Genomic DNA, 144179 nt, shown 5'->3' with positions numbered 1-144179 from the left:
CCCTTTACAACTTTGAATGATGCTTGTGTACTTTGGTGTTTGTACCATGGATTCAATGCCTATTTTAACTTCTTATTGATATTGAGACTTTTGTTAATTTAATAACATGTCTATGTTTGTATCTTCTTTCTTACACAATTCTCTTCTCTTTACTTGTTTTATTTATTAGCATTGCATGAGGACTTATGTCCATTTATGGTTATGTGGTTGTCTTTCCTTGTGTATTTTGGTTGAGAGTCTTTCTCAAAAATGTTTAGGTGATGATGATAGGTCTTTAATGTAGTTTTATACTTCCTTGTATGACTTATCATCTCTTTTCCCTCACTTCACTCTTCTCATACCATGTTTGTTTGGACACTTGACACATTAACATCATTGCTTACTAGTGTGCTTATTTGTGTGCTTTCCTTGAACCCTTTGATGACTAAACCATGTATGCATGACCATTAGGAGCTAGACAACATTCCCTTATGATTATTTTTATTTGATGATTCTTCCCATTTTGGTTTGATAACTTATTGTTTGCTTTTGTTGTATTCACAACTTATTTGAGCTTTGTCTCCCTCTTTCATGACTAGTTTGATTGAGTAAGTTACTTTTTGTTAACATGTGATATTTTGGTGATAGCTTGTGATGTCCTAAAGCATGTTTAAATGTGAGAATTCACTTTTTATCCCTTGCCTGCTTGTTTTGCTTTCACTCTCTCTTTCATGACTTGATATGGATTGTTGCAGTTTTTCTTTCTTGACTTGATATGGATTGCTTTGTCTTTTGATTCTTTCACCCTTATTTTCTCCATGACTTGATATGGATTGTCATTACTATTATTTTATCTATTCTCCCATGACTTGATATAGATTTCTATTGCTTTTCTTTTCTTCCATGACTTGATATGGTATTGTGTTGTTTATTTATTGTTCCATGACTTGATATGGTATTGTGTTGTTTATTTATTGTTCCATGACTTGACATGGATTGTCTTCTTCTTCTATCTCTTTTCCTTATGTGGATGAAATGTTCCCCTAGGAACTCTTTGGTTCATTATTGGTTAAGATTGAACTAAAATAGACTCTAAGTTTGTGAACCAAGCATGACAACATTAGATAGTCCCCTTGATCCTTAACCCTAGGTCAATCCTTGCATGCTAACTTAGGTAGATGTTTCCCTTTTATCCTAACTTTAGGACCACTTTTTCATGCCAACATTAGGGTTCTCTTTTGAACTCCCTTAGATTTTTCATTTCTCTTTTGCATTCATTCTAAAACAAAAACCTTTTCTAAATCAAAATCCAAAAACATTCTAAATAGTACTTGAACTCTTTCAACAATAAGAGAGAAGTACACATATACCTCCTGACTTAGGTGGATCATTTTATGTATTCTTTCAACAAAATACTCAACCAATCAAACTTAGTTTTCCACTTGGATTTTCTTATGAAAATTTTCAATAAGGATGGTTACCCATAAAAATCACCAACAAACCAATTTTTTTTAGAAGAACTACGATGCTCTGATTCTTTCGAGATACATATGCATTGGGTTGCAAAGCCTAAGAGAGCGCGGTAATAAAAAGACTTTCTTTTTGTTTGTAAATAATTCAATCTTTCTGCATGCATTCCGTTTTAGATTATAAACTTTCGAATAAACACACCCTTTTGATTAGAACAACAAGAATGGATCCTGTAGAATACTACAGATGTGACGGGTGCTAATACCTTCCCCTCGCGTAATCGACTCCCTTTGCGATTAGATTCATCCTTTTGTAGGTTTACTTGGTGTTTCCTTTCCCTCTCTTGGGATAAATAACATTGGTGGCGACTCTGTTTTGTGTGCGTTTTTTTTCGAGATGCGATAGCTGGCGACTCTGCTGGGGACTCTCTAAGCAAGTCAGTCCTAGCTCTTGTTTGTTTTCTCTTCATTGGGTGTTTATTTCTTTATGTTTAACTTGATTATTTCATTCATTGCATTTTATTGCTTTCCACATTTTGGATATTATTATTGTGTTGGTTGCTGGATCTTCTATTTGCAGGTGGGATGGGATGTTACTATGAGGTAAAAGGCCCACTACCCAGGCCAGTGACACATAGGTTAGAGTGGATAGTCATGTCAACTCTCGTGGTGCCTGGCATGTAAGAGTTTGCATGACATCCCACGCCCAGACGAGGTTCTAGTGGGAATGCTCTTGTCTTGCATGCCTTATGCATTAGATAGAGTGTTGTTATAAGGACCATCGACTCTGGTTTCCATTTAGAAGCATGTTCTATTATGACTAGAACCTACCTGTGAGTTGGAGTGGGTGTTACAAAACAAGCTTTCATCATACCCGATTTTCTCAAAATTATGTCAAACCTTTGAACTTGCAGCGTTCGACTTCAGTTATTATCAAGCACAACAGCTATTCATTGATATGGAAACCATACTTGCATTCATAAGCATTGTTATATTCATTCTCTTAACACAGATGTTCTTGTATTTCCGGGTACTTTTAGTCCTTGATTGTTTTTATTTAAGCATTTTCTAAGGATGGATACTGGTAAAGGTGGGCATGTTTCTTACAAGTTTCCTAAGGTTGATATGGACTCCCTTCTCAAGATGGCAGACAAATCACCTTCTGGAAAATTGGAAGTGAAATTCTGGTATCAGATATGAGATGTCGAAGGTAATGTCACGACACTAATATCTGAGTAATGAAAACAGGATAAAGATAAAGAATAGTAATGCAATAGACACAAGCAATTGTTAACCCAGTTCGGTCCAACTCACCTACATCTGGGGGCTACCAAGCCAGGAAGGAAATCCACTAAAATAGAATCAGTTCAAAGACTCTCCGTACACTTCAACAAGTTACAGTCTTTCTCACCTAATCTCTACCCGTGCAATTTCTACCTAAGCACTCTTAGATATGAGAACCCACTCACTTCCCTTCAATCACACCTGTGATTTTAAACAACAATTCCTTGTGAAAAGAAAACACTTTTCAATAACACACACTTGATTTTACTTCACAGTTTCAATCAAGTAGACACACACTTGATCTTGCTTAATAAATTTGATCAAGTAGACACACACTTGATCTTTCTTAACAAGTTTGATGAAGTAGACACACACTCTTGCTTACAAGCTTAGAGTGACAAATTACAACCCACAAATCAGACCAATTCAATCATCTAAGGATGACTTGAATGGCTTACAAGTCTCACGACTAAACAAGACACAAACCCTTGCTCTCTCTTAGTATTTCGCTCAGTATTGGTTGTGTGTTAAATCAGGTTTTCCAAGTCCCTTTTTATAGAAGCTTTCAGCTGGGCTTGGACATCTTGAAAACCCTAAAACTATTTTCCAATTAAATCTTCTCATGATAGCTGGTTAGATCTCTTTGGAAAATAAGTAAATCAGGTTGTAATCAATGATTGAATGCGCCTGCAAATCAGATCTTCAATCATACATAGATTTCCATTAAATGTGCAATCACATAACACATAACATTCACCCTGAATATTCTGTGTACAGGATGTCATGGCATCGGGTCTGACATCCTGGAACAATCCTGCACAATTCCATAATTCCATTTATAATTTCCAACAGGTACATAAATATCTTATGTTAAGACATCACAAACAACATATTATGAACACTCTTTGTTTTACCAAAATTGCTGCCAACTGCCAACACTTAGAACCAACAGGAAGTTTTCAAAAGAGACTATGGTAAGATTGGAGAGTACCTCAAAACTCCTCTCGGAAAATATCAACACAATACACTTCATACTCTGTTGTAGTTCTATGATCCTCCCTTGTGCTGCTTCACTTTCCCAGACTATCAGTTGCCACCGACCTTGGAAGAGTATTCAGGTATTTTGGTAATTCCCACCTAGCTTCAAGTTCCTTTTCACGTTTCTATAGAGGTTCCTGATTCTGAATGTATTGCTGCTACCCTTTATTTGGACAAGTATGTGGTGAATTCTAATCTCAAAACAAGAGGAGGGATCTCTAGTTTTCATCTGAGTTTTCTTTTAGAAACTTTAGGTGCCTTGGCTAAGGAATAGGATTAGAAGGTTTTCAATGCTGTTTTGGCTTACAGTATCTATGGTATCATCTTGTTTCTCGATGTGGTTTATTTTGATATGAATGTCATTCGTATCTTCATGATGGGGAACCCATTACCAACGCTTTTGGGGGATGTATATCATTCTAAGAATCACAAGAGGAGAGGTGGCTTAGTGTGGTGTTGTGCTCTTCTTTTGTATCATTGATTCCAAGGCCATCTCCTGTGCAAAGGAGCGTTTGTAGATACCAAGGAGACCTTGAAGTGGTCCAAGATGTTAATTGGGATTACTTCCAAGGGTTTGGTTTGGTATAACTTTAGATTGGATAGGATGGAGAAATATGAAGTGATTATGAGTTGTGGAGAGTTTCCTAATGCCCCCCTCATGGGCATTAGAGGAGGTATAAACTATAATCCCGTACTTTCTCAGAGACAATTGGGTTATGCTTTGAAAGGACCTCCAGAGGATATGAGCATACAAAAGTCTTTGTTCTATAATGTGACTGATGATGTTGAGATGATGAAGAAAGTTTCTAAAGCCTGGAATTATATTTCGTGTAAAGGGAAAGAGTTTTTCAGCAAGAAAGATTGTTAGATCTCTTTGGAAAACTATTTTCCAATTAAATCTTCTCATGACAGTTGGTTAGATCTCTTTGAAAAATAAGTAAATCAGGTTGTAATCAATGATTGAATGTGCCTGCAAATCAGATCTTCAATCAAAGATAGATTGCCATTAAATGCGCAATCACATAACACATAACATTCACCATGAATGTTCTGTGTACAGGATGTCATGACATCGGGTCTGACATCCTGGAACAATCCTGCATAATTTCATAATTCCATTTATAATTTCCAGCAGGTACATAAATATCTTATGTTAAGACATCACAAACAACATCTTGTGAACACTCTTTGTTTTACCAAAATTGTTTCCAACACTTAGAACCAACAAACTCCCCCTTTGGAAAATTTTGGCTAAAACATATATCTGTCCATTTTGTTCATAAGAGAAAACACATCAGCAGTTAAACAACATAATAGCAGTTTAAGCTGCAGCAGAAGCAAACACAATTACTAGCTAAGCTACTAATAATACACACATGCACAAGGGTACTTCTTCTCCCCCTAAATCTGTGCAACACAAACAGAATTACTAGTTATAGAGGCAACTAGTAAAACACACAAATGCAAAGGGTTCTTCTTCTCCCCCTAAATCTGTGCAATACAAACATCTCCTTTAATAATAACAGCACATGTAACCACAACACCTGTAACAATCAGAATATCATTCTGACATCTGCTTCAACATCACCTGTGCACCACATCATCCCACCTGTGCACCACATCAGACATCTCCTTTGACATCTGTAAACAGAGCAGCATTCTGTCTTACAACAAACACATCTCCTTCAATAATAGTTGTTCATCTGTTAAGCTACATCAACACATACATCTCCACATTAGCTCCACATAATTAACTGCTCCACACATAATCACTTCTCCCCCTTTTTAGTCAAAATTGACCAAAGGTGACCAATTGGACAAAATAAATGTCAATTAGCCTAGCAGAGAATGTCACAGCAGATGTTATAACATTAAAAATGTTAAAACATAAACGTTAGGAGATACAAACCATCATTATACACAGTTGTGATAGCTGAGATAATGAGAAATCCATGGAACTCATTAAGAGCCCAAATATTACATAAAGGCATCATTAAGGACTGCCACAAATTACATATATTTCAACAGAAAAACAACAGTAAAACATCAAATTCTTCAGCATCCAAAGTAGCCAAAATAGCAGAGGGACCAGTCTTCATAACAACACTTAGAACAACTAAACCAACCCAGTCTTCATCACCACACACAATCTTCATTTCAAGGGGAACCATTACCACTTAATCTGAGGAAGAGGCATCATCTTCACCTTCAGAATCAGAGTTGCCACTAGATTGAGCATTGGACCTCTCACTTGAGGTATTGGCATCTGAATCCTTGGTCTCACCAGCCTTCTCCATCTCTTCCTTCTCTAAGCTACCAATAAGAGCCTCCAAAGCCTCTTTCCTTGCCTTGGCAACCCTAATACCATTATCCAGCTCCTTACAAGTTTCCTTTAATTGATCAATCAAGCTACCTTGAGAGGCAGGCTCCTTTCTTGTAGATGTCATGACAACATCATTGACATGGCTTCCTTCAAACAGCTTGTAGTGAATGGATAGTGGAGGCTTTCTTCTGCTTGGAATGTCACTTGTGTTGAGAATGCTTGGTTACTGGCTCAAGATGATTCCACAGATGATAGATGGAAAGGCAATTGGCAGCTTCACTGCATTTGTGGAGGCATGTCTGACAATTTGATCAAACATAAACCTTCCAAAGTCAAAGTTTATCCTGGTTCCAATAACATAAATGATTCTTCCAAGACCAATGGAGATGGTTGAGATATGATTAGTAGGAACCCAGTTGGCTGAACCAATCTTATGTAAGATGGCATATTTGACAGTTAGCTTGCCAATTGATAGGTGATTCCTACTAGGCCATTCCTTAACTTGGCCAGCAGTAATAGTCCTACATACTTCATTGTATGTAGCCTCCAACTCCACACCTCCATTAGTTCCTCTCCCTAGAAATTTGTTGATTATGGTTGGGGAGAATCTCACACATTTACCTCTTACAAAAACCTTGCAGAATTCCTTGCTACTCTTTTCAGAAATATCCTCAGGGATATTCACAACAAACTCTTTTACTAACCCCTCAAAGCATTGGGGTAAACCAACAACAGTTCTCAGCAGTCCAGCATTCTTGATCAAATCCATCACTTCCTTCACCTCTACAGCCTCCTTTCCCAGCTCCCTTTCAACAACAACCCTCCTTTGAATGACAAACTTCCACTTGGCAGCACAATCTTCAAGATGGAAAGAGATGTTATCTAAGTGCACAACTGCAACTTTGCCTGGAGACTTCTTAATAGCCTGCCTTTTAGCAGGGGAGATATCTGAGACATCGTCTTCGACATCATCATCAGAGTCAGAACTCTCTCTGACCTTCCTCTTCTTAACCTCAACTTTATTCCATGATTTGGAGGGTCCTACACCAGCAACCTTTTTCACTCTTCTTGCTGTCCTCATTTCAGCCACATGTCGCAACCTGAAAAATACAGTGTGCGAAAAAACTGAAGGAGAATTGCCATCCAAGGCGCAGCGGAATTTAAAAATTTCTCTATTTAGTGATCCTTACGAATGGGCATGATCAGTGATAGAATCGTTACCTCTTATGGCGATTCAAACCTTTGGTGCAGATTTCTGATAATGATCAAAACCTTTGATACAGATCCACGGGGTGATCACGAACGTTGAATGATGACAACGTCTCTACTCAGTCCACACGAACAGATTCCTTCAATCGCAGTGCTAGCTGTTATGAATGAAGGCTTTGAGTGAGAGAGAGATACGAAATTCCAACTCTTCAGTTGTGTTTTCTGTCTCAGTGAGTTGAGTGACAATGCTTCTACCCAAGGGGTTCTATTTATAGAACCACTTGTGTGGGCTTCAAGCCAAAAAGCCCACTTAAGTGCATTTTGGCCTATATCTCATAATATGCCAAAATCACTTAAGTATTTGGTACCTTACCATATTTCGTATTCTACTTAAGTACACCGTACCTTACGATGTTCCTTAATTATTCTATCTCTCATCAATCCGTCCTTTGTGTGTGACCCTATAGGTTTTCGCGACGTTGACAATTATATTAAATCACGCATTTAACATAATAAACAGTGAGCGGTATCTAGCAACATATCACTGCTACCCAAGTCACGAAAATGTCATGTGATCTGACAAAACCTCTTGTGATAGTAATTATGTGTATAATTACCCCTTTGCCCTTATGTCTATATTGAACATAAGGTATAGACCGTGTCACCCTTGTCCAGTTCAATATTGGGCCCATAGACATTTATCCTGTTACGCAGGATTGGCAAATTCCATCTAGGACACTCATGTCCCTCAGCATGCTTCGTGGAGTACCCATCAACCGTCTTTATGGTTATCCAGTTACGGACAATGTTGGATTAGAAATAAAGCACTCGACTCTACATCTAGGATCCATAGTGGTTTCAGGTCGAAGAGTGGTATACACTATTATCACCATGAGAATAACTTATGACACTTTGCATAACTTTCTATAGAGTATTCTCATAGCGGGTCAATCCGGTATAAATATTACTCCTAATATTCATACCTATGTTTAAGACTTGATAACTCTTTATCCATGATCCATGAGATGTGATCATCAGTCTACAAACATAATAGTCTTAATGCTTTAATGTTATCCCACTTCACATTAAAGCTCGACTACGGATACTTTAAGAACAGTGCCCTTATGTTTAATGTGTTCTCATGATTAAGTCACACTTAATACATTAAACGGACTATCTATTCTAGGGACTTTATTATTCAACCATAATAAAGAAAATGCCCTTTTATTATTAATAAATAATTCGATACAAGTACCAAAAGTATTGGCCTCTAGGGCTTACACCAACAAAAACAACCGGCGAAAAAAGAAAAGACAGAAGAGTCACCACCGTGCGTTATTTATCCCAAAGGAGGGAAAGGAAACGCTCGATGTAAACCTGAAAAGAGGAAAGGAAAGGACAAGGTCTCGCAACCAAATCTTGGGTTCGGGAGTCGGTTATGCGAAGGGAAGGTATTAGCACCCCTACGCATCCGTAGTACTCTACGGGATCCACTTTTGTTGTTCTTGTCTAAAGGGTGTGGGTTTATCTAATGTGCTATTTACTAAAAAGGGTCAAAAGAAAATGACTCGCACGGATGTCGCATCCACTGAATACGTATCTCATTTGAACATGAGAATCAGATTCTTCGTAGCTCGGCTGACCTATGGGTTTGGGGGATGTGTGCTCGCTAAGACATCGCGTCTTATGCCTATGTATCTCATCTGGAATGAGAATCAGAGCAAGCCGTAGTTCGGCTAACTACGGGTTAAGGGTTGTGTTTTGGGAGAACGACGTTACTACGCAATCTACCGGATGCTCGACCTTTGGAGACTTACTCGCCTGTAGTAGAAGGAGTAAACGTGTGTTTAGGAGAAGAAAAATCAATGAGTGTGTGTTTTGGGGATGCTCATGCAAGAGGGCAGTCCTATGGGGAGAAGATCACATCACACAAAACATGCATCTTGAAGTAAATACACCAACAAGGGGGGCTCAAACATACATGGGTAGGGCTTTAGTCAAGAGGGGTCATATTAACCTCGACAAACAAGCCATGGGAGGGTAATCAAATGGGCTCTTAACCACTGACATTGAACGTCAGGGTGAGCAGATCAAAAGGGTAATGAGGATAGGACCTCATAGCTCTTAACCCTGGACAGGGTGAACTCATGACAAAAAGTGGGGGTTCAGAAAGATGGAACCCTCTCCACTGACCGACCGGACAAGAGATCTGGGGTTTTTGTTCTGAAGCATCGACGCGTAGTGTGATCTTAAAGAACGACGCACTGAATAACGGGGGATTGACTATTGATCCCTTTTATCCGTTAATTGCCTCTTCATGGAGGTCTTTAGGCAAAAAGTAGTAAAATGCAGGAAAGATAAAGGGGGTTAAGATATCTACCACACGGATAAAGATCCGAAGCAACAACAAATAAAGGGGTAAGAAACCCAGATCTCTCTTAAGCTAGCACCATCAAAGAAAGCGAGTCAGTACAGGTAATTGGAATAAACCTCCAGGTGGTATCCCACAAATAAAATGGAACACTAGGCCATCTCTGCAAGAGTCATGTGAGTCCTCACAAAAACAAAACTCAACAAACAGGTTAGAGAAACAAGATAGGGTAATCAAGAGTTTCCCCCAAATCAAAATGTAACCACATGAATCATGCCATTAAAATTCACAAAAAGCTCACAAAAAGCAACCAAGGGTAGGAGGCCTAAACCTCTTGTCAAACACATGCATCAAAAGGGTATCAAATTCACCCATAATACCTCATACATTCAGAGAATTCAAATTAAAAGCATACAATAATGGGAATAAGGCAAACCTGACTGGAGAGATCGAATGAAATTGAATTGCCCGGTTGGGTTTGCAAAGCAATCTGAGGGTTTATATGAGATGGAATTGGCTCTTTGCAGATGAGTTCCCTTCAGTCTCTGGAGGTTGCTCTGAACTCTGTTATCTCTTCTCTCACTATCTTTTTCCCAGCCAGGGTAATAGGAATAGAATGGAATTTTGTTTCACTGAAACTCTGAATTTATAACCTGATTTTTGTGGACCTGTGGGCTAAAATGAGAGAGGCCCAAGTCCAAAATTTTTCTGTTATATTTTTTTTATTTATTTATTTATGTTTATATATATATATATATATATATATATATATATATATATATATATATATATATATATATATATATATATATATATATATATATATATATATATATATATATATATATATATATATATATATATATATATATATATATATATTTTTAACACGTGGGCTTCGCTTAGCGAGCATGATAGTTAAAGAAATTCCTCTGAGCGTAGGTGATTCTGGTGGCTTTTTTTGGGACTCACTAGGCGACCCATTCTGCTCGCCTAGCGAGCATGACAGCTCATGAACAAACTTTTGCTCCTTCAAGATTAGCATTTTGACTGACGAATAGACCCCATTTGAACCTGTTGGAAGTAACTCAAGTCTTTCCCTTGTGTTGACTGATCATGTAAATAGAACCCACAAAGTGTCCTGGATGATGTTCAAGCTTCTTGGAGCTAATCTCGATTGATATGATGAAATGCAATGTATCTAATTCTGATTGATAATGATGAAATGCAATCTGAAATGTTAAATGACCTAAAAATGAATGCATGAATGAGGAGGGCAAATTTTGGGGTGTTACACCACAGTCTTCCCTTTTCTGGTCCTCAGTTTCTTTGCTACACTTGGTTTCACAAGATGGACCAAGGTGTCATCTTCTTCCTCAGAACTTTCTTCCTCCAGATCAATAACATTCTCAGTAGTTTCATGAGACACATCTTTTGGTTTCTTACTAGGTAAGGTTTTACCTAGAGAACATAATCCCTCAGCAGCCACTTCCTTCTATGATCTAGATGAATCATCATCTTTCTCAGCTTGGGGTTCCACCTCAGGAGAGGGGTCCCTTCTGGACAGAGGGGTAGAAACACCCTTGACTGCATGCCCTTCATTCAGAATCCTAGTAACTAGGTTTCTAATGGTACGATCAGTAAAGTGCATGTCATCTTTATGAGGAGATTTTTCAGGAATGTTACCTTGCTTACTTCCTGCCATGGAAGAAGGGCCTGGGCGTCACCTGGTATCACACAAAGAGGAGTGACGTCCAACACGTATTCATCTAGAAATTCCATGGAGGGAGTCCTTGCATGATGAGAGGGTTTTGAACCAGAGGATGAGGGATGATGAGACATTTTGTTGAACTTTTGAAAAAAATCTCTTTTCCCTAGAAGAGGTTTTCTGAGAAGTTGGATGAAGATGGAAATGGCTGTGTTTAGGTAGCGTGTGGAAATGGTATAGATACTAGTTCCAATACTAGGTAATGATTCATCATTAATGTGGCTCTTTCTTTTAAGTGGGCAGACAATATTTTTATTACCTTTTCCACTCCACTTTAATTGCCATAACTTCACAAGAATCCAAATCCCCAATTTCACTCTTACATATTCAAGCTGATTATCATCCAAACCCCTTGCATATTTGTCAGCTAATTGCATTTCATGCTTTAGAGTTATGAATTTTTCTTCCATAAATTTTCTAATGGAGTGATGATAGAAATTAATGTGCTTGGTCCAACTGTGCTGAATAGGATTTTTGGACATAGTTGTAGCATTCAGGTTGTCATAGTACAATGTCATGATATCGTGTGTGACATTGTAAGCAATCATCAGTAGTTTCAACCAACCCTGTTGAGAACAACTACTTCCATCTGCTATATATTCAGCATAAACACCATTTTCATCTTTCAAATATGTAGGAGCAGGTGTCCTTTCACTCTCCATCCCAATCTTCTCAACATTGTTCTTGGCACTTTTGCTTTGAGATAGACACATAGGCCCTTCTATCTGCTTGACTTGTAGCCCAAGTCCAACAAAGCTCTTTCCAACTTCAGACTGTATATGACTAGCAACATGTTCAACCATCTGATCCATCCTCCTATCTATTTGAGCCATCATGAGCTTTTCTCCTTTGGAAGTGATGTTAAGTCTGAGATTCTGGTGTGACATCCTTGTCTGACATTTCCCACAGACTTTCAATTTGGGAGTTCCTCTAGCAGATATAATCATCTTCATCCCTTTCTCTTTGACTGGGGTACATTTTGAGGAGTAACTAATTTGAGAGCTCCACATGTAACAGTTGTCTTTGGTTCTGACTCCTTCCATGATCACTTCACTTTCTTTGTTGGTAATCTGACATTCAGTTTTAGTGAAGTTAACATTTAGACCTTGGTCACATAGTTGACTGATGCTTATTAGATTTGCAGTCAAGCCTTAACAAGTAGGACCTTGTCAAATTTAGGAACTCCAGGGCATTCAAGCTTGCATATCCCCTTGGTTTCACCCTTTGCTCCATCACCAAAGGTTACATAGCCTATGGCATGAGGATGAAGGCCAGTTAGCAGGTCTTTGTTTCCAGTCATGTGTCTGGAGCACCCACTGTCAAAGTACCAATCTTCTTTGGCTGACACTCTAAAGGGAGTGTGAGCTATTAGACTTGTAACATTTGTCTTAGGAACCCATTGCTTCTTGTTGACAGGTGTAGTGGGGTATTCGTTACCATTAGATATATTGACTAAATCTAAGGTAAACCATACAAGTCGAGTCGCCACCGCACTTCTATTTATCCAAAGGAATGGTTAGAAAGCGAACAAAAACCTAAAAGTTTTATCAAATCAAAAACTAGTAAAAATGTCAGAGATCTGGGTAAGGGGGTTGGTTATGCAATGGGAAGGTTTTAAGCACCCAAAATATCCTAGGTACTCCTAGGGAGCCCTTTTCACACTTGTTGTAAGGTTGGTATTTTGTGAAAATTTGTTTGTGCAAACATGATTGAAGAGATGAGAAGAGAATATACCAGTTATTTACATTTTTGTGTTTGGATGGATAAACCCATTGCCTACGTACCATCTTAAAAAAGATTAGGATCAAAACCTCGTAGTTCGGGGTAAAAATCTCAAGAATGAGTTGGTGAATTGATTGGTCCAAAATCCTTAAGGTCTTTTGTTATCCAAGGGAGAAAACTCAACCCCAAAACAACAAATCCACCATGTGAGGATAGCTTCAACATGCTAGTGAGGGGTTAACCCTATAATAAGCATGGAAGACTCATTGTCCATCACTAAGGATATAGGTGAGTATTACATCTACCTTAAGGATAACTCAAACCTAATAGCTAAAGGTTATGAAGAATTTGCTCAAGAAAGTGGCCCTTGAAACCACAAAAAGACATTTGAATGGGTTATATTTACCAATGAAAAGTATATACAAAATTTGGTCAAAGTTGACTTAAAGATTTAATTCAAAATAAGTGTTATGAAAAGAAAGTTTGAAAATCAAAAGCATAAGGCTTAGGTTTCTAATGTTTGAAAAGAAGTGTTAAATGTTTGCACAAATTTTTTTGGCTTGGGTTAGAGTGGAGGGAAGAAGAAGAATGGCTAAAGTCCTAATCATACAAGAGATGAAGGATAAGAAACAAGACCACAAATGAAGTTCCTCTCTTGAGATCATATTGATGATCCAAGTAGCTCCCATCCTTTGGAGTATGCAAGCAAAATAATAGTAAGCTCAAGCAACAATCAAACAAGTCTCTTAAGAGATCCTCAATGCATCTTGTATCTTTCACTTTGGATGAACATGGCAATGGTTCTTCAATTTGAGCTCTCATAGGATTCCCTAGCACAAGAGCACACACACCAAAAGTTTTATGAAACAAATCAAGAATGGACAAGAGTGAGTTTAGAGGTTTGGTCCTTCTAATCCATCTTCACATTAAGATCCTTTTAATCCAATTTGCATAGGGAAAGTCCTAGAAACTAAGTCCATTTGTCCATTTCTTTGCATTTTGGTCCACAACAAACAAAACAAAAGCACAAGCACAATAATATATACACAATTATGTGCTCAAGTGAGCAAAAGGCAAATTACATTAACATAAACATGTGCTCAAATGAGCAAAGGAAAAAAGCAAATGAATAATATGTACAAGAATAGTAAATTGCATAAAAGTAAAGAGCAAAAAGTAAATGTTAATTGTTAATGGTTAATGTTAGTAGTTAGTGTGCCATAAGGCAAATTTAGCGCTATGTTAAGCAATCGTAATTGGACTTATGTAGAAGTCACAACTATCTGAGGCCGGTCAATAATAATGTAGGCAACAACACAAGTTAGAAGTCTTGATTAGTAACCCAAGTTCCAACAACTTGTCATGCCAAAAAGAGGAAGAGAAATGATCTAGTATTGGTTTAAGTCCTTTGCATGGTTTAAGAAGCAATCTATCCTTAATGCAAATCCATTCACTTGATCATTTGATCAAGATGAATTAGATTTGAATCAAGGAAGATTAAACCTCCCTAATCAATGCTAACTTATCAACCTTTAACTCATTGATCAAAAAGAAGAGAAGAAGAAGAAGAAAAAGATGGATAATGGAAATGAAGAAAGTAAAGTGCATCGAATGAAAAGGAATGTAACAATCCACAAATGTTGACCAAAGATAGGTAAGATCAAGGTCAAACCATAAAAATCAGAAATGAGATGAAGATTGGTAGTCAAGAAAGAAACAAAATATTTTTGGCATTTTTAATATTTGAAAATAAACTTGAATTAAAATATTAAAGAAAGGTCAAACTTCAAATTCACTTCAAATCAACTTTGAAAAGTCCAAGTGAATTATCCCAAGTTCAACAAGGTCAAACAAAGTTTGACAAAAAATTTCAGCATTTTTAAAAGTCAGAAACTATTTTTAATCAATTAAAAATGAATAAAAAATAACCTAATTGAACTAAAATCTCAAATAAATCTCAAATAAATTAATAAATTGATGAGAATATTTTTCATAGATCCATCATCATTCAAAGAAGTTAGAAAAATATTTTTGTATTTTTTGAATATCAAAAACTATTTAAAGTGAATTAAAAATAACCAGAAAAGAGAAAATTATTAAAAAATAGCAAATGATAAAATAAAAAAATATTAAAAATCATTTTTAGAAACTAGAAATTAAAAGAGAAATAATGCAATTGGTCCCATATTTTTTGGACCAATAATAAAAGAGATATGGATTTTTGAAAATGAGATGGAATTAAAAAATGGAATAGAAAATAAAATCAGAATTAAAAATGGCAAAAAGCGTGAGCCCTTGGATCTGAGCTCATTAACTGAGCTGGCAGATCCAAGCATCCAGAGGCGCGCGTCCAACATATTCCACGGTCAATGCAACCACACGTGGTATTTAAAAAAGTCATAAGAATGGAGCGTGGAGATTAAATCTGGAGAATGCATCACACGGCTCAGGATTGATCTGGCAATGAGACGGTGGCCAGCGCCACCGTCTTCTCCGGTGAGCTCCGGCGAAGGTCGAAAAACACAGAGGTTCAAATGCTAACTAAAATGAACGATCCAGACACCATTCGAAAGGTGAAGTGATGTACATCACTCCTATACCACTCACTTCCGCTCTAGATTCCTATTAAGAGAGAAATCTGAGATGGAAGTTTGGTGATGTTCAACTGAACTTGCTTGATTTCAACAATTAAGCACTCAATAATGATGCCTCTATAGAGAGGACTTCAGACAACACAATATCAAGGTCAATGGATCAAAGAATAATGAGATTCGAAGCAAAAACCAGTTGATCAAAACCTTTGGATTATGAAGAATTATGTCACTTTCCTTGATTCCTTTTGCAAACAGAAGCTTCAATAGATCAAACGGTGAAGGTCTAGGAACTTTAGATTTGAAAATTCAACCAAATGCAATTGAATTTCAGATCTGAGTTTTTCAAGAAAATGAACTTTGTTCCTTTGGTATGGTTAGGGATTCACTCTTGCAGCATTTCAGGCGCCTTCAGGTTGGAGAATTGAAGAGCATAGCACATGTATTTATAGCTGGAGAGGGTTGAATGCATGAGTTAACTCGTGTGCATGGAAAATGGATTTTGCATTGCATGGGCTTGTGTGATCATGTCGAAGGCCCAATGAAGACTGAAATGGCTTGCTGAGTTCATGTGAATTGCAAATGGACGTGTATATTAAGTGTAATCAGCTCATGCATGGCAATTGAATTGAATTTCACAAAATGCACTTAATCCTCCATGCCTTCGAAAATGGTGCTTCCAAACTCCAAATGCAACCTTGTGAGTAATGGTTAGAAAGCTTGTTGCATAAGGAACAAATGATATGTTGATCAAAATTCCAATTGGGCCTTGGAAATTAGTGAAATTTGAGCTTAAAGTGTAGGGTGCAAAACATGCATAAGTGAAGTTTCCAAATTTGGTCAATGTTCAAGCCCTTTTGTCTCAATGATGCAAGCTCCAAATGATAAACCCTTCAACATTAAAGTTGTAGATCGTTTCAAGACAATAAATTTGGACTTCAATTTTTCATCATTTGGATTTTTAATGAAGAAGTTATGGGCACTTGAAGTTGGACTTTTTTCCATTTCAATGCATTTGGCCCAAAGTGACCTATAATGTTTTGTATTATCACATGTGTTACTTTTGAGATTTTGAAATTTTGATCAACATAACATTTTAAGTAGACACAATAATATTTCCAATTCATTAAGTCTCATACCAAAATCATGAACAATGAATGAGTTATGTTCTTGGGAAGTTGATCCAAAATTAGGGTTTTAGTCAAAATGACCTATAATGTCTTGGGATGGATGATTATCTTCCAAGCTTAAAATCAATTTTTTATGAACATGAAAGTTGTTCATATTGTCCTTAAGAACATTTTTTCTCTTGGGATCATCTCCATTTGACCAACACATAAAAAGTTAGGTCTCAGTGCATTTCAAAATAGACAGATGAATTGATTGATCAACTTCTCAAGTCCACCACTCATATCTTGATGAATTGATGATTCAGGGCACTCAAATAAATTAAAATATGCATGGAATGATGAATTAAAGAACTTCCCTTGATTGTATTTGACCATTGATTGAGGTTGCTTCATGAGCAAGGCATATTTGATGAACAAATGACTTAGGGTTTCCTTGGGAAACAAACCTCAAACCCCTTGACTTTCTTTGATCAAAATGATGAATTGAGATACTAGGGAGGCATATTTGATGGATGAGAGCTTTGGGAACCATTTCCGTGCTTGCTTTCATCTTCTCCTGACCTCATCATTGCACAAATGATCTCCTAGAAGCTCTCAGCCTTTGTGATTGTGTAAGCTACAAACAAGAAATGTTAGTGACATATTTTGTGCTTTTGGTTAGTAAATAAAAATGAGAAAACCAATGATATACACTTAAAGCATGCTTGGTGATCTTAAACCACTCACAAGAGGTCCTCACCCAAAGGGGAGAAGAACCAAGATGCTTATGATCCTTGAGGCTTTGCAAATGCAATGTTATGATGCCATGAGGGATCTTAGGGCCAAAATTGGGGTCTTACAACAGGCCTGTGCTGTTTGGGTCTTGGTTGATAGTGAGTCTGATGATGAACAGGGCTAGGATAACCATACAACTTATAGCAGAAGGGCTTCAGGTGGCCAAATTTTCCACAGTAATGGCATCTCCATCTTTGATGTTTCCCTTTCTGCTGTCTTTCATTCTGATGTTGTGACATATGATGTGACATCTCAGGGTTTCTTTTAATATGGCTACACTTAGGTTTGGATTTAGGTTTGTAACCAGTGTAACTACACTCAGGCTTAGATCCATTATACCCAGTGCCATATTTATCTCCTGTTATTTGTCCAGTTTGGAGAATCTTGTCTAAGGAGTCAGATCCATTATTTAACATTCTTACATACTTGGTCATCTCTTCTAGTTTAGATTTCAAGAACATAGCCTCAGTTTTTAACTTGGAGATGGTTTCTACATGCTCTTCCTTTTCATTCTCCAGCTGTACTATCACTTTCTTCTGGCTTTGACTTTCATCTAGCTTGGAATTCAGAACCACTTCTTCTGTTTTTAATTTGGAGATGGTTTCCAAGTGTTCTACCTACTCATTCTCAAGTTGAGTAATTACCTTCTTCTGGCTTTCAACTTGTTTACATACCTCTACACTTTTGATACACAACTTTCTATAGGTAGTGACCAACTCTTCAAAGGTTACTTCATCATCACTTGAGTCTTCATCAGAACCCCATCTTCCAGTCAAGGCAACCACCAAATTTGCAGACTCTTCTGTTTCACTCTCATCAGACCAAGTGGTAGCAAGACTCATCTTCTGCTTCTTGAGGTAGGTTCCACATTCAGTTCTGATGTGTCCATACCCATCACATTCATAGCACTGTACTTCTTTTCCTTCTTTGGGCTTATCATCTACCCTTGTTCTTCTTCCAGCATTGTTGGATTTACTGATGTCAGATGAGATGTTCTTGACATTAGCCTTAGATCTTACATCCATCTTTTTCAACAGTCTGTTGAACTGTCTTCCCAGCATTGCTACATCATTTGCCAGATCCTCATCAACATCCTGACTATTTTCCTCCTCTGTGTTTGATATGAAGGCTATGCTTTTGGTTTTTCTTTCAGATCCATCATTCATTCCCATCTCAAATGTTTGAAGGGAACCAATTAGCTCATAAACTCTCATGTTGGAGATGTCTTGAGACTCTTCTATGGCTGTCACTTTCATAGCAAATCTCTTAGGGAGTGACCTGAGTATTTTCCTTACCAGTTTCTCATCTGACATCTTCTCTCCCAGGGCTCCTGAGGCATTCTCAATTTCAATAATGCTCATATGAAATTCATGTATATTTTCATCTTCTTTCATCCTTAAATTTTCAAACTTGGAGGTGAGCAGCTGTAGTCTAGACATTTTAACTCTAGAGGTGCCTTCATGAGTGGTTTTGAGAATGTCCCAAGCATCTTTAGCCCCCTCACAGTTGTTTACCAACCTGAAGATGTTCTTGTCTACTCCATTGAATATGGCATTCAATGCTTTAGAATTCCCAAGGGCTAGATCATCCTCCTCCTTGGACCATTGTTCTTCAGGCTTCTTGTCAGTTGTGGCTTCTCCTTCCTTAGTAATTATTGGATGTACCTAGCCTGTTAACACAACCTTCCAAGCCTTATTATCCAGAGATTTTAAGAAAGCTACCATTCTAGGTTTCCAATAGTCATAGTTAGATCCATCCAAAATTGGTGGCCTGTGAATAGATCCTCCATCTCTCTCCATTGTACCAGAAAGTATTGCCCCTATATCTCACCCAGAACCAGAGCAAGATGCCTGCTCTGATACCAATTGAAATTCTGGTATCAGATATGAGATGACGAAGGTAATGTCACGACACTAATATCTGAGTAATGCAAACAGGATAAAGATAAAGAATAGTAATGGAATAGACACAAGCAATTGTTAACCCAGTTCGGTCCAACTCACCTACATCTGGGGGCTACCAAGCCATGAAGGAAATCCACTAAAATAGAATCAGTTCAAAGACTCTCCGTACACTTCAACAAGTTATAGTCTTTCTCACCTAATCTCTACCCGTGCAATTTCTACCTAAGCACTCTTAGATATGAGAACCCACTCACTTCCCTTCAATCACACATGTGATTTTAAACAACAATTCCTTGTGAAAAGAGAACACTTTTCAATAACACACACTTGATTTTACTTCACAGTTTCAATCAAGTAGACACACACTTGATCTTGCTTAACAACTTTGATCAAGTAGACACACACTTGATCTTGCTTAACAACTTTGATCAAGTAGACACACAATCTTTCCTACAAGCTTAGAGTGACAAATTACAACCCACAAATCATACCAATTCAATCATCTAAGGATGACTTGAATGGCTTACAAGTCTCATGACTAAACAAGACACAAACCCTTGCTCTCTCTCAGTATTTCGCTCAATATTGGTTGTGTGTTAAATCAGGTTTTTGAAGTCCCTTTGTATAGAAGCTTTCAGCTGGGCTTGGACATCTTGAAAACCCTAAAACTATTTTCCAATTAAATCTTCTCATGATAGCTGGTTAGATCTCTTTGGAAAATAAGTAAATCAGGTTGTAATCAATGATTGAATGCGCCTGCAAATCAGATCTTCAATTATACATAGATTGCCATTAAATGCGCAATCACATAACACATAACATTCACCCTGAATGTTCTGTGTACAGGATGTCATGACATCGGGTCTGACATCCTGGAACAATCCTGCATAATTCCATAATTCCATTTATAATTTCCAGCAGGTACATAAATATCTTATGTTAAGACATCACAAACAACATCTTGTGAACACTCTTTGTTTGACCAAAATTACTGCCAACACTTAGAACCAACAGGAAGTTTTCAAAAGAGACTATGGGAAGATTGAAGAGTACCTCAAAACTCCTCTCGGAAAATATCAACACAATGCACTTCATACTCTGTTGTAGTTCTATGATCCTCCCTTGTGCTGTTTCACTTTCCCAGACTATCAGTTGCCGCCGACCTTGGAAGAGTATTCAGGTATTCTGGTAATTCCCACCAAGCTTCAAGTTCCTTTTCACGTGTCTATGGAGGTTCCTGATTCTGAATGTATTGCTGCTACCCTTTATTTGGACAAGTCTGTGGTGAATGATAATCTCAAAACAAGAGGAGGGATCTCTGGTTTTCATCTGAGTTTTCTTTTAGAAACTTTAGGTGCCTTGGCTAAGGAATAGGATTGGAAGGTTTTCAATGCTGTTTTGGCTTATAGTATCTATGGTATCGTCTTGTTTCCCGATGTGGTTTATTTTGATATGAATGTCATTCGTATCTTCATGATGGGGAACCCAGTACCAACGATTTTGGAGGGATGTATATCATTCTAAGAATCACAAGAGAAGAGGTGGCTTAGTGTGGTGTTGTGCTCCTCTTTTGTATCATTAGTTCCAAAGCCATCTCATGTGCAAAGGAGCGTTTGTAGATACCAAGGAGACCTTGAAGTGGTCCAAGATGTTAATGGGGATTACTTCCAAGGGTTTGGTTTAGTATAACTTTAGATTGGATAGGATGGAGAAATATGAAGTGATTATGAGTTGTGGAGAGTTTCCTAATGCCCCCCTCATGGGCATTAGAGGAGGTATAAACTATGATCCCGTACTTTCTCAGAGACAATTGGGTTATGCTTTGAAAGGATCTCCAAAGGATATGAGCATACAAGAGTCTTTGTTCTATAATGTGACTGATGATGTTGAGATGATGAAGAAAGTTGCTAAAGCCTGGAATCATATTTCATGTAAAGGGAAAGAGTTTTTCAGCAAGAAAGATTGTATTGCTTAATCTCTTTACATAGACAGGATCAAAGACAGAGTTCAAACTGTCTTGTTGCCTTTTTCCGGTAGATAAGCCATTATATCCTCAAGAGCCAGATTACCCTGATTTTGTGCCTAAAGAGTACTTCAATAAAACTTTACTTTTGAACAAGAAGTTGAAGCATGAGAATGAGTATATGAGCATGCAAGTTTTTGGATTTAGGCAAGAAAAGATGAATTTGGCTCACAAGCTTAAAGAAAGAGATGAATTTCTTGGTGAATATGGTCTTGCTGTGAACGGAAGGATCAGAAAAAAGTCAAAAGCTAATAGAGTTAAAGGGAGTACTTCTACAATTGTTAAGGAACAAAGGAAAGCTCTTGAAGACGTTAAAGAAGAGATCAAGCAAAAGCACTGAGACTGTGAATCCCTCAAAGCCTCAAAAGCCAAGATGGAGAGAGAATACAAGGCCAAGATTAGATAGTTGGAGAAGCAACTTCAGGTTAATAATGTCCAATTAGAGGAGGAAAATACCTAGAGGATAGAGGTAGAGATCCAACTTAGAGGAAACAATATTCAGTTGGGGAAAGCTGTGGAGGAGGTTGCAAGCCTCAAAGGCTAGTTGAAAGATAGAGATGATGCTCTCATGCAGATCCCACTTCTAGGGTGCAGCGAGTGTGAAAAGTTGATTGATCAATGTCAGTATTTGGATGACATCTGTCATACCCTAATTTTTAAACCTAAGATCCCACATCTCATTTGCATTTTTTGCATACAAACAAGGTCACATCTTGGTCCTTTCCCTTATTAATCTTTGGGTTTGCTCTTGCAGGGATCACCAAGGATCTCTTTGTTTTACCTTTGTGTTTATTTGATTCATTTCTTATCTAATCACTAATTAAAATACCAAAACTATGTCTTGTTTCCCTTGAGTTTATTATTCAAGGTAGGGCTTTTCAAATCAATAGCATCTCAATGTTTAGTTGCTTACTTCTCAACGAAAGTCAAAGGTTCGTGTGTTTATTTCCATGCCTTTTTCAACAAGAAACTTCAAGATTTGAACAATTTAATCAAGAGACAACCAAGGACAACTTATCTTGAGTTCATATGATCACCCATGTACTTTGAAATGCAAGGAAAGTCCAAGTACACAAGCTTGTTCCAAGTGGTTTGACCTAAAAGACAACAATTTGAAGTCAAAGTTACAAGGATCAAAACTCCTTCAATTTGCAACATTTTTGAATGCTTTTTTTTTGCATATGACTCTTCTCAACATCCTCTATATCTTCTCTTCAAATGACAAGAGCCAATTATGCTTTTAGGATCATCAAAAGATTGGAGACATTATAGGTCATTTGGAGACATCAAAAGTTTCAAGTGATTTTCCCCAACTTTCAAAGATCATAAAATTTTAAATTTTCAACATATGGGTCTGCTTCATTTTGCATAATGTCACTTGTGATGCCCTTTACAAGTTTTCTTCAAGGACCAAGGATAGAATATGCTTGGAAGGCCATGGAATTCATTAAGAAATTACAGGTCACTTTCAGCCATGAAGCACTCGAATTTTTCTAAGTTATGTAACCAGTTTTTCATGCCAACTTCAACATGTCATAACTTTGTGCTCAAACATCCAAATTCAACCTTTCTTGGCACATTGTAATCTTGGCCATGATATCAACACATTGCAAAAAGAATGGGATAAAAAAGCCTCTAGAGTAGGACGCCCCATTGGTTTGAACATGGTGATTTGGAACTGAAGAAATCACCATTGCCTGAAATTTACACATGACTAATCTTAATTCCAAGCCAAATTAGCAAGTGTTTTGATCCTAAACATGTTTAACCAGGTCTCCAGAAGTTAATTGACCCTTAAAACACATCATTTGGCTGAGTTTTGATGAGTTTCAAGTCACATTTTTCACACATTCGGATCAAATTCGTTTTGCACGAATCCAGCATCATTCCACAGGTATTTGGATACAAACACATTCCCTATAAATAGAGGAAGTCATTGCCTTTATCTGAACTCAAACAAGTTACCCTGATGTAGTCCTTCACTCTCTGATGTTTTCCCCTAACTTATCTGATTTTGATTGATCGTGTTCATCAGTTAATTTTATTTTTCATGGCTTGCATATTTGCTCAGTTTATATAAATGAATTTTGAGCATAAGGTTGAATTCGGGATGAGAAGTGAATCACAATGGTGGTGGTCTTGTGTCTTGAATTTACCAAACGGTGAAACTCAGATGAAAGCTCACCGGAGAAGACGACCAGAGTTTTCTCAGGTTGTCTGAGTTTAAATCAGACACGTTGGCAAATTGAAATGTTTTGATTGGTTGGATTTAAACTGGATCCCGTGTTTGGCTTGCAGCGTGTTCCATCATGCATCCCAACCTTTGGAGTGTTTAATCCGCCACGTCAATTAATGAGGCGTGATCCAATGCTCCGTGTTTTTTCTGATTTTAGTTCTTTTACTTTTAGTATTTTTAATTTCTTTTTCTTTAAATATTCATAGTAATTTAAGTTTTTAACCAAAAAATCCCAAAATAATTTCTAAAATTCTCTTTCATTTTTCTTCATCTGATTTTTATTTTTCCACATTTTATTTCACTGATTTTCTATTTTCATGAATTTTCTCTTTTCTACTTTGTTTTAATTGGTCAAAAATTACTTTTCTGCATTTTAAAATTCTGAAAATTTTATTTTATGTTTCATATTTTATTTTCAACCTTCCATAACTTTCTTGGCCATTTATTTGGTGTTTTGAAGAACTTTATGGATTTTCCATTTTTATTTTTGTTTTAAAGTTCATCTAAAAATACCTTTGATGCATTTTTATTTAATTTAATTGCATTTAATATTTGTATTGATCTTGTGAACTTCTGTTGGCATTGGATCATGATGGTTTGGACTTCAAATATCATCAAACTCAATGGATCTTGGGTGTTGATTGGGTGAAAACCCTAATCCACCAAAATAGATGATTGATTTTGATGATGACTTGATCAAACTTTTGATCCAATTTGGGTGTGACCTATCTTGATTCTTTCTTCTTCATCTCCTTCTTTTACCTTTGATTAATTGGATGACTTGTATCCATCTTGTTCATGATATATGGATTGGTACTTGATGAACTTTCATCATTTTAAATCTACCTTCTAAGTGATCATGGATCATTTAAGGTACTTTGGATTGATGCATAAGTTTGTCCTAAGTTTCATGAAGTGTGGATTAAAGTAATGGACCATCCTCCTAGCCTCTGTGCTTGATCATCTCTTTCCTTTTTGTGTGGTATGGCTTTAGGAGAATTATTTACATATCATTTCTCTAGCAGGTATTAACACAAAAATTATTATTGACTGGCCTCAAATAGTTGTGACTTCTACATAAGTCTAATTACGATTGCTTAACATAGCGCTAAATTTGTCCCGAAAGGAAATGTATTTTTATAAGTGAGATTGTAAGTCTCCAATTCCTCATGGTATTGTGTGAAAATGTTGTTCCTTTTTCATTTGTGAGAGTTACTGGCATACTTGTTGATTTTATCCAAGTTGGATCCCTTCTCATAAATGATGTATAGGTTCATATTTTCATGCTTGTGAGTGGATAGTTGAGTATTCTAAAAAAAATGACCAAAACATCCTTTCATCTTCACTAACATCTTTTACTAACACTTTACTTGTATTAACTTTTAATTCAAAGTAATTTACTTTATGGTCTTTTACTTTTATGTCATTTACTTTATATTTTATGTTTAGCATTTCATATCATATTGTTTGTGATTATTCAATTTTTTTCTTTATCCATTTGGACCTTTCTTTTATATCATTGTAAAGAAGACACTAATAAGAAAAAACCTAAAAATAAACTTGTTTATCCTAACTCGTGGACTTGTGGTTACTATCCTGGGCATCATTGTGGAGTTATGGACATAGAATTAAGATCCCGACCTGTGCTTTGAAACTTGTGAATTGAGACCTTGGAGTTCATCTGATACCTATGACTTTGGACTTATCTATGAAGACTTGACTTGGTTACTTTGGTTTCATCTGATACATGGATTATTATTTTCTTATTTTGTCTTTCTTGAGGCTTAATCCAAAGGAGGAAATTCTTGCTTGACTTATGTCATAAAGCTTGCTATTTCTTGGTTAGATCATTCCTCCCTAGATTTTATTTTATGCTCTAGGATAGTCTCTTCTTCTCCTCCCTTAACTCATTTGTGCACTTTTCCTTTTAAAAAATTTATCAACGTATTAGACATGAGTCATTTCCATAGTTGAGATATAATTCTCCTATCCCCATAGCAATGATGATAATTCTTTTCCATTTATGAGAGACAATCACATACTTGTTGATCCTTATCCAAGTTGGATCCCTTCTCATGATGTGTTCGCTGTTGATTTTGGCGAACAACCTCTGGTTTTCCAAAACTTATTGAATTGGGTTACTTGCAGGATCAACCATACAAATCCTAGGACATGTGCAAATTTAAATAACTTTGTAACTCTTTAGAACAACCTTTGTATCCTTTATTTGGTTTACTAAGTCTTTCATGTACGAAAGATATTGACTAAAAGTGCTTAAGTAAAAGTAAACTTAACAAGACTAAGATAAATGGCGAAGAATAAATTGCATAAAGTAAATGCAAAGGATAAATGACTGGTAAATGTAAAGGAAAATTGGTAAAAAACTTTGAAATTTATAAGATAAAACTTTAAATAAATGGTGTTTGTTCACACGTACATTTTCCAGATAAGACTCTTTTCTCTCACACGGGTACTTTGAGTATTTTGCAGGAATTTTGTACAAGTTTTCACATCCCCATTCTGATAACAGCTATCCTATTTATATACAAACAAAATAACTGTCACTAACGAATAAATCCTAAAACTATGACACTTGGCTCTCTCCATGACTTCCTTTCGCCAGGTGCTTCCACGCGTCTTCTGCCAAACGTTATAACTTTTTTAATTTGAATTTCCGCTTTACGTCGAAACGACGCGTCTCCTCAGACTTGTCGAATTGTCGAAATATCATAACATCATCCATACTTGTCAAAGACGTCTTTTCATCTGCAGACATCTTCTTCTGTCGAAATATCGAACCACCAATTTGTTGAAAATGCTCTTCAAGTATATATTTCCAATTTCTTTTTTTTGCAAGCATCTCCATTTGTCGAAAACACTATTCTGCCTATTAATTTCATGGCGTCAAAAATACATGTATACAAATTGCCCCCCAGCAAAGATGTTTCGACTACTCTGGAGAAACAATCATTTGTTGTCAACCAATATTTCGATGCCATGTCATTTAATTCCACTATTTCCAAGCTTTTATAACCTCAAGTTCCCAAATAGATTCATCATTACACTTTTTTCAAAAAACGTCATGTCTAGCCCACGTTTAGACCTTACCCCCATCATGGCCTTTTTCAACTTCCACATCTTCATCATCACCGTTGTGATTCAGCCACATGTCCCACGATTATCATCAAAAACTCAAACGTTTTTATCATCTTCCCTTATAAATACTCACAACCTATTTTCTCTGAAACTTTTTTACGCTTCAAACTTTCTTCTTCATACCCATTTTCATACTTTCACTTTCCTGAAAAAATTTCTTTGTTCTTCTCAACAATGGCTCCTCCAAAATCTTCCAGCAGCAAACACCCCAAGAAGACCCAAGATTCAACTCTTCATCCTGCGCACGAGTTGAATGGACCAATGATTGTTGGAAACCAACAATACGTTCCTGATCCTCCCAATGAGAGAGAGAAGGAATGTATCTATAAATCCCAGGTATTAATTCCTGTTCTTGTTTCTGGTATTATCACGCTATGTTAGGTCCACTCCCCAATCCAGATATTAAACCAGATCGTTAGAAAGAATTTTTCCCACCTATTTCCGTACCAAACCCATAGGTGCTGGAGTAAAACCTCAACCTCAAGAGAAAACCGTAGAACAAATTGACCCACAAAGTTCGACTGATGATGGAGAGTTGAATTTAACTTATTTGAATTATGCTAGGATCTTTAGAACTTGTCCATGGTCAAAAGACCCTTCAGACTATTTATCCTGGCTAGATAAGGTTGAAAAGATTAAAGGAGATTTCTGGAAGGAAATAGGTACTTTCGACCTCATTCAATTGTCGAGGACAAAACACTTGCCCCAATATGCTTTTAGCTTCCCTCTATTTTTGGCACAGTACCTATAACACTTTTCACCTTCCTTGTGGGATGGTCACACCCACTCTCTTCGACGCAGCAGCCATCGCTGGCCTTCGCCCCAATGGGATAGATTTCGACCCCACTAACCTAAATGAAGATTCCATAGCTTTCGACGCTAGCTTTGCTCCATACTCTTTATTCATGTCTCATTATCATGACAAGGATACCACAAAAGTCTCGGATGTCGAACATATAGCCTTTTTGACTCCATGGCTAACAAAATATGTGTTTTACTCTCGTTCCCTCCAAGTTGCCAAAAGATTCATCACTATGGCCAATCAGCTTCACGCAGGAACCAAACTATGCTTAAGTGAAATGATTTTGGCGAATCTTTACGAATCCTTGAGTGAGAGTGTAAATTTTTTGAAAACCATCAAAGACAAAGGTAAAATCAATTTGTCAGGACCTTTCTGGCTTTTACAATTATGGCTTTGTAACACCTCAAAATTTGCCCTCCTCTTCTTGGGACTAGCTTAGCATATTGCATTTCATATTGTAGGACATTAGGCATTTGCATATTGCATAACATGTGATAATAAGAAGGTCATCCTCCTAAGTCTTTCTCAGAAGATAGTGAGGTTAAGAGATTCAAGCCTGAGGGTTTCTTTAAATTGATCACCAACCATCTGAGGGTTTGTGCTTCAATTAGGGTTTTCTTGGTTCTTCAAGGAGGTTGAGCATTATCTTGGTTGCAAGGATACATCATCATCATTATGGTTATGTCATCCTCAAGGGGTTCACTGTTCATGCACAGGTTCCTTAGGATTAGGGTTTTGACCTCTGGTCAACCCTAATCAATTGCATTCTTTCAATCAGGGTTTCTCAAGGAGATGAGGTATTCTATTGGGGTGAAGATCACATGATCATTATGAAGAGTTTATTGGAGCTAGGGGTTCATTTCTGAGCCATTTCCCCAAGTGGTAGAGGTTCAAGCTGATCAGCGCATGGCTAGGTCATCTGAGGACCTAGAGAGTCAACAGAAAGTCAACTGTGGGTTTTGAACTGGGAAATTGATTTTTTTTCATCCCATTCATGTTCCAACAATGTTTATTCATCATGTCAAACCTCTACGTTGAAGAATTTGAAACCAGATCAAAAGTTTCCAAAAATGGAAAGTGACCTGTAATTTCAAGTTTCCAAAAATGGCAAGTTTTTGGACCAAATTCAACTTAACTTTCCAACATCAAATAAGCTTCAAATTAATTTTTGTCCAACATGAAAGTTGAAGATATTTCTCTCCCATTTCCAAAAAGTCCAAGATCATGAATTTATGATGAATGGTTGAGGAGATATGATCAAATCATTGCCAAGTGTGCTTGAAACTTCAAAAGGCCATAACTTTTGAACCAAAGCTCCAAATTGAGTGCCTCTTTTTGCACTTTGCTCCTCATGACATATATTTTCCAAATCATTCATGGCATTGCATGAAATTTCATCATATAATCATTTGCCCATTCATGACCATTTTGAAGGGAAATTTGCAAATTTGAATTTGGTGAATCATGGGAACAAAATACCATTGCCAACATGTGCATGAAGTGATTTTAAGTGAATTTGATCATCCATTTGCTACTGTTCACGTGTACATTTGCATGGCACCACCAATTTTCCAAAATTTGTCATACACCTTATTTTTGCTTAATCTCAACTAAACCATGCTTAATTCTAATTAGGATGTGATTAGGACTGAGTATATATACCAAATCCTAACAGAATTGTTGAGAATTCATCATTCTAGATCCAGATCTCATTTTCCCTCCAAAAGTTCTCTCATCTCAAATTCAAATTTTCTCCACACAACCACACATTTTCTTGATAGATCCATCATCCTCATGACATTTGGAGCATGATTCATCCATTTTCTATGGAAATTGAGCAAGGTTTGAAGCATGTCAAGCACATGAACACAACAATGGCAAGTGCAAATTGAGCAAGATCTAGGTCGTGGCAAGCATCCATTTCCACATCAAGCTTCATAACAAGAGCAAAGGAGGAGATCTACACACTTTGGAGGCCTTGAACTCACTGTTTTGATCACTGCCATTCCAGGTTGGTGAAAATTCGAAGCTCATAATTTTTGATTTTATGTGCATAAACTTGTAGAGCTTTGCATGCTGGTTATTCTGATATAAATTTCATGAAATTTGGATGAAAAATGAAGAAGTTATGTTGAATTAAAGTTTAGATCTAGAAACTTATTTCCTTCGATCCAGAAAATAGATGATGAATTAGGCTTATCTTTTATGATATTTGGAATGTACTCATCAAGACCTTTCCAACGGTATATAATTTGTAAAATTCTGGGGAAAAAAAGTTGCAGCTCCGCCGTGTACACGGTCGGAGAAGACGATCGGAACTACTGTTCCGGCGTCCGGTGGGGCGGCTAGGGTTATGCAGCAAAACGCTGCATTTTGTGCTGTGGCAAGGCAGTTTGGCTGAGCGGGTGGCTCAACGCCTTTGGACCTAGCTCTCCCCTGTTCGAATCCATGCGCTTGCAAATTCCATTTCATTTTTTTTGAGCGCTTACCATTTCCTCCCAAACCTGTGTTCGAGTCCAGGCGATGCATGTTTTGGAATTTATTTTGGTTCAGCGCTTTGTTTTTTTGCATGTACCCAGTTCGATTCCAGCTTCCAGCATTTTTCAAATTTACTTCATATTTTTCTATTTCCCTCCATTTCATCATGTGATTTCTTCATTAATTCACATTTTTTTATCCAACTTAGAAAATTCATAATAAATTGAAAATGATTCCAAATAATTCCAGATTTTTTTCTACAGGATCATATGGATGTCTATTATTTTTTGATTATGATTTCATGATTTTATGATTTCTGGATTTTGAATTGTGGACTGTTATTTGCGTATGATGCAAAATGTGACATGCTTCATTCATTCTATTGTGAAATGCTCATACATTGGCCAATTGACTTGAAATTTGGTACACTGGTTTCCAACATGTTGCATGATTTTTGAGGCTTGGTTGTGCATTTTTATCATTTTTCATTTCTGTTTTGGACACATGAATGCATGGTGTGACAATGTGTGTCACACAATTTGATGTCATACTTGTTCATTTTCATTGCCATATCAATTGAGCACTGTTGATTCTAATTTTTGGCATGATGATTGTGTTTGACACGTTGTGTGGATATAAAAATTTTCATGATTGTTTGATTCATTTCTGTTTTAATATGGAATTTTGATTCTTGATGACCAAATGTATGCTTTGAAATTGCCTTTGCCTTAGCATGATCATGAAATGACTTTGCTTAATGCTTTTGACTTGGTCCTTTTTAGGACATGTTCATGATTGATTAAATATGCTTTATGTTGAATATTGGTTGCTATTTTGACTTTTTGCTTTGTCTTTGACCCTAGCCTTGGTGCTAGTGGTTTGCACTCATCTTTTGAGCTTTGTATTTCAGGTTCAAGCTATTAGATCCAATGATGGATGTTGATCTCAATGCATGAGATGCAATTTATTTTGTGCACTAATCCTTTGTGTTGTAGGTTCATGAAGTGGAGTGGAATCACTTAAATTCTTGAGTTGCATTTGACTTGCATTGTGCATATTGGTTGTAACACTGTTGACTGTTGATTGTTTGTCTGAATACTATACTGATTGTTTGGTTGTTTACACAGGTACTTTAGTAGCTTTAACTCATTGCTTGAGTTGCTTTGCTTTGCTTGTGGTTGGCATACCACTTAGGTAATCTCTTGAACTCCATGTAGTATGGAAGACCTGCTATCTTTGGCAGGCACCTGTCTGAAGCCCTCCTTAAGAGGCCATGTTCTTGATTGTTTAATTTTGTGCTAAAGACCTCAATGAGGCATGGTTACATGTAAAGACCTCCTAAGTGAAGAGGCAATTGGCAGATAGAAGGGATGTGCAATCCATCCCCTGCTATTCAGTTGAGTCTTTCATCTTGCTCGCACTACGTGCTGATGCATTTTGAATAAACACCCAAAATCTTGTATGTGGTGTCAGTCATGTGGAGTAGAGTCCCCCTTTCTGGACTCCCACACCTTCATTGATTCAAGCTCACCAAGGCCAGGGTTAAGAGCTCTGAGGTCTAACCCTCAGTACCTTTCGTCTTCTCATCCTGACGGTCAATGTCAGTGATTAAGAGCCTCGGATATCCCTTCCAGTTGGCTTGTTTGTCGAGGTTGATATGACCCCTTGACTAAAGCCCAACCGTGTATGAGCCTCTTGTTTGCATATAGAGCGTGATGATTGCTTCTGGTGTTTACATGCTTTCCACTTCTCACCTCCTTTTCTGTAGGATCCGTACGTTTAACTTTCGAGGAAGTTGAACGTATGTAGAGTTAGGACTTGAGTTGACTCACTTCCTGTGTGAGTCAAACTCTTGTTTAGATACTTCAACCTAGGACTATTATGGATTGCATGACAACTATTAGGCTCGAGTCAGTCTCCCTTTTTGTTTGTTATTCCCCGGTCTCTGGTTAGGAGAAGTTTCTCCCCTGTATAGGGGAACTACGTCGCCCTGATCCTCATACCAGATGAGGTACGTAGGCAGGAGATCACGCGAGATCTCTCAGGGCAACCCTTTTTCTTTTTCAACCGTTTGTGTGTGTTTGCTTGCCAGCTATTAGGTCAGAGTTCCCGACTCCCTTTTAGTCTGTACGTTCAACCTTGTTGTTTCTTTTTGACGTCTCAGCGTCGCTTCTTGTTTGTGTAACAACTAGTAGGCTCGAGTACCAGACTCCCTATTAGCTTGTCAATCTGATAACTTGTTTCCTTGTTTGTGTGAGTGTTTGGAGTCTGATGTAAGCCCAGCGATTGGCATTCGGTTTCCCGTTTGTTTCTTTTGTGGAGTCAGATGTAAGACCATTGATTGGCTATCTGTTTCCTATTTCTTTTGTGGAGTTGGATGTAAGCCCAACGATTGGCATTCCATTTCCTATTTGTGTTTGTGTGTTTCTTTTGACGTCTCAGCGTCTTTGTATTGTGTTTTGTTTCGGCGTGCGTTAGCCGAACTACGGTAGCTCTGATTCTCATTCTAGATGAGATACGTAGGCATAGGATGCGATATCCTAGCGAGACCGTTTCCCGTTTCCCCGAACTACGTCGACTCTGATGTTTGTTTCTGACAAACTACGTAGGCCCAGGATGCGATATCCTACCGAGTCCGCTTCCGTCTTCTTCGGCCTGTTTATTCCAGCGTGCGTGCATTCTTTGAGCAGTTTTCAGCAACTTTATTCTATTCTTCTGAGTGTGGATCCCGTCGAGTACGACGGACGTGAGGGGTGCTAGTACCTTCCCCTTGTGTAACCGACTCCCGATCCTTGCAATCTCCGGTCGTAAGACCATTTCCTTTCCAGGTTTACTTCGAGCGTTTCCTTTCCCTCCTTAACGCACGGTGGCGGCTCTGTTTGTTTGTTTTTCCCGCCGGTTGTTTTTCGCGTATGCGACAGCTGGCGACTCTGCTGGGAAATACAGAAGTTGACCTTTTGCTGGTCCATCTTCCCTAAGCGAGTCACTCCTAGCGCTCTCTAGGATAGTTTTGGTTGCTTTTGTTGCTCTATTTATTGCACTTATGATTATTATACTGTGACTGTATATATTTGCATATGTGTTTGCATGCATCATATTATAAATGTGCTGATTCTGGACAGGTTTGGTTCCTCTGAGTTGGGGGGGTGTTCTGAGTGGGGCTAAAACCCAGGCCCGAGTATACACCTAGGATTAGCGTGGTCTCATGTTGCCTCTCATGTTAGGTCAACATGTTTTTGGCGACGTGACATACCACAAGCCGGGCGAGGTTATATTGAGAGAGCTCTTCCTTTGTGGAGTATCCACTTTGGTTGGGTTACCTCATTTGAGCTGTTGACTTCGGTGACCGTTCTTTCCCGGATCTTTGGTTTAGACGATCTTATGAGAGCTGCAGCGACACACCCGAAAGGGCAAACCCGTTGAGTATCTTGTCCGATTGTCGAGACCATTATCCGCCTTAGGATGACCTGATTAGAATTCACCTGTGAGGGGAGGGTTTGATTTCTACAGATGCATGTTCTGATGGTGACTTTCTGTTGGTAACTATGGTTCAGTCGAATTTATGGATATTTATTTCTGAGACGCCAAAATTTTATCCGTGGTATTTATCAGTGGGGATCCGTTTATTTCAGGATTCCCTGGGCTGGTTAAGGGGATCTTATGGTTATCTGTTCAGAGGACTTTCTGGTGATGATGGTGATGTATCTGCCGATTCCGTTTATTTCGGAACTCCCGAGTTGGATTTATGGTTATTTATTCCCTCAGATGGTTGAGATCAGTTCAGAGACCAGGGCCTCAGTGCAGTGGGTGTTTAGATGACTTGGAGGATGGCACAGTGCATTGCATTCATACATCAGCATCATTCACATTTTGCATTTATCTGCATCTAACTCATGTTTATCCATATGCAGGGGACATTCTTGATTGAGATCCTGGTTGAGAGACTTCTTTGCTCCAGATATGAGGGCCGGCTTAAAAGATGACGTCGTCTACAGTTTCTTTAATCCAGAGATTGATGGGCTGAAAGATATGATAGCATTGATTACACCTGACCATGTGGGGATGTTCCGTGAGACTTATGGAGGTATTCTGAAGGTGGTTTTCAGGCTCTCATATACAGATAGGAGTGTCATCCATACTCTTCTCCAGTTTTATGACCCGGGTTTGAGATGCTTTGTTTTCCCGGATTACCTGTTGGGACCTTTGATGGAGGATTATGCCAGCATCCTGGGGATTCAGATCAGAGATCAGATTCCTTTCTATGTCACCAAGGGGGAACCTGATGTTGCTGAGATTTCTCGTGCTCTTTATTTGAGCCCAGAAGTGACTAAGGGGGGTTTGAAGAAGAAGGGAAAGTTGCCTGGTTTCCATCTGAGTTTCTTGGAGGCTAAAGCCAAGGAGCATGCTGTGTTGGGTGATTGGAAGACTGTCTGTGCTCTGCTTGCTGTCAGCATCTATGGGATCATCCTGTTCCCTAATCAGAAGAGCTTTGTGGATATTAATGCCATCAGGTTGTTTGTGCAGAGGAATCCTATTCCTACCCTGGTTGAGGATGTTTATTACTCGGTCCATAATCGGAACGAGAAGCGGCGTGGTGGATTGATCAGATGTTGTGCCCAACTGTTGTACAAGTGGTTCATGGGGTATTTGCCTTCCAGAGGTGCCTTTGCTTTTGTTCTTCTTGACCATACAGTTAACTGGGCGACCAAGCTGATGGGTTTGCGAGCCAAGGACATAGCTTGGACTCATAATGGTGTGGCTGGACGAGACTTCATTTATAGTTGTGGGAGTTTTCCCAATGTGCCTCTCATAGGAGTTCAGGGTTGCATTAATTACAATCTGACGCTTCTTAGGAGACAAGTGGGGTTTGCTATGGAGGTTCCTCCTCTCGAGTGTGAGATTCAGGAGTCTTTCTACTTCCCGGCTGAGGGTAATCTGACACGGTTGAGGCAAGTGTCCGGGGTATGGCGCAACATTCAGAGAAAGGGCAAAGTTCCTTTTGGTAGGGTGGATAGCAGGTCTTTTCCTTTGTTTGATGATTGGCTTAGGAAGAGGATTGAGCTCACGCATCTACCATTTCCTGGGGGTGATCCTTGGTGTCCATTGATTGAGGGGCCATGTTCTTCTGTCAGCATGGAAGAGTTCCTTGAGATGAAGAAAGCCAGAGATCAGCTGCAAGCAGAGAAGACTGAGTTGGAGATGAGTGTTGCTAGAATTCAAATGGCTAATCAGGAAATCAAAGGGAAAATAGAAGACCAGGATAAGAGACATGCCATTGTGGTGAAGCGCTTTGAGATAGACACCGCTTATTATTGCAAGATCAGCCAAGCTTTGGAGTCATCTACAAAGGAGCACGACATCACCAAGGAGAAGTTGGCTAGAGCTTTGAAGGTCATTGAAGATGAGAAGAGGAGGCAAATCCTTGTGAAGAATCAGAGAGATGCCAGAGTCAGAGTCCTTATCACCGAGTGGGAAGCAAAGCTGAAGATTAAGGAAGAAGAGAACGTGAAGATTATTGCTGAGAGAGATCACTATCTTGCTGAGAGGGATCATTATTTCAGACAGATGAAGATTCACCAGAAGGAGATAGGAAGATTGCAGCAGGAGAACACTGAGCTTAGGTTCGCCGTGAAGTTTACCAAGATGGTTGATGATGCAGAGCCGTCTGTGGGACCTTCTTCAGTATAGACTTTTGTTGTTGTTATCGTGGATTACTGTCAGACATGTTGACGGAATCCCCTTGCTTGTATTTTCTTTCTGATTCTGGAGAATTGTATTTGATTTGTATCAGCTAGATGTATGACTTTTGCACGTGTAGTGCATTTTTTATATACAGTGGTTATTATCATTCATTGATTGATCTTCGAGCTTTATTTGCTTTCCTGTGTGCACACTCACATAACACACACATGGTTGGGTGATATCTTCGCTAAATCATAATTCTCTGCTCTGTATGGTGAAACCAAATGATTGATATCAGAATGTTGCTGGAAAATTATTATCTGTCTCGATGAAACCAGGATCGAAAGACAGAGTGTTCCTCATATGGAAAGACATTGCATTCATGCATGAATCATAATAATTTGTCTTCTATTTTGCAGGTGTTGGTTTCTAACGTGCTTGATTGTTTCAGGAATCATTGCTCGCGCACGCAGAATCATTCCTTTGCACGTATCACGTCCACACAGATACCCTACTAGGCGCAACAAATCCAAACTGATGGATACATCCAACGCAGATATTCTCGAGCTAAAAGAGAAAATGGGAGAGCTGATCAATGTCATGCAAGGGTTCGCCTTGGGGCAGAAGGTACTCATTGAGAAAGTGGAGAAGCTTGAGCGGGCTTCTGCTGCTAACAGTGGTGTTAATTTAGAGGGTGTCTCCAACCACGGTCTTGGTGGTCTAGGGATGTGAAGGAGAATTGCCATCCAAGGCGCAGCGGAATATAAAAAAACTTCTCCTTTAATGATCCTTACGAATGGGCATGATCAGTGATAGAATCGTTACCTCTTGTGGCGATTCAAACCTTTGGTGCAGATCTCTGATAATGATCAAAACCTTTGATGCAGATCCACGGGGCGATCACGAACGTTGAACGATGACAAAGTCTCTACTCAGTCCACACGAACGGATTCCTTCAATCGCAATGCTAGCTGTTATGAATGAAGGCTTTGAGTGAGAGAAAGAGGGAAACAAAATTCCAAGTCTCTACTTGAATTTCTGTCTGAGTGGAATGGAGTGCTTCTACCCAAGGGGTTCTATTTATAGAACCACTTGTGTGGGCTTCAAGCTAAAAAGCCCACTTAAGTGTATTTTGCCCATATCTCATAATATGTCAAAATCACTTAAGTATTTGGTACCTTACCATATTTCATTTCCACTTAAGTGCACCGTACCTTACGGTGTTCCTTAGTTACTCTATTTCTCATCAATCCGTCCTTTGTGTGTGACCCTATAGGTTTTCGCGACATTGTCAATTATATTAAATCACGCATTTAGCATAATAAACAGTGAGCGGTATCTAGCAATACATCACTGCTACCCAAGTCACGAAAATGTCATGTGATCTGACAAAACCTCCTGTGATAATAATTATGTGTATAATTACCCCTTTGCCCTTATGTCTATACTGAACACAAGGTATAGACCGTGTCACCCTTGTCCAGTGCAATATTGAGCCCATAGACATTTATCCTGTTACGCAGGATTGGAAAATTCCATCTAGGACACTCATGTCCCTCAGCATGCTTTGTGGAGTACCCATCAACTGTCTTTATGGTTATCCAATTACGGACAACGTTGGATCAGCAATAAAACACTCGACTCTACATCTAGGATCCATAGTGGTTTCAGGTCGAAGAGTGGTATACACTATTATCACCATGAGAATAACTTATGACACTTTGCATAACTTTCTATATAGTATTCTCATAGCGGGTCAATCCGGTATAAATATTACTCCTAATATTCATACCTATGTTTAAGACTTGATAACTCTTTATCCATGATCCATGAGATGTGATCATCAGTCTACAAACATAATAGTTATAATGCTTTAATGTTATCCCACTTCACATTAAAGCTCGACTACGGATACTTTAAGAACAGTGCCCTTATGTTTAATGTGTTCTCATAATTAAGTCACACTTAATACATTAAACGAACTATCTATTCTAGGGACTTTATTAATCAACCATAATAAAGAAAATGCCTTTTTATTATTCGATACAAGTACCAAAAGTATTGGCCTCTAGGGCTTACACCAACAGGATGGTGGTGATCCCAGGAAGAAGACGACTACTGGTGGTGTGGCTATCAACAACGGTGGAGGTTTTGGTGTTGCTACAGGCGGTGGGCCCGGTCCTGTAGTCAATAATCTGAAGGATAGTCTGTTTCCTCCTTTCTTTGGGGCTGAGGAGGATATAGAGGAAGATCAGTTCTCGGTACTGAATGAGCAGTTTGGCCAATATGGTGCTCAACCGCCAAACAAGGAAATTCAGGTGCTGGCGGAGAAAATCAGGGCTTTAGAAAGCTATGCTACTCCGGGGGTTGTTAACATGTCAAACATGGGGCTAGTTGAGGGGATTGTGATCCCGTTGAAATTTAAAGCGCCTGCGTTTGATAAGTATAATGGGAGTTCTTGCCCGGAAACTCATCTCCAGGCATTCGTCCGAAAGATTTCTGCTTATACAATGGACCAGAAGCTTTGGATGTACTTCTTCTAGGACAGTTTGTCTGGTTGGTCTTTGGAATGGTACACCAAATTGAGGTCGTCTGATATCAAGAGCTGGCAGGATCTTGGGGATGCGTTCTTTAAACAGTACCAATTCAATGCTGACATGGCTCCTAGCCGTACCCAGCTGCAGGGTATGTCTCAGAAGTCAAATGAGGGGTTTAAGGAATACGCACAGAGATGGAGGGAGTTGGCTGCAAGAGTTCAGCCTCCGTTGGTAGACCGAGAAATGTCTGATCTGTTCATGGGTACCCTTCAGGGGACGTTTGCAGAAAGAATGGTGGGATGCCCGGTTACCAACTTTGCAGACATAGTGGTGGCTGGGGAGAGAATAGAAAGCTGGTTGAAGCTGGAGAAGATACAGGGTAGTGCTTCGTCTTCTGGGTTGAAGAAGCCCTTTGGTAATGGCCAACGCAAGAAGGAGGGAGACACAAGTGCGGTGTATACTCAAAGAGGACAAGGTAGGGATCGTTACTACCAGCACACTATTGCGGTAACAATTCCTGTTGACAATCAGCATGCACAACAACATCAACAGCAACAACCGCCACAACAACGACAACCATTTCAACAAAGACCACAGAGGGCCGGGTATCAGGTGAGAGGACGAATGACTGATCGTCAGTTTGATAGGCCGGCTGTGACATATTCTTTCCTGTTGAAGAAGTTGAAAGACTTGGGGTTGGTTCAGCTGAGAACATTGGCTCCTTTGAGACCTGATCAGAGGCCTCCCAACTATGATGAGAACGCCAAGTGCGAATTCCACTCTGGTGCCCCTGGACACAATGTGGAGAATTGTAAAGCTTTTAAGCATGTTGTCCAGGACATGGTGGATTCTAAGGCCATCAACTTTGCACCATCTCCAAATGTTAATGCTAATCCCATGCCCGCGCATGGTCAAATGGGGGTGAATGCAATTTCCGAGGATAAGGACCGAATCTGGGTAACGGATGTGGACCAGTTAAAGACTCCATTGGCTGAGGTCAAGAGGCAACTGTTGAGGAATGGGGTCTTCCCGGGCTGTGATGATTGTTGTGCCGTTTGTACTGTCACTCCCAATGGGTGTGTATTATTGAGGGAGGTTGTCTAGAGGATGATGGATGAAGGGAGCCTCAGGTTTAAGAAGGTTGATTTGGGGAAGGAAGATGTCTCCACCATAACTATATATTTTGATCCGATCGATTTGTCAGCGCTGGCAGATGCGGCTCCAGTTACTATCACGGTACCTGGGCTAATTCCTTATGACAATGATGATGCGGTACCATGGGACTATGGTGGAGAGGTTTACTATAATGGGGAGAAGCAGGAAGATCAGGATGCAGGTGTGTAGCACCTCAAATTTGCACCTATCATTGTGCATACCATCTCATATTAGGTCATAGCATATCATAATCCATTGCATAGCATTTGCATTGTCCCCAGTTGCCTCAAGAGCAAGCAAGCAGAAATTAGGTCAAATTGATCAGGAGATCAGTCCACCAATCAAGCAAGGATGTTTCTCAAGGAATCAAAGCCCTAGGGTTTGTCCAACAAGTTCACATGTCTTGGAGGTCTATTTGAAGTGTTCAAGTCAAGGGTTGAAGCCTCAATGGTCATCAGTTCAATGCATAGCCAGGCCAAAACCCTAGGAGGTCAACAATCAATCAAAGCAGTGGATGGTGGCCATTCTTGTGGAATTTGGGCACCATGATCAATAATCAAGAGTTCATACATCTTGAGACATCATTGGAAGTCAAGTTCTCAAGGAATCAGGGTTTGGAATTCATCAGAAGAAGTTCAATCAGTCCAAAACCCTAGAAAAGTCAAACTTGGTCAACTGTGGATTTAATCAGAGATTTGATGGATAGAATTGATTTGAAGGAGCTCATTCATGCTTGTATAAGCCTCATCTATCATGTCCAACCTCATCATGGAAGAAAATCAAGTCAAATCAGAAATTTTCCAGAAATAGAAAGTGGACCTGTAATTTCAACTGCCAAAATGGAAACTTCTTGATCCTCAACTTGCATCATGATACAAGCTTCAAATGAATTTTTGACCAACATGAAAGTTGAAGATCTTGTTCTCCCATTTTCAAAAAGTCCAAGAACTCTCAAATCCCATGTGTGGTTGTCAAGATATGATCGATTCAATTTCAGAAATTTGTGAACTTCAAAGGGCCATATCTCTCAAACCATAAGGCCAAATTTGGTGGGGTTTTTTCCTACAAACCACATTTTTCATCCTCTTTCCAAAAATATAAATTTCATTCATCAAAACCCTACCAATCAAAATGGCATTTTTGGACCTTTTTCATTTAAAATCAAAGTTTGACCAATGTTTGACTTTTTGATTTAAACACTTTTTGCACATTTTGCCAATTGGGATTCACTTTACATGTTATTTGAAACTTGCTCCAATTCCAAATTCATGCCCATTCCACCACTACACTACCATTTTGGACAAAAATTCAAAATTGGCAATTTGTGCAAAAGGCTTCACATAAGCAAGGCATGATTAGCAATTCAAGTACAGACAGAAAACAGCAATTAGAATGTGGTCTGTGCAGCATGTTTGTAGGCCCACTCGAGCAGATTTCACACCTCCACTTCATTTGTACAAGTTTAGCAAAAATGCAAAATGCTTCATTAAGACATAATTGGTTTAGCATTTCCTTAGTGGAGCTTAAACAGACTACATAAAGTCAATTTGCTGCTGATTCACAACCCTAGTTTTGCAGCCACCAACCAGAACACTCTCCTCTCTCTCAACTGCATTTTGGCTCGAGCAACATTTTTACCAAAAACCCTCAAAGCACACAAGAAACCCTTGCTTCCTCCATCATCTAAGCATCATTTAGGAGTGTTTTTGCGCATCATTTATCAACTGGAACCTTCCCTTTGGTTCTGCATCTTCAAGCATACAACAATGGCAGCTTTTGGTTTGGACACCTTCATGCTTTGCTGAGCTAGAAAAGCTTCATCATCCATCACTACAGAGCTTAAAGGCCAACTGTTTGAGTTTGAATCAACCAATACAACCCTGTTTCACATTGTCTTCAAAAACAAGTAAGCAATTCGACCTCAATCATTTGCCATGCCATAATGTGTTTATGAAAGGTCCTTATATGCTGGTTTCAATGCACTTTGTTTCATTTAAAATGGTGCTCTCATGATGGAGAAATCTGAACTTTCATTTTCATGACCAAACATGTTTTCCTTCGATTTGGCTTGTCTATAATGATTTAATGAAAAGTGATGATATATTTGTGATGCTAAAAGTTTGATGATGCTATTTGTATGCTTGATTGCTGTTTCTGGAATTTTTTGTTCTTGGTCGAATGCATGATGATGATGAATGCTTGCTGCAGTTTAGGAAACCCTGTCCAGAAATGTTCCTGCTTGTGGTTCTGTTGTTTATATCATGAAGAATATTGTTAGTTGCCATGCTGCTTGCCTGTTGGTGTTTGAATGTTGTTTTAATGTTGGCAATAACACAATGAACATATGTCCTGCTGTTGTTCTAAAACCCTAAAGAATTCCCAGAAAATTCATATGGATTGTGTTGGTTGTGTTTGGATATGGCTGTTTGTTGCTGCATGAACATTGTTGCCTTGATGCTTGCCATGCCATTCGAATTTTGATTAAACATGATGAACATTGGATGATGAATGTATGCCCTGCTGCTGTTTTGAATATGCCCAGAAATCCATATGGTTTGTGGCTGTTGTGTGTGGTTTGTGGCTACTTGATTGCTGCATGATTTGTTATGTGACATGTTGCTGTTTACTTGGTGGTAGTTTTGATCGATTACATGAAGAACAATGCCTTGGCCATGCTGTTAGAAACCCTAGGGTTTTTCTTAAACCCAGAATTTGAGTTGATTGGCTCGTTACTGTTCTATTGGCTGAGAGCCAATCAAAACATTTTATTTGCCTTGCCCAGAACGCAGCACTTCAATAAGTGACCGCGGGAATTACACAAATGCCATCGGTTGACCATGTTTGACTCCATATCATGCTATCTTGTTCATGTTCATCCCAATTATTCATCCAACTTCCACAATTATTTTCTTTCTCAATTTTCATCCAAAAATCCTGAAATTTTTCCCATCATGTTCATGATTAAGTCTAGTATTTGATTATGAATTTTAATAAATTTTTCATTGGTTGGATTTTTATTGATAATTGGTTTTCCAACATGCATGCTCAAATGATATCTCTTGCCATTTCAATTGTGAAATACTCATGTTGTGTCCAATGAGCTTGAAACTTTTTGTGGTGAAACTAGACACATTGACCTTTGTTTCCATGTAGAGTTTATACATTTCTCATTTGTGGTTTGCTAGTTGTGAATTTGTGAACTAGGGTGTGTCAATTTGTGTCACACCAATGATATGCATTTTCATGTTTTTTGTTCACACACTTCCTGGCCTCCAAACAACTTGAAATTTTGCATGAATGATCTATCACATGTCTAGTTTGTGTATGAATTTTCCTGGAATTAATTGTTCTGTTTCCAATTTATTTGAGAATTTTCTTTCATGCTTAGTCATTTGTTGACTTTATGTGATACATGTTGCCAAATCTTTTGTGAAATTCTCAAATCTTATTGTATGATCATGAAATTTCATATGTGATAATTAGACATCTCAAGCTTTGCATTGGTGTTAACCTCACTCATTTCTCTTCTGTTTTCAAATTGATATGATTTTTTGAAGTTGACCCATGTTTGTTGACTTTCATTGTGCATGCTTGAACTTGGTTTGACTTCTTGATTTTAATTGACTGCCTTCCTCTCACCCAAATGCCATGAAATTTTACATGTATACCATGCTAGATGTTAGGATTGAGGGTGATTTATTTGATGATTTTTGAAAATGTTTGGGTTGACTTTTGATGCAAGTCATTCTGTTGACTTTTGTATGCTTTCCTTTGCCTTACTTTGACTTCAAATGTTCATAAAATGATCATAATGCATGATTTGAATGTGGTCCCAATTGTGATAGCTTCTCAAGTGTTTGCCTTTGGTTTTGGTTGACTTTTCCTTGCTGCCTTGACTTTTTCTTTCATCCTTGACCCTAGGCTAGTCCTAGTGGTCTTTTGAGCTTACAATTGAGTTCTTGTTTCAGGTTAAGCACCAATGCCTCAAAGATCATTCAAACTTGTTTGAACTTGATTGTTTACCATGTGCTAACCTTTGTTTTGTAGGTGTGACTCATGTGTTTGAGTCTTGCTTTGCACAGTTGATCGTCTGTTTTGTTTGTGAACTGTTTACTGATTAGTTTGACTTTTGCAGGTACTTTAGTTGCTTAAGTTCTTTGAACTTGATTTGCTTTGCTTTTTAGCAACTTGCTTGAGGTATAATCTCTTTTACTTCATGTAGTCTGGAGACCCGGTCTGTTATTTGACCGGGCAAACTGTCTGAAGTCCTCCTTAAGAGGCAATGCCTGTGTTTGTTTAAGATTGTCCCAAGCAGGAAAAGTCCTTCAAGTAAGGCAATTGGTGGAAGGTAGGGATAAGCAATCTATCCCCCACTACTCTTGTTGTGTCATCCCTCTGCTCACACTGCTGTGTGTTGATGCATTGGGATACAAACCCAAAATCTTGTACAAAGTGTACAGTGTCAGAGTCTTCGAGTATAGAAGGGTTCCCACTTTCTGGACCCATGCTCATTTGTCTATTAGCTCTCCCTGGCCAGGGATAAGAGCTGTGAGGTCTCATCCTCACTTCATCCTTTCATATGCTTCACCTTAGCCTCTCAATGGCAAGGTTAAGAGCACACTTACCCTATTCCAGTTGGCCCTAGTGCCTAACCTTTTGCTTGAGCCTCTTGTATGCATATAGAGTGTGCTTCCTGTGATTGCCTGTTTGCTTTGCCTCTTTAGGTTTAGTTGACTTGCCCTTGTGCAAGGTAGGTTGTGCTTGACTTGCTTCCTGTGCAAGTCAGGTCTGTGTGGCTTATCTCCTGTGTGAGCCATGCTTAGAGCTGTCCGGCCGAACTACGGCAACTCTGATTCTCACGTTCAGGTGAGATACGTAGGCACGAGATGCGATGTCTTGTCGAGTTTGACTAACAACTAATCCGTGCTTGTTTTCGCCCTCGTTGCGATCTTTTCTCTCGCCCTCGTTGCGATCGAGACTTTCCCTTTCTCTCGCCCTCGTTGCGATCGAGTCTTTTTTCCCAGCCGGCCGAACTACGGCAACTCTGATTCTCACGTTCAGGTGAGATACGTAGGCACGAGATGCGATGTCTTGTCGAGTTTGACTAACAACTAATCCGTGCTTGTTTTCTCCCTCGTTGCGATCTTTTCTCTCGCCCTCGTTGCGATCGAGACTTTCCCTTTCTCTCGCCCTCGTTGCGATCGAGTCTTTTTTCCCAGCCGGCCGAACTACGACAACTCTGATTCTCACGTTCAGGTGAGATACGTAGGCACGAGATGCGATGTCTTGTCGAGTTTGACTAACAACTAATCCGTGCTTGTTTTCGCCCTCGTTGCGATCTTTTCTCTCGCCCTCGTTGCGATCGAGACTTTCCCTTTCTCTCGCCCTCGTTGCGATCGAGTCTTTTTTCCCAGCCGGCCGAACTACGGCAACTCTGATTCTCACGTTCAGGTGAGATACGTAGGCACGAGATGCGATGTCTTGTCGAGTTTGACTAACAACTAATCCGTGCTTGTTTTCGCCCTCGTTGCGATCTTTTCTCTCGCCCTCGTTGCGATCGAGACTTTCCCTTTCTCTCGCCCTCGTTGCGATCGAGTCCTTTTTCCCTGCTGGCCGAACTACGGCAACTCTGATTCTCATGTTCAGATGAGATACGTAGGCACGAGATGCGATGTCTTGTCGAGTTTGACTAACAGCTAATCCGTGCTTGTTTTCGCCCTCGTTGCGATCCTTTCTCTCGCCCTCGTTGCGATCGAGCCTTTCCCTTTCTCTCGCCCTCGTTGCGATCAAGTCCTTTTTCCCTGCCTGCCGAACTACGGCAACTCTGATTCTCATGTTCAGATGAGATACGTAGGCACGAGACGCGATGTCTTGCCGAGTTTGACTAACGACTAACAGCTAATCCTTGCTTGCTTTCGCCCTCGTTGCGATCCTTTCTCTCGCCCTCGTTGCGATCCTTTCTCTCGCCCTCGTTGCGATCCTTTCTCTCGCCCTCGTTGCGATCGAGCCTTTTCCTTTCTCTCGCCCTCGTTGCGATCGAGCCTTTTCCTTTCTCTCGCCCTCGTTGCGATCGAGTCCTTTTTCCCTACCAGCCGAACTACGGCAACTCTGATTCTCATGTTCAGGTGAGATACGTAGGCACGAGACGCGATGTCTTGCCGAGTTTGACTAACCGCTAACATCTAATTCTTTTCTCTCACCCCTGTTGTGATTGAGATCTCCCCTTTCTCTTGCCCTAGTTGCAATCGAGACCCTTGCTTCCTGTGCAAGCCTTGTCTAGGATAGGTTGGCCCGCGTGCCATTTAGCTAGAAACCTTAACTTAGGGTTGACTTTGCATGACAACATCTAGGCTCGAGTCGTAGTCTCCCTAGAGTTGTGTCTCCCTCTGTTATCTGGTTAGGCTAGATCCTTGTCCCTGCGTAGGGGAACTACATCGCCCTGATCTTCACACCAGATGAAGTATGTAGGCAGGAGATTGAGCTGATCTCTCCGGGCGCCCTTTTTTCTTTTTGTGTGTGTTTGGCAACTATTAGGCTCGAGCTCTAGTCTCCCTTTTAGTCTGTTTGTTCGCCCTTTTTCTCTTTTCACCCTTTGTGTCTTAACCACCCTTGTGTGTGTTCTGGTTGGAGTCCGACATAAGTCCAGCGATTGGCAGTTGGTTTCCTGTGTGCGTTTTGGTTCGGATGCTGATGTAAGTCCAGTGATTGGCATTCGGGCTCCATGTTTGCCTTTGTTTGTGTTTGTTTGTGTGCGTGTCAGCCGAGCTACGAATGCTCTGATTCTTCTCTCGTCCGAGAAGATACGTATGCATAGGATGCGACATCCTAGCGAGCATGTGTCGTTTCCCCAGTCCGAACTACTTCGACTCTGATGTCTATGCCTGATAGACTAAGTAGGCCCAGGATGCGACATCCTGCCGAGTCAGTTTCAGTCAGTTTCTTTCGTTTCTTTCAGCCAGTGTGTGTGTGTTTGAGCAGTGTTTAGCAACCAATTTTCCTTTCTAGTGTGCGTGGATCCCGTAGAGTACTACGGATGCGTAGGGTGCCTAACACCTTCCCTTCGCATAACCGACTCCCGAACCCATTCTCTTTGGTCGCGAGACCATGTTCTTTCCTAGGTTTACTTCGAGCGTTTCCTTTCCCTCTTTTGGGATAAATAACGCACGGTGGCGGCTCTGTTGTTTCTTTCTTTTCCCGCCGGTTTTTCGCGTGATGCGACAGCTGGCGACTCTGCTGGGGATAATCAGAAGTTGACCTATGCTGGTCCATCTTCCCTGAGCGAGTCTCTCCTAGCGCTCTCTAGGATTAGGGTTTTGGTTGCTTTCTGCTTATTGTATTTTATTGCATTCATTGTATATATGTACATTTTTTGTTTGCGTTTATTGTGTACACTTATGTTTGCATTCATATTCATGATTCATTCTGCCTGACTGGTTGTCTGTTTTTCTTTGTGGGGTGGGAGTCAGTTGAGATGAGTTCTATACCCGGACTCGAGTGCACTCTAGGATAGGAGAATGGCATAGTCTCGTTGACTGGTGTGGAGTAGTCCTTAGCCAGTTGACTTGCGAGACCATTCACTTGGTGGAGGTCATGTTGAACTAATAATGTCACACAAGTTATTTGTGGTTAGGCATTATTCTTTCGATCATGTGCCGCAGAAGCCAAGGACCTTAGCTTACCAAACCCATCTTGGCCTATTTTTAGGACCGTAGTGCGGAGGTCGTTCAGATGTCAGTTCTGATACGACTGTTACGCGATACTACACTCATAAGAGTTTCTCTTGAGAATATTCTTGGAATACGAGTATTCGTTCCTCCGATAATATTCGAGAGATGAAACGATGATTATGGGAACCTCTGATAGAACATGTTTGGCAGGTTTAAACCCTAGTACACTCCCTTTGGGTGGTTCTTAACCGAGACTCCATGCTCGTGACTCTCAACAAACCCATGATTCGTGGTTGAGTCGTTCAAACATCGTTAATATCAATGGATCCCGGATCAGGTGTAAAACCTAAATCCACCAAAGCGGCTGGTTGATATTAAGGATGTTAGAGCCGGTTCATGTACCGTTAATATCAATGGAACTTGGGTGTCGATAAGGTGAAAACCTAAATCCACCAAAATGGATGATTGATATTAGGGATACATAGAGCTTTCCCACGACCTTTGTTTGGCGTGCTTTGCTTGATCCTTGAGTGTGTTTGTTGCATTCATGCATTCCTGCATTCATCTGCATCCATATCATCAGAAAAAAAAGAAAATTTTCAAGGAACTCAAAGGAGTTTATTTGCAAAAATTTTCAAAACATGAAAAACCGGGAAAATTTTTTCACCTGATATATCTGATGAGATGTTCTCATATATGATCAAAATGCTTAAACATTTCAAAGTTTGCAAATAGAACCCTCGAGTTCCTTTGAAATAAAAACAAGCATATGCATAAACACTTCATGCATCATTTGCATAAGCAGGTGTTTTGATCCGGTCTCCCATCCAGTGGTCCGACCCTGCGATCTTCATTTATTTTGAAGACGCACTTTGCCAGTATTATACCAGAGCCATCTCTGCCAGATTGATGGATCATCCTGAGCAAGAGAAGTGTGAACTCAGAGAGATATTTTGCCAGACTTTGTACTGTTGATGGATTTATTCCTGGTTAGCCGATCCCGGGCTGGCATTGGCTACTGTTCTAGGGCATGCAATGAGCAAGGTCTGTTCAAGAGTGGAGGATTCATCCATGACGATCAACCTGAAGAAGAGGATGCTGCCATCTTGGAAGAGGACGCAGAGGACTTGAACAATTTCATCATTTCTGGTGGTGTCTGCCACAATTGGGTCACTGTGGGCTTTCCTACAGTTGTTCATAAGTCAGAGTAACAATCACTTTGTTTAAAAACCCTTCTCCCATGCCAAAAGGAGAAGTGATGACATTGTTGGCAACATTTTGTGCAATGATATTTTCATTCAAATAGATTCATGTTAAACATTTGTTTTTCCATTGTTTTCCCTTTTCGCTTTTTGCATGAAATTGGTGATCACAAAAAACCTTTAAAAACAAGAATAAAAGCAATCTTTTCATCTGCATAACGATTGTCTTATTTGATTTTCAAAAAAGCTTTTCATATCAAAATCTTTATGCAGGTTGCTTCTCAAACCCATTGAACATAATGATCGGACGTCATCTCCCAATTTTGAATTCCCTGTATTCGAAGCAGACGAAAATGATGTTGAAGGGATTCCCGACGAGATTTCCCGACTTCTTGAGCAAGAAAAGAAAATCACACTCAGCTGCATCTCGAGAATCAGCAGAACAGCCAACTGGGGCATTAAAAAAAAAAGAATCAATCAAAAAAAAAAAGAAAAAACAAAGAAAGAGGAGGGTGCAAAACCAAATCAAAAGAAATCAAATCAAAAGCAAAATCAAAAGCAAAATCAAAAGAAAACAAAAGGAAATGGCACCCTCAAAGTCCCAAGTTGACTGATGCTGAATTCGATCGAAAGGAAGAGATCAACTGCCATGTGTCATGGTCAGTCATATCAGCAGAGAGTGATGAAAGCATTCGACAAGAAGGTCAAGTCTCGAGTTCTGAGAAAATGACCCTGTGCTCAAGAAGGTCTTGTCTTTCGTGCCCGATTCCAGGGGCAAGTGAACCCCCAAGCTATGAATGTCCATATGTTGTCAAGAGAGCCTTTTCAGGCAATGTTTCGACACTTACAACAATGGATGGAGAAGTTCACTCGTCCTGTGAATTCCAGATGCAGTCAAGAAATACTTCGCCTAAAAACAAAAAAAAAAACAAAAGCTCGCTAAGTCGAACACCCCAAAGGGCGACTTAGGCAAAAAGGAGCGTCTCGGTGGATTGAAAACCCGAAAGGGCGATCCAGGCAAAAGGTAGAGACATTGAAAAAAGAGAATGTGCATCCCGCTAGATTGAGCACCTCACACTGGGGCAATCTAGGCAAAAATTAGGGATTTGGCAAGTAACTGCATCTTGACAAGACTGTACTCTATATCTGTCATCCGTCAGGGATTCTCGATTCGTCGTCGACTGAAGCTTTGAATACATCGAAAATTCAGAATGGTAGAGGAAAGGTCATTATGTTCAATGTAGCCCTCTCCAATATACATCACCGATTTCAAACTTGTACAGATCTATGGAGTCTCGCCCTTTGCAGACTACCATTCCATCACATCAATTTGAGCTTTTATCCAATTATTTTCACTCTTATTTGTTTCAACTCAACAAACGTTTTGCATGTTTTAATTGATAAGGTATCATTGTTTTCAAAATAAACAAATTTTTCAAAAAAACTGTTCTTAAACAAAGTGAACGTTCACGATGATGGAAGGATACTTAGGAGATCCGCAGTGCTCTCCCGAGGGTGGTATGATTACCAACAGGTAAGACAATTGTTCGTATCTCGAGCATGACTGTATCTTTGTCCTGCAGAACCTCGTATGGTCTCTCCTCAGTGAAGTTGCCCGATGCAGTGTCGTTTGAAGTTGTTCATCTTCATGTTCCCGGCAGTACAGATTCTTCCTCCAAATCCCTGTTAGCTCTATTGTGGGGCATCCCCAGTAGAATGCTGTTTGAGCCCTATCGTGGGGCATCCCCAGCAAGTTTGCTGTTTCGGACATTATTGTGGGGCAGTTCCCCAAGAAGAGTGTTTACTGAAGACTTCAACTTTCGCCTCTCCAGCAGGCCAGTCTTCCTCTCCACCAGCATGGGTGTTTTTCTTTGTAGATTCAGTATCCGGAGGATTGACATCCCAGTACTCCATCATGTCCTCAGATGGATCCCCGAGCGGAGTTGTTGGCATGATGAGCTTTCTCAATGCCTATCTATCCTCATCAGAGATCTGGTTGCTCCTTGGTATCTCTGATTTCCAGCACGAGTTGTTGTGGCGCGTCTGCCAGTATGTTGAACTCTGTTCTCCGGTTGTGACCGACGATCCCTCCGGAAGCCTCTGGTGGCCTTCCTCCCCTACAGGATGATGATTGTTCCCTATTGTCCCAGTCTCCAGTGGATTTTCTTGGCTCTCTGGTGACTTTGGTTTTCTCTCCGGACGATTGATTCCCGGACCTGCGTGTTGAGCATGTCTGTTTGTCAGCATTCATCATGCATAATGCATACATGCATAATCATAGCATTCGGATACTCATGTTGCAGCTGTTGCCGGGTGTCTGTTGATTGTTACCTCCTGCTATTTGGTAATACAAATCTCTCCAGTAGATTTTCCTCAAGCAAATATGGGTGTGTCCGATCTCTCCATATAGAGTCTACCCCTTAAGCAGAAAGTGTCTACCCTTTCCTGCCATTTCCCCACTGAGATACATCCTCGTGGATGACGGTTGCTTCCGTTCCCTCCCTACACAGGATGGGTTGTCCCTATTGAGTTCTTTCCTCATTAGGATGAGTCTTGTTTCAGTCTGCCTTTTTGGATCGACCCTAAACTGGCTCCCCGTCGACTGTCTCTTGTGCTTCCCTGGGGCATAAATGAATAGTTGCTCACTAACCGGCACTCATTCATCTTATCCTCAGCGGAATTTGTTGGCCTCTACCTACGAACCGGTAGTTGTAAGTCCTATCTTTGTGGTTTTCTACCCACTAGCTGGTAGTTGTAAAATCCCACTTTCATCCCCTTGGTGGAGTTAACCCTTTGTGCTCATCCCGATGATGACTGGTTACTTTTCCATTGGCCTCTACCTACAAACCGGTAGTTGTAAGTCCTATCTTTGTGGTTTTCTACCCACTAGCTGGTAGTTGTAAAATCCCACGTTCTCCCCTTGGTGGAGTTAACCCTATGTGCTCATCCCGATGATGACTGGTCACTTTTCCGTGGTTTTCTACCTACAAACCGGTAGATGTAATCCCCTCTTTGTGGTATTGATACTCTTTTCCCTTTTGGATACTTGCCTTGATCAGGCAGTATTGTTCCCATTGGGTCTTCACCTTCTTTGTGGATACTTGCTCCGAGTAAGCAACTTTATCCTCTTTGGATTGGTCATCTTTGCATACCTAGTCCTGGTACCGATGCCTTTCCTTTCGGTCGTTTATTCATTTAACAACCTACAACCCGGTTATGGATAATCTTCCATGCGAGTGTATTATCTACGTTTTGACGGCTATAGATAATATGTCTCATGCGCTCTTGGGTCGAAGTCGTCCTCCCCAGCAGAGTAAGATTTGTATTTCTGGTGAAATCGAATGTCCATCCTTTAACAAGATTGCTTTTCTAGCCCTCTTCAGGATGCTGAGTGTTTTGGAACACAAACCAATTCACGCTTTGGTCGGTCACCCGTTTCATACCTACAACCCGGTATCCATGGTGTTCCTTCCTGTTTGCTCGCTGTCGTGACCTTGATCCCCGAGCGGAGCGGGTTTCATGAAATATTTCTCCAGCAGAGTTCATCCCACCAGTGGATTGGACAGGTTTCAGTAGCAGGTCGATACCTGCATCCTCAGCTGAGTCGTTTCTACTTGTGAACGTTGTGGGTCGTCCCCGGCGGAGTAGCGGTTATTCCCCAAAGCAGGGCCTATTTTATCTGAGGTTGGTATGAGCCTTACCCCCAGAGAGTTGCCTGTTTTATTCCCCCAGCGGAGCCTTTATTTCCCCAAGCGGAATTTTTTGTGGATTGATTGGGCTATCCCCAGCAGTTTACTGTTGTTTTCCCCTAGCAGAGTTGCGTTATCACTCCCCAGCGAGTTGACTTGTCTCCCCCTAGTGGATTTGTATTGACGGCTCCCCAGCAGTCGTGGTTCCCCCCAGTGGATTTATCTTGAAGATTCCTCAGCACAGTCGTCCTGTGTATCTCTCCCCGCAGAGTTCTCATCATTTTGCATTGCATATAGTAATCATTGCATCCTCAAAACTGCGTAGCATTTCCATTCCATATGAAGCATTACGCCATAGAAAAATTCAAACGTATGCATTCATGTGTTCGAAACCACATCAGACTGTATTCCCCGGCAGAGGCGGATCATCTTTATTCAACATCAGCGCACCAAATCAGTTACAGTTGCTTCGACAGCATTCAGAATTGATTATCCCCACAGAGGTTTATCTCCTCACCCGATGGTGACAGAGGTTTATTTCCTCACCCGGTGGTGACAGAAAGTTTGTTTCTCCCCAGTGAGACCCCCAGCAAATGATCAGCCTTGCTTGGGCATATCTAAGATGTCGTTCTTGTGATACCAGTAAGTGTCATTTCAGCACCCGCGTGTGTCTGGTCATTCTTTTTGGTGTCGGTAAACGCCATTGTTTCGGTGTCGGTAAACATCGAGTCCCACCCAGTCATCGGTAAATGTCTGGTCATTTTTTGGTGTCGGTAAACGCCATTGCTTCGGTGTCGGTAAACATCGAGTCTTTCTTTCAGTCATCGGTAAATGTCTGATAAATCCCCAACAGAAATCCCCAGTAGAGTCATCTGTAAATGTCCTATCTGGTTTTCAGTTGCAAATATTTGTCTGTCTCTCACCAATAAATTTCTCATCCCAGTCATCGGTAAATGTCTGGTCATTTCTTTTGATGTCGGTAAACATCATCTTTCGATGTCGGTAAACATCGTGTCTCATCCCAGTCATCGGTAAATGTCTGTTTGTTCTTTGTCTCTTGCCAATAAAACCAAAATCCCCAGAAGTCGTCGGTAAACGTCTTGTCTGGTATCATCACAAAGATTTTGTTCCTCCCCAAGCGGAGATGCCATCGGTAAATGGCCCAGTTTTATTTCGATATCGGTAAATATCGAGTCCCCAGTGAGGATGCCATCGGTAAATGGCCCAGTTTTCTTCGATATTGGTAAATATCGAATTCCCAGTTGCAGCAGCCATCGGTAAATGGTCTGGCTGAAGTTGACATCGGTAAATGTCCAGTTTCTTTGAAGCCACCATCGGTAAATGGTCTTGCTTCCTTCCTACATCAAATTATTTCCCAGCAACCATCGGTAAATGGTCTGGCTGAAGTTGATATCGGTAAATATCAAGTTTTTAACCATCGGTAAATGGTTCTGTTTTTCTCAAGTTGTGTTCCCAGCAGCCATCGGTAAATGGTCTTGCTGAAGTTGATATCGGTAAATATCAAGTTTTTAACCATCGGTAAATGGTTCTGTTTTTCTCAAGATGTTTTCCCAGCAGCCATCGGTAAATGGTCTGGCTGAAGTTGATATCGGTAAATATCAAGTTTTAACCATCGGTAAATGGTTTTGTTTTTCAGAAATTTTGTTTTCCCCAGCCGCCATCGCTAAATGGTCGTGCTGAAGTTGATATCGGTAAATATCAAGGTTCCAGTCCTTCAACCATCGGTAAATGGTTTTGCTTTTCTGAAGTTGTCATGCAGTTTGTCATCGGTAAATGACGTGGTTCCTTTGTATCATATCCAGTCGGTGCAAATTTCTACGGTTCTTTGGTATTCAATCCCTGTTTACCCTGAAAGTCTGACAGCCACTGCTATCATCCGTTCGGGTTCCCAGCTGATTGAATAGGGGCAGCTGTAGCACCTCAAATTTGCACCTATCATTGTGCATACCATCTCATATTAGGTCATAGCATATCATAATCCATTGCATAGCATTTGCATTGTCCCCAGTTGCCTCAAGAGCAAGCAAGCAGAAATTAGGTCAAATTGATCAGGAGATCAGTCCACCAATCAAGCAAGGATGTTTCTCAAGGAATCAAAGCCCTAGGGTTTGTCCAACAAGTTCACATGTCTTGGAGGTCTATTTGAAGTGTTCAAGTCAAGGGTTGAAGCCTCAATGGTCATCAGTTCAATGCATAGCCAGGCCAAAACCCTAGGAGGTCAACAATCAATCAAAGCAGTGGATGGTGGCCATTCTTGTGGAATTTGGGCACCATGATCAATAATCAAGAGTTCATACATCTTGAGACATCATTGGAAGTCAAGTTCTCAAGGAATCAGGGTTTGGAATTCATCAGAAGAAGTTCAATCAGTCCAAAACCCTAGAAAAGTCAAACTTGGTCAACTGTGGATTTAATCAGAGATTTGATGGATAGAATTGATTTGAAGGAGCTCATTCATGCTTGTATAAGCCTCATCTATCATGTCCAACCTCATCATGGAAGAAAATCAAGTCAAATCAGAAATTTTCCAGAAATAGAAAGTGGACCTGTAATTTCAACTGCCAAAAATGGAAACTTCTTGATCCTCAACTTGCATCATGATACAAGCTTCAAATGAATTTTTGACCAACATGAAAGTTGAAGATCTTGTTCTCCCGTTTTCAAAAAGTCCAAGAACTCTCAAATCCCATGTGTGGTTGTCAAGATATGATCGATTCAATTTCAGAAATTTGTGAACTTCAAAGGGCCATATCTCTCAAACCATAAGGCCAAATTTGGTGGGGTTTTTTCCTACAAACCACATTTTTCATCCTCTTTCCAAAAATATAAATTTCATTCATCAAAACCCTACCAATCAAAATGGCATTTTTGGACCTTTTTCATTTAAAATCAAAGTTTGACCAATGTTTGACTTTTTGATTTAAACACTTTTTGCACATTTTGCCAATTGGGATTCACTTTACATGTTATTTGAAACTTGCTCCAATTCCAAATTCATGCCCATTCCACCACTACACTACCATTTTGGACAAAAATTCAAAATTGGCAATTTGTGCAAAAGGCTTCACATAAGCAAGGCATGATTAGCAATTCAAGTACAGACAGAAAACAGCAATTAGAATGTGGTCTGTGCAGCATGTTTGTAGGCCCACTCGAGCAGATTTCACACCTCCACTTCATTTGTACAAGTTTAGCAAAAATGCAAAATGCTTCATTAAGACATAATTGGTTTAGCATTTCCTTAGTGGAGCTTAAACAGACTACATAAAGTCAATTTGCTGCTGATTCACAACCCTAGTTTTGCAGCCACCAACCAGAACACTCTCCTCTCTCTCAACTGCATTTTGGCTCGAGCAACATTTTTACCAAAAACCCTCAAAGCACACAAGAAACCCTTGCTTCCTCCATCATCTAAGCATCATTTGGGAGTGTTTTTGCGCATCATTTATCAACTGGAACCTTCCCTTTGGTTCTGCATCTTCAAGCATACAACAATGGCAGCTTTTGGTTTGGACACCTTCATGCTTTGCTGAGCTAGAAAAGCTTCATCATCCATCACTACAGAGCTTAAAGGCCAACTGTTTGAGTTTGAATCAACCAATACAACCCTGTTTCACATTGTCTTCAAAAACAAGTAAGCAATTCGACCTCAATCATTTGCCATGCCATAATGTGTTTATGAAAGGTCCTTATATGCTGGTTTCAATGCACTTTGTTTCATTTAAAATGGTGCTCTCATGATGGAGAAATCTGAACTTTCATTTTCATGACCAAACATGTTTTCCTTCGATTTGGCTTGTCTATAATGATTTAATGAAAAGTGATGATATATTTGTGATGCTAAAAGTTTGATGATGCTATTTGTATGCTTGATTGCTGTTTCTGGAATTTTTTGTTCTTGGTCGAATGCATGATGATGATGAATGCTTGCTGCAGTTTAGGAAACCCTGTCCAGAAATGTTCCTGCTTGTGGTTCTGTTGTTTATATCATGAAGAATATTGTTAGTTGCCATGCTGCTTGCCTGTTGGTGTTTGAATGTTGTTTTAATGTTGGCAATAACACAATGAACATATGTCCTGCTGTTGTTCTAAAACCCTAAAGAATTCCCAGAAAATTCATATGGATTGTGTTGGTTGTGTTTGGATATGGCTGTTTGTTGCTGCATGAACATTGTTGCCTTGATGCTTGCCATGCCATTCGAATTTTGATTAAACATGATGAACATTGGATGATGAATGTATGCCCTGCTGCTGTTTTGAATATGCCCAGAAATCCATATGGTTTGTGGCTGTTGTGTGTGGTTTGTGGCTACTTGATTGCTGCATGATTTGTTATGTGACATGTTGCTGTTTACTTGGTGGTAGTTTTGATCGATTACATGAAGAACAATGCCTTGGCCATGCTGTTAGAAACCCTAGGGTTTTTCTTAAACCCAGAATTTGAGTTGATTGGCTCGTTACTGTTCTATTGGCTGAGAGCCAATCAAAACATTTTATTTGCCTTGCCCAGAACGCAGCACTTCAATAAGTGACCGCGGGAATTACACAAATGCCATCGGTTGACCATGTTTGACTCCATATCATGCTATCTTGTTCATGTTCATCCCAATTATTCATCCAACTTCCACAATTATTTTCTTTCTCAATTTTCATCCAAAAATCCTGAAATTTTTCCCATCATGTTCATGATTAAGTCTAGTATTTGATTATGAATTTTAATAAATTTTTCATTGGTTGGATTTTTATTGATAATTGGTTTTCCAACATGCATGCTCAAATGATATCTCTTGCCATTTCAATTGTGAAATACTCATGTTGTGTCCAATGAGCTTGAAACTTTTTGTGGTGAAACTAGACACATTGACCTTTGTTTCCATGTAGAGTTTATACATTTCTCATTTGTGGTTTGCTAGTTGTGAATTTGTGAACTAGGGTGTGTCAATTTGTGTCACACCAATGATATGCATTTTCATGTTTTTTGTTCACACACTTCCTGGCCTCCAAACAACTTGAAATTTTGCATGAATGATCTATCACATGTCTAGTTTGTGTATGAATTTTCCTGGAATTAATTGTTCTGTTTCCAATTTATTTGAGAATTTTCTTTCATGCTTAGTCATTTGTTGACTTTATGTGATACATGTTGCCAAATCTTTTGTGAAATTCTCAAATCTTATTGTATGATCATGAAATTTCATATGTGATAATTAGACATCTCAAGCTTTGCATTGGTGTTAACCTCACTCATTTCTCTTCTGTTTTCAAATTGATATGATTTTTTGAAGTTGACCCATGTTTGTTGACTTTCATTGTGCATGCTTGAACTTGGTTTGACTTCTTGATTTTAATTGACTGCCTTCCTCTCACCCAAATGCCATGAAATTTTACATGTATACCATGCTAGATGTTAGGATTGAGGGTGATTTATTTGATGATTTTTGAAAATGTTTGGGTTGACTTTTGATGCAAGTCATTCTGTTGACTTTTGTATGCTTTCCTTTGCCTTACTTTGACTTCAAATGTTCATAAAATGATCATAATGCATGATTTGAATGTGGGCCCAATTGTGATAGCTTCTCAAGTGTTTGCCTTTGGTTTTGGTTGACTTTTCCTTGCTGCCTTGACTTTTTCTTTCATCCTTGACCCTAGGCTAGTCCTAGTGGTCTTTTGAGCTTACAATTGAGTTCTTGTTTCAGGTTAAGCACCAATGCCTCAAAGATCATTCAAACTTGTTTGAACTTGATTGTTTACCATGTGCTAACCTTTGTTTTGTAGGTGTGACTCATGTGTTTGAGTCTTGCTTTGCACAGTTGATCGTCTGTTTTGTTTGTGAACTGTTTACTGATTAGTTTGACTTTTGCAGGTACTTTAGTTGCTTAAGTTCTTTGAACTTGATTTGCTTTGCTTTTTAGCAACTTGCTTGAGGTATAATCTCTTTTACTTCATGTAGTCTGGAGACCCGGTCTGTTATTTGACCGGGCAAACTGTCTGAAGTCCTCCTTAAGAGGCAATGCCTGTGTTTGTTTAAGATTGTCCCAAGCAGGAAAAGTCCTTCAAGTAAGGCAATTGGTGGAAGGTAGGGATAAGCAATCTATCCCCCACTACTCTTGTTGTGTCATCCCTCTGCTCACACTGCTGTGTGTTGATGCATTGGGATACAAACCCAAGATCTTGTACAAAGTGTACAGTGTCAGAGTCTTCGAGTATAGAAGGGTTCCCACTTTCTGGACCCATGCTCATTTGTCTATTAGCTCTCCCTGGCCAGGGATAAGAGCTGTGAGGTCTCATCCTCACTTCATCCTTTCATCTGCTTCACCTTAGCCTCTCAATGGCAAGGTTAAGAGCACACTTACCCTATTCCAGTTGGCCCTAGTGCCTAACCTTTTGCTTGAGCCTCTTGTATGCATATAGAGTGTGCTTCCTGTGATTGCCTGTTTGCTTTGCCTCTTTAGGTTTAGTTGACTTGCCCTTGTGCAAGGTAGGTTGTGCTTGACTTGCTTCCTGTGCAAGTCAGGTCTGTGTGGCTTATCTCCTGTGTGAGCCATGCTTAGAGCTGTCCGGCCGAACTACGGCAACTCTGATTCTCACGTTCAGGTGAGATACGTAGGCACGAGATGCGATGTCTTGTCGAGTTTGACTAACAACTAATCCGTGCTTGTTTTCGCCCTCGTTGCGATCTTTTCTCTCGCCCTCGTTGCGATCGAGACTTTCCCTTTCTCTCGCCCTCGTTGCGATCGAGTCTTTTTTCCCAGCCGGCCGAACTACGGCAACTCTGATTCTCACGTTCAGGTGAGATACGTAGGCACGAGATGCGATGTCTTGTCGAGTTTGACTAACAACTAATCCGTGCTTGTTTTCGCCCTCGTTGCGATCTTTTCTCTCGCCCTCGTTGCGATCGAGACTTTCCCTTTCTCTCGCCCTCGTTGCGATCGAGTCTTTTTTCCCAGCCGGCCGAACTACGGCAACTCTGATTCTCACGTTCAGGTGAGATACGTAGGCACGAGATGCGATGTCTTGTCGAGTTTGACTAACAACTAATCCGTGCTTGTTTTCGCCCTCGTTGCGATCTTTTCTCTCGCCCTCGTTGCGATCGAGACTTTCCCTTTCTCTCGCCCTCGTTGCGATCGAGTCCTTTTTCCCTGCTGGCCGAACTACGACAACTCTGATTCTCATGTTCAGATGAGATACGTAGGCACGAGATGCGATGTCTTGTCGAGTTTGACTAACAGCTAATCCGTGCTTGTTTTCGCCCTCGTTGCGATCCTTTCTCTCGCCCTCGTTGCGATCGAGCCTTTCCCTTTCTCTCGCCCTCGTTGCGATCAAGTCCTTTTTCCCTGCCTGCCGAACTACGGCAACTCTGATTCTCATGTTCAGATGAGATACGTAGGCACGAGACGCGATGTCTTGCCGAGTTTGACTAACGACTAACAGCTAATCCTTGCTTGCTTTCGCCCTCGTTGCGATCCTTTCTCTCGCCCTCGTTGCGATCCTTTCTCTCGCCCTCGTTGCGATCCTTTCTCTCGCCCTCGTTGCGATCGAGCCTTTTCCTTTCTCTCGCCCTCGTTGCGATCGAGCCTTTTCCTTTCTCTCGCCCTCGTTGCGATCGAGTCCTTTTTCCCTACCAGCCGAACTACGGCAACTCTGATTCTCATGTTCAGGTGAGATACGTAGGCACGAGACGCGATGTCTTGCCGAGTTTGACTAACCGCTAACATCTAATTCTTTTCTCTCACCCCTGTTGTGATTGAGATCTCCCCTTTCTCTTGCCCTAGTTGCAATCGAGACCCTTGCTTCCTGTGCAAGCCTTGTCTAGGATAGGTTGGCCCGCGTGCCATTTAGCTAGAAACCTTAACTTAGGGTTGACTTTGCATGACAACATCTAGGCTCGAGTCGTAGTCTCCCTAGAGTTGTGTCTCCCTCTGTTATCTGGTTAGGCTAGATCCTTGTTCCTGCGTAGGGGAACTACATCGCCCTGATCTTCACACCAGATGAAGTATGTAGGCAGGAGATTGAGCTGATCTCTCCGGGCGCCCTTTTTTCTTTTTTGTGTGTGTTTGGCAACTATTAGGCTCGAGCTCTAGTCTCCCTTTTAGTCTGTTTGTTCGCCCTTTTTCTCTTTTCACCCTTTGTGTCTTAACCACCCTTGTGTGTGTTCTGGTTGGAGTCCGACATAAGTCCAGCGATTGGCAGTTGGTTTCCTGTGTGCGTTTTGGTTCGGATGCTGATGTAAGTCCAGTGATTGGCATTCGGGCTCCATGTTTGCCTTTGTTTGTGTTTGTTTGTGTGCGTGTCAGCCGAGCTACGAATGCTCTGATTCTTCTCTCGTCCGAGAAGATACGTATGCATAGGATGCGACATCCTAGCGAGCATGTGTCGTTTCCCCAGTCCGAACTACTTCGACTCTGATGTCTATGCCTGATAGACTAAGTAGGCCCAGGATGCGACATCCTGCCGAGTCAGTTTCAGTCAGTTTCTTTCGTTTCTTTCAGCCAGTGTGTGTGTGTTTGAGCAGTGTTTAGCAACCAATTTTCCTTTCTAGTGTGCGTGGATCCCGTAGAGTACTACGGATGCGTAGGGTGCCTAACACCTTCCCTTCGCATAACCGACTCCCGAACCCATTCTCTTTGGTCGCGAGACCATGTTCTTTCCTAGGTTTACTTCGAGCGTTTCCTTTCCCTCTTTTGGGATAAATAACGCACGGTGGCGGCTCTGTTGTTTCTTTCTTTTCCCGCCGGTTTTTCGCGTGATGCGACAAGGTGAAACCACCATTTCAAAGGTGGATAATGCCGGACCCAGTGGTTTCACTCGCAGTGGAAGGTTGTTTGCACCTGACGCGTTGAGGAGTGGGGAGGGAGAAAAAGAAAAGAAAGATAAGGTCGAGGCTTTAGCCAGGGCAAGAGGGAAGCAGGTGGTGAGTGAGAGTACTCCTGTGGTGACACCGGCGCCTGGTGGGTCGGAAAGAGAACTTGATGATGAAGCTGAGGAATTTCTGAGGATCATCAAAAAGTCAGAGTACAAGCTTTTTGACCACTTGCAACAGACTCCATCCAAGATATCAATTCTATCATTGCTGCTGAGCTCTGAGGGGCACAGAGAGGCTTTGTGGAAAATATTGAAGAGAGCCTATGTCCCCCAAGAGATCACGATTAATCAGCTAGAGACGGTGGTGTCCAATGTCAATGCCAGCCATGGGCTAGGTTTCACTGATCTTGATCTGACCGTAGACGGGCGTAATCATAATAGGGCATTACACATTGCAATGGAGTGTAAAGGAGCAGTGCTTTCGCACGTTTTGGTGGATACCGGCTCATCGCTCAATGTGTTGCCAAAGAAGGCCCTGACAAAGCTAGATTGTGAAGGGGTGATCCAGAGGCCTACTGACCTGGTTATGAGAGCCTTTGATGGTTCAAAACGGGCTGTGTTTGGGGAAGTGGAGCTCCCTGTGAAGATCGGGCCCGAGGTGTTTAAGTCCGTATTCTATGTCATGGATATTCAGCCGGCATACAGTTGCCTGTTGGGTCGCCCATGGATACATGCTGCTGGGGCAGTGACTTCGACTTTGCACCAGAAACTGAAGTATATCTGGGACGGGCAGGTCGTCACCGTTTGTGGGGAGGAAGATATCTTCGTCAGCCACCTATCATCGTTCAAATATGTTGAAATATGGGAAACACCAAGTCAAGCATTCGAAACCGTCAAGGTGGAGAATGCCATTTTTGTCAAAGAAGAGAAGAAGCCGTCCATTTCTTCGTACAAGCAGGCCGCCGAGGTGGGGAAGAATGGAGAAGCTCCTGGTTGGGGGAAGATGATTGACATCGCCGCCAAAGAGGACAAATTTGGGGTTGGTTATCAGCCGGGCCGAGGCTCGTCTGGGCAGAGTAAGGGACGTCGTCAGCCATTCACGTTCACCAGTGCTGGAATGCTGGATCCAGATCACATATGTATGGTGGGTGAAGAGGTCGACAGTGACTGTGAGCTTGATCAATGGATAAAATCGTGCGTACCAGGGATGGAGATCCAGAACTGGAAGGCCGAAAAGATCATCACTGCCACTCTACGTGAAGAGTAATATTTCCTGTTTTTCAATTCTGTATGCATGAAAGCCCTACGTTTTTCCCGAAACGTGATGGTTCATTGTAAGGGCCACCTCATGTTTCATTTTGCAAAATTTGCATCAATAAAAGGATGTTTTTCACATTAAAAGCGGTGTTCCCTGTTTTTCATTTATTTTTGCAGTTTAAAAAAACAAAATAAAAATGACAATGTTTGTTTTCATTTTCCTTCTTTTCATTTGTTTCGCTCCGGTTCTAAAGCAATGCATGAATCAACATTCATGCAGATGCGATCATTCTCCGGATCTCATTGATAACAATCCTGTTACACCTTCATATGACTTCGACAATCCGATCTATCATGCCGAAAAAGAAGGCGAAGAAGATTGTGAACTGCCAGAGGAATTGGCCAGATTGTTGAAACAAGAGGAGAAGGTGATTCAACCGCACGAGGAACAAGTCGAGATGGTGAATTTGGGTACCGAGGAGGTCAGGAAAGAAGTGAAAGTTGGGGCTGCTTTAGAGGCGAGTGTTAATAGTAGAATGGTAGACTTGTTGAAAGAGTATGTTGATATCTTTGCCTGGTCTTATCAAGATATGCCAGGGTTGGATACCGATATCGTTGTGCACAAGCTACCGTTGAGAGCAGATTGTCCTCCAGTGAAGCAGAAGTTGCGCAGAACTCGACCCGAGATGGCCATGAAAATCAAAGAGGAGGTTTAGAAGCAGTTGGATGATGGGTTCCTCGCTGTCACTAATTATCCGCCTTGGGTCGCGAATATTGTGCCGGTCCCGAAGAAAGATGGGAAGGTGAGAATGTGTGTGGATTACCGGGATCTGAACAGACTAGCCCGAAGGATGATTTCCCGTTACCTCACATCGATGTGTTGGTAGATAATACAACTCAGTTCTCGGTGTTTTCCTTCATGGATGGCTTTTCTGGCTATAATCAAATTAAAATGTCGCCAGATGATATGGAGAAAACAACGTTCATCACACCGTGACGCACTTTTTGCTATAAGGTGATGCCATTTGGTCTCAAGAACGTCGGTGCCACGTATCAGAGAACTATGGTGACTTTGTTTCATGATATGATTCATCATGAAATTGAATGCTATGTTGATGACATGATAGCAAAGTCCCAAACAGAAGAGGGGCATTTGGTAGATCTGGCCAAGTTGTTTGACCGGTTGAGACAATTCAGACTGAGGTTGAATCCGAATAAGTGTACTTTCGGAGTGCGATCTGGTAAGTTGCTGGGGTTTATTGTAAGTGAAAGAGGAATCGAGGTTGATCCTGCTAAAGTAAAAGCAATACAAGAAATTCCTGAACCGAGAACAGAGAAAGAGGTTTGTGGTTTCTTAGGTAGATTGGACTACATTTCACGGTTCATATCTCATCTAACAGCCACGTGTGAACCTATATCCAAGTTGTTGAGAAAAGATCAAACGGTCAGGTGGAATAATGATTGCCAAGCGGCATTTGAAAAGATAAAAGAGTATTTGCAGGAGCCTCCGATTCTGAGCCTCCTGTGGAGGGACGACCGTTAATTCTGTACTTGACGGTCCTCGAGGGGTCTATGGGGTGTGTATTGGGGCAGCATGACGAGTCTGGTCGGAAAGAGCATGCCATATATTACCTTAGCAAAACGTTTACCGACTGTGAAACAAGATATTCACTACTCGAGAAAACTTGTTGTGCTTTGGTATGGGCTTCTCGCCGACTGAGACAGTATATGCTGGTTCATACTACTTTGTTGATTTCCAAGATGGATCCAATCAAGTATATTTTTGAGAAGCCAGCATTGACCGGACGGGTTGCGAGATGGCAAATAATTTTAACTGAATATGATATACAGTATACCTCTCAGAAAGAGATCAAGGGGAGTGTATTGTCTGATTACCTCGCCCAACAACCCATTGAGGATTATCAACCGATGAAGTTTGAGTTCCCTGATGAGGACATCATGTTTCTCAAATCGAAAGATTGTGAGGAACCTATCCCGGAGGAGGGGCCTGACCCTGAATCCGAATGGATTCTGATGTTTGATGGGGCCGTTAACGTGAATGGTAGCGGTGTTGGTGCTGTTTTGGTTACGCCAAAAGGATCCCACATTCCTTTTGCTGCCTGGTGTAGCACCTCAAATTTGCACCTCCCATTTTGTACATACATTTTCATGTTTAGGTCATTAACATTGCATTGTTCATTGCATAGTCCACCAAGGCATCAGTCAAGACTGGTCAGGAGATTCAGTTGTGCAAGCAAGCAAGTGCATTTTCCATGGAATCAAAGTCCTATGGTTGGTTCAATGAGTTCATGTGACCCAAGGATCATTTTGAAGTGGTTTGGTCAAGCATTGGATGCTCAAAGCTCATCAGTCAATGTACAATTCATCTGAAACCCAAAAAAGTCAACAGAAGTCAACTGTTGGATTTGGAGGTGGGAAGTGGTTAGAAATACTTCATTCATGTCCAAACAAGTCTCATTTGACATTTCAAACATCAACAATGAAGGATTTGAGGTCAGATCAAAACTTACCAATAATAGTAAGTGACCTGTAATTTGAATTTGCCAAAAATGGAAAGATTTTCAACTCAAGATTATATCATCAAGAAAGCTTCAAATGAAATTTTGTCCAACATGAAAGTTGAAGATCTTTCTCTCCCATTTCCAAAAAGTCCAAGATCATGAATTTCTGATGTGTGGTTGAAGAGATATCGGTCAATCTTGGCCAAGTGTGACTTGAACTTCAAATGTGCATAACTTTCAAACCAAATGTCCAAATGGAGTGGTTCTTTTTGCAACATTCTTCTTTTGACCTATGCTATCCAAAACATGCATTACTTGCCATGCATTCTCATCACATAATCATTTGCATTTTCACTTGATTTTGGAGGGAAAAATTATAGTTTGAATTTGGTGCATTTTCCACACATTCTACCACTTGCATTGGCTCTAAAATGATATTTGAAGTGAAATTAGAGTGCATTTCCTGTACTGTTCATCACAATTTCCATGCATAAGGGTAAGATTACCAAATTTGCATGTGCACCTCTTATTTTGGCTAATACAATTAACCATTGCCTAAACCTGATTAAGGACATGATTAAGAGAGAGTATATAATGTAAAACCCTAACTGTTTTCAGGATTAACAGTCACAATTCTCAGATCTAGATCCAAACCATAAATTTTTCTCTCACTTTTTTCTTTCAAATTCTTCAAACACCTTGCATTTTTCTTGATCTATTCTTCATCTGGAAGAGTTATGGAGTAGGTTTGCAGGAAGAATCGAAGGAAACAGTGCACTATTGCTCATACTTGGAGCTTTGAAACATCAATGGTGGATTCAGATTTGGATGAGATCAAGCACGATTAAGCCTCAAGTCTTCATCCATTCATCCATACAAGTGATTTGGAGGATCTGTTTGAGCTTTTCAAGGCCTGAATCAAGCAATTCTAGTTCTGTTTTCTCCAAGAGGTCAGAAATCGAATTTCTCTATTCTTAAATTGATTATGATGTTGTTATAGATCTTTGAACGCTGATGAAGCTGAGCTTCGAATCACAAAATTCCATGTAGAATTGAATTAGTTATAGTGATTTAAAGTTTCATGGTTGATTCTTCTTTTGATCGATTCTCTGAATATATGTTGAATTAGAACAAACCATGCTTGGATTCGTGTTGTGCGTTGAAAGATCTAGCCATTGATGTGCTTGATTTTAATTTCTGAAAACAAATGTTCTTGAGCCATGTACTGTACACGATGAACACGATGAAGATGATAGAAAAAATTTCCAGAATGCGTTTTGATCTTTCCCAGCGTGTTTTCTATGTTCTGCATGTGTTTGTGCGTAAACTTCACATGTATTGGTCCATATCATCATCCGCATGGCAAATTGATTGGTTAGTGCTGCATGACTGTGCCACATAGGATAAGTGAAACGCTGAGTTTTGATGCTAGCGCGCCACATTTTGAATAATGCCTCACTTCGATTCTGGCTCACAGCATTCTTCACATGTACTTCACATATTATTCCATTGCACCATGCATTCATGTACTATGCTTTTCATGTGTTCTTTTTATTTTTTTTCATCTTCTAAAATTCATAAATAATTGATAAATCATCCAAAAAATATGAGGATTTTTGCATCAGATCACATTTTATGTCTAGTGTTTTTTGGTTATTTTTCCACAAATTGTGCATGGCTGGAAAATATTTTGCCCTAGGGTTTGTGAACATGTATGCTATTTGTAACTTGCCTTGCTTCTCCATTTATGAAATGCTGAGTTTTAATCCAATGCCTATGAAATTTGACATGCTTAAACTAGACTCTTGGCTGGACATTATGGTGTTGAGTTTGTATTTTTATCATGTACCATTGCTGTTTTATGATCATGTTAAGGTAGGTGTGACAATTGGTGTCACACCTTGTGATGTCCAACTTGATTAATTTGTTTGCCATGCCAAATGAATTCCAATTACCTTGATTTTTTGTATGATGCTATATATGGATATTGTGATTGATCATGAATTTTTCTGGAATTTTTGGATTGATTTCTGATTTGATTGAGATTTTTCATTCTGGTTGGTCATTTGTGAGCTTTTGAATTGTCTTGAACTTCATGTGATTGTGAAATGCTTGTGGTTTATCCTATGGATGTGAAATTTTGCACATTGCTTCTGGACATGTTGAAGTTTGTTTTGTCTTTGGTTTGAGGTTTTTACCATGTTTCATTTCTGTTTTAGGCTTGTGCTAAGTTGGTGTAACATTTGGTGTCATATTTGAGCTTGTTTTGATTGCCTTGCCTTATACAATTTGATTACCATGCCTAATCATGTCCAATTGTCCTAAATTTTTGTGTGTTGATCATGTTGTATGTTATATTCATCCATGAATTTTCTCAAGATTATTTGAATCATTTTTGATTTAATGTGCATTTGTTCATTCTGATGTCTCAATGTGCTTACAACTCGCATACCTTGCCATGTTTGATTTGTGAAATGAATTTGGTGAATGATATTGATATAGGACTTTTTGGATTGTGTTCTTAATTGATTGAGGTTGATTCAAGTTGAATTTCATGTTCTGTTTTGGATTATTTCTCCATCTTTGACCCTAGGCCTTGCCCTAGTGGTTTGTTGCTTATGTTTAAACTTTGATTTCAGGTTAAGAGGTACATGGCCATGATGGGATTGATTCACTTGCTTAAGTTGACTAATTGGTTGGTGTTGACTAATTTTGAGTTGTTTTGTAGGTTGATGCCAAGTCATTTGTGTTGTGCACATTGGCTTGTGGCTTGCATTGCTTGCTTATCTGTCTGATTGATTGTGTGATTGTCTGTTTGATGGATTGACTTGTATACTGATTGAGTTAGATTTTTTTCAGGTACATAAGTTGCTTAAGTTCTTTTGAACTTGCTTTTGCTTTTGCTTGGTTGCTTAACCATTTGAGGTATAATTCACTGACTTCATGTAGTCTGGAAGACCTGTCCTGTTACTTGGGCAGGCACCTGTCTGAAGCCCTCCTTAAGAGGCAATGCTTGTGTTTGTTTATCTTTGTGCCAAGCAGGAAAAGACCTCCATGAGGCAATTGGCAGATAAAAGAGATGTGCAATCCATCTCCTGCTATTCAGTGTGTCATTCACCTTGCTCACACACCATGTGTTGATGCATTGTGGATATTAACCCAAGATCTTTGTTGTGTCAGTCATATATGGAGAAGAGTTCCTACATTCTGAACTCCCACGCTTTCTATTGTTTAAAGCTCTCCCAGGCCAGGGATAAGAGCTGTGAGGTCTTACCCTCACTTCCCATTTCATCTGCTTCACCCTAACCCTCAATGTTAGGGTTAAGAGCTAACATCACCCGATTCCCGTTGGCTTGTGTTTCACAGCCTAACCTTGTATGAGCCCAATTGTTTGCATATAGTGTGTGTGCTTGCTTTTTGTGCTTGTATGTATTTGCTTGTGCTGTTTAGGATAGCTTGCTCCCTGTGCTAGTTAGATAGAAACTTCAACCTAGGACCATGGTGAATTTACATGATAACTATTAGGCTCGAGTTAGTGTCCCTTCTAGTTTGTCATTTCCTAGTCTCTGGTTAGGTTAGAAGTTCTTTCCCTGTTAAGGGGAACTACGTCGCCCTGATCCTCATACCAGATGAGGTACGTAGGCAAGAGATGAGCTGATCTCTCCGGGCGCCCTTTTTCTTTTTCAACCCCTTTGTGTGTGTTTGGAATTTAACGTAAGTCCAACGATTTGCAGTTGGTTTCCTGTGTTTGTTGTGTGCTTGGTGTCCGATGTAAGCCCAGCGATTGGCATTTGGTTTCCAGTGTGTTTGTTGGTTCGGAGTCTGATGTAAGTCCAGCGATTGGCATTCGGTTTCCATGTTTGCCTGTTAGTATGGAGTCTGACGTAAGTCCAGCGATTGACAGTCGGTTTCCTGTTTGTGTTTTGTTTTGCGTGCGTTAGCCGAGCTACGAGTGCTCTGATTCTTCTCTGGTTAGAGAAGATATGTATGCATAGGATGCGACATCCTAGCGAGCACGTTTCCCCCTGTCCCGAACTACGTCGACTCTGATGTCTGTGCTTGACAGACTACGTAGGCCCAGGATGTGATATCCTGCCGAGTTAGTTTCTTTTGTCGTTTCTGTGTTTCCTTCCAGCCAGTGTACAGTGGTTGAGCAGTTTAGCAACCTTTATCCTTCCTTTTGTGCGTGGATCCCGTCGAGTACGACGGATGCGTAGGGGTGCTAATACCTTCCCTTCGTATAACCGACTCCCGATCCTTGCATCTCTGGTCGCGAGACCATGTCTTTCCCAGGTTTACTTCGAGCGTTTCCTTTCCCTCTTCTGGGATAAATAACGCACGGTGGCGGCTCTGTTGTTTCGTTTTCCCGCCGGTTTTTCGCGTAATGCGACAGCTGGCGACTCTGCTGGGGAAAATGAGAAGTGACCTCTTGCTGGTCCATCTTCCCTAAGCGAGTCTCTCCTAGCGCTCTCTAGGATAGGGTTTGGTTGCTTTTGCTGTTTCATGTATTGCATTCATTTATTTATGGTTTGCATTTATTGTTTGCATTTATGTTTGCATTTTCATCTATTCATCTGGCTATGCTGTGTTTGTCTCTCTGTTGGGGTGGGAGTTACATGAGGTAAAAGGCCCAATACCCAGGCTATGAGTGAAATCTAGGACACCTAGGAATAGAGTGATTCATGGGAAGCGGGTGGTATTGCGCCACTTAGCGGAACATTGATATCACGAGCAGTTCAGACTCTGATGGGGTATCGTCGTTACATACTTCGGGTGTGTATATGATGATATTCTATGAAAGGGTTATTTATGTTGCGTTTCTCTTGACCTTACCCTGGCCTAGATGACACCCGTGAGTGGGGAGGAAATGATCATTATTACAGGTACAGTTGGTGACTTGTCGGTGACTTGTTGGTGACTTGTGATCCTGTTGGTGACTTGGTTCAGAATTGTTGTGTCTTAGATGACTTTGGGTCTCAGATGACTTTGGGTTTTAGATGACTTTGTGGTTCCGAATTCAAGCCGAAGTTTTGAACCAGTGCCTTGTAATGCACAGCCAACCAGTCATAGTTGCATCATTTGCATCATAGCATGTTTATTTTCGAAAAAAAAATGCAAAAAAAAATGCATAAAGAAGAAAGTTAACCCGCATGTGCATATCCTTTATCAGGATTATTCATGATAAAATATAGTACCCATATCATGCATATCATGCACATATCATCCTTGCATTACAGACTTGCTTGGGAGAGACTTCTCATTCTGATTCCTGACTGAGACAGGATTGCTGATCGTCGTCCGCACCGCTACGCTACCAGACTGAATCAATAGAAAAGTATGGATCAAGTGCAAGCTGAGTTAGCAGAGATGAGGGCAAACATGGCCCAATTCATGACCATGATGCAGGGTGTTGTGCAAGGGCAAGAGGAGCTGCGAGCCTTAGCCCAGAGACAGGAAATTGTGGTTCCACCGGTCAACCGCAACTCACCAGAGGGGGTCCCTGTTAATGACCAAGTTGCTGCTAATATTGCCGTCAACAACTATGCTGTGGGTGATGAGTTGAGGGGTATCAGAATCAACGGACAACCTCTTACTGCAGAGACTGCTAATGTCAGAGCAACCCGTGCTCTAGTTCGCCATCCTGCTCCGTTGGTTGACTGACAAGAGGATATGTTTACTCTGCTCAGTGATGATGATGATGAAGTTGTAAGAACTGGAGAGAGGGATAGAAAAGTGGATGCCCTTGCTGAGAAATCCGTGCCATGGAGTGTCAGAACTCTTTGGGCTTCGATGTGACCGTTATGGGATTGGTTGATGGATTGAGGATCCCTTACAAGTTCAAGGCGCCATCCTTTGACAAATACAATGGTACCTCCTGTCCTCGCACTCATGTGCGGGCTTATTACAGGAAGATCTCCGCATACACTAACGATGAGAAGATGTGGATGTACTTTTTCCAAGACAATTTGTCTGGAGCGTCTTTGGACTGGTACATGGATCTGAAGAAAGAATCTGTCAGAAGCTGGAAAGATCTGGGTGAAGCCTTTCTGAGGCAATACAAGCACAACATGGACATGGCTCTGAGCCGAACCCAACTGCAGAGCTTGTGTCAGAAGACTGGTGAAAGCTTCAAAGAGTACGCCCAGAGGTGGCGTGAGCTAGCCGCAAGAGTACAACCGCCGATGTTGGAAAGAGAGCTGACTGACATGTTCATCGGGACCCTGCAGGGTGTGTTCATGGACCGTATGGGAAGTTGCCCATTCAGTAGCTTTTCTGATGTTGTTGTTTGTGGGGAGAGGACTGAGAGTCTTATCAAAGCAGGAAAGATACAAGATCCTGGCTCTTCATCTTCGAGTTCTAAGAAGCCATCCTCTGGGGCACCCAGAAGGGGAGAGAGTGAAACAAACGCTGTACACCGCCGGAGGAATGTTAATAGAGGACAGTATCGTCAGGTTGCTGCTGTGATTATTCCAGCAACTCAATCACAACAGCAAAGAAGACCAACTCAGCAATATCAGCATCAGCAACATCGTCCTCAACAGCAGGCTTACCAGCCTCACAATGGTAATCAAGCTAGTACGAGTAATGAGAGGAAGAAGATCATTTTTGATCCAATCCCTATGTCATACGCAGAACGGTATCCCTCTTTGATAGAGTGGAACTTGATTACTCCCAAAGACCCGCCGGCTATACCCGTTAACCCTCGGTGGTGGTATAGGCCTGATCAGCATTGTGTGTATCATTCGGGTGCTCCTGGTCATGATGTGGAAAGCTGCTTTCAGTTGAAGAATAAGGTGCAGGACCTTATGAGATCAGGTATTCTGAGTTTTGAGGACTTAGGTCCCAATGTTAATCGAGCTTGAAGATAACAAGCCCCGGGCTGGCGGTGGCTTTTCTTCTGAGGGCTTCAACGAAAAGGGTTGTTCAAAGCAGAAGCTGCTGATGCAAAGGATACTGACATCTGTCATCCCTGGTGGGATCTGTCGCATTTGGGTCACTGTGGGCGTTCCTACAGTTGTTCATAAGTCAGAGTAATAATCACTTTGTTTCAAAACCCTTCTCCCATGCCAAAAGGAGAAGTGATGACATTGTTGGCAACATTTGTGCAATGATATTTTCATTCAAATAAAAGCATGTAAAACATTTGTTTTTCCATTTGTTTTCCCTTTTCGCTTTTTGCATGAAATTGGTGATCACAAAAAACCTTAAAAACAAGAATAAAAGCAATCTTTTCATCTGCATAACGATTGTCTTGTTTGATTTCCAAAAAGCTTTTATACTCAAAATCATTATGCAGGTTGATTCTTAAACCCATTGAACATAATGATCCAACGCCATCTCCCAATTTTGAATTCCCTGTATTCGAAGTAGAGGAAGATGATGTTGAAAGGATTCCTGACGAGATTTCCCGACTTCTTGAGCAAGAAAAGAAGATCACTCAGCTGCATCTCGAGAATCAGCAGAACAGCCAACTGGGGCATTACAAAAAAGGAAAAAAAAAAGAAAAAAGAAAGAAAGAGAGGAGGGTGCAAAATCAAAAGAAATCAAAAGAAATCCAAATCAAAAGAAAGAAAAAGGAAAGAAAGAAACAAAAGAAAAATAGCACCCTCAAAGTCCCAAGTTGACTGATGCTGAATGGATTCAGAGTCGTTACGACCAAGTGAATCCGATCGAAAAGAAGAGATTAACTGCCATGTGTCATGGTCAGTTATATCAGCAGAGAGTGAAGAAAGCATTCGATAAGAAGGTCAAGCCTCGTGTGTTCCGAGAAGGTGACCTTGTGCTCAAGAAAGTCTTGCCTTTCGCGCCCGATTCCAGGGGCAAGTGAACCCCAAGCTATGAATGTTCATATGTTGTCAAGAGAGCCTTTTCAGGCGGTGCTTTGACACTTACAACAATGGATGGAGAAGTTCACTCGTCCTGTGAATTCCGATGCAGTCAAGAAATACTTCGCCTAAAACAAAAAGAACAAAGTAGCTCGCTAAGTTGAACACCCCAAAGGGCGACTTAGGCAAAAAGGAGCGTCTCGGTGGATTGAAAACCCGAAAGGGCGATCCAGGCAAAAGTTAGAGACATTGAAAAAAAGAATTCGCATCCCGCTAGATTGAGCACCTCACACTGGGGCAATCTAGGCAAAAATTAGGGATTTGGCAAGTAACTGCATCCTGACAAGACTGTGTTCTACATCTATCATCCGCAAGGAATTCTCGATTCGTCGTCGACTGAAGCTTCGGATACATCAAAATTCGGAATTGGTAGAGAAAAGGTTATTATGTTCAATGTAGCCCTCTTCCAATATATATCACCGATTTCAAACTTGTACAGATCTATGGAGTCCTGCCATTTGCAGACTACCATTCCATCACATCAATTTGAGCTTTTATCCAATTATTTTCACTCTTATTTGTTTCAACTCCACAAATGTTTTGCATGTTTTAATTGATAAAGTATCATTGTTTTCAAAATAAACATATCTTTCACAAAATTGTTCTTAAACAAAGTGAACATTCACAATGATGGAAGGATACTTAGGAGATCCGCAGTGCTCTCCCAAGGGTGGTATGATTACCAACAGGTAAGACATTTGTTCGTATCTCGAGCATAGCTGTATCTTTTTCCTGTAGAACCTCTTATGGTTTCTCCTCAGCGAGGTTGCTTAGTGCAATGTTGGTTGAAGTTGTTCATCTTCATGTCCCCGGCAGTGCAACATCCTTCCTACAAGTCCCTGTTAGCCCGATTGTGGTGCATCCCCAGTAGAGCGTTGTTTGAGCCCTATTGTGGGGAATCCCCAGTAGAGTGTTGTTTGAGCCCTATTGTGGGGCATCCCCAGCAAGTTTGCTGTTGGAACACTTTTGTGGGCCAATTCCCAAGCAGAGTGTTTATTGAAGACTTCAACTTTCGTCTCTCCAGCAGATCAGTCTTCTCCTCTCCCCGACATGGGTGGTTTTCTTTGGAAGATTCGGTATTTGGTGGATTGACATCCCAGTAATCCGGCATTCCCTCGGATAGATTCCTCAGCGGAGTTGTTGGCATGATGAGCTTTATCAATGCCTATCAATCCTCATCAGAGATCTGGTTGCTTCTTGATATCTCTGATCTCCAGCATGAGTTGTTGTTGTGGCGTGTCTGCCTGTATTTTGGAACTCTTTCACCCGGTTGTGATTGATGATCCCCCCTGCAGCCTCTTGTGGCCTTTCTCCCCTGCAGGATGATGTTATTCCCTGATGTCCCAGTCTCCAGCAGGTTTTCTTTGCTCTCTGGTGATTTTGGCCTTCCCTCTGGAGGAGTAGCACCGGGTGGTTGATTCCTGGACCTGTGTGTTCAACATGTCTGTTTGTACGCATTCATCATATATTCATCATGCATAATGCATACATGCATAATCATAACATTCAGATACTAATGTTGCATCTGTTGCCGTGTATCTGTTGATGGTTGTTTCCTGCTAATTGGTGATACAGATCTCCCCAGTAGATCCTCCCCTAGCAGATGTGGGTGTGTCTGATCTCTCCATATAGAGTCGACTCCATAAGCAGAAAGTGTCTGTCATTTCCTTCTGCGCTCCCCACTGAGTTATATCCTCGTGGATGACGGTTGTTTCCGTTCCCTCCCTGCACATATAACGGGATGGGTTTTCCCTATTGAGTTCTTTCCTCATTAGGATGAGTCTTGATTCAGTCTGCTTTTTTGGATCGATCCTAAACTGGCTTCCTTGTGGCTGTCTCTTGTACTTCCCTGTGGTATAAATGAATAGTTGCTCACTAACCGGCACTCATTCATCTTATCCTCAACGGAATTTATTGGCTGCTACCTACGAACCGGTAGTTGTAAGTCCTATCTTTGTGGTTTTCTACCTACTAACCGGTAGTTATAAATCCCACTTTCATCCCCTAGCAGAGGTAACCTTTGTGGTTCATTTTGGTTGTTGGCGGATTTTGTGGTTTCTACCTACTACCCGGTAGTTGTAAATCCTTTTTTCTCACTCTGTTCCTCAGCAGATTGTTTGTTGGCTTCTACCTACGAACCGGTAGTTGTAAGTCCTATCTTTGTGGTCTTCTACCTACTAACCGGTAGATGTAAACTCCATGTTCTCCCTTTTGTGGAGTTAACCCTTTGTGCTCATCCTAATTGATGACGGTTACTGTTCCGTGGTTTTCTACCTACTAACCGGTAGATGTAATCCCCTCTTTGCGGTTATCATTATCCAATTTTCGGTATTGATATTCCTTTCCCCTTTCGGATATTTGCTTTGATTAAGCAACTTTATCCCCAGCGGGTCTTCCTCTTCCTCGTGGGTAATTGCTCCGAGTAAGCAATTTTATCCTCAGTGGGTCCTCTTTCATTCACCGTTTGCCGGTAATGTTTGTTGTTTCCCCTTGTGATTGGTCATCTTTACATACCTAGTCTCGGTATCCCGATGCCTTTCTTTTTTCGGTTGATTTATCCTTTGACAACCTACAACCCGGTTACGGATAATCTGCCATGCGAGTATATTATCTACGTTTTGACGGCTATAGATAATGCATCTCATGCGCTCCTTGGTCGAAGTCTCGTCCTTCCCAGTCGAGTAAGATTTGTATTCCTTGTGGAATCGAATATCCATCCTTTAACAAGTTTGCCTTCGCTCTCTTCAGGATGATGAGTGTTTTGGAACACACACCAATTCACGTTTTCGGTTGATTTATCCATTTAACAACCTATAACCCGGTTATGGATAATCTGCCATGCGAGTGTATTATCTACGTTTTGACGGCTATAGATAATGCATCTCATGCGCTCCTTGGTTGAAGTCTCGTCCTTCCCAGTCGAGTAAGATTCGTATTCCTTGTGGAATCGAATGTCCATCCTTTAACAAGTTTGCTTTCACTCTCTTCAGGATGATGAGTGTTTTGGAACACACACCAATTCACGTTTTCGGTTGATTTATCCATTTAACAACCTACAACCCGGTTATAGGTAATCTGCCATGCGAGTGTATTATCTACGTTTTGACGGCTATAGATAATGCATCTCATGCGCTCCTTGGTCGAAGTCTCATCCTTCCCAGTCGAGTAAGATTCGTATTCCTTGTGGAATCGAATGTCCATCCTTTAACAAGTTTGCTTTTACTCTCTTCACAATGATGAGTGTTTTGGAACACACACCAATTCACGTTTTCGGTTGATTTATCCATTTAACAACCTACAACCCGGTTATGGATAATCTTCCATGCGAGTGTATTATCTACGTTTTGACGGCTATAGATAATATATCTCATGCACTCTTTGGCTGAACCCTTTCTTTGTTTCCCCAACTGAGTAAGATCCGTATTCCTTGTGGAATCGAATGTCCATCCTCTAACAAGATTGCTTTTCTAGCCTTCTTCAGGATGATGAGTGTTTTGGAACACAAACCAATTCACGCCTTGGTCGGTCACCTGTTATATGCCTACAACCCGGTATCCTTGGTGTTCCTTCCTGTCTGCTCCATGTCGTGACCTTAATCCCCAGTGAGTCACCTCTCCGTTGGTGTCGATAAACGTTGAGTTTTTCCTAGTTGTCCGTTGACATCTAGTTGTATTTTCTCCACAGGTCATCCGTTGATGTCTGGCCACCTCTCTGTTGGTGTCGATAAACGTCGAGCTTCTTCCGTTCGTCCGTTGACGTCTGGTCGAGTCTTTCCCAGTCATCCGTTGATGTCTGTTCACCTCTCCGTTGGTGTCGATAAACGTCGAGCTTCTCCCTTTCGTCCGTTGACGTCTGGTCGAGTCTTTCCCAGTCATCTGTTGATGTCTGTTCACCTCTCCGTTGGTGTCGATAAACGTCGAGCTTCTCCCTTTCGTCCGTTGACGTCTGGTCGAGTCTTTCCTAGTCATCCGTTGATGTCTGGTCACCTCTCTGTTGGTGTCGATAAACGTCGAGCTTCTCCCTTTCGTCCGTTGACGTCTGGTCGAGTCTTTCCCAGTCATTCGTTAATGTCTGGTCACCTCTCCGTTGGTGTCGATAAACGTCGAGCTTCTCCCGTTCGTCCGTTGACGTCTGGTCGAGTCTTTCCCAGTCATCCGTTGATGTCTGTTCATCTCTCCGTTGGTGTCGATAAACGTCGAGCTTCTCCCTTTCGTCCGTTGACGTCTGGTCGAGTCTTTCCCAGTCATTCGTTAATGTCTGGTCACCTCTCCGTTGGTGTCGATAAACGTTGAGTTTTTCCCATTCGTCCGTGGACGTATGGTTGTACCTTTCTCTTGATAAAAATCAAAATCCCCAGGAGTCGTAGGTAAACGTCTTGTCTAGTTACTTGGCTTTCCTTTGTATTATCCCCTGCGGAATGCAAATATCTTGTATCATCCCCCGCAGAGTGCAAATTTCTACGGTTCTTTAGTATTCAATCCCTGTGTACCTTGAAAGTCTGACAGCCACTGCTCTCATCCGTTCAGGTTCCCAGCTGATTGAATAGGGGCAGCTGTAGTACCTCAAATTTGCACCTCCCATTTTGTACATACATTTTCATGTTTAGGTCATTAACATTGCATTGTTCATTGCATAGTCCATCAAGGCATCAGTCAAGACTGGTCAGGAGATTCAGTTGTGCAAGCAAGCAAGTGCATTTTCCATGGAATCAAAGTCCTAGGGTTGGTTCAATGAGTTCATGTGACCCAAGGATCATTTTGAAGTGGTTTGGTCAAGCATTGGATGCTCAAAGCTCATCAGTCAATGTACAATTCATCTGAAACCCAAAAAAGTCAACAGAAGTCAACTGTTGGATTTGGAGGTGGGAAGTGGTTAGAAATACTTCATTCATGTCCAAACAAGTCTCATTTGACATTTCAAACATCAACAATGAAGTATTTGAGGTCAGATCAAAACTTTCCAAAAATAGTAAGTGACCTGTAATTTGAATTTGCCAAAAATGGAAAGGTTTTCAACTCAATATTACATCATCAAGAAAGCTTCAAATGAAATTTTGTCCAACATGAAAGTTGAATATCTTTCTCTCCCATTTCCAAAAAGTCCAAGATCATGAATTTCTAATGTGTGGTTGAAGAGATATGGATCAATCTTGGCCAAGTGTGACTTGAACTTCAAATGTGCATAACTTTCAAACCAAATGTCCAAATGGAGTGGTTCTTTTTGAAACATTCTTCTTTTGACCTATGCTATCCAAAACATGCATTACTTGCCATGCATTCTCATCACATAATCATTTGCATTTTCACTTGATTTTGGAGGGAAAAATTATAGTTTGAATTTGGTGCATTTTCCACACATTCTACCACTTGCATTGGCTCTAAAATGATATTTGAAGTGAAATTAGAGTGCATTTCGTGTACTGTTCATCACAATTTCCATGCATAAGGGTGAGATTACCAAATTTGCATGTGCACCTCTTATTTGGCTAATACAATTAACCATTGCCTAAACCTGATTAAGGACATGATTAAGAGAGAGTATATAATGTAAAACCCTAACTGTTTTCAGGATTAACAGTCACAATTCTCAGATCTAGATCCAAACCATAAATTTTTCTCTCACTTTTTTCTTTCAAATTCTTCAAACACCTTGCATTTTTCTTGATCTATTCTTCATCTGGAAGAGTTATGGAGTAGGTTTGCAGGAAGAATCGAAGGAAACAGTGCACTATTGCTCATACTTGGAGCTTTGAAACATCAATGGTGGATTCAGATTTGGATGAGATCAAGCACGATTAAGCCTCAAGTCTTCATCCATTCATCCATACAAGTGATTTGGAGGATCTGTTTGAGCTTTTCAAGGCCTGAATCAAGCAATTCCAGTTTTGTTTTCTCCAAGAGGTCAGAAATCGAATTTCTCTATTCTTAAATTGATTATGATGTTGTTATAGATCTTTGAACGCTGATGAAGCTGAGCTTCGAATCACAAAATTCCATGTAGAATTGAATTAGTTATAGTGATTTAAAGTTTCATGGTTGATTCTTCTTTTGATCGATTCTCTGAATATATGTTGAATTAGAACAAACCATGCTTGGATTCGTGTTGTGCGTTGAAAGATCTAGCCATTGGTGTGCTTGATTTTAATTTCTGAAAACAAATGTTCTTGAGCCATGTACTGTACACGATGAACACGATGAAGATGATAGAAAAAATTTCTAGAATGCGTTTTGATCTTTCCCAGCGTGTTTTCTATGTTCTGCATGTGTTTGTGCGTAAACTTCACATGTATTGGTCCATATCATCATCCGCATGGCAAATTGATTGGTTAGCGCTGCATGACTGTGCCACATAGGATAAGTGAAACGCTGAGTTTTGATGCTAGCGCGCCACATTTTGAATAATGCCTCACTTCGATTCTGGCTCACAGCATTCTTCACATGTACTTCACATATTATTCCATTTCACCATGCATTCATGTACTATGCTTTTCATGTGTTCTTTTTATTTTTTTCATCTTCTAAAATTCATAAATAATTGATAAATCATCCAAAAAATATGAGGATTTTCGCATCAGATCACATTTTATGTCTAGTTTTTTTTGGTTATTTTTCCACAAATTGTACATGGCTGGAAAATATTTTGCCCTAGGGTTTGTGAACATGTATGCTATTTGTACCTTTCCTTGCTTCTCCATTTATGAAATGCTGAGTTTTAATCCAATGCCTATGAAATTTGACATGCTTAAACTAGACTCTTGGCTGGACATTATGGTGTTGAGTTTGTATTTTTATCATGTGCCATTGCTGTTTTATGATCATGTTAAGGTAGGTGTGACAATTGGTGTCACACCTTGTGATGTCCAACTTGATTAATTTGTTTGCCATGCCAAACGAATTCCAATTGCCTTGAATTTTTGTATGATGCTATATATGGATGTTGTGATTGGTCATGATTTTTGCTGGAATTTTATGATTGATTTCTGATTTGATTGAGATTTTTCATTCTGGTTGGTCATTTGTGAGCTTTTGAATTGTCTTGAACTTCATGTGATTGTGAAATGATTGTGGTTTATCCTGTAACACCCTTCTAAAATACCCCAATAATTAATTAAAACAACAAAATATAAATCAGAGTAGATATGCAATTTCAGGGTGTCACACTTTACACTTCACACCATTCACCAAAATAACTTGTCATGCTCATTTATTAATCAAAATAAAACATTGCATAATTCGCAGCGGATAGAAATCTAACAACATGCAAACCATGTAATCACATTACATGTAAAACTGTTCAACAACCACAAATGAAAACAAAGTAAACATCCCGTCTCGATGTTACATATACCAGAGCATGACCCATTAAGGAACTACACTAGACTCCAAGCACTAGCTTCTACTCAATCACTGCTCGTTACCTGAAACATAGTTGTAAGGGTGAGTTCCTCAATCGATATAATAAGCATTATAAAATATCATGTAATGCTAAGTAAATTAACACATTCATCACCCTAATCAGATCACACATTCAGCAACGGCAACATCAACTCAAAATCATACTCAAGACAAACACAAAACACACGTATAATATTGGAATACATCCATTCATATTATACGCCATACATACATTATGCAATGAGACTCCATGCATGCGGTACCGACTATTCGTGAACACATAGTTCAACCTCACCGATCAAACCCAGATACGGCTACCAAGCTCACTAGTCCCACTCATTTGAGACCTAGTGACTCACTCACTAATTCCTCACCATGGGAATTAGCTACCACCATAAAGGCCATGCTATGCACGCTAAATCACCTAGCATGCAAACATCAACAACAATCCACAACAACTCACTCACTAATTCCTCACCATGGGAATTAGCTACCACCATAAAGGCCATGCTATACACGCTAAATCACCTAGCATGCAAACATCAACAACAATCCAAGATAGACATATGCTCACACTCTAAGCCATAAATAGTCTATTCACAATTGCATACATAACAGATACATTCACAGCATTATGCATACCATCATACATCATCAGCATATTTATCACAGAATCATATTCATATCATGCCAAATAATAAATCACAGTATTAGCACACTCTACTAATACCTATACTGCTCAAAACAACGGGAAATGATCCCTACTATATCATACACCAATATAGGCCAAACGTCAAATATGTACACAATATTTGAATATCAATTTTCCACTTTCCAAACAGTGTTAACCGGTTAACGCCCTGGGTTAACCGGTTAACGCAAAACAGAACGCGCTTCCTGGCAATTTTAACAGTGTTAACCGGTTAACACCCTTGGTTAACCGGTTAACGCAAGACAGAATTTAATTATTTTAATTATCATAACAGTGTTAACCGGTTAACACCCTGGGTTAACCGGTTAACGCAAGACAGAAAGCTGTTCCTGCGCTAACACGAACAGAATGCAGAATTACCCGCATTTTTCGCCGTTGGAGGACTTCCAGACCTCCGATTTCGATTCCGTAAAAGGCTACACGTCCAGAAAATCACAACTCATCCAAATATAGGTTCATTCACAGTTTTAACTTAACTTATTCATCCCAATTCAAAGGTATTTCTCAAAACCTAATTAGAGTCAATCAATGGCTTATTACTACCCATCACATGTTAATCCATAATACCCATTAAACGACGATAAACCCCCCTTACCTGAGTTAATCCGGCAAATCTTCTTTGACCTGCACAATCGTGAATTCTCCTCTTGAGCCCTAGCCTCTTCTTCTCCCTTTCTCAGTTTCTTCTCTTTTCTCCCAATCCTTACGTGTTCTCTGTTTTCACGTATAAAACCCTTTTTACCAAATGGGACTCTTTGATTCCAACTTTATTATTCCAATAATAATAATCCAATAATATTCCAATTATTTAATTAAATTAATAAATATACTATTAACTTAAATTAAATAATTATCATATTTTATCGGGGTGTTACATATCCTATGGATGTGAAATTTTGCACATTGCTTCTGGACATGTTGAAGTTTGTTTTGGATTTGGTTTGAGGTTTTTACCATGTTTCATTTCTGTTTTAGGCTTGTGCTAAGTTGGTGTAACATTTGGTGTCATATTTGAGCTTGTTTTGATTGCCTTGCCTTATACAATTTGATTACCATGCCTAATCATGTCCAATTGTCCTAATTTTTTGTGTGTTGATCATGTTGTATGTTCTGTTCATCCATGAATTTTCTTAAGATTATTTGAATCATTTTTGATTTAATGTGCATTTGTTCATTCTGATGTCTCAATGTGCTTACAACTCGCATACCTTGCCATGTTTGGTTTGTGAAATGAATTTGGTGAATGATATTGATATAGGACTTTTTGGATTGTGTTCTTAATTTATTGAGGTTGATTCATGTTGAATTTCATGTTCTGTTTTGGATTATTTCTCCATCTTTGACCCTAGGCCTTGCACTAGTGGTTTGTTGCTTATGTTTAAACTTTGATTTCAGGTTAAGAGGTACATGGCCATGATGGGATTGATTCACTTGCTTAAGTTGACTAATTGGTTGATGTTGACTAATTTTGAGTTGTTTTGTAGGTTGATGCCAAGTCATTTGTGTTGTGCACATTGGCTTGTGGCTTGCATTGCTTGCTTATCTGTCTGATTGATTGTGTGATTGTCTGTTTGATGGATTGACTTGTATACTGATTGAGTTAGATTTTTTTCAGGTACATAAGTTGCTTAAGTTCTTTTGAACTTGCTTTTGCTTTTGCTTGGTTGCTTAACCATTTGAGGTATAATTCACTGACTTCATGTAGTCTGGAAGACCTGTCCTGTTACTTGGGCAGGCACCTGTCTGAAGCCCTCCTTAAGAGGCAATGCTTGTGTTTGTTTATCTTTGTGCCAAGCAGGAAAAGACCTCCATGAGGCAATTGGCAGATAAAAGAAATGTGCAATCCATCTCCTGCTATTCAGTGTGTCATTCACCTTGCTCACACACCTTGTGTTGATGCATTGTGGATATTAACCCAAGATCTTTGTTGTGTCAGTCATATGTGGAGAAGAGTTCCTACATTCTGAACTCCCACGCTTTCTATTGTTTAGAGATCTCCCAGGCCAGGGATAAGAGCTGTGAGGTCTTACCCTCACTTCCCATTTCATCTGCTTCACCCTAACCCTCAATGTTAGGGTTAAGAGCTAACATCACCCGATTCCAGTTGGCTTGTGTTTCACAGCCTAACCTTGTATGAGCCCAATTGTTTGCATATAGTGTGTGTGCTTGCTTTTTGTGCTTGTATGTATTTGCTTGTGCTGTTTAGGATAGCTTGCTCCCTGTGCAAGTTAGATAGAAACTTCAATCTAGGACCATGGTGAATTTACATGATAACTATTAGGCTCGAGTTAGTCTCCCTTCTAGTTTGTCATTTCCCAGTCTCTGGTTAGGTTAGAAGTTCTTTCCCTGTTAAGGGGAACTACGTCGCCCTGATCCTCATACCAGATGAGGTACGTAGGCAGGAGATGAGCTGATCTCTCCGGGCGCCCTTTTTCTTTTTCAACCCCTTTGTGTGTGTTTGGAATTTAACGTAAGTCCAGCGATTGGCAGTTGGTTTCCTGTGTTTGTTGTGTGCTTGGAGTCCGATGTAAGCCCAACGATTGGCATTTGGTTTCCAGTGTGTGTTTGTTGGTTCGGAGTCTGATGTAAGTCCAGCGATTGGCATTCGGTTTCCATGTCTGCCTGTTAGTGTGGAGTCTGACGTAAGTCCAGCGATTGGCAGTCGGTTTCCTGTTTGTGTTTTGTTTTGCGTGCGTTAGCCGAGCTACGAGTGCTCTGATTCTTCTCTGGTTAGAGAAGATACGTATGCATAGGATGCGACATCCTAGCGAGCACGTTTCCCCCTGTCCCGAACTACGTCGACTCTGATGTCTGTGCTTGACAGACTACGTAGGCCCAGGATGCGATATCCTGCCGAGTTAGTTTCTTTTGTCGTTTCTGTGTTTCCTTCCAGCCAGTGTACAGTGGTTGAGCAGTTTAGCAACCTTTATCCTTCCTTTTGTGCGTGGATCCCGTCGAGTACGACGGATGCGTAGGGGTGCTAATACCTTCCCTTCGCATAACCGACTCCCGATCCTTGCATCTCTGGTCGTGAGACCATGTCTTTCCCAGGTTTACTTCGAGCTTTTCCTTTCCCTCTTTTGGGATAAATAACGCACGGTGGCGGCTCTGTTGTTTCGTTTTCTCGCCGGTTTTTCGCGTAATGCGACACCCGGCTAACATTTGAGTGCACCAACAACGTGGCTGAATACGAAGCTTGTATTCTAGGGATTGAAGAGGCGATTGATTTGCGGATCAAGAACCTGTTTATATATGGAGATTCAACTTTGGTTGTAAATCAAGTTAACGGAAAATGGTATACGCATCAATCTCATTTAATTCCATATCAGGATTATACGAGGAGGTTGTTGACGTTTTTCACCAAGGTGGAATTACATCATCTGCCGAGAGAGGAAAATCCTTTAGCAGATGCTTTGGCTACTCTGGCTGCCTTGATTAAGGTGCGGTGGTGGAATCAGTTCCCTAGTGTTGAGGTGGGACGTCTGGATAGACCGGCTTATGTGTTTGCTGTTGAAACAACGCTTGATGATGAGAAGCAGTGGTATTACGATATCAAGCGCTATCTGGAGACCCAAGAGTATCCTGAGGGAGCATCCAAGAAGGACCGAAAGACTCTGAGGAGGTTGGCCATGGTGTTCTATCTGAACAAGGATGGGGTTTTGTACAAGCGGAATTTCGATTGGGTTTTGCTCAGATATGTTGATGACCGAGAAGCAAGCCAATTGATGAAAGAGGTACACGAAGGGTCGTTTGGTACCCATGCCAGTGGGAATGCCATGGTGAAAAAGCTGCTGAGAGCTGGGTATTATTGGATGACAATGGAGGCCCAGTGTTTCAACTTCGGGCGAAAGTCTCATAAATGCCAGATTTATGCTGACAAGGTGCACGTGCCTCCAAATCCTTTGAGCTTAATGTCGTCTCCGTGGCCGTTTTCTATGTGGGGCATTGATATGATTGGGAAGATTGAGCCTACGGCTTCGAATGGGCACCGGTTCATATTAGTGGCTATTGATTACTTCACCAAGTGGGTGGAAGCAGCCTCTTATGCAAACGTGACGAAACAGGTTGTTTCCAGATTCCTGAAAAGAGACATCATTTGCAGATATGGGGTTCCCGAGAGAATCATTACTGATAATGGTTCTAATCTCAACAATAAGATGATGGCAGAGCTGTGCCGGGGGTTCAAGATTGACCATCACAATTCTTCTCCTTATCGTTCGAAGATGAATGGGGCGGTCGAGGCAGCCAATAAGAATATTAAGAAGATTGTGCAGAAGATGGTCGTGACCTATAAGGATTGGCACGAGATGTTGCCATTTGCATTGCATGGGTATCGAACCTCGGTGCGTACGTCTACTGGAGCAACGCCGTTCTCGCTTGTGTATGGAATGGAGGCCGTGCTACCGGTTGAGGTTCAGATTCCTTCGTTGAGAATCCTGATGGACGCGAAAATGCAAGAGGTGGAATGGGTAAGAACTCGGTACGAAGAGTTGAGCCTGATTGAGGAAAAGAGGCTGGCGGCCATTTGTCACGGGCAGTTGTACCAGCAGTGGATGAAGCGCGCTTTTGACCGAAAGGTACGACCTCGTGTGTATCATGTGGGAGATCTGGTGTTAAAAAGGATCCTTCCTCCTCAAAACGATCGTAGGGGAAAGTGGACACCCAATTATGAAGGTCCATTCGTGGTCAAGAAGGTTTTCTCTAGCGGAGCCTTGTTGTTGACGACCATGGATGGCGAGGATTTTCCATCCCCTGTGAATGCGGACGCAGTTAAAAAATACTTCGTATAATAGACCCGCTGGACAAAAAGAATAAAATAGTCCAGGCAAAAATGGGCATCCCGATGAACCAGAAAAAATGAATGAAAAGGTTCGGGCAAAAATTAGGGATAAAAAGGAAAAAACTGTACACCCGACAAGTCGAAAACCCCACAAGGGCGGCTTGGGCAAAAAAGGGTATCCCGGTGGACTGAAAACCCGAGAGGGCGGTCCAGGCAAAAGAGGGATTGAAACGAACAACTGCGTCTAGCATGATCGTTTGTACTTTGGTTAAGGCACCTGGATAATCCCCAGCAGGGATCGGTTGGAAGCGTCTTGTTCAGAAGGCAGAAAGTGCGGAGAGTCTTGAGGACATATGGGGTGTAACCGAGTTGGAACTCGATGAGATCGCGGTTTCACATTGCCATTAGGATAGATTTTTCCTTTTATGCGCAATTACCTCTTTTCAGGAATTGCTTCCTGTGTATAGCTCAGTTATGAGCCACTTTTTTTCAATCAATAAAATGCATATTCAGTCAAATAGTTTTGTTTTTGTTTTCATTACCGCTTTGATTGCAAAAACATCCGTTTATTTCGATAAAGAATCTTTGCATTTTGAGACATGGAGGTCCCTTCCAATGCATGTTTATAGGTTTGAAAACCTGAAATCTTATTCAGAAGGTGGAGTGACCTAGGTGTTGAAATTTTGGCACGCCTGGGGCACGTTTTTATCTAATGATCTCTTTTGCAGGTGTTGTTAGATATTTTCACTCACTTGCAGGTTGGGATGTGAAGCTTTTTGACAAAAGATCCCCGTGGAGTCCAATCAGGGACAAAGGAATAGAAGAATGGTGAAACGACGACGAAGGATGACGACGATCCTGGAAGTTAATCAAGAAGACTCTTCAAAGTCTGAAGAATTGGAAAGTTGATACCAATTTGAGGGGTTCGATCTCCGTGGAGTACGGAGAAGTCGAGAATACAAGGTGATGAATCAGAAAATTCCAGACGAGTCTGGGAGCTCTCAAAAGTGGAAAGTTGACACTGGATTTAGATGTTGAATACCAGGGAACGACGAGTCGACGGGTGTTCTGTGCCAGGCTTTCCTTATTTCCCCAAGCAGAGTCGGGATTGTTATCTCCCCAGCGGGTTCAAGATCGGTGTTTCCTTGGCATTCAGGCCTGAAGGTTGTTGTTTCCCCTAGCAAGGTTGAGATTGTTATTTCCCCCAACAAGTCGAAGATTGTTGTTTTCCCCGCAGAGTGCGTTGGTGGTTTCTTCCCCAGCGAAGTCCCCAAGCGGATCAGGTTCAGTGGAGGTCGTCCCTGGCGAGGGTTGTCGTTTCCCTAGCAGTGGTGCTATTCCCCAGCAGGGTGGAGATTGGAGCGATAGCGAGTTCCTCAGCAGAGTGCCTCGAGCTCCCCAGAAGAGTCCCTTGAGGGGGATATTTTTTATGCATTCATCATTTAGATAAGCATAGCATATTGCATACCTAATTGCGTAGCATTTCCATGGTTGTGGAGCATTACGCTGTAAAAAAATCATGCATCAGCATTGCAAGCATAAACTAGTCTCAAGCCGTGGTTACCGTTTGAGGATTGGTTTCGCTAGTTGGAAGATGTTACTCTGAGGAGCTTAGCATCGTGACGTTGGGTCAACGGTATTCCCCAGTAGTGCGATATTGGAGGAGATTTCTGTCGTGCAAGATAGAAGTTGGAGGATGTTACTCTGAGGAGTTTAGCATCATGACGTTAGAGCAACAATGTTCCCCAGTAGTGTGATATTGGAGGAAAATTTTCCGTCGGGCGGAGATGGAAATAAAATCAAAGAACGTTACGCGATCAGCGCGAAAACCGAAGAATGGAGAAAAGAAAGTGTTGCGGCATCTTCTGGAGAATGGGGTTCAAATGGAGATTGGAGTTGAAGATTGTATCCGGGATGAGGTCCTCAGGACTGTCTTCTGATCATGTGTCACCTTAGACTTTGGCGAGGCCAACAGAAGTCGTTATGGGTATCTTCAGAGGAAGAAATGCACATGATTACCTTCCTATTGAGGAGGTGTACCCTCTGATATGTCGCCATCAGAGTGGTGTTTTGGTGTTATTTCCGGCGTTGCCAGCGGAATTATCACAAGAAAATGGAGAACGAGGTTCAAATGGAGAGAAGGAAGTGTTGGGCATTTTCTGGAGAACGGGGTTCAAATGGAGAAAGGGAGACACGGGGTGTTTTCTGGAGAACGGGGTTCACAACGGCGATCGTGAGTTATCGTCAGGCGACTGAAGTTTAACTGGAGATCGGGGTTCATTGTTTGGCAAAGAGGAGTGTTATGAAGTTGTCGGGGTTCAAATGCGGTGATTCGGGATCATAAGTGCAAAAATAATTGTTCGGGGTCCAAGAAAAAACAAAAAAAGAGGAAGTCATCAGAAAGTTTCGGGGTTCAAGAAAAGCAAAAAAAAAAATGTGTAATAATAATCCCCAGCGGAGCGCAAATTGTTCGTCTGTTCTTGGTATTCAACCACTCTTCACACTGATCATCTGAAAGCCGAGGCTATTCATATCGACAGGTTCACAGTGGATTGAATAGGGGCAGCTGTAACACCTCAAAATTTGCCCTCCTCTTCCTGGGACTAGCTTAGCATATTGCATTTCATGTTATAGGACATTAGGCATTTGCATATTGCATAACATGTGATAATAAGAAGATCATCCTCCTAAGTCTTTCTCAGAAGATAGTAAGGTTAAGAGATTCAAGCCTGAGGGTTTCTTTAAATTGATCACCAACCATCTAAGGGTTTGTGCTTCAATTAGGGTTTTCTTGGTTCTTCAAGGAGGTTGAGAATTATCTTGGTTGCAAGGATACATCATCATCATCATGGTTATGTCATCCTCAAGGGGTTCACTGTTCATGCACAGGTTCCTTAGGATTAGGGTTTTGACCTCTGGTCAACCCTAATCAATTGCATTCTTTCAGTCAGGGTTTCTCAAGGAGATGAGGTATTCTATTGGGGTGAAGATAACATGATCATTATGAAGAGTTTATTGGAGCTAAGGGTTCATTTCTGAGCCATTTCCCCAAGTGGTAGAGGTTCAAGCTGATCAGGGCATGGCTAGGTCATCTGAGGACCTAGAGAGTCAACAGAAAGTCAACTGTGAGTTTTGAACTGGGAAATTGATTTTTTTTCATCCCATTCATGTTCCAACAATGTTTATTCATCATGTAAAACCTCTACATTGAAGAATTTGAAGCCATATCAAAAGTTTCCAAAAATGGAAAGTGACCTGTAATTTCAAGTTTCCAAAAATGGCAAGTTTTTGGACCAAATTCAACTCAACTTTCCAACATCAAAGAAGCTTCAAATGAATTTTTGTCCAACATGAAAGTTGAAGATATTTCTCTTCCATTTCCAAAAAGTCCAATATCATGAATTTATGATGAATGGTTGAGGAGATATGGTCAAATCATTGCTAAGTGTGCTTGAAACTTCAAAAGGCCATAACTTTTGAACCAAAGCTCCAAATTGAGTGCCTCTTTTTGCACTTTGCTCCTCATGACATATATTTTCCAAATTATTCATGGCATTGCATGAAATTTCATCATATAATCATTTGCCCATTCATGACCATTTTGGAGGGAAATTTGCAAATTTGAATTTGGTGCATCATGGGAACAAAATACCATTGCCAACATGTGCATGAAGTCATTTTAAGTGAATTTGATCATCCATTTGCTACTGTTTACGTCTACATTTGCATGGCACCACCAGTTTTCCAAAATTTGTCATACACCTTATTTTTGCTTAATCTCAACTAAACCATGCTTAATTCTAATTAGGATGTGATTAGGACTGAGTATATATACCAAATCCTAACAGAATTGTTGAGAATTCATCATTCTAGATCTAGATCTCATTTTCCCTCCAAAATTTCTCTCATCTCAAATTCAAATTTTCTCCATACAACCACATATTTTCTTGATAGATCCATCATCCTCATGACATTTGGAGCATGATTCATTCATTTTCTGTGGAAATTGAGCAAGGTTTGAAGCATGTCAAGCACATGAACACAACAATGGCAAGTACAAATTGAGCAAGATCTAGGTCGTGGCAAGCATCCATTTCTACATCAAGCTTCATAACAAGTGCAAAGGAGGAGATCTACACACTTTGGAGGCCTTGAACTCACTGTTTTGATCACTGCCATTCCAGGTTGGTGAAAATTCGAAGCTCATAATTCTTGATTTTATGTGCATAAACTTGTAGACCTTTGCATGCTGATTATTCTGATATAAATTTCATGAAATTTGGATGAAAAATGAAGAAGTTATGTTGAATTAAAGTTTAGATCTAGAAACTTATTTCCTTCGATCCAGAAAATAGATGATGAATTAGGCTTAGCTTTTATGATATTTGAAATGTACTCTTCAAGACCTTTCCAACGGTATATAATTTGTAAAATTCTGGGGAAAAAAAAGTTGCAGCTCCGCCGTGTACACGGTCGGAGAAGACAACCAGAACTACTGTTCCGGCGTCTGGTGGGGCGGCTAGGGTTATGTAGGAAAACGCTGTGTTTTGTGCTGTGGCAAGGCAGTTTGGCCGAGCGGGTGGCTCAGCGCCTTTGGACCTAGCTCTCCCCTGTTCGAATCCATGCGCTTGCAAATTCCATTTCATTTTTTTGAGCGCTTACCATTTCCTCCCAAACCTGTGTTTGAGTCCAGGCGATGCATGTTTTGGAATTTATTTTGGTTCAGCGCTTTGTTTTTTTGCATGTACCCAGTTCGATTCCAGCTTCCAGCATTTTTCAAATTTACTTCATATTTTTCTATTTCCCTCCATTTCATCATGTGATTTCTTCATTAATTCACATTTTTTTATCCAACTTTGAAAATTCATAATAAATTGAAAATGATTCCAAATAATTCCAATTTTTTTCTATAGGATCATATGGATGTCTATTATTTTTTGGTTATGATTTCATGATTTTATCATTTCTGGATTTTGAATTGTGGACTGTTATTTGCGTATGATGCAAAATGTGACATGCTTCATTCATTCTATTGTGAAATGCTCATACATTGGCCAATTGACTTGAAATTTGGTACACTGGTTCCCAACATGTTGCATGATTTTTGAGGCTTGGTTGTGTATTTTTATCATTTTTCATTTCTGTTTTAGACACATGAATGCATGGTGTGACAATGTGTGTCACACAATTTGATGTCATACTTGTTCATTTTCATTGCCATATCAATTGAGCACTGTTGATTCTAATTTTTGGCATGATGATTGTGTTTGACATGTTGTATGGATATAAAAAATTTCATGATTGTTTGATTCATTTCTGTTTTAATATGGAATTTTGATTATTGATGACCAAATGTATGCTTTGAAATTGCCTTTGCCTTAGCATGATCATGAAATGACTTTGCTTAATGCTTTTGACTTGGTCCTTTTTAGGACATGTTCATGATTGATTAAATATGCTTTATGTTGAATATTGGTTGCTATTTTGACTTTTTGCTTTGTCTTTGACCCTAGCCTTGGTGCTAGTGGTTTGCACTCATCTTTTGAGCTTTGTATTTCAGGTTCAAGCTATTAGATCCAATGATGGATGTTGATCTCAATGCATGAGATGCAATTTATTTTGTGCACTAATCCTTTGTGTTGTAGGTTCATGAAGTGGAGTGGAATCACTTAAATTCTTGAGTTGCATTTGACTTGCATTGTGCATATTGGTCGTAACACTGTTGACTGTTGATTGTTTGTCTGAATACTATACTGATTGTTTGGTTGTTTACACAGGTACTTTAGTAGCTTTAACTCATTGCTTGAGTTGCTTTGCTTTGCTTGTGGTTGGCATACCACTTAGGTAATCTCTTGAACTCCATGTAGTCTGGAAGACCTGTTATCTTTGGCAGGCACCTGTCTGAAGCCCTCCTTAAGAGGCCATGTTCTTGATTGTTTAATTTTGTGCTAAAGACCTCAATGAGGCATGGTTACATGTAAAGACCTCCTAAGTGAAGAGGCAATTGGCAGATAGAAGGGATGTGCAATCCATCCCCTGCTATTCAGTTGAGTCTTTCATCTTGCTCGCACTACGTGCTGATGCATTTTGAATAAACACCCAAAATCTTGTATGTGGTGTCAGTCATGTGGAGTAGAGTCCCCCTTTTTGGACTCCCACACCTTCATTGATTCAAGCTCACCAAGGCCAGGGTTAAGAGCTCTGAGGTCTAACCCTCAGTACCTTTCATCTACTCATCCTGACGGTCAATGTCAGTGATTAAGAGCCTCGGATATCCCTTCCAGTTGGCTTGTTTGTCGAGGTTGATATGACCCCTTGACTAAAGCCCAACCGTGTATGAGCCTCTTGTTTGCATATAGAGCGTGATGATTGCTTGTGTGATTGCTTCTAGTGTTTACATGCTTTCCACTTCTCACCTCCTTTTCTATAGGATCCGTACGTTTAACTTTTGAGGAAGTTGAACGTATGTAGAGTTAGGACTTGAGTTGACTCACTTCCTGTGTGAGTCAAACTCTTGTTTAGATACTTCAACCTAGGACTATTGTGGATTGCATGACAACTATTAGGCTTGAGTCAGTCTCCCTTTTAGTTTGTTATTCCCCGGTCTCTGGTTAGGAGAAGTTTCTCCCCTGTATAGGGGAACTACGTCGCCCTGATCCTCATACCAGATGAGGTACGTAGGCAGGAGATCGTGCGAGATCTCTCCAGGAAACCCTTTTTCTTTTTCAACCGTTTGTGTGTGTTTACTTGCCAGCTATTAGGTCAGAGTTCCCGACTCCCTTTTAGTCTGTGTGTTCAACCTTGTTGTTTCTTTTTGACGTCTCAACGTCGCTTCTTGTTTGTGTGACAACTAGTAGGCTCGAGTACCAGACTCCCTATTAGCTTGTCAATCTGATAACTTGTTTCCTTGTTTGTGTGAGTGTTTGGAGTCTGATGTAAGCCCAACGATTGGCATTCGGGTTCCCGTTTGTTTCTTTTGTGGAGTCAGATGTAAGACCATTGATTGGCTATCTGTTTCCTGTTTCTTTTGTGGAGTTGGATGTAAGCCCAGCGATTGGCATTCCATTTCCTATTTGTGTTTGTGTGTTTCTTTTGACGTTTCAGCGTCTTTATGTTGTGTTTTGTTTCGGCGTGCGTTAGCCGAACTACGGTAGCTTTGATTCTCATTCCAGATGAGATACGTAGGCATAGGATGCGATATCCTAACGAGCCCGTTTCCCGTTTCCCCGAACTACGTTGACTCTGATGTTTGTTTCTGACAAACTACGTAGGCCCAGGATGTGATATCCTGCCGAGTCCGCTTCCGTCTTCTTCCGCCTGTTTATTCCAGCGTGCGTGCATTCTTTGAGCAGTTTTCAACAACTTTATTCTATTCTTCTGAGTGTGGATCCCGTCGAGTACGACGGACGTGAGGGGTGCTAATACCTTCCCCTTGCGTAACCGACTCCCGATCCTTGCAATCTCTGGTCGTAAGACCATTTCCTTTCCAGGTTTACTTCGAGCGTTTCCTTTCCCTCCTTTGGGATAAATAACGCACGGTGGCGGCTCTGTTTGTTTGTTTTTCCCGCCGGTTGTTTTTCGCGTATGCGACAGGCTCAATGCCACCTTTGAAGCTTCTCTTCCTATAAAACACGAAGTGAACGAAGAAAAAGTGAAGGACAGCAGTGTCGAATGGCCTAGGTTGGTGCAACTAACGCCAACTGATGAAGGAATTAGCCTTCGACAAGCTTTCAACGGTTATGTCATGATGTTTGCCAAAAGGTATCATTTTACTTCGACCATGGCACCCTTGCTAGTAGAAAAATTGGACCTGAATGGTTTACCCAACAACTGCCCTTGGAAATGCAGAAGGATGAGAATATATTTTTGGATGTTTGGGAATCATTTTTAACCCCTAGGCTCCTTTTTTCCCATCATAACGTAACCAACACCCAAATAGCTTTGATAGTCTACCAACCGAATCTCGTTGCTAGACAGTTTGGCTTGATCCAAATAAAACCTCGACCCATCTTCCCAAAGAAAGGATCTATCGTTTTTTACAACTCCCTTCATAATGAAGATAAGAGCAAAGAGCTGTCGAAGAAGCTAACTAATGATTCTCTTGATATTCGACCAGTGATCTTTCGACCATCTTTTCTCTGTACTCCTGAGTTTGATGAGTGGTGGAAGGATTATTATTCTACCATATTTTTTGACGTAACAGCCTTCACCACACATTTAACAAATGCTTTTGCTTTCATGCAGGATCGAACCAAAAAAGGTATTCAAAGACACATTAAAGAAATACAAAAATTTCAAAAATATTTTGAAACTGTGTATAAACCTGATGATCTTAGTCGAACCATATGCGAAGCAACAGTAATTTTAAAACATAAATTGACGGAGAGGTTTGAAAAATTGTCATTGCCTTCACATGTTTGACTAGAAGCACGCTATGACCTGGCTTTCAGCTGTCATCCACCAAAATTTCCTCCTCTACCAACTGCTGAGTTTGGCGTGGCATTAAGCCCTCCATTTCTAGATTGGTTCGTTTGTGGGGACTATATGAAACTTATTCGTCAACATTACAAAAAATTGTTGAGCGTGTGGTTCCGACTAAGTATCATCTGGACGATTACCAAGGACACCTTCATATTGGAATAGAACACGTTCGCGTGGAAAGTCCCATTCTTGAAGGTGTTAACAGAAAACACGATTTTTCTTTTGTTATTCTAACTGTATTATCATGTATTTCTTATATTTGTTTCTAATTTTCCTCTCTTTCCTTAGCCGTAAAGATCCCTACCAAGAAAGCTTCCGTCGAAGCGTCACCAGGTGCTGCTAAGAAACCTTCGACAAAGGTACAAACCTCACCCTTTTCATTTATTCTTTTTCCTTTTAAGAAATTAACCGGCTTTGGTTTGCATGACTAGGTAAGTCGAAAGCCCCCACCAGTCCAAAAAAGAAAGAAAGAAGAGAAGAAAGAAGAGGAGAAAGTTTCCAATGAAGAATCTGGTGATGAATCTCCAGAGCCAAACCCCCCTCCTCAGAAGAAGACAAAAATCAAGAGGGTCTCTTTCCAAAGATCCATTGTTAAGTCAGCTAAAAAAGATTCTTCAAGTACTCCAACTGCCAAACTTCAGTCGAAGGATACAGAGAGTGGGAAATCTAGTTTTAATACTTAGATTCCTGAGGTAAATCCTTATTTTGACTATCTATGTTCATCTTCATTGCATTTCTTTCTTCTAACTTAGAATTATTTTCAGAAACAATTGGCTGTCGAAGGAAAACCTACAGATAAAAACAAACCAAAACCTGATAGTGGTTCTGCTCTCAAAATTGTCAGCTCGACGTCCACTTCTCCGAAGGATTCGACAAAAGGATCAACAATGGAGATGGCGCAGACACAAATTAATCATGAACCTGAGAAAACTCTGGAAGAGACAGTCCAAGAAGAAGATATCCCCAAAAATGATCATGACAGACAGACTGTAGCAGAATTCGACGCTACAATGAGTGAAGCTTCTGAAGACGATTCTCCTCCTCATCCAGGATTAAATGCTGCAAATAAGGGCGATGACACTGACATGGAAACTGGGGTCGAAGATGACCATGAAGAAGAAACTGCTAAAGATGAGGATGACCAGTCGAAACAACCAGATGCTGGGAAAACTTTAGGGCGAAGCACTCAACCCGCTCCTGACCAGACCAAAGGAAGTGCCATATCAACTGGTTCGACTGGTTTCTCTCGCGAAGAGCTTGAGAGTCTCAAGGTGCAGAAACCCTTAGAATATCTGAAGGCCATGCTTAGCGCTCGTCACAATTTTCAAAATTCTTCGCAAAGTAGTTCGACTACCTATGAGGCCACTTCTGAAGCGCAATCTCTTGACAACATCTTGACCAAGATTAAGACGAAAATCCTTGATGTTGATTTGTTCAAAGTTTTAGAAGAAAGCGCCACTGCTCATATTGAACTCAAGAAGATTTTGAAACAAATAAACGTCTTGGAAACTTCTGCTGAGGTTGGCAATTCTGTGATGGAGCTGATGACCCTCATTGACTTGGAGACTGCAGACCTTCATCGTCAAAGAGATCTCTCCCAGCAAATCTCCACAAAATCCGAGACTCAAGTTGCTGAATGGGATGCTGTTGCTACTTCGACTGACGAAGTTTCAAAGCTGCAGCAGCTTTCTGAAACTTATATCAAAGAAGTTGCTGCTTGTGATGATAATATCCAGAAATGGGAGAAACAAATAGCTGTTCTTCAAGAAAAAATCTCCCAAGAGAAAACGCGCAGAGCATCCATACAGCAACCTAAGCAAAATGAGATTGACGACGAATTGAAGGTGGGTATTCGACATGCAGAAAGGGCTCAACAACTTAGTCAAGAGATTGAGACTCTCTCTACCCACAGAAGTCTTTGTGATCATCGACTCCAGTTTCAGAAAAATAAATTTGCCACATTGAAGGAAGCTTTTGCTAGTATCAAATTGTAGTCGAATTAGTTTAACAATTCTCAGCCCTTTGAGGCTTTCTTTGTAATAACTTTGGTGCCATTTTTGTTTGGCAAAGCTATCACAATTATTTTCACAATTATTCTACTGCTATTTTTACTTCTTGCAATATTGGCTTATATTTTTTCAAATACTTTCCATTTATCTTTAAGATTCTCTCGTCTTTTCCTATCTCTTCAATCTCATATGCACCATTTGAAAAACTTTTCAAAATCTGGAAAGGTCCTTCCCACTTAGGAGACCATTTTCCCATTAATCTATCTTTTCTATCCATAGGAAGGATTACTTTCCAAACGAGATCACCAATTAAAAAGGTCTTGAATTTTACTTTCTTATTGTAAAACTTTTCGACTCTTTCTTTTTGTCTCTTTATTAGATCCAGCGCACGCAACCTTTCTTCGTCTAAATCAACTAATTCGTCCATCATCATACACCAATATATATCTGATGGGATTTCATGATGCCTTTGAACTCTAACTGATTGCAAATATATTTCGACTGGTAAAACTGCATCATGTCCATAGGTCAACTTAAATGGAGTCGAATTCGTTGCTTCTTTTGGAGATGTTCGACAAGCCCACAAAACTTGATCTAAAGTTTTATGCCAGTTTTTAGGTTTTCTCCCCACATGCTTTTTGATCAAATTTATCACTACCTTGTTGGCTGCTTCAACTTGTCCATTGGCTTGAGCATAGTAAGGTGTCGAAGTAAGGAGTTTAAATCTTGTTTCTTGTGCAAATTTCTGCATATTTTTACCAGTGAACACAGATCCTTGATTTGTTGTTATTGTTTCTGGTATCCCAAATCTATAAATTATGTGCTTTTGGATAAAATCTATAACTGCTTCTTGATCCACATTTACCAATGGTATGGCTTCAATCCGCTTAGTAAAATAGTCTATTCCAACCAAAATGTACTTTTGCCCTTTTGAAGAGGCTGGTCGAATTTCACCAATCAAGTCTAAAGCCCAACCTCTAAATGGCCAAGGCTTTATAATTGAATGCAACTCACTTGCAGGAACATGTGGTATGCCTGCATGTACTTGACATTCCTGACAACCTTTTGCAAATTCGACACAGTCCTTCAGCATTGTTGGCCAATACATTCCTTGTCGAAATAATAACCATTTCATTTTATGACCTGCTTGGTGTGCGCCACACGCTCCACTGTGCACATTCGACAAAGCTATGTAAGCTTCATCTTCACCTAAGCATTTCAACAAGACTCCTTCTACAGTCTTTTTGAACAATTCGTTTCCAAAAAGTACATAACTTAAAGCTCTGTATTTTACCTTTCTTTCGGCTTTCTGATTTGGGTCTTGTAGATAATCCTTGATGGGATTTCTCCAGTCTTCAATTCCTGAATCATCTATATTGAATATCTCAAAATTTTCTTCGTCACCATATCCTAATCTTATTGACTCCAAATCTGATGGGGAGAATTTGGTAGATATGACTCTTCCTCTGACTTCAATAGCCTTTTCTAACTTTTCCTTCGACACTTTGTATCCAGACGCAAGTTGAGCAAGGTCATTTGCCTCTTGATTCTCCACCCTGGGAATGTGCCTAAAGGCCACATTGTCGAATTCCTTGAGAAGTCTATTGGCTATTACAAAGTACATGATTAAATTTTCTTTCACACATTTATATTCTTTAGTCAACTGCTTTATCACCAGTTCAGAGTCACCCATCATTTCGACTCTTGTTGCCCCCAATTTCAACAATATTTCAAGTCCAGCAATCAAAGCTTCATTATTTGAACACAGACTTTCAACTTTGTACTTGAATTTTGTTGGAATTCTGTCAGGAGAAATAATCAACATCCCAACACCAGTTCCATTCTTATGACTGGAACCGTCGAAATACAGTTTCCATGGTTCTAATTCGACACACTCTACATTTTCATCTATAGAGTGGTCAGCTATAAAATCGGCAACCACTTGTCCTTTCACAGCCTTTAAAGGCAAATATTTCAAGGAATATTCTGTCAATGCAAAAGCCCATTTTCCGATTCGACTATGTAAAATAGATTTAGATAACATATATTTTATTACGTCGAAATGAGAAGAAATGTACACATCAACAGGCTTTATATAATGCTTTAATTTCATACAAGAAAAATATACACATCAACATAGTTTTTCTATAATACTATATCTAGTTTCAGCATCATTTAGGACTCTACTGAGATAATAGATGGCCCTTTCGACGCCATTCTCATCTTCTTGGCACAACATACTTCCTAATGTTTTGTCTGATGCCGAAATGTACAATCTCATACTTCTTTTTCTACAAGGAGATATTAGAATTGGAGGACTAGCCAGGTATTCCTTGATTTTGTCAAAGGCAGCTTGTTGTTCTTGCCCCCATGCAAAGTCTTCCTTCTTTAGTCGAAGTAGAGGAGAGAAGGCTTGCGTTTTTCCACTAAGGTTGGAGATAAACCTTCTGAGAAAGTTGATTTTCCCCAACAGAGACTGCAACCCCTTTTTCGTTGATGGCGCTTTCGCCTCCATTATGGCTTTGGCTTTGTTTTCATTTATTTCGATCCCCTTCTTGTGGACCACAAAACCTAAGAAATCACCCGCCTGCACACCAAAAGCACAATTAAGGGGATTCATTTTTAAACCAAACTTCCTCATCCTTTCAAAGGATTGTCGAAGATGGTCTATATGACTTTTCCCTGAAACAGACTTGATCATAATATCATCAATGTACACTTGCATGAAAGTTTCAATAAAGTCATGAAAAATGGAATTCATAGCCCGTTGGTAAGTTGCTCCAGCATTTTTTAAACCAAAGGGCATTACTACCCATTCGTACGTTCCTATTGCTCCAGGACAACGGAAAGCTGTTTTAGGAACATCTTCTTCAGCAATAAAAATTTGATTATAACCAGAGTATCCATCTAGCATACTTAAATACTCGTGGCCTGCTGCAAAATCTATAAGCATTTTTGCCACTGGCATAAGATATTCATCCTTTGGGGTAGCTGAATTTAAGTCTCGAAAATCAATGCATACCCTAAGTTTGCCATTTTTCTTAATTACAGGAACTATATTTGCAATCCATTCGACATACCTGGTTGTGCGGATGAACTTGCATTTTAGAAGTCTTTCGACCTCTTCTTTTATTTTTGACAGAATCTCTGGTGCGAAGCGTCTTGGAGTCTGCTTTACTGGCTTCTTTCCTTCCATTATTGGCAGCTGCAATTCGACCAAACTTCTATCTAAACCAGGCATCTCGTCGTAATCCCATGCGAAGCAGTCTTTGAACTCTTTCAACAACTGGACTATTTCGACTTTAAACTGGGGGTCCATCTTTGCGCTTATGTAGGTTGGTCTACTTTCTGCCCCAGTCCTAAATTTATTTCTTCTAATGGATCCTGCGCCACCATCTTCACGTTAGTTGACACTGGATCTTTTTCGAACCCCAGAGGTTCGTCATCATAAATGGCGTCAAGCTTTTGGTGTTTCCATTCGCCCATCTGGTTGTTATCATAATCTTCTGCAACGTCTCTTTGGGGACATTATTCGTTGGAATTTTCTTTGTTGGATTCGACAGCCATATATTTTACTTCGGCCTCAAGGGCCTCTTTGAGTTTGTTTTCGGCTATGTAAGTCATAATTCTTTCGAGCGCTGATTCTTTACTCATCATCATCAAATTCGCTTCCCCATCCTGTTGGCGCTATATGAGTAGTTCCCCACATGTAGTTTGATTCACCAATTACTTCTTTGTCCCACTGAAAACCATGTGAAGGATGAAGGTACATGGAGCAGTAGGTGTTGTCTGTTGCTTTTAGGTCGAACTCGGCTGGGCTGCACGGAGGGATGTGAGCCAGGTTCTTGTCGAAACTTCGACTGTTGACATTGTTCACTTCTGTCATGAAATAACTTTGATCAACTTCAATGTTTTCGAAAATCCCGTCTGGTCTCCAGATGGCTATTCGTTGATGCAATGAAGAAGGTACGGCTCCTACACCATGAATCCACTCCCTTCCAAGTAGTAAGTTGTAATTCGCCCTTGAAGCAATGACCATGAACATTGTTGGCCTTGTTATGGTTCCAACAGTCAAATCCACCTGGATAACGCCCATAGTGGTTCCTACTTTTCCTTCATAGTTCGACAACACCATGTTGTGAGGTTTTGCGTCTGAATCATCCTTCCCAATCTTCTTTAGCATGAAATGAGGCATCAAATTTACTGCTGCTCCGCCATCTACCAGTATCTTGTTTACACCAACATTCTCAACCTTTCCTTTTATGAACAAAGGCTTTAAATGTGCCTTCATGGAATCATTTGGCCTTTCGAAGAAAGCATTCTGTTCTTCGACGCAACCATTGTTCATGACGTAGTAGCAAACGGGCCTATGTACCATTGTTTCCTCTTCCGTCTCATCTTCCTCGTCTTCGACCTCCATGATTCTATCATAATCTTTAGGGAGGACAGAAACCACATTGCATATCACATTAAAGGACGCTTCTGAGTCAGATTCGAAGTTGTCAGTTATTTCGTCGTCTTCTTGCACCTTCTCTTTGGACACCACTGGTTCGACCACGCTGCCAGGATTGATCTGGTGGGAGGGCTCCTCTTTGTTTACTATCTGAGCATTGTCACTAGATTCTTCTTTATCTTTGCTGTCAGCATCTTTTCCAATCACACTTTTTTCTGCAGCTTCTTTTTCTGCCCTCTTCTGCCTCTGGAATCTTCTCCATTGGGATCTTGACATAGGGTTTTTTCCTTTGTAGTTTTCTGAAGGATATGGTCTCGGCTTGTGCTTCTCCACCTCCTTCTTACCTTCCATCAAAGTGCCTCTCTGAACTTCAAATTTTTTCCATTTTTTCTGTCCTTGAGCATCTCTAATGGGTTGAACCCATTTGTCATCCGTTGCTTTGTTGGGATGTTTGTAAGTGCTATGATGTCTTTCTCCACGCCTCCATTGGTGATGATCACTTTTTCTTGGGTCATATCCTGTTGTCCCCCAATTTCCTTTTCTCCTGGCTTTATTCACTGCTTCCAGATCGGTTGCTGCCTTCCTGTCGAAGATTGCACTGCAACGTGGGCATACCATCACTTCAATCCTCATCTTTTGGCACCTCTTGATGAATTCACTAGATTTTCCTCTTCTTTAGGATATGCCAACCTTTGGTACTCCTCTCAACGGCGATCTTCATCCACTTTTGCTTGGTTTCTCTGAGACACTTCCACCATATTCACCCCAACATTCCGTCCGTCAGCAATGCTTAATTTGTTCATTTTTTAATAAGTCTTTCTTCTTCGACTTCACCATTTCTTTGTATCTAGTCAAAATCCTTTTATGGGAAGCAACACCAAGATATGTTCCTGGGATCATGTTTGCAGCAACATTTGTTCAAATTTCTTTTGGGGTCCTCCATTACCCTACGTAGGATTCCACCGGTCACATGCTTCATAGGACCATCCACAACTTCTGCTTTAATTCCTGTGACCTCTTTATTGAAAGGTCTCATAATGTTGACGCAGTTTGCCACATCACCTATCCTCATTTGGTCAGGATCAAGGCCTTCAGTAGCCTTGTTATTAATAGTGAGGTCTTCAGTAACCTTCTTTTTTATGATAGGGAGATTGTCAGTTGTCTCAGTTGTTTTTTCATTGTTGCTCGAAGGTAAATCCCACCACCCGATTGGCTGGATTGCATTGATGTCGATACGAGAACTTGCAGGCGCAGTGTATTTCGGGAGATAATCGTACTTCCCACTTGGCTGTCCCAGGCAATCCCAATTTGCTCCTTGTCGATCTACAACATTTTCAGCAATATTGTCATTGTCCTTTTTGTCGAAACCTTCAGTAGTTTCCATCTTTTTCTGGTCGTCAAAGCCTTCAGTAACTTCAACTTTGTTCTAGTTTGTAAGATCATCAGCAATCTCAACCATGTTGATATTAGTGTCGAAACCTCCAGCAGCTTCCACCATTTCAAAACTACCGTCAGAAGTAACTTCGACCTCCACCATATTCATAATGGATGGTTCAGCATAATGGGCTTCGACTGGATGCATGGGGTTCGAATCAATCCTCATCTGTTGTTTTGGCTTATCACCAAACTTCAGCCTTCCGTCACGGGTAGCATTTTGAACGAGATCCCTGAAAAGGAAACACCGAGACGTTTTATGGCCCAGAAAGTTATGGTATTTACAAAAACCTCTCTTTTTCTGTTGTTCCACAGGCGGTTCTTTAGCGCCTGGTGGTTTTATTAATTGACCATCTTTAACCAATAAGTCAAAAATCTCGTCACATTTGGTGATGTCGAACGTATAAGTTCTTTTAGGAAAATTATCATTGGTTTCGACTGGATTTCCGTTCGACGGAGTTAGTACTTTACACGAATATGGTGGGCCTTGCTTCAGTCCTGCTAAGTCAATCTCTTGTTCGTCGAAGTTACTTGGTTCGTTTTCGTCGTATTCATCATCTTGACATACCCCTACATAGGCCACCCTTTCTTTTTTATTTTTATTTGCTCTAAATTTTTCATCCCTTAACCTTTCGACTTGTCTCACCCTATCTGCTAATTGCGTCATATCCCTTAAATACTGAGTGTATAGTTTCTTTCTTATAGAATAATCTATACCCCCTGCGGCCATTTCGACTAACTCATGTTCTGGCACCCGAGTGAAACACCTAGCCTTTAGCAACTTGAACCTATGTAAATAATCATCTATTGGTTCTGAGTATTTTCTCTTAACACTGGCTAATTCCTTCAGACTTATTTTGGTTTGTCCCATGTAAAATTGTTCATGGAATAACCTCTCTAATTGGGTCCACATATACACTGAGTTTGCAGGCAAGGATGTAAACCAAGTAAACGCGTTTTTCGTCAAGGAAGTAGGAAAGTATTTTATTTTCAAATTTTCATTACGGGCTATCTCTCCTGCTTCAATCAGATAACGTGCTACATGTTCTATGGTGGATTCACTAGTATCCCCTGAGAATTTGGTGAACTTAGGAACTTTCCATCTTGGGGGCAATTCTTCTTGCAGAATATATTCCGACAGTGGTGAAGCGTAATTGGGCCTTTGTAATCCTACGTTTACCCCATTTTGTGCCATTATCATTTCGACCATGGCCGCTAAATTATTTTCGGCAGACAAGTTATTATATCGGATTCGCTGTTGCAACACAACATCAGCGTCTTGGCCTCTCTGGACTACTATCCTTCTAGGCTCTTGTGGAACAGGAATTTCGACACGAGGCTGTCGGACTACTTCCTCTTGGTTTCTGACGTTTTCCTGGGGATTATCTAAAGGTATTTGATTTATTGTAGGCTCTTCTTGGACCGCCACCATTGGGTCCTGAACCACTTGTTCTCTATGTCGAGTTTGAGGGACCCCTAAAAAGTCAGCAATGCGCGTCATTTGCACTGCCAACAATTGGTTTGTTTGGGTGGTGTTTTGTATTAGAGGATTAAACACCGCCCCCATTTGTTGTGTCAACATTTGGACCATATCATGATTACTCTCGTCCATTTGTTGTCTAATTACTTGCGCATAATTATTTGTTATTGCCGGCATGTAAAGTGGTTGTTGGTTTAGTCTACTCATGTTTCCGCCATATCCTGACCCTTGTAATGGTGAAGACATATTGGCCATAGAATCAGAATATAATACCGGCGAATTGTGTAAATTTGCCATTACCGAAGTTGGCATTCCAAATGGTTGTTCCCTACTAGACAGAGGCATGGTGAAATTTGTCACAAAAGGCCTAGAAGCATTCCCTATAGGAGGAGGTGTCCCAACAGACATTTGTTGCGCCCTAATGGACGAACTAGGCGCATTTTGCGATATTGAAACCGCTGGTATTGGCCCTGTTAACGAAGGCTCTCTGCATGACTTCCTTTCGCCAGGTGCTTCCACGCGTCTTCTGCCAAACATTATAACTTTTTGAATTTGAATTTCCGCTTTACGTTGAAACGACGCGTCTCCTCAGACTTGTCGAATTGTCGAAATATCATAACATCATCCATACTTGTCAAAGACGTCTTTTCATCTGCAGGCATCTTCTTCTGTCGAAATATCGAACCACCAATCTGTCGAAGTGTCGAAAACATTTATCAACTAAACTGTTGAAAATGCTCTTCAAGTATATATTTCCAATTTTTTTCTTTTTGCAAGCATCTCCATTTGTCGATAACACTATTCTGCTTATTAATTTCATGGCGTCAAAAATACATGTATACACGATGATGCAAAGTTCTCATACTTGTGGGTGACTAGTTGAGTATTCTCCTTAAAATGACAAAATGTCTTTTCCATAAAAATGAATCAAAACAAACTCCCTTTGCTATTTTTATCATGAAGTACGAGGTTTTGATCCTCCATTGTACTTTCTTGGGTACGTAGGCATGAGATTTCAAAAGTCTTGACAAATATAAAAAAGAAGAAAAATATACTTATTTTCCATCTCTCCAATCTTTTAGCAAACAACACCCTTTCAAACCAAAATGTACATATTTTCAAAGAGGTTCCCATGGAGTACCATGGATGTTTAGGGTGCTAATACCTTCCTTTTGCATATCTAACCCTCAGACCCTTGTTCTCTTTTTATTAGTTTTATTTTAAAACTTCTTTGGATTTTGTTCACACCTTTTCCCTTTTCCTTTGGAAATAATAAAAGTGTGGTGGTGAGTCTTGCTTTGCGAGTTAAATTAATCAATAACTTAATTTCAAAAATTGTATCGCTACGGAACCCTTAGATAGTCGACATAACTATCTCGCGTGAAAGATATGTTGTTAAACTGGGGATTTGAGAGGTGAAAACCTGCTCGCTGGTTGGTAACGATCATCTGGGATGACCTGCTACTGGATATATTGTCTTGAAGACTTACTATGAATGGGATTGCTGGGGAAATTCATGCTCCATGGAGATGTTACTTACTGGGGAAAGCCAATAAATATTCCTACTTGGGAACTGTACATGTATAGTTGGGGATTAGACTTCTAAGAGCGGTCATGAATCCTATTGTCGCGGCTGGAAAAATGACAGAGTCGCCACCATCCTTTATTCGTTCCTAAGGAACAGGGAAATAATGATAAAACCTAATAGTTAAGGGTAAGAGACTAGGTTCGGGAGTCAGTTAAGTAAGGGGAAGGTGTTAGGCACCCCTTACCTCCATTGTACTCAATGGGATCCTCCTACAATTTTAGGGCTAGTGTGTGTTTGAGATGTTTGCTTTATTAATTATTATTGATTAATTATTTATCTATTTATTGAAAGTTATTTTATTATTTAAAAGAAAATTGATTGACTAAGAAAGGAAGACTTAAAGATGTTTTTGATTATTGTACTCGCTAGAGTTTACAACTCTATGCCTACGTACCTCCAAGTTCATTGAAGGATCAGAGTCCCGTAGTTCTGGTAGAAAAAAGTTGTTTGTTGATTGTTTTTATCCCTTGAAGATTCTCACGCATCGGGGGCGGAGAAGTGATTGATTTTAAGAAAATGCCTCAATACACTAGGGTAGAGGACTTATAGTTTGAAGTGTGTTGAATTTGATTTTATCCCTTGATTGTTTGTAAAGATAGTATTTAATTTTTAAAAAAAAATAGTGATTATATTAGAATATTATACATAATCCTTTATCCCGATTTTATCCCTCACTTAACCCTTCAAAACCTTAGAGTTTTATCCCATATTTTATCCCATGTCCTTGTCCAATTTGATTTGGAAATATAATTTAATTTAATTAAGAAAGTTAAATAAAATTTAATAAGATATATCTCTTATCCCAATTTTATTCATAATTTACATCCCTTAAAACTCTAGAAATTATCCCATTATTATCCCTGATTTTTTATCCCAAATTCCTATCCCATAATTATCCCAAGTTTTTTTATCCCAAAATTATCCCACAATTTTTATTCCATATTTCATTAGACATAATTTTTTATCCTGATTTTATCCCCGATTTAACCCTTGAAAACAAAAGAATTTTATCCCACATTCTTATCCCATTAAATTTATAAATATAATATAATATAATTAATAAAAATAAATTAAGTTAAATTTAATAAGATATATCCCCTATCCCGATTTTATCTCATTTTTATATCCCTTATTTTTATCCCTCACTTTATTCCTTGAAAATCCTAGACTTTATCCCATGTTTTTATCCTTGAAAATCCTAGACTTTATCCCAGGTCGTATCCCATATTTTTATCCCATGTCTTATCCCTTACTTTTATCCCTTATTTTATTTTTTGAAAATCCTAGACTTTATCCCAGATTGTATCCCACATTTTTATCCCATGCTTTATCCCATATTTTTATCCCATGCTTTATCCCTTAAATTTATATTCAATTAATCTTAATTCCTCACTTTATTAATCCCTAGTTAATTAAATATGTGTTATTTTATATTAAACGAGAAAATTATTAAATCGATTAGTTATAAAGATTCATGATATACTTCATCCCTTAATCCTAATTAAATAAATTATATAATAATTAAAATAAATAAATAAATAAGAGTCATCAATAGTTAAATAAATAAATATAGACATTAATATAACCTGTAATATATTATATTCAAGATTTCAATGCATGTCTTCTTACTAGTTTGAATATATTACAATATTATGATAGCTTTGGTTGACATGTTAGAATTGGAGAACATGTCACATGTGTTAGGTTTGATACATTACAACCATACCATAGAATAATAAGAGATGAAGTTTTAGGAAATACTCACTCAACTCATTTCATATAACTTAAAAAATACTAAAACCGAAAGCTCATACTATCCAAATCCATACTACTAGACCAATCAGATTGATTTACACTTAACTCATTTTTAAATACTTGTAATTATATATTACTAACCTATAACTTCTAAACCAAAAAGAGTATTGATATAGTTAAAAATAAAGCATATTCTTTTTATTTAATTACAAAGGCACATGTCTTATTTTAATTAAAAAAATAAATTGAAAGAATATACTACCAGGTTATCCCTTTCTCTCATTCGTTATTCCTCACTTTTGTTTCACGGAAAGGTCTAAAACTTTCCAATCTCTTCCTTCTTCTATTTTTTAAGAAATCACAACAATAGTCTTTATAACACCAATCCAAATCTATTAATTTATTCTTTCACTCTACAAAGAATCTACCACACTTTGTAAATAGCAAGGAAAGATCTTAAAGAAAAAAAAGGAGACAACATACTAGTGCGATGATGTTTCACTCTGGTGTTCGGCGATCGGAAGCTATGAAGCGGTTGCGAGGCGGATCCGTAGTGGAGCCTGGAGATGCATGGATGGTCCGTGTGTGAATCCGACAAGGAATGACGCGAGCATCTGCGGAGGTGTGTGGGTCGGTGCGATTATTTTCTATCCCCAATTTGGACAACACAATAGCAAAAGATCCAGGTGACCATCTCCACTGATATTCATGGCGGCGGCGGAGGTGACCCGGCGACATCTTCAATGTCTTTTATTATCACTTTAAGAACAACAGCATGTATCTCACCCAAACATATCTTCCATCTCTGTTCTTCTCTCTGTGTTTTCCGAAGGTGAAGTTAATACGATTCAATATGTATGGGGATCGTTGGATCTTATGAGTTATTTTCTGTCTTTGTTGTTAGTGTCACTGCAAGTGTTCTTCATGTGGGCTTGTGGTCAAGGGTTGTGTAGTGGATTTTTAGAAGAATGAAGTGTGGTGTTAGTATACGTGTTTTTCACCCCCCTCCCTGATGCATTCAGAGTTTTTTTTTATAATGGGATAATCTTCGATGTTGATTTAATTCTTTGATTTCTTCCACTCTTAATTTTTAGAAATTATTTGAATGTTTTGAATTTTGATAAATGGTTGTCTATACATTGTTTTGGAAAGATTTTGATTTATTTTGAATGCTCATGAATGGAATGTTTTGGAAAGAGATAAACAGTATATTTTTATATTTAGAAGGTTTATGATCACAGCATATTTCCTTGTAATAACAAATAATAATGAATTTTTTTTTCAATAATTAACCTTAATTAATAATAATAATACTTGACTTTTTCTAATTACTGTAGTAATAACAGTTTTTTCTCACAAATAAAAAATGTTTCTTTTTGTTTCTTTTTATAATAATTGTAATAACTAATATAATAAATAACTACAATTTAAATTAAAAATAATGATGATAAATACAAAAATAATTAATATTAAAAAATGAAATAATGAAAATGATGATAATAATATTTTTTGTTACTCTTCTTGGACTAAAATAAATAAAATAATAATTAAAAAATGCCTTAAGTTAAAATGAAGAAATAATTTTAAAATCATTTTCTTTAGTTTTTTTTTTAATTTATTAAAAATGCATAAAAATAAAAATTATTAAAAATAAATATTTATGTAAAAGGAAAATTAATTAAAATAATAAATAAAAAAAAGATATAAATTTTATGGAAAAAGAGAAATAAAACGTAAAAAGAAAAAGACATACAAAAATTAGGAAGATGGGACTCGAACTCATGACCTTTCATAATCACAACTCCTTACACATGTTCTCTTACCAATTATGCCATTTCACATATTCGAAATAAAGTGGAAATAGAAAGCATATAAAGGGTGGGCAAAATTTGGGGTACGACACCTATGTTATGTATGCATGTTCGTATGGATGCATGTTTTGAATTGGTGTATGTGTTTTATGCATGATGCATTATTTGGGCTAAGGACTCTTTAATGGTATGTAGAATGAAAGGGTGAAATTGTGGGAACCGATGTGTATTTTTTTGTAACATTCCGACTCTTCGACCTTTGGGATTCTAGTATGTCCATGTAATGCTTTTGACATCTGGAAATGCGCCATATGATTTGAAAGGAAGAAAATCATGTGTTGATTAAGTTGTTGATGTTCATTAGGAACCATGTGTCTTACTTGAGATGTAGTGCTGGAAGACTATGGTCCCTTCGATGTTTCAAAATCAAAGTGAAATATATTTTTAAAAGCTCTTTATTATACCCGATGTTTAAATGAATTATTAAAAAATATTTGACACTTTGTAATCAAGCAAAAAAAATTGAAAAACAAGGAAATAAGGCTCGAAAAAAACTTTATTTATTGATGATTTGAACCATAAATGGGCGATAGTACATATAGAAGTAATTCCCGTAAGAGGAGATTACTGAAAACTAATAAAGGAAAAAAATGGCAATGAAACAGATTATTCAAGTTCCTATTGAGTCCAACACATGATATTATCCCTAGGTCTTCGAAGTCACAATACTTTGCTTCTAAAGACGATGATTGGATTAATTGCTTCCGTCTGAGCTTCTCTAATAGTATGGCTCAAGTGCTGCAGTTGTATGCCTTTTGGATATTCCTGATTTGTTTTTGGATCGCCCTTTTCGATTCTTAGCCCACCGGGATGATACACAATTTTTTGCCTAAACTGCCTTTTGGGTATTCGACTTATCGGGTTTTATTTTTTCTCACCTTATCTAACCAACTACCTTAGTAAATTTTTCAATGTGTTCTCTGATTGTCTCCTTCTTCTTTTTTCGATGGATCTCATTAAGAACAATTATTTTATTCAACTGAAATCTCTGTGTTGTGAACTGTGATGTGAATTCTTCATATAATTTTCTCCAATAGATTAACAATCCAACTTCAATGGTTTTTTTAGTGACCTATGGATCATGAAGTTGATAATATGAATGGCAAACGTGTTCTTTTGGTGGTGAGAGGAGGCATGATTGGGTGAATTGGAATATGACGTTGTTTTGCAGTTAAAAAAGCAATTAGGATCGAAGCATCCACATCTTATTGATGCGAAAGTTATTTCTTCGTCAAAGTAAGAATCGACGCGACTACAACTTGCAGCATCTGGAGTGGTGATCAGGTATCACGTGCGATAATTTTGTTGTAATGAGTTGTAGATCGAATCGCCTTTGTCCACCATCGAAGATGACTGGAAACAATTTTCTAGAGGATAACAATGATCAGAACATGGTAACATAAAAGGTTTTGGTGCGTGGAGTGACTAACAAAAGCGGTTTTGGTTGCGGTGGCGCAACAAAAGAGATCAAGAAAATGTGATGGTGATTCGTGAGGATCAGAAGACAATTTCCAAAAACGACACCACTATTTCGTATTGAAATAAGAAAAAGTAGTAGATTTAAGATAACCATCCAGTAAGGGCTTTTGACCCGATGGTTGATGTCTTTGGTGAACAGAGAGATGGAACCTGGAAGTGTGAGGATGAAATGAATGAATACCTAGGTGGATGACAGTTAGAACCATTAGTGGTTGGCCTGACATCAAATGCGGCTAGGGGGGTGCATATCAACAGTTGAGATGGAGCTAGGTCGTTGCTTCAGTTTTGTGCTTTGGTGTGGACGTCTACCTGTTCACCATCTGAACGAACGCTTAAGGTTAGATTGAGCCTCTAAATTAGGTCTTTGTCCAGCCCAAAACAACAATTTATGATAAACATTTTTTTCCTTAAATCATATTATATTATTAAACCTTAATTATACACATTCAAAGCTAAACCAAAAAAATATATATATCATTCTACAAGTTAACACAATATAGTGTTTTATAAACCTATGCAAGAAAATGAGTAACACCATCAGAATTTTGTTGACCAAGTATCAATTAACGACCATCTTGAAGGCTTGTGGTTATAGAAATTTCAACAGAGCTTCCGGATGTTGTAGGAGCATGATAGGTTGCAACAGGTCTCTTTGGTGGAAGATTTGGCAAGCCAACCTCAAAATTAAGCACTTGAATTGCCTGTCTAATTGATGGTCTAAGGCTTACATCAGGATGAGCACACCATAGTCCAACAATCATCAAACACTCCACTTGTTTCTCATCAAAATCCTTTTTCAAATTCTCATCCATTGCCATCAGTAGTTCTCCTCTTCCATAATGATCCCAAACCCACTCATTCATTCCCTTCTCTTCATTTTTTTCCATCATAACTTCAGAAGCTTTCTTTCCACAAGTTATCTCCATCACAACTATCCCAAAACTATACACATCTGACTCTTTGCTGGCCCTACCTGTACTCACATATTCTGGAGCTAGATAGCCAAATGTTCCAGCTAGCCCGGTTGTTTGAGGCCCAAGTTCATGATCCATCAATTTAGCCAACCCAAAATCACCAAGCTTAGCATTGAAACTAGAATCTAACATAACATTACTTGATTTGATATCTCTATGTACCACACACCTCTCCCATTCTTCATGTAGATAAAGCAAACCAGAAGCCAATCCAAGAACTATTTTATGCCTTGCACTCCAAGAAAGAGGTGTTCTTTTACCAAATAAATGAGAATCAAGACTGCCATTTGGCATGAACTCATAAACAAGAAGAAACTCACCTTTATCATGGCACCAACCCAACAACTTCACAAGATTCCTATGTCTCAGCTGACTAATCACTTTAACTTCAGTTACATATTCTTTCTTACCTTGTCTTGATCCTCTTGATATTTTCTTCACAGCAACTTGTATATCTAAATCAACAAAGTAACCTTTATAAACAGCTCCAAACCCACCTTGACCCAACTTTCTATCCTTAGAGAAATTATTAGTGGCAATATCAAGTTCTTTGTAGGTGAACCTCCTTGGTCCTGCTCCTCTCTCAAGGTCATCATTCATTGAATTTAAATGCATAGCCTCTTCTTTTTGCTTTTCACTTCTCTTTCTTTTCCTCTTGAGTACTACATATGCTACAAATGCTCCTACTATTATTACAACCCCACAAGAGATTGTTACTATCACAATTATTCTTGTTTCTTTTGTATTGCTATCATCACTTTTATCCAAAGTTGAATTAAACTCCCATGACAAAAGATTATGTAATTCTCCATTGAAACCTGTTGCAGCTGAAAATCCAACAGTAACCCATTCAGGTAAGGTCTTCAATAAATCAATATGATATGAAAGACTGGTTTTTTCTTGAGGATCAGAGGTACTTTGGTAGTTCCAAGATACCGTCAAATTCTTGGTTGTTGAGTTGTAACCTATCCTTACCTCAGCAGTGTCTCCGCTATGTAAGCTAGTATTCCAAGGAGTTGACACTGATGAAATGATTGAGTTATTGTTGATTCCCACATGTTGTGTTGTCTCACCCCATTCCTTATTCGGGTATGAATCAAACTCCACATGAACAATTTGGTTACTAGGAGAAACCATTGTTGTGGTGTTAAATAGGCCTATAAAGCCACTAGCAGAATTGGGTGGGATTTCAAATCCAAAAGGAGCCAAGAAAAAGGCTAGGCCATGGCCATATAAAGGTTTACTCAGAGTATCGATTATAAAAGTGAAACGAGTTGTGAAGTCAGTGACTTCACCTGTTTTTGAGTCCCATAGTAACACTCTTTTGGCATAGATGGCCCTTCCAACTTGACATGTATACTTTTCTTTTATGTTAAAGTTAACTTCTCCCTCAGTCGGTGCTGCAGAACCTTGGTAGATTATAGTGACATCATCTGGACTAAAACTTGGATTTCGGAAGTGAACTGAATAAGTAGGAAAAGAGAAGAAAATTAAGGATAAGAAGAAAACAGCAATGGTAGAGAAACTGGAAGCCATGCCTTGAATATTCAAAGCGATCATGAAAAGTATGAGTTTTGAGAATTATAATGATGCTCAATATATAAATGATAATCTAAACATGGTTGCATCAAATGATAGCTACATAAATGAATATAAAAAGTTCTAAACATGTGACTAGTTCAATCAGATTGAAATATTGTAATATGATATATATATATATATATATATATATATATATATATATATATATATATATATATATATATATATATATATATATATATTACTTGGGAGATAACATATCAAATTGTTTAATCAACTTCAGCATTTTCTCCTGTTTTGTTTTTGCTTGAGAGAATCAAGGTGTAGTAATATTTTTAAAATGCATGCCGGCATTATGTTTTCATTAAACTAATATAGTGACAGTTGAAAATTTTACATTTATGAGTTTCACTATATAAAAGAATAGTGAGCATACCTTCAGAAAAAAAAATTAATTCTTTTTATAAGTTAACAGTAGAAGAAGTTTGTTAGAGAACTTGTTGAACAAGTTACAGGGGTATAAGAGTTATTTTTGACCTTGTAACTGTTTTGTCGCGTATGATATGAGTTAGGCTACTTAATTACTATAAATTATTGTAATTGACTTATTTTCATTTTAATGAGAATCAATTAGTTGTTCATATTCTTGTGTTGATGTTTGTTAAGGTATTTGTTCATATGGTATCATAGAGCCAAGTTTCAATTGGAGATGGCGCGAGGAGGAGGTAATGTCAACAATAAGTAATAGAGGAAATACAAAGTTGATGAAATATTGAATCTTTATTATATTAATTAATTGGAAAACCTCACAACGGTATGTGTTTTGTAATATCCTATTTTTTTAACTCGACAATTAAGTAAGTAAAATATATATAAATCACAATTACTAACGATACTCACAAACATCAAAACACTTTGAACCACATAATAATAAAAAACTCATTTGATAAACAGTAGAAAGTTATAAAACGTTGGCATTAAAAGCCTCAATCAACAATATTATTAGTTTTAAAAATGCGGTTCAAAACAACACGAATCAACATGAATATATGTAACATAAAATAAATGACAGAACAATTTGTTTCCTTGTGTTACATATCAAAGTGACTCCAACTATAAATTCGAACGACAGGCAACTAAAGAGGTACACCATCATACTCTACCTCAAGCCCCTACTCGTGTACCTGATTATCTATGCTTCGGAGGAGTACAGACGCAGCAACACAAAAAAGGGGTGAGAATACATTCAAATAATAAATTATGCATAAACATTTAAGATAGATTTACATATCTACAAAATTATCCACATATTATAAAGCACACCAATATAATGTATTCATACCTCACTCACATTGCAATCACACAAGGATATTCATCATTGCTCAAACATCTCATTATCATGTAATATAATGCAACCCAATTCTATTGCATGCGGTACTGACTCAACCTTTGGTTCTTCATATGAACCGGGTTCCAATCAAGTGCAAGCCCCGAGCTCCAATCAACTGTGAGCTCCAAGCCTCCACTCTAAACTTGGGACAAGCCACTAGTCCCCATTCTGAACTAGCGAACATGCATCTTTCACAACAACAACAACATATTATATATGACATATAAAAATGCAATACAGCTCCACTCTGACTATACATAAAAACACAATGACAAAAGATGCAATACAATCTCACTCTGACTATACATAAAAACACAATGACAAAATATGCAATACAATCTCACTCTGACTATACATAAAAACACAATGACAAAAGATGCAATACAATCTCACTCTGACTGTAACAAAAATACATTCACAGCATCAATAGTAACTCTCACTTCGAATCACGCGTCTCAACAACTTACCAACAAGTATGCACAATAATTCACACCACATCGTACTTGCATTCTCATCACACATATTCACAAATTAATCATAACACTCATTTATTCATAATATCAATTAATTAATTATATAATTTAATTAAGGGTAATGCTAAAGTGTGCCCTAGAGCCACAAGATAAGACACCTACTTGTAGAAAGTTTGTATTGAAAAAACCAATTATAAAATTAATTTTATACCTTTATTAGAATCAATGCACAATTTCCAACACAAAATTACTTTCTTTAGTTCTTATCTTGTGCCTCCATGACACAAGTTAGCATTACCCGTTAATTAATCAATTCATATTCATCATAATACACCCAACAATAGCCATTAATCGACCGCGCGAGAAAACCACCCTCAAAACCCAACTCAGCAGGTCAGAATGCACTCTCTAACACGATGACAGGTAGTATGTCACCAGGATGGCACTCGTCATCCTCCCCATCCCTCAACACGTACTTGTGACGACCGGTAAGATCAGGCTAGCCTATAGACCATGACGGTCTCTCTATTATATGTCTGACTCTTGTCAGCGCTTCACAATGCATGATGCCCAGGGTGTCATACGGGTGACGTCCGTTACCCTTCTATCAAAAGAAGAATTGTGTTCTTTTATGGCAGAACCTGTAAAACTCACTCACAACATGCCTAAACACTTCCAAATAGTCTACAATTATTACCCACGTGGTTATCACACATTAGCATATTAATTCCTATAAATCTAATATGTTATTCCATCGATTATACCACAAAACTAAGAAATTATTCATGCTTTAAAAATCTCAATTTCATGTTAAAACTCATGTTTATGAACAAGTAGCATATGAAAGAATCACCACAAATACAATACAAAATTTTGTAAGTAAATCATGACATAAAAACATAATTGAAATCATATTACTCATCACATAACATAATCAACAAAAGACAGAAAACTTTACTGAGTTTAAGGGAAACCTCTCTATCCTTTTATGAATTAAGCACCCATAGATGAAGAATCTCCATACCTTGGAATTCCAGCAAAAGTCAACAAATCAAGTTTCTAATGATCTCTTCTCTCAAGCCCTAACACTCTCTTCGAAAGTTTCTCTCTCCAATTTCCCTTGTTTTCACATACTAATAGAAAAGCCTCTAAAAACCTAATTTTCTCTAACTTTTAAAATATATACTATTTCATTTAATTTCTCCAAATTGCACTTTTTGCCCAACTAAAGTTTAATTCTCCTCTACTCGCCACTAAACTCTCCCAATTCACAAAAATGTCTCAATTCTACATATTCTCTCTAATTTCTAATTAATTAATTCTCACTAAACTAATTAATAAACATAAAACTCCACAAATGCCATCATCGACCAAACATGTCATAATTCAAATAAAATAATTATCTAAATAATTTAACCAATTGAATCAAATAAATAATTAAATAAATGACAAATAAAAAGTGTGGGTGTTACAACTCTCCCCCACTTGACAGAATTTTCGCCCTCGAAAATTACCTGATGGGAAAAGCTCTGGATAAGACTCTCTCATCCTACACATGAGCTCCTACGTCACACTACCACCAACAGGACCTCCCTAAACAAAGTTCACTGAAACCATCCCTTGCCTCACGAGCTCTTCACTTCACAATCCTCAATTCTCAATGACAAGGTCTCATATGTCAAGTTCTCTCTAACTTGATCATCATCCAACTGGATCACATGAGACGAATCAGGAATGTAGTTTCTCAGTTGAGACATATGGAACACATCATGAAGATTCAAAATATATGAAGGCAACGCCACTCGGTAGGCCACCTTTCCTACTCTTTGAAGAATCTGAACAAACCAATAAAATAAGACGTAAATTTCAACGGGCGGCCAACACCAGTTATTGGAGTAACCCTCAAGAACATGTGATCTCCCTCTTGGAACTCAAGTGTCTTCCTTCTCTTGTCATGATAGCTTTTATGACGATTCTGTGAAGCTTTCATCTTCTCTTGGATCATCTTGATCTTCTCGTTAATTTGTTGAACTGTCTCAGGTCCAAGCACCGCGCTCTCACTAGAATCATACCAATATAAAGGAGTCCTATACCTGCTACCACACAATGCCTCGAAAGGTGCCATTTCATTGGTAGAATGGGAACTATTGTTGTAGGCGAACTCAACCAACGGCAAGTAACTGTCCTAGTTACCTCCCTGCTCCAAAACACATGCTCTCAACAAATCCTCCAAAGACAAGCATAACTCAACTTCAGCTTATTACTCATCTCTCTTGCATATTATGTCAAAACCTGGACGAGAACCACATATCTCTATCTAACACAATACATGATAGAATATCATGCAAGCTAACAATCTTCTTGATATACAACTCAGCCGATTTCTACAAAGTATAACTTATCTTAATTGGTATAAAATAAGCATATTTAGTCAGTCTATCAACAATAACCCAGATGGAATTGCATCCTTTCGTCGTCCTTGGTAAACTTGTCACAAAATCCATGGAAATGAGGTCCCACTTCCACTCAGGAATACTTAACGGTTGTATCAGGCCTGGCGGCTTATGATATTCAATCTTCAACATCTGACAAGTCAAACAAGCATAAATGAACTCAGATACTTCCTTTTTCATTCCTGACCACTAAAACATTTTCTTCAAGTCTTGATAAATCTTTGTGACACCGGGATGAATACTCAGACCACTTCTATGACCTTCCTCAAGAATACTCTTTTTAAATTCTAGTACATCAAGTACACAAACTTTGTCTCTGAAGCACATCACATTGTTCTCGTCGACCCTGAAATCACCTCATTTCCCTTTATTGATTAACATTATCCAGTCAACAAATCCTAAATCGACTTTCAGACATTTTCTGATCTCTTCAAGGATACCATTAGTCATCTTCAACATATCCAACTTCACACTGTTAGAATTCTCTTCGCATAACAAACTCAAATCTCTGGATTTCTCAATCAGTTCTAGCTCTCGAACCATCAGTATCGACATATGCAGCGACTTCCTACTCAAAGCATCAGCTACGACATTGGCTTTACCAAGATGGTAACTCAACCCAAAATCATAATCTTTCTGGAATTTGAGCCATCTCATATGTCTCATATTCAACTCTTTCTGATCGAAGAGATACTTCAAAATCTTGTGATTACTGAACACCTCAAATCTGGAACTAGACAGATAGTGCCTCCAAATATTTAATACGAATACTACAAATTCCAACTCTAGATCATGCGGAAGATAATTCCTTTCATAAACTTTCAACTATCTAGAAGCATAATCCACAACCTGACCATTCTGCATCAACACACCACCTTGCTCCATCTTCAAAGAATCACAATACACAACAAATGATTCACTTAGACTTAGCAAAATCAACAATGGAATAGACGTCAACTTATTCTTGAGTTCTTGAAAACTCTCTTCGCACTGAACACCCCACACATAAGCTTGGCCCTTTCGAGTTAACTGAGTAAACGCAATGCCAAATTTAAAAAGCCTTTGATGAACCTTCTGTAGTAACCAACCAAACCAAGAAAACTTCTAAACTCAGTAACAGACTTCAGAGTCTCCTATTGCAACACAACATCTATCTTCGATGGATCCACAACAATACCACCACTAGAAGTCATGTGACCAAGAAAACTCATTTCTTTCAACCAAAACTCACACTTTGATAACTTTGCATATAACTTATTATCCTTCAAGGTCTGTAACACAACTTTCAGATGTTCCCCAAGATCTTCATCAGACTTCGAATATATCAGAATATCATCGGTGAACACAACCATAAACAGATCGAATTACGAATGGAATATTCTATTCATGTATTAAATGAACACTTCATGCACATTAGACAAACCAAACAAAATCATTGAATACTCATAGTAACCATACCTCGTCCTGAATACAGTCTAGGAATATCATTTGATTTCACATGAATCTGGTGATAACCCGAACGCAAATCAATCTTGCTAAACGCACAAGCACCAACCAACTGATCCATCAAACCATCAATCCTCAGAAGTGGATAATTTTTCTTGATAATAACCTTATTCAACTGTCGATAGTCAACACACAACCTCATGGTACCATATTTCTTATTAACTAACAACAGTGGCGCTCCCCATGGTGAAAAACTCGGTCAAACAAACTTCTTCTCAAGCAAATTTTCTAATTATTTCTTTAACTTACTCGGCTCTAAAGTTGACATCCTATAAGGAGCCATCAGCATAAGACTAGTACCAGGTACTAAGTCTATAGAAAACTCCACCTCACGCTCTGGTGGAAAATCACTAACGTCGTCTGGGAACACTTCGGGAAACTCACACACCACAGGTAGATCCATAATCATTTTATCGCCTCCTCTACTCAAGGATGTGGGCACCATGAACACTTGAGAACTCTCACTTAAGGACATCACTACCTACCTCGTGGTCATGAAACTCGACTCCTTACTTTCTTCGGATTCAAGAAAATTCATTGATTTATCAAAACAATTGATATGCACATGGTTTAACTCCAACAAATTCATTCCCAAAATAATGTCAAGTTGACTTAGAGGCAAAAAAACCAAGTCAACTCCAAAACCTCTACTATAAATTGTCAAAGGAAAATCCTAGCACACAAATAAAGTAGTCATTGAATCATTAGTTGGGGTATTAATGACCATGCTACCACTCATAGCAGACACTTCCAACTTCAACCTTGACACACACTCAATAGATATGAACTTCAAATCTTCCTATTCAATAAACTCAGGAAAAAGCATTAACTTGTCCAAAAAACCTGCACTCTTGAAATCAGCGGCATGATGAAGTAATCCTCCACACCTGAAACATCCTAGACAAGTAGAAACATCCCCCCACTTATTTCAATCTCGCTCCAGTTGACAAGCGGTTAGAAAAACAAACAAGCACTGACAGTGTTTAACACACATATCACATACCAGTGAACAAACAACATTACCAAAACCTGGCCGGCCGGAAGGACCTATTATGATACTACTATGTAACACCTTACTTCTTAACTCGACAATTAAGTAAATAAAACATGTATAAATAACAATTTGTCACTAAGCAGGATGCTACTCACAAACATCAAAACACTTTGAACCACATAATAATGAAACAACTCATTTGATAAGTAGTGGAAAGTTATAAAACATTGAAATTAAAAGCCTCAACAACATTATTAGTTTCAAAAACGCAATTCAAAACATCAATAATCAACATGAAGATATTCAACATAAAATAAATGACATAACAAGTCATCCGCTTGTGTTACATATCAGAGCGACTCCAACTATAAACTTGAACAACAAGCAACTAAAGAGGTACAACATCATCCTCAACCCGAAGCTCTTACTCATATACCTGATTATTTGTACTCAAGAAGAGCACATAAGAAGCAACACAATAAGGGGGTTAAAATACATTCAAATAATAAATGGTGCATAAACATTCATGATAGATTCACATATCTACAAAATTATCCACATATCAGAAAGCACACCAACATCATGTATTCACACCACAGTCACATTGCAATCACATAAGGATATTCATCATTGCTCAAACCTAGCATCATCATGTGATATAATGCAACAATGACACGACTCATGCTCGTCACGACCCCCACTCTGACCTGAACTCACAACTCAACTCTATATGCATACAGTACTAACTCATTGTTTGGTTCTTTTGAATCTCGATCCAATTAACTATGAACCCCAAGCTCCAATCAACTACGAGCTCTAAGCCCCCACTCCGAGCTTGGAATAAGCCACTAGTCCCCATTCTGAACTAGCGAATATTCCTCTTTCATAACAATAACGACATATGTTGTAGGACATATAAAGATGCAATACATCCCCACTCTGAATGTACATAATCACACAACGAAAAAAGATGCGATACAACCCCACTTTGATTGTAACAAATATACATTCACTATATCAATAGTAATTCTCACTCTGAATTATGTGTCCCAATAACTCATCAGCAAGTATGCACAATAATTCACACCATATCGTACTTGCATTCTCATCACACATATTTACAAATTACACATAACACTCATTTATTCATAATATCACTTAATCAATTATATAGTTTAATTAATTAACTCATATTCACCATAATACACCAAACACTAGCCATTCATCGACCGCACGAGAAAACCATTCTCAAAACCCAACTCAGTAGGTCAGAATGCGCTCTCTGACACGATGATGGGTATCCTATCACCAGGATGACACTCGTCATCTTCCCCATCCCTTAACAAGTCACACTTGTGATAACCGGTAAGATCACACTCTCCTGAAGACCATGACGGTCTCCCTGTTATATGCTTGACGTCTGTCATCGCTTCACAACACATGATGCCCAGGGTGTCATACGGGTGACGCCCGTCACCTTGCTATCAAAAGCAGAATTGCGTTCTTCTATTGTAGAACCTACAAAACTCACCCAAAACATATCCAAACACTTCCAAGCAGTCTAGAATTATTACCCACATAGTTATCACACATTAGCATACTAATTCCTATAAATATAATATGTTATTCCATCGATTCAACCACAAAACTCATAAATTATTCATGCTTTAAAAACCCCAATTTCATGTTAAAACTCGTGTTTATGAACAAGTAGCATATGAAATAATCACCACAAATACAATACACGAATTTGCAAGTAAATCATGGCATAAAAACAAAATTGAAATCATATTACTCATCACATAACACAATCAACAAAAGGGAGAAAATCCTATTGGATTTTAAGGGAAATCTCTCTACCCTTTTTTGAATTAAGCACTCATAGATGAAGAATCCCCTACCTTATAATTCCAACAAAAGTCAACAAATCAAGCTTCTAATGTGCCCTTATCTCAATCCCTAACACTCTCTTCCAAAGCTCTTCTCTTCAATTTCCCTTATTTTCACGTATTGATAGAAAAGCCTTTAAAAACCTAACTTTCTCTACTATTTAAAATATATACTATTTTATTTAATTTCTCCAAATTGCAATTTTTGCCCAACTAAAGTTCAACTTTTCTCTACTCACCGCTATACTCTCCCGATTCACAAAATTGACCCAATTATACATATTCTCTCTAATTTCTAATTAACTAATTTAATTAATTTCCATTAAACTAATTAATAAACACGAAACACCACAAATGCCATCACTGGCCAAACATGTCATAATTCAAACAAAATAATTATTTAAATAATTTAATCAATTTAATCAAATGAATAATTAAATAAATGAGATATAAAAATCGGGGTGTTACATGTTTCACCATAATTGGAAGAGTATATTATCAACTTTTATGGTTGGGAGAAGTGTTTATGTCATGTTCTTGAAATAAGTAACAAGTCTAGGATTGTTGATTACACGATTCTAGTACCACAAAAAGATCATCTCAACTTTATTGTGTGAAAAAGTTGTAACATTCTTATTCATTCATGCCTGATCAATTCAACGAATCCACATGTGATAGAAAGTGTGGTGTTCGTTGTAAATTCGATAGACTTATGTCTTCTTTGTATTAAGATATCTCAAATTTCAAACAAGGTTCGTTGAAGGTATTTGAGTATTTTACTAAGATATGTGCGTTATGTGAAGAGTTAGATTAGTACAACATATGTTGCAATGCACTTAACCAAATGCTTGTGTGGGTTTGAATATGAGAAGTTCAAAAAATTTGATCATAGATCTTGTTAATGGATTCTCTTCGAATTATTAAAAAGGTCATCTTAATGGCATTTACATAAGACATACAATAAAGTTATGGCTTATGTGCACAATGTTGGGAAAGTGACTCCAATCACAGGGGGGTGAATTGCGGTATTCAAAATTCGTAAATAATTTTAAAGTTTTAATACTTAAGAAGTAATTTGTGTTAGTATTCAAGAATTCAGAGAGAAAAATAGCAAAAAATTAATAAAGTAGTAAAGCAAATAAGAGAGATAGAATTAGAGAGATGGCATAGACCTAGTCCTTTCCCTAAGAGATATTATTTAGATTTCACTATAGTATTGAGCTTTTACATGCTTCTCATATGAACTCTTGTTACAACTTAATTGAGAGATTATGCGCTAGCTTATCCCCCAACCAAAAGAGATTTTTTTCACGGGATAAAATCACGAACCGAGTAGATATTTTACAAGTTGATCTCAATAACCCAACATAATTTTTACAGGCTAAGTTCTATAACAAAATATAGATTTTTAAAATGGTTGATCTCAAGAACCGAACTCAATTCATCAAGAGTATCACACTATTGAAAATAACAACATTGGCACGACACCAATACAACTCTTTGTCACAAGCAATTTTCACTCATAAGGCCTTAAGAAAACTTTTGGTGAAAGAAAGTATTTAGAGTGACATGTTAACCAATACTTGGGTCTGAATAACTTATGGAAGATAAAGGCACCTTCTAGAATGCTTGTGTTTGGTTGGAGGTTGATTATTAATAAGTTGTCAACTAGAGCTCAATTGTTAAAGAGGGGTATAATTAGTAGGGATTATGTTAGTAGTAGGAGTTATGTATTATGCTTGTAGGAGACAAAAGAGATTTAACACTTATTCTTTGATTGTCAGGTAGTTGTGAGGTTGTGGATCTCGGTTTAGAGGTGGCTTGGCAGGAAGCTAGAAGGCGTTTGGTAGAGATTGTCTAACTTCATTTATCTTTGTCATTTGTGGAAGAGAAAGGATGGGATTAATTTGATAAGCATTGTTTGGTTAGCAACTATTTGGAATATATGGTGTTCCATAATTGTTGTGATGTTCAATGATGGTTTCTTCAAATTTAATGATTGCCTCTTGCCTATCAAATTCTTGTCTTTGAAATGGGCAGGTTTAGATAGAAATATATTTTGTAATTGTAGTTTCTATGATTGATTTCTTTCTCTTTTTAATTGTATTAAGAGGTAGTCGGAGTTATCTTTCAGTTGGTTGTAAGGTTCGAGTACCCCTTGTACTCATTTTCTTTGAAAGAATCCATCGCTTATTAAAAAAAATGTAAAGAATTAGGAAAATCTCAAATTTGGGTGTGAAATTAAGTGAAGAGAAACCTCCTTTACATAGGAATACTTTTTGCTCAAAATAGAAACAATTCATGGGTCTTTCAAATGACCTAATCGCTTAGCTGATCAATTAGATACTTGTAATAATTGATTATTTATGCATAAAAAAGAAAGTTTTGATATAGAGTCATTACCAATGATTAAGAGAATGTCATGATTGATTATCATATAAATATAATTGATTCTACAGTTTAAAGTTTTCTCCCAAACATATCGATAGTTCCCTAATGAATTGGCCAAGCCTTAAATTTTTTTAGGTGTTTTGTTAGGTAAATAGAGTTTTCCAAAATTGTTTTAAGTGGTTGTGTGTGTGTGTGTGTGTGTGTGTGCGTGTGTGTGTGGTTGTGTGTGTGTGTGTGTGTGTGTGTGTGTGATTTTACTTAGTATATTATGAGTTACTCTTCTGCTTTCAAAAGACTTTGGTCACTCAGACAGATACGACCATGCGAGTTTTCATATTTCTTCTCTTTCACAACTCTGGAGCTTTCAAGTTCCTTTGCCAAATATCCCGATCATATAAGAACTTCATTGATACCTTGAATCTTATATTGGACGAGGCTTAAGGTATCTTCAAGTTAATTTCCATCATCTTAGCGGAGGTGGTAAAAGATAAAATTAATGCGTAAATTTCTGGAGTAGTTAAGCTCCCTCTCACATGAGTACATAATATAATCTACTCCCTCTTTGGCATAATAAAAAAGGCAGAAAACAAATATAACACATAGATCATCATCATTTTGAGAAAGGGAAAAGCAAGAGTATAGGTACATAGGCATACTAGTTAATGCATGATTTATTTAAGATTCCTAGTTCGGTTCTTATGAAAAAGAAGCTTTCTTTAGGAAGTGATTTTGTAAAAAACATTTGCGAGTTAATTAGACGAGGTCACAAAATCAAGTACACGTTCCCCTTTTTCAACATAATCTCTAATAAAGTGGTGTCTAACTTGAATTTGTTTTTCCCAAGAGTGAAGTATCAATTTTTTAGTAAGGTTTATGGCACTAGTAATGTCACATCTTATCACGACAACTCCAAGAATAACACTGTAATCACTGAGTTGATATTTAATCCAGATAATCTGAGAGCAACGAATATCTAGAGAAATGTATTCTACCTCAGTTGTGGATAGCGCGACACTTTCTTGTTTCTTAATATGTAAGTTCCCAAGTAAGTGACATGTACCTCTGGTACAATTCCTATCCAATTTACACCCAGCAAAATCAGAATCTGTGTACCCAACAATGTCACAATCCTCTCCCTTTGGGCACCATAAACTCATTTGGTGTGTTTCAGTGACTCAGTGAGATATATCATTATCTGTTTGAGTGCACTAAGATGGGAATATTTTGAGGATGCTTGAAAACGAGCACAAAGACAAAAAAATGATATAAGGACGAGAGGTAGTGAGATAGAAAAGAGAGCCTATCATACATCGGTATTTGACTTTTTCACCTGGTTTTCCATTCTCATCATTGTCGAGGTTACATCACTCCTACACAATATACCTTTGGTAACATCATATTACTACAACCGTTTAAGCAATCGTAGTAATAACTCAGCTTAATGCACCTAAATTTATTTGGATTTTATTAAAAGTCATTTCTTCACGGTTCAAACTAACAATCATGGTGATAGATGGAAGGTTACATGCTTCAAATCCCAACATCAACAATGTTTTTTATTTTTTTATTACAAAATGGGCTTGTCCACTAACTCTTAAAATCATATTAAAATTAAAATACATATCACCACTAATAGTACCATAACCCATTATAAATAATACTGATATTTAATCACAGTTTCTCTTAGCAACCGTGATGATAAGTTTTACACACATACGCACGCGCGTGCGCACACACACACACACACACACACACACACACACACACACACATATATATATATATATATATATATATATATATATATATATATATATATATATATATATATATATATATATATATATATATATATATATATATATATATATAATTTAAAATAACCATATTTTTCAATTAAAATTCTAAAATAACCTATTTTTTTAAAAATATTTATGGAAATAACCACATTTTACGAAGCATGCACCAGTTAGACTGGCGCATTTATTTTCATTCAACAGAGGCGTCAATGGCTTGGGCGCATGCATTGAAACATTGTATTCACTGGCGCCACATGCAATGGCACATGCATGTGTAGCCATGTGAAGGTGTCACATGCAATGGCGCATGCATGTGTAGCCATGTGTGTGCGTCACATGCAATGGGGCATGCATGTAGCCATGTGTGTATGCCAATGCTCAACCACTCATCTATTATAAATACAAAATCTCTCCCATAATTATTTACACAACTTCTTATCCTCCTTCCATTTTCCTTCAATCTTCTTCAATTTCCTTTAAAATATCTGCATATTCATACTTGTGTCCATATATTTACAAGAGAAATGCTGATTTAATCTTTTCAGTAGTGAAACCTCCGATGAAGATCCGACTTTGGAATATAGATAATATTCGAACATCTTAACTAGACCTTGAACCATTGGTTAGATGGAAACTTTGTAGATGGTGAAAGGATTAGAAGATTTCAATGGCTTAATATGATGTTCAACAAAAATGGAGAAGTTTGTTTTTGGATGGTGTAGCACCTCAAATTTGCACCTATCATTGTACATACATTTTCATTATTAGGTCATAGAATTAACATGGTCCACTGCATAACATTGCATTGTCCTTTGCCCCAAGTGCAAGCCAGTCAGAAGAATTAGGTCAAACTGGTCAGGAGATCAGTCAGTCAAGCAAGCAAGTGCAATTTTCATTGAAACAAGGCCCTAGGGTTGGTCCAACATGTTCACATGACTTGGGAATCCATTTGAAGTGTTTTGGTCAAGGATTGGATGTTCAGAAGTCATCAGTCAATGCACAGTTTGCCAGAAACCCTAAAAAGTCAAACTTGGTCAACTGTGACTGATTTTTATGGTTTTGATGATGGAATTTGGTTTGAGAGAGCTCATTCATGTCCAAATAGGCCTCATGTATCATGTCAAACACCATCATGGAAGAATTTGAAGCCAGATCAGAAATTTCCAAAAATAGAAACTGGACCTGTAATTGAAACCTGCCAAAAATGGAAACTTCTTGATCCCAAACTTACATCATGATACAAGCTTCAAATGAATTTTTTCCCAACATGAAAGTTGAAGATCTTGTTCTCCCATTTCCAAAAAGTCAAAGAACTCTCAATTCCCATGTATGGTTAGCAAGATATGATCAATTCATTTTCAAAAATTCTTGAACTTCAAAAGGCCATATCTCTCAAACCATTTGGCCAATTTGGGTGGGGTTTTTTGCTACAAGTCACATTTGATGCCCTCTTTCCAAATATGCAACCATCATTCACCAAAACATTACCAATCAAAATGGCATTTTTGGACTTGCATGAATTAATTTCAAGTGAGGTTGAAAAATGAGTTTCAAAATTAACCACTTCCAACCAATTCTACCAATCAAATATGTTCAGAAATCATATTTTGGACATGTTCAAAGCCCATTTTCGTGCAGTACACACACCCATCACCAACTTGCTTGAAAATTGGCAAAAGGAAACTTTTCACCAACTCCATTCCACTTTTTCATGAACCTTGATTAAGTACCATTAAACAAAGTATATATTCATCATTTTCTCTCTGAAGGAAACCCTAGCAGCCACCATTTTACAACAGAAAAACCCTTGTTCTCTCATTTTCTCATTTTGGCATTTTGGAACTTTTCTTGAAAAAATTGCAAAACACTCGAGCTATCCTTGCTTGCTACATCATCTCTCATCATCTTTGAACTGATTCCAAGCATCAAACACTGACTGTAACAACCATTTCATGGACTGTTCTTCCAAGCTCCTTCCATGGCAGTTCTGAGCTGGAGCTGAATCGAGCAAGCTTGAGCCAAAGTTCTTCTTCCATTCATCATCTGGAGTGTTAAAGGCCAACTGTTTTGAGCTTCCACGACCAAAGAACCTCTGAATCACCACTGTTCTGCGAATTAGGTGAGTTTTCGACTTTAACCTTTTCCAGAACCATGCCATGCTTTAGGTAGGCCTTGTTTTGCTGATTCTATTGAGCTTTGAGTCACTAAAAATGGTTGAGTATTTGTGGAGTTATGTTGTCTTAAAGTTTCATATGTGAATGTGTTTTGGTTTGGTTCTCTCTTGTTAGCATAAATCAATGAAAATTATTGTTGGATTGTGAATGTGCTTGGTCTGCTGATTAGAAAGGTATGCTGTATGTCCATTTCTGGGAAAGTTTTTTTGACACGATTTGGGGAAGAGGATGAAGATGTACTGTAGATGGATGAACCCTAATTTCCATTTTCCAGATTTTTTTTGTGTTTCACGTGTGCATGGCCTTGTTACTGTTGCATTAAGCCTGGCCAATCAGCTTATTTCATTCCCTGGCCCAAAACGCGGCGTTTGAGTTAGTTACCCTGGTTATTACAAAAATGCCACCAACCGTGCCATGTGACCTATTAGTTCATGTTATTTTTCAATGTTTATTTCAATTTGATACATCATCTTACAAAAATCATTGCGCATCCAATTTTAGTCCAAATTTCATGGGATTTTTTGCATCATGTTCATCACAATCACTAGTTTTTTATCATATTTTTTCCAGATTTTTTTGATGGTTGGATTTTAATTGGTGCTAGGGTTTTGTTCATGTGTCCATATTTTGTACCTTTTGCCAAAACAATTGTGAAATGGTGATGCTTTATCCAATGGCTCCCAAATTTTTTGTGCTTAAACTAGACACATCCATGGTGATTTTGGTATAAAGATCATGAATTTATCTTATCTGGTTTGTGAGTTATGAATTTTTGAAGTGGGGTGTGACAATTTGTGTCACACCATTGATGTGCAACTTGATGATTTTCATAGCCATGCTTCTTGACCTCAAAATGCTTTGATTTTTTGCATGAATTCACTTGAGTATGTCTAGTTTACATGTGATTTTTTGTGGATTTGTTTATGGCATTTTCCAATTGATTGAGATTTTTGTCCCCTATTTGGTCTTATGTTGACTTTTTGTGACACTTGTTCCCATTTCATTTGTGAAATCCTCATACTTTATTAGATGGACATGAAATTTGATATGTGATTACTAGACATCTCAATATTTGCCATGGTTTTAGTCCCATTCATTTCTCATATGCCATCCCTGATTTATGATTTTTGCAAGTTGATGCATGTTTGGTTGACTTCTTTGAGCATGTTCAAAATTGCCTTGCCTTTCTGATTTTCATTGACTATCTTCTACTTGTCCAAATGAGATGAAATTTGACATGCTTACCCTGCTGTGGGTTGTGATTGATCATGATTTATTTAATGATTTTTGGAAATGTTTGAGATTGGTTTTGATGCAAGTCTTGCTGTTGACTTCTATGAGCTTCTAAATGCCATGCTTTGACTTAACTTGTTCATGAAATGATGATGATGATTGATATGAATGTGGAACCAATTGAGTTTGTTTCTTGATTGCTTGAACTTGATTTTGGTTGGATTTCATTTGCTGTTTTGACTTTCTCATCCCCTTTTGATCCTAGGCTCGACCTAGTGGTCCTGTTACTCACCTTTGAGCTCATGTTTTCAGGTTGACCAACAAATGACCAATGAGACCAATTCTTTTTGATTGAACTTGCCTGAATATCATTGACTAACTTGTTTGTTTTGTAGGTGGCTTGGCTCACATGCCTTGAGCCTTGTGTCTTGCACATTCACTTGCTTATGATTAACTGTTGATGTCTGTTTCCTTTTGCTTTGTTTTGAAGTGGCATACTAACATCTGCTTGACTATTTCAGGTGCTTTTAGTTGCTCAGTTCCTTGTGAACTTTTGCTTTGCTTTGCTTGTATAAGCAATTTGCATTGAGGTATATTTTTATCTTCATGTAGTCTGGAAGACCTGGCCTGTTACTTGGCCAGACAACTGTCTGAAGTCCTCCTTAAGAGGCAATGTTTGTGACTGTTTACAATTTGTCCTTGTACATATTTAAAGACCTCCTAAGTGAAGAGGCATTGGCAGACACAAGGGATGTGCAATCCATCCCCTGCTATTCTGTGTGTCATCTGCTTTGCTCACACCACTGTGTCGATACATTGCAGGTACCAACCCAAGATCTTGTACAGTTGTACAGTTGAGTCAGTTTCAAATGTGTAGAAGGGTTCCCACTTTCTGAACCCACACATTCTTGTCTTAAGCTCTCCCAGGCCAGGGATAAGAGCTGTGAAGTCCTATCTTCACTCACCTTTCATCTGCTTCACCTTAGCCCCTCAATGGCAAGGTTAAGAGCTAACATTACCCTGTTCCAGAGGTTTGTTTGTTGAGGTTGATATGACCCCTCGACTAAAACCTAGCCTTGTTTGACCCCCTTGCTTGTATATAGTGTGTGCTACCTGTGCTTGTGTGTTTGTTTGACTTGCTTCCTGTGCAAGTTAGGTTTGCTTTAGCTTGCTTCCTGTGCACGTTAGGTTGGTGTGGCTTGCTTCCTGTGCAAGTCATGATTAGGATAGGCTTGCTTCCTGTGCAAGTTAGTTAGAAACCTTAACTTAGGGATGATTTGCATGATAACATCTAGGCTCGAGTCGTAGTCTCCCTAGTTGTGTCTCCCTCTGTTATCTGGTTAGGCAAGTCCTTTGTCCCTCTGTAGGGGAACTACGTCGCCCTGATCCTCATACCAGATGAGGTACGTAGGCAGGAGATGAGCTGATCTCTCCGGGCGCCTGTGTCTTTGTTTTGCCTTGTTGTGTGCTTGGAAGCTGATGTAAGTCCATCGAGTGGCATTTGGGTTCCAGTGTGGGTTTGTTGGTTCGGATGCTGATGTAAGTCCAGTGATTGGCGTTCAGGCTCCACGTTTGCCTCTTTGTGTGTGTTTTGGTTCGGATGCTGATGTAAGTCCAGTGATTGGCATTCAGGCTCCACGTTTGCCTTTGCCTGTGTTTGTTTGTGTGCGTGTTAGCCGAGCTACGAATGCTCTGATTCTTCTTCGTCCAAGAAGATACGTATGCATAGGATGCGATATCCTAGCGAGCATGTGTCGTTTCCCCAGTCCGAACTACTTCGACTCTGATGTCTATGCCCGATAGACTAAGTAGGCCCAGGATACGATGTCCTGCCGAGTCAGTTTCAGTCTGTTTTCTTGTGTCTCTTTCAGCCAGTGTGTGTGTGTGTGAGCAGTGTTTTCAGCAACCATTTTCCTTCCTATTGTGCGTGGATCCCGTCGAGTACGACGGATGCGTAGGGGTGCTAATACCTTCCCTTCGCATAACCGACTCCCGAACCCATCCTCTTTGGTCGCGAGACCATGTTCTTTCCAGGTTTACTCTGAGCGTTTCCTTTCCCTCTTTTGGGATAAATAACGCACGGTGGCGGCTCTGTTGTTCTTGTTTTTCCCGCCGGTTTTTCGCGTGATGCGACAAATGGATATTAAAATTGACAGAGACGTTCACAAAATGATGTATACTCCTCAAAAAATTGTTTTGATGGTTGTAATCGCATAGTTATGTTGTTTATGGGTTGTATTTGTTTTTGATGGTATTTTATTTATTGTTGTTTATGTGTTGTATTTGTTTGTGATGGTATTTCCTCACAAAATTATCATATTATTTTTAATATAATGCAAAAGAGTTACAATTAAAATTATCTTATTGTGCTTATTTCAACACTGGCATATTTAGTACAATTATGACTGGGCTGACGACATGAACTACATAATCTAACTATTTTGTTCGTTGTATCCATTTCGGTTCGAATACAGGTGTTATTTGGGCGGCCCTTTTTCTTTCTTCGCATTATTTCATTGTGCCTGAGAATGTCCCCTTGATATGCAGGCCAGTAATCCTCTTTTGCTATCACTGATATGTATGTGACCTGTTGATAGACCAGTGTCAGTACTTGAAGACTCTCATTCCGGGAGGCCGTTTGTCTTAGCTTGTATCTTTGATATGTATGTTGAGAATCACCTCCAGGCTTGTTGGATGGGATTCATTGTTGTACTCCGATTGTTTGGATTTTCTTTGTCGACTTTGTTGTATGATCCTGTTACTCATATAGATGAGGTTGTTGGTTTCACCTTGTACTCATCACTCTTGTGTATGTTGTTTCTGTGCTTCTATGTTGTTCTTGCTGCAGGTTGCCATCTTTTGAGGATGACTCAGGCTCTTTGAATGCCTGAGAAATGAACATATCATGTGCATCATACGCATCATTAGCACCATACTCATATCATTTTGCATAACAGGTGTTCTTGGTCGTGACTTCTCACTCTTGGTTCCTGTTCAGGCAGGATAGCTGATCAACGTCCGCACCGCTACTCAACAAGACTGAATCAACAGAGAGGTATGGATCAAGTTCAAGCTGAGTTGGCTGAGATGAAGGCTAACATGGCCCAGTTTATGAATATGATGCAAGGGGTTGCACAAGGTCAAGAAGAACTTCGAGCCATGGTTCAGAGACAAGAGGCTGCAATTCCACCGGTCAACAATGCTCCGCCAAAGGGAGGCCCGGTCAATGATAATAATGTTGTTGCTGCTGTACCCATCAACAACTATGCTGTAGGTGATGAGTTGGGGGGTATTCGAATCAACGGTCAACCTATTGCTCCAGATGCCGCTAATGCCAGAGCAGTCCGTGCCCTGGCCCGTAATCCTGCTCCGATTGTTGACAGACAAGAGGATATGTTCACTCTGCTCAGTGAAGACGAAGACGTTCTGGGAAGGGTTGATGAGAGGGATCGTAAAGTTGATGCCCTTGCTGAGAAAATTAGAGCTATGGAATGTCAGAATTCTCTCGGTTTTGATATTACCAATATGGGGTTGGTGGAAGGTTTGAGAATCCCTTACAAGTTCAAAGCACCGTCCTTCGATAAATACAAAGGTACTTCTTGCCCTCGCACCCATGTGCAGGCTTATTATCGAAAAATATCTGCGTATACCGATGATGAAAAGATGTGGATGTATTTTTTCCAAGATAGTCTATCTGGGGCTTCTTTGGACTGGTACATGGAATTAAAGAGAGATTCGATCCGATGCTGGAGGGATCTGGGTGAGGCCTTCTTGAGGCAATATAAACATAACATGGACATGGCGCCTAGCCGGACTCAGCTGCAGAGTCTATGTCAGAAATCCGGAGAGAGCTTCAAGGAGTACGCCCAGAGGTGGCGTGAACTGGCTGCTAGAGTTCAACCCCCTATGCTGGAGAGGGAGTTGACAGATATGTTTATCGGCACTCTTCAGGGTGTGTTTATGGACCGGATGGGGAGCTGCCCATTCGGTAGTTTTTCTGATGTTGTCATTTGTGGAGAGAGGACTGAGAGCTTGATTAAAACTGGGAAGATCCAAGATGCTGGTTCCTCTTCTTCTAAGAAGCCGTTTGCTGGGGCACCTCGTCGAAGAGAGGGTGAAACTAATGCTGTTCAACACCGCAGAGATCAGAACAGAAGTGAATACCGTCAAGCTGCTGCAGTAACCATTCCGGCACCTCAACCTCGTCAACAACAACAACAAAGAGTTCAACAACCGCAACAACAACAACAGCAACGTCCGTATCAGCCCAGACAAAGGATGCCTGATCGACGTTTTGATTCGCTACCCATGTCGTACGCCGAACTGCTGCCCGAACTACTCAGGTTGGGGTTGGTTGAGTTGCGTACAATGGCTCCGCCTACAGTATTGCCTCCTGGGTACGACGCCAACGTCCGTTGTGACTTTCACTCTGGGGAACCAGGGCATCATACTGAGAAGTGTCGGGCTCTCCAGCACAAGGTCCAAGATTTGATCGATGCCAAGGCGATCAACTTCGCTCCAGTGCCTAACGTCGTAAACAACCCTATGCCTCAGCATGGTGGGCATAGAGTGAACAATATTGAGGGGAAAGAAGCTGAAGATCTGGTTGTTAATGTTGATGATGTTCAGACTTCTCTGCTAGTTGTGAAGGGTCGTCTGCTGAATGGGGGTGTCTACTCGGGCTGTGATGAGGATTGTTTGGGCTGTGCAGAATCTGAGAATGGTTGCGACCAGTTAAGGGCCGGTATCCAGGGTATGATGGATGAGGGTTGTTTGCAATTCAGTAGGGCTGTAAAAGATCGTGGGACAGTGTCAACTATCACCATTTACTTTAAACCGTCTGAAGGACGTGGACAAAGGATCGTTAGTGCACCTGCAACAAATGGTACCCCAGTTACCATTTCCGTGCCTGTAACCATCAGTGCTCCAACTACTATCGTTGCGTCTGGAAGAAGGGCTGTTGAGAATAGTAGAGTCGTGCCGTGGAAGTATGATAATGCTTACCGCAGTAACAGAAGGGCTGAAAGTCAGACGAGACCAGTGAATCAAACTCCAGTGACAATTGGTTTACCGAATAGAGTTCCTGCAACTGTTGGTCCGGCTGTGGACAATGTAGGGGGTCCAGGAGGTTTTACCAGAAGCGGTCGTCTGTTCGCACCGCAGCCTTTGAGGGACAATAATGTTGAGGCTCTCGCCAAAGCAAAGGGTAAGAAAGCTGTGGTTGAGGAAGAACCTGTCCAGAAGGAAGCGCCCGAGGGCTCATTTGAGAAAGACGTGGAGGAGTTTATGAAAATAATCAAGAAGAGTGACTACAAGATTGTGGATCAGTTGAACCAAACTCCATCCAAGATTTCTATACTTTCACTGTTGTTGTGCTCTGAGGCACACCGTAATGCCTTGCTGAAGATGTTAAATCTGGCTTACGTGCCTCAAGAGATTTCTGTCAATCAACTGGAGGGCGTGATGGCCAATGTGAGCACCAGGCATGGTGTAGGATTCACCAACCTGGACTTACCGCCTGAAGGGCGGAACCATAACAAAGCCTTGCACATCACCATGGAGTGCAAGGGGGCAGTGTTGTCTCACGTATTGGTAGACACCGGGTCGTCGCTGAATGTGTTGCCTAAGCAGATTCTGAAGAAGATTGATGTGGAAGGGTTTGTGCTTACTCCCAGTGACCTGATCGTTCGTGCTTTCGACGGCTCCAAACGTTCTGTGTGTGGGGAAGTTACCTTGCCTGTGAAGATAGGTCCTGAGGTATTCGATATTATCTTCTATGTTATGGACATCCAGCCCGCCTATAGTTGTTTATTGGGGCGTCCATGGATTCATGCAGCAGGGGAAGTCTCGTCGACTCTCCATCAAAAGCTCAAGTATGTCTGGAACGGTCAGATTGTGACCGTGTGCGGTGAAGAAGAGATTCTGGTGAGTCATCTATCCTCGTTCAAATATGTTGAGGTGGATGGCGAGATCCACGAAACCTTATGCCAGGCGTTTGAGACTGTGGCTCTTGAGAAAGTGGCGTACGCTGAGCAGAGGAAGCCAGGTGCCTCAATTACTTCTTACAAGCAGGCTAAGGAGGTTGTTGATTCCGGCAAAGCTGAAGGCTGGGGCAAGGTGGTGGACTTGCCTGTCAAAGAAGACAAATTTGGCGTTGGTTATGAGCCTCTCCAAGCAGAGCATAATGGTCAAGCGGGTCCGAGTACCTTTACCAGCGCTGGGCTGATGAATCATGGCGACGTCTCTGCAACCGGTAGTGAAGACTGTGACAATGATTGTGATCTGGACAACTGGGTTCGCCCGTGTGCACCAGGGGGGTCTATCAACAACTGGACGGCTGAAGAAGTGGTTCAAGTTACTCTTCTGACAGAGTAATTTTCTGTTGTTTTTTCATTTTGCATGAAAATCCTACGATCTGCCCAAGGCGTAGTGATTCATTGTAGGGCCTCATCATGTTTTAATGATTATCATTAATGAAGGACATTTTTTGCAATCAAACTTTGTGATCCCTGTCTTTCTATTTTTTGTTTTCATCTTTTTTCAAAAACAATAAAAATGGCAATGTTTTTGTTTTTTGTGACTTTATTGAACTCTTTTTCTAAAACAAAGCATTAAACATACAGAAGCGATCTTATGGCATTCACTATGAACAGTTCTATTATGGCTCAGTATGATTTCGACAATCCCATCTACCAAGCTGAAGAGGAGAGTGAGGAAGACTGTGAACTTCCTGCAAAATTGGTCAGATTGCTGAAGCAAGAGGAAAGGGCCATCCAACCTCATCAGGAGGAGTTGGAGGTTGTTAATTTGGGTACTGAGGACGCCAAAAGAGAAATCAAGATTGGGGCTGCTTTAGAGGACTCTGTCAAGAGGAGGCTGATTGAGATGCTGAGAGAATATGTGGAGATATTCGCCTGGTCATATCAAGATATGCCTGGGTTGGATACAGACATTGTGGTGCATCGATTACCTCTTAGAGAAGGGTGTCCTTCGGTCAAGCAGAAGCTTCGTAGAACGAGTCCTGATATGACAACTAAGATCAAGGAAGAGGTTCAGAAGCAGTGGGATGCAGGTTTTTTGGCTGTTACAAGTTATCCCCCATGGGTGGCCAACATCGTTCCTGTGCCGAAGAAGGATGGCAAAGTCAGAATGTGTGTCGATTACCGGGATTTGAATAGAGCGAGTCCGAAAGATGATTTCCCATTACCTCACATTGATGTATTGGTTGATAATACGGCTCAATCCTCGGTATTCTCTTTCATGGATGGTTTCTCTGGATATAATCAGATCAAGATGGCGCCAGAGGACATGGAAAAGACGACATTCATTACACCTTGGGGCACGTTCTGTTATAAGGTGATGCCATTTGGGCTAAAGAATGCTGGTGCTACCTATCAGAGGGCGATGACGACTCTCTTTCATGACATGATGCACAAAGAAATTGAAGTGTACGTAGATGATATGATTGCGAAGTCGCAGACAGAAGAGGAGCACCTGGTTAATTTGCAGAAGCTGTTTGATCGGTTGAGAAAGTTCAAGCTGAGGTTGAATCCGAACAAGTGTACGTTTGGGGTGAGATCAGGGAAGCTTTTAGGCTTCATTGTCAGTGAGAAAGGGATTGAGGTTGATCCAGCGAAAGTCAAAGCTATTCAAGAGATGCCTGAACCGAAAACGGAGAAGCAAGTCCGTGGGTTTTTAGGGAGGTTGAACTACATTGCAAGGTTCATATCTCACCTAACTGCCACATGTGAACCAATTTTCAAACTGCTCAGAAAGAATCAAGCAATCAGGTGGAATGATGACTGTCAGAAAGCTTTTGACAAGATTAAGGAGTATTTACAGAAACCTCCAATCCTTATACCTCCAGTTCCAGGGAGACCTCTGATAATGTACCTGTCAGTGACTGAGAACTCGATGGGGTGTGTATTGGGACAGCATGACGAGTCTGGTCGAAAAGAGCATGCCATATACTACCTTAGCAAAAAGTTTACCGACTGTGAAACAAGATATTCACTGCTCGAGAAAACTTGCTGTGCTTTGGCCTGGGCTGCTCGCCGACTGAGGCAGTATATGTTGAACCATACTACCTTGTTGATTTCTAAGATGGATCCAGTGAAGTACATCTTTGAGAAACCGGCTCTCACCGGATGCGTTGCTCGTTGGCAGATGATTCTAACAGAATATGATATTCAGTACACGTCACAAAAGGCCATCAAAGGTAGTATTCTATCAGACTACCTCGCCGAGCAACCGATTGAAGATTATCAGCCTATGATGTTTGAATTCCCTGATGAAGAAATCATGTATCTTAAGATGAAAGATTGCGAAGAGCCTCTTGTCGAGGAGGGACCGGATCCGGATGACAAATGGACACTGATGTTTGATGGGGCTGTGAATATGAACGGTAACGGTGTTGGGGCAGTATTGATCAATCCTAAAGGTGCTCATATACCTTTTTCTGCCAGATTGACGTTTGACGTCACCAACAACGAAGCTGAGTATGAGGCTTGTATCATGGGGATAGAAGAAGCCATTGATCTGAGGATCAAAACTCTTGACATTTATGGAGATTCCGCTCTAGTGATCAATCAAGTCAACGGAGATTGGAATACGAACCAGCCGCATTTGATTCCGTATAGAGATTACACCAGAAGAATACTGACGTTCTTCAAGAAGGTGAAGTTGTATCATGTCCCCCGGGATGAGAATCAAATGGCTGATGCTTTGGCAACTTTGTCGTCTATGATCAAAGTTCATTGGTGGAATCATGTGCCACATGTTGCGGTGAATCGACTCGAGAGGCCTGCGTATGTGTTTGCAGCCGAGTCCGTTGTGATTGATGAGAAGCCGTGGTATTATGACATCAAGAACTTCCTCAAGACTCAGGAGTATCCTGAAGGTGCGTCGAAGAATGACAAGAAAACCCTGAGAAGGCTAGCTGGAAGCTTCTATTTGAATCAGGATGATGTGTTGTATAAGAGAAACTTTGACATGGTCTTGCTCAGATGCGTGGACAGATCCGAGGCGGACATGTTAATGCAGGAAGTTCATGAAGGTTCCTTCGGTACTCATGCCGATGGACATGCAATGGCTAAGAAATTGTTGAGAGCGGGTTATTACTGGATGACTATGGAATCCGATTGTTTCAAGTATGCTCGGAAGTGCCATAAGTGTCAAATTTATGCTGATAAGGTGCATGTACCACCAAGCCCTCTGAATGTCATGAATTCGCCTTGGCCGTTTGCCATGTGGGGCATTGATATGATTGGGAGGATTGAGCCTACTGCTTCGAATGGACATCGCTTCATTTTGGTAGCGATTGACTATTTCACCAAATGGGTGGAAGCAGCTTCCTATGCTAACGTTACCAAACAAGTGGTTACCCGGTTCATCAAGAAAGAAATAATATGTCGTTATGGAGTTCCGGAGAGAATCATCATTGACAATGGTTCGAATCTCAATAACAAGATGATGAAGGAGCTGTGTAAAGATTTCAAGATTGAACATCACAATTCTTCTCCTTACAGACCGAAGATGAATGGTGCTGTAGAAGCGGCGAACAAGAATATCAAGAAGATTGTGCAGAAGATGGTCGTTACGTACAAGGATTGGCATGAGATGCTGCCTTTCGCTTTGCATGGGTACCGTACCTCAGTACGTACGTCGACCGGGGCAACCCCTTACTCCCTTGTGTATGGTATGGAAGCTGTCCTACCTGTTGAAGTGGAGATTCCTTCTCTGAGAGTTTTATTGGATGTCAAGCTGGACGAAGCCGAGTGGATTCGAACAAGGTTTAACGAGTTGAGCCTTATCGAAGAGAGACGGCTAGCAGCTGTATGTCATGGACAGTTGTATCAGAGAAGGATGAAGCGAGCCTTTGATCAGAAAGTGCGTCCTCGAAGCTATCAGATCGGTGATCTAGTTTTGAAGAGGATCCTCCCTCCCGGTGCAGATAACAGGGGCAAGTGGACTCCTAATTATGAAGGTCCATATGTTGTGAAAAAGGTATTCTCCGGTGGAGCCTTGATGCTTACAACTATGGATGGTGAAGATTTTCCGTCTCCTGTTAACTCCGATGTAGTCAAAAAATACTTCGCATAAATTGACCCGCTGGACAAAAAGAAAAAAAAAGTCCAGGCAAAAATGGGCATCCCGGCGAACCAAAAAACAGAAAGAAAAGGTTCGGGAAAAAATTAGGGATAAAATGAAAAGAATTTGTACACCCGGTAAGTCGAAAACCCGCAAGGGCGGCTTAGGCAAAAATGGGTATCCCGGTGGATTGAAAACCCGAAAGGGCGATCCAGCCAAAAGAGGGATTAAAGCGAAGACTACAGTCTGAGTTGTCTGTACTTCATCGAGCTTTGTCGTCTGCCATCTCGAAGGATGTGATCCGTCCAGTCATTCTTCTTAGAAAGCAAGGAGTTGGGAGGAAAACTGATGATCTGTGAGTTATAACAGAATTGGGAAATAGTGGATGCCGTGTTCACATTGCCATTAGGATAGATTTTTCCTTTTATGCGCAATTACCTCTTTCTAGGAATTGCCTCCCAATGTATTTGCCTTTTCAGGCACATTTTCAATCAATAAAAGTCGTTATTCAGATAAATGGCTCTTTTGTTTTTATTTTTACTGTCTTGTTTGCAAAAATGTCCGAATTTTTGATAAGCATTGCATATAAGAACATGAAGGCTACACAATAATGTGCAGAAAGATAAAACATTTGAAAATCATTTTGAATGTTGAGTTTCCCCAGCAGATATTTTCCCCAAGCAAGTTTGGAAGCTATCAGAGCTATGTTCCCCTGCGGAGACGTCTGTGGATAGTGCCTTCTATTCCCCAACAGATCTAAGGATTGCCTATCCCCCAGCAGGCCTGTATTTGCCGATTTCCTCCCCGAGTGAGGCAGGTTCATTGAAATTTATCTCCAGCATTTATCCTATCTGTGGACTGAAGGATATCCCCAGCGGAGTTTACCTTTCCCCAGCAGCAGTGCTATTCTTCAACATGGGTGAGAAGTCGTTGCTCTCCTTGCAGAGTCTCCCCGCAGAGTTGGAGTACCCGATCAGTTTTGGCTCCCCAGCCGGAGTTTTTCATCATTTTTGCATTTTTGCATTTTAGTGATCATTGCATCCTCAAACTGCGTAGCATTCCCATTCAATATGGAGCATTACGCCATAGAAAAATTCAAACATATGCATTCATGTGTTAACCCAATCAGACCGTATCCCCGGCAGAGGCGGATCATTTCATTCAACATCAGCACAGCAAGTCTGCTACAGTTGCTCTTGACAACATTCAGGATTGATATCCCCACAGATGTTTATTTCCTCACCCGGTGGTGACAGAAAGTTTGTTTCTCCCCAGTGAGATCCCCAGCAAGTGGTCAACCTTGCCTTGACATATCTAAGATGTCGTTCTTGTGATACCGGTAAGTGTCATGCCGGCACCCGCGTGTGTTTCTTTGTTTGGTGTCGGTAAACACCATTGTTTCGGTGTCTGTAAACATCGGGTATTCTCCCCAGTCATCAGTAAATGTCTGGTCATCACTTTTGGTGTCAGTAAACACCATTGTTTCGGTGTCTGTAAACATCGGGTATTCTCCCCAGTCATCAGTAAATGTCTGGTCATCACTTTTGGTGTCAGTAAACACCATTGTTTCGGCATCTGTAAACATCGGGTTTTCTCCCCAGTCATCGGTAAATGTCTGGTCATTTTTTTTGATGTCGGTAAACATCATCTTTCGATGTCGGTAAACATCGAGTCTTTTCTGCAGACATCGGTAAAATGTCTGATAATCCCCAGCTAGAGATCCCCAGTAGAGTCATCGGTAAATGTCCTATCTGGTTTCCAGTTGCAAATATTTGTTTTTTCCCTTAGTGAAGTGTTCCCCAGTCATCGGTAAATGTCTGGTCGTTTTTGGATGTCGGTAAACATCATCTTTCGATGTCGGTAAACGTCGAGTCTCATCCCAGTCATCGGTAAATGTTTGGTCATGCTTTGTTTCCTTGTTGATAAAATCAAGATCCCCAGAAGTCGTCGGTAAACGTCTTGTCTGATTACACCACAAAGATTTTGTTCCTCCCCAAGTGGAGACGCCATCGGTAAATGGCCCTGTATGCTTCGATATCGGTAAATATTGAATGCCCAGTTTTATCAACCATCGGTAAATGGCCCCGTTTTCTTCGATATCGGTAAATATCAGATCCCCAGTTGCAGTAGCCATCGGTAAATGGTCGAGTTGAAGTTGATATCGGTAAATGTCAAGTTTCTTTGAAGCCACCATCGGTAAATGGTCTTGCTTCCTTTTACATCAGAGTTGTTTCCCAGCAGCCGTCGGTAAATGGTCTTGCTAAAGTTGATGTCGGTAAATATCAAATTTCCGGTTTCTAACCATCGGTAAATGGTTTCGCTTTTCTGAAGTTGTCAATTGCAGGCGTCATCAGTAATTGACGTGGTTCTTCTTGTATCATATCCGGCAGAGTGCAAATTTCTACGGTTCTTGGTATTCAATCCCTGTTTACCCTGGAAGTCTGACAGCCGTTGCTATCATCCGTTCGGGTTCCCAGCTGATTGAATAGGGGCAGCTGTAGCACCTCAAATTTGCACCTATCATTGTACATACATTTTCATTATTAGGTCATAGCATTAACATGGTCCACTGCATAACATTGCATTGTCCTTTGCCCCAAGTGCAAGCCAGTCAGAAGAATTAGGTCAAACTGGTCAGGAGATCAGTCAGTCAAGCAAGCAAGTGCAATTTTCATTGAAACAAGGCCCTAGGGTTGGTCCAACATGTTCACATGACTTGGGGATCCATTTGAAGTGTTTTGGTCAAGGATTTGATGTTCAGAAGTCATCAGTCAATGCACAGTTTGCCAGAAACCCTAAAAAGTCAAACTTGGTCAACTGTGACTGATTTTTATGGTTTTGATGATGGAATTTGGTTTGAGAGAGCTCATTCATGTCCAAATAGGCCTCATGTATCATGTCAAACACCATCATGGAAGAATTTGAAGCCAGATCAGAAATTTCCAAAAATAGAAACTGGACCTGTAATTGAAACCTGCCAAAAATGGAAACTTCTTGATCCCAAACTTACATCATGATACAAGCTTCAAATGAATTTTTGCCCAACATGAAAGTTGAAGATCTTGTTCTCCCATTTCCAAAAAGTCCAAGAACTCTAAATTCCCATGTATGGTTAGCAAGATATGATCAATTCATTTTCAAAAATTCTTGAACTTCAAAAGGCCATATCTCTCAAACCATTTGGCCAATTTGGGTGGGGTTTTTTGCTACAAGTCACATTTGATGCCCTCTTTCCAAATATGCAACCATCATTCACCAAAACATTACCAATCAAAATGGCATTTTTGGACTTGCATGAATTAATTTCAAGTGAGGTTGAAAAATGAGTTTCAAAATTAACCACTTCCAACCAATTCTACCAATCGAATATGTTCAGAAATCATATTTTGGACATGTTCAAAGCCCATTTTCGTGCAGTACACACACCCATCACCAACTTGCTTGAAAATTGGCAAAAGGACACTTTTCACCAACTCCATTCCACTTTTTCATGAACCTTGATTAAGTACCATTAAACAAAGTATATATTCATCATTTTCTCTCTGAAGGAAACCCTAGCAGCCACCATTTTACAACAGAAAAACCCTTGTTCTCTCATTTTCTCATTTTGGCATTTTGGAACTTTTCTTGAAAAAATTGCAAAACACTCGAGCTATCCTTGCTTGCTACATCATCTCTCATCATCTTTGAACTGATTCCAAGCATCAAACGCTGACTGTAACAACCATTTCATGGACTGTTCTTCCAAGCTCCTTCCATGGCAGTTCTGAGCTGGAGCTGAATCGAGCAAGCTTGAGCCAAAGTTCTTCTTCCATTCATCATCTGGAGTGTTAAAGGCCAACTGTTTTGAGCTTCCACGACCAAAGAACCTCTGAATCACCACTGTTCTGCGAATTAGGTGAGTTTTCGACTTTAACCTTTTCCAGAACCATGCCATGCTTTAGGTAGGCCTTGTTTTGCTGATTCTATTGAGCTTTGAGTCACTAAAAATGGTTGAGTATTTGTGGAGTTATGTTGTCTTAAAGTTTCAAATGTGAATGTGTTTTGGTTTGGTTCTCTCTTGTTAGCATAAATCAATGAAAATTATTGTTGGATTGTGAATGTGCTTGGTCTGCTGATTAGAACGGTATGCTGTATGTCCATTTCTGGGAAAGTTTTTTTGACACGATTTGGGGAAGAGGATGAAGATGTACTGTAGATGGATGAACCCTAATTTCCATTTTCCAGATTTTTTTTGTGTTTCACGTGTGCATGGCCTTGTTACTGTTGCATTAAGCCTGGCCAATCAGCTTATTTCGTTCCCTGGCCCAAAACGCGGCGTTTGAGTTAGTTACCCTGGTTATTACAAAAATGCCACCAACCGTGCCATGTGACCTATTAGTTCATGTTATTTTTCAATGTTTATTTCAATTTGATACATCATCTTACAAAAATCATTGCGCATCCAATTTTAGTCCAAATTTCATGGGATTTTTTGCATCATGTTCATCACAATCACTAGTTTTTTATCATATTTTTTCCAGATTTTTTTGATGGTTGGATTTTAATTGGTGCTAGGGTTTTGTTCATGTGTCCATATTTTGTACCTTTTGCCAAAACAATTGTGAAATGATGATGCTTTATCCAATGGCTCCCAAATTTTTTGTGCTTAAACTAGACACATCCATGGTGATTTTGGTATAAAGATCATGAATTTATCTTATCTGGTTTGTGAGTTATGAATTTTTGAAGTGGGGTGTGACAATTTGTGTCACACCATTGATGTGCAACTTGATGATTTTCATAGCCATGCTTCTTGACCTCAAAATGCTTTGATTTTTTGCATGAATTCACTTGAGTATGTCTAGTTTACATGTGAATTTTTGTGGATTTGTTTATGGCATTTTCCAATTGATTGAGATTTTTGTCCCCTGTTTGGTCTTATGTTGACTTTTTGTGACACTTGTTCCCATTTCATTTGTGAAATCCTCATACTTTATTAGATGGACATGAAATTTGATATGTGATTACTAGACATCTCAATATTTGCCATGGTTTTAGTCCCATTCATTTCTCATATGCCATCCCTGATTTATGATTTTTGCAAGTTGATGCATGTTTGGTTGACTTCTTTGAGCATGTTCAAAATTGCCTTGCCTTTCTGATTTTCATTGACTATC

At 39.7% G+C, this 144179-nt stretch overlaps 2 protein-coding genes across 2 annotated transcripts; one reads left to right on the top strand and one right to left on the bottom strand.

Annotated features, from left to right (window-relative positions):
- The first annotated feature begins 39586 nt into the window (after positions 1-39586).
- On the top strand, positions 39587-94727 carry LOC127136980 (uncharacterized). The gene is made up of 3 exons (XM_051063480.1): positions 39587-39812; positions 94333-94403; positions 94476-94727. The coding sequence occupies exons 1-3, from the start codon at positions 39587-39589 to the stop codon at positions 94725-94727; spliced, it is 549 nt and encodes a 182-aa protein (XP_050919437.1).
- A 15842-nt stretch (positions 94728-110569) lies between these two features.
- LOC127135429 (L-type lectin-domain containing receptor kinase IX.1) lies at positions 110570-112647 on the bottom strand. Its single transcript, XM_051062145.1, has one exon. It carries the CDS (start codon positions 112645-112647, stop codon positions 110677-110679), a length of 1971 nt encoding a protein of 656 aa, XP_050918102.1. The 3' UTR covers positions 110570-110676.
- Positions 112648-144179: the final 31532 nt, after the last annotated feature.

Source organism: Lathyrus oleraceus, chromosome 4 (genome assembly GCF_024323335.1).
Source record: "Lathyrus oleraceus cultivar Zhongwan6 chromosome 4, CAAS_Psat_ZW6_1.0, whole genome shotgun sequence".
Classification (NCBI taxonomy): domain Eukaryota; kingdom Viridiplantae; phylum Streptophyta; class Magnoliopsida; order Fabales; family Fabaceae; genus Lathyrus; species Lathyrus oleraceus.
This window is presented reverse-complemented; position numbering and strand designations above follow the sequence as displayed.

Excerpts from the sequence above, each read along its gene's own strand:
- LOC127136980 (XM_051063480.1), top strand. The coding sequence starts at position 39,587 with ATGGATGAAGGGAGCCTCAGGTTTAAGAAGGTTGATTTGGGGAAGGAA. Across the intron at positions 39,813-94,332 it reads GCAGGAAGATCAGGATGCAG|CCGTAAAGATCCCTACCAAG; the intron begins GTGTGTAGCACC and ends CTCTTTCCTTAG. Across the intron at positions 94,404-94,475 it reads CTAAGAAACCTTCGACAAAG|GTAAGTCGAAAGCCCCCACC; the intron begins GTACAAACCTCA and ends TTGCATGACTAG.
- LOC127135429 (XM_051062145.1), bottom strand. The coding sequence starts at position 112,647 with ATGATCGCTTTGAATATTCAAGGCATGGCTTCCAGTTTCTCTACCATT.